The sequence below is a fragment of the Triturus cristatus genome, chromosome 3_1, assembly GCF_964204655.1.
Source record: "Triturus cristatus chromosome 3_1, aTriCri1.1, whole genome shotgun sequence".
Classification (NCBI taxonomy): Eukaryota; Metazoa; Chordata; class Amphibia; order Caudata; family Salamandridae; genus Triturus; species Triturus cristatus.
Window position 1 is genome coordinate 934564466 of NC_140583.1, and position 144179 is coordinate 934708644.

The 144179-nt window shown below is 40.6% G+C and overlaps 1 protein-coding gene across 1 annotated transcript; it reads left to right on the plus strand.

Moving 5' to 3' along the window:
* The first annotated feature begins 31351 nt into the window (after positions 1 to 31351).
* On the plus strand, positions 31352 to 98465 carry LOC146861294 (uncharacterized). The gene is made up of 6 exons (XM_085646222.1): positions 31352 to 31461; positions 35841 to 38083; positions 46756 to 46781; positions 94607 to 94726; positions 98108 to 98174; positions 98374 to 98465. The coding sequence occupies exons 2-6, from the start codon at positions 35884 to 35886 to the stop codon at positions 98463 to 98465; spliced, it is 2505 nt and encodes an 834-aa protein (XP_085502348.1). The 5' UTR covers positions 31352 to 31461; positions 35841 to 35883.
* Positions 98466 to 144179: the final 45714 nt, after the last annotated feature.

The window sequence follows — 144179 nt, forward strand, 5'->3', positions numbered from 1 at the left end:
GCATCGGTGTGTCACCATACACATAACTATTTCTGGATGTATAATTGTATAGTCAGTCAAAACCACTTTAATCGATTAACTAAAATCACAAAAGTACATCACAATACTACAAATAATAATTAAACACAAATACAATATAATAACAACATAATAAAAATTCATCCCGACAAATACATATATCACTAAGATCATAAGGTGAGTTGTAGATCAAATTTTTTCCGTGCCCGAGCTGCAGCAACCAAAAAATTAGCGATATTAAAAATGTTCCAAGGGCAATTTAATAATTGCAAGTACATCAAAGCAGGTTTTACTTGATAAAAGCCTCTCCCTTGCAACAATGGTATGATGTACTTCTTTCTGCTTTCAACATAATGTTTACAGAAAAAGATAAAGTGCACAGTGTCTTGGAGTGAACAACCATCACAGTTACACAAAGCAGCATCTACGGGTTTACTCCATCCTTGAAAGCTCCCTAAAACAAAGTGAATCAAGTTAAAACTAAATCTGGTCAACAACCAACGATGATAGTGATTCCTGACCAGCTTAAGGTAGGGCTCAATCTGGGGAGAGGTTATTAATAAAAAATGAGCCCTTACCGAGGTTTTTGTAAGCTCCTCTTCCTCCCGCTCTTGAGACCTTAAGTTTAAAAACTGAGCTTTAACCCAGCCAATATCACCCTTAGTAATTGTTTCTGGGTTCTCATAAATCTCAGGACTCCCTAGCTTATAAAACATTTTCTTGATATACAAGAGCCAAGGGATATCAGATATTCTATCTAAACCAGTGCAATCTTTTAAGATCAATCTGTTAAGGGAAAGTTCAGGGTTCAACCATGTTTTCAACCAAAATGTTAGGGGAGCCAAACTTATATGATCAGAGACAAAACCCATCCCCAGTTCTTGGTGTATTGAAAAAGTTGGAGATGATTGGGGGATGGAGAGAATTGAACGAAAAAATTTGTTTTCTGCCAACTGGATTCCCTCCGCTTTTTTATAGCCCCAAATAGCAGCACCATAAACCGCTATAGCTAAACATTTCGCCCTGTAGATGGCAAGAACTGCGTCACATGTTTACCACCCAAACGTCGGGCAAAACTTAATATAGCGGGAGATGATCTACCTACACTATTCTTTTTAGCTATAAGCTGAGGGACCCACGAGCATCTATCGTCAAATATGACCCCCAAGTAAGTAAATATCTTAACTCTAGTTACCTCCACTCCTTTACAGTACATTTTTTAGCTTCATTTTTCTGGATACCCAAGGACATCACATGCGATTTAGAGCTATTCACCACAAGGTCCAGTGAGCTCATGAAGTCCCCGAAGGAGTTCAATAGTCTCTGTTATACCAGCGGGGTACGAGTCAGGAGGACAGCGTCATCCGCGTATAGAAGAGCAGGTAAGGTACTGTTCCCTATACGCGGAGTGTCCAAACTGGCCTTACCTAGAGTTAGATCTAATCTATTACTATATAGGGTAAAGAGCAGGGGGGCCAGGATGCATCCTTGGCGTACCCCTCTACCCGATTTAAAGTGACGTGTGCATTTGCCCTCATGGGAGACCCTAACGGCAGCGTACAAGTCTTGGTGCAGTTCCACTAAAAAATGCACCAGACAAGGGTCTATCCCCAGGTCCAACAGGATCATCCACAGCTTTGCTCTGTTCACCAGATCAAAACCTGTGGATAAATCCATGAATGCCAGATATATGGATCCTTTAGTGGCTTTAGTATATTTATTAATTAACAGGTACAGATTGAGGCACTGGTCCATGGTACCTCTGCCTGATCAAAAACCATATTGAATCTCTGATAGAATCCCCTTCTCCGTTACCCAATCTGAGATTTTGTTCAAGATCACTTTACCCAAACTTTTGACCGCTGAATCAATTAAAGAAATGGGCCGGTAACAACTCGGGTCACCCCTATCTCCCTTTTTAAAAACCGGTATAATAATTGATTTGGACCAAGACACCGGAAACTCATTCTCAACACTATCATTAAAAACATTAGTTAAAATAGTGCTCCAAAGCTCAATGTCCCCTTTATAGATATCCAATGGGACACCATCTGGTCCGGGGGCCTTATTGGAGGCAGAGTCTTTTATAGCCTTCCCCACATCATTCTTATTAAATATCAATTGGTTGAGGGGAAAGAAGGTTTCAGGGACCTTAAAAGGATCAGGGATCAAATTACTCGCATAGATTCCTTCAAAGTGAATCAGCCACTCCCCCTCTGGGATGTTAATTTCGAGTGGGGCATTATCATTCCCTGATAAAAATTGGCTGTTCACTATACTCCAGAATTTTGCGCTATCCTTAAGAACCTCAACCGAGGTTAAGGCGTCCCAGGCCTCCTTCTTTAGTTCGTTTTTCCGGCACTGGATTATGGATTTGTACTCTTTCCTAAGGGTAGCTATTAGGGCCTTATAATTGTATAAATCAGTGTGTACCTGTCTGTATTGGTGTACACATGAGTGTGTGCTTGATTGTGTTAGTGTACGGAGCAGTGGGTGCCTGGGTGTGCTACTGTGTACTTTACAGTGTCTGTGGCTGGTTCGGTATATCCATGAGTGTGTATCTGCCTACAGCCTACCCTAGGGTCACTTAGATATAGAAAACAGGAAATTCAAGGCTGAGCAAAGGATTTTAAATGCCTACTCGACCTGTCAGTAAAACAGTGCCGAAAGACTCTGCAGTAGCAGACCTAAGACATTTTTGAAGACTCACTTGTCTGAGTAGGATGATTTATACTCTCACTATTTCAGTATATACATACTGGGAGTTTTATTGACTCTGTGGGATCCAAAAATGTTTATATAAGTGTCCCTATGTATTGCTTACTGGCTATGTTAGTGAAAATTGAGGTATACAACTGTATTTACAACTGGGTCAGTTCCTGCTGGATACATAAGTGCTGAATGGGTGTGTGAGTGAATGTATAAGTGCCTCTGTTGCTGTCTGATTGGGTGTGTGAGTGGCTCTATGGTTTTGCAAACAAGTATATGAGTCGCAGTATAGGTGACAGACTTGATGTGTAACTGGACGTATAGGTTTGTAAGTGCATATGAAAGGCAGTGATACTTAGGATTAGATCTCTTACTTTTCAGCACAAAGGATCCTCTCTATGGCCTACCTGCAGCTTACAATATGGATGATATAGGTAATAAAAGAGGGATTTAAGGCTTGGTAAGGAGTATTAAATGCCAAGTGTGACTGGTAGTAAAACTGCAGACACAGGTTTTGTAGTAGCAGATCCGAGACATGTTTAAACGATAACTTGTCAGGAACTCTCCCATGTTTGGGTCAGCATTTGAGAACATATTTTAATGAGTGTACCATTGTCTCTGTGCATGCATAACTGGATATGTAAGTTACTTTTTCACTATATGAATAACTATCTTAAAAACTGCACAGTGCTCTAAAAATGCATGCAAATACCTGTATGGAGTACTTACTGCCTCTGTTAGTGACTCTTGGGGTGTGAAATTCTTTGTGCAAGTGGCTCTACTAGTGCTGAAAAAATTACTGTGGTATGGGTGACTGACTGGATATAAAAGTGCCGCTGTCTCTGTTTGACTGGGAGTATTACTGGTTGTAAAAATCCTGAGTATCTCACTGCTTACTTTTATGTGTCATTGGGTACATTGGTGAATACCTGCAGCTTGTTACTCTAAATATCTTTTTATTCTACTGTTCTAATTGCTGCACTGTTCTATTTTTTTCATTTACTGTATTTTTGTATACCCTTTTAGTTTTCCTAAACATTCTACTCACTTCCATCCACTTTATATGCACTCATTCACTCTCCTTCAAATCGTATTTTTTTGCCAAAATGTAATTCGCATACCTGTTAAATGTGATTGTTGCCCTCTTTTTTCTTTCTCAGTATTAGTATGATTTTCTCTAAGTACAAAGTGCACAAAAACCAACCACAATAATGATATACCACTCTCATACAAGGGAACAATTAATGCCAACCTTTTCAAGTTTTCTTTCAAGGTTACACACACTGTGAACAAATAACAATATAGCGTCCATATTTTTGAAATCAGAAACCTCTTCTGAATGGTCAGGATTGTTAACCCTTTTCGCACCCTCCTTTAAAGAAAGCCCAATTTGGTAGGTGTTTTTGGTGGCTCTGCAGATCCACCCTGGAGCTCAGCGTGGGCCCCCTGTGTCACCTTGTGGTGGATCTGCAGATCCATGCGGAAATCCAAGGGGCCTCATTTATAAGAAAGTGCAGCAGCATGGCACGGCAAGTCCTTTCACTGCACCATGCTGCAACACTTTGAAAGCATAGGGATGCATCATATCTACAAGGATATAATGTATCCCTTTGCTCTCCCCTGCGCTAGCGCACAATTTGATGCCATGCGCCGACGCAGGCACCCTTGCACCATGATGCAAGAATGTCTGCATCACAGGGATGATTTTTTATGTGCAGGAAGGTGTCCCTTCCTGCACATAAACAATCTGAAATGGCGTTTTTCAAGTCTTATGTGTGCTGCATTAGCACACATAGAACTTGCAAAATGTCATTTCTATATTCATTGTTTATGTGCAGGAAGGGACACCATCCTGCGCATAAACAATCACCAGAGGTGGTTTCCTTGTTCTATTTGTGCTGCAGAATGCAGCACGCATAGAAAGAGGAAAAAACAAGGATAAATGAATACATTTCTCCTCGTTGCGCCTCCCTAGACCTCCCCAGGGGAGGCGTAGCATTTAGACGCATTTCAGGTTTACGATTTCTTATAAATCTGGAAATGTGTCTGGTTCCAAGGGTGTTGCGTGGGAACACCCACAGCAACACCCATGGAACTCCCCTTTCACGCAAAGTGCTGCGAGTAAAGGGGCTGTATTTACAAGGACAGGAAAAGCCATGCAGGGTTGCTTTTCCTGTCCTTGTACATATGGGACAGCAAAATGCTCCGCCAGTACGTCACAAAACGTAATGCATCGGGGGCACAAGAAGCTTTTAAATAAGCCGCAAAATCTTTTTTTAAACAGCTTCTAAAGAATTTAACTTAGAGAACACTTGGTATTTATGCCTAAATTTAGACCCAAATTCACCTCTTTCCCTATTTCTTCTACTACCACTCACCCTTCACTTTTTCATTGTTGGGTTTTGCTGTCCTTTACCCCTATGCTTCTGTAACTCTGTTGCGATGGTCATCAATATTGTACCATACTCTGCTAGCAGTAGGTCACAATTCAGAACACTTTCCAGACTGGCATGCTAACTCCTAAACCAACCTTAGTAGGTGAGGTTGAGTATATGCAGTTAGAGCCTCATCTGATACACCATTACTTTTTGTTAATAACAGAAAACCCAATCACACATCTCCTTATGTTTTTCCCAATAATACGACCTAGTTTAAACCGCTACCATTCTTATTCCAGCCAATGAAAATTCTTGTTTCAAATTTTAGTGGTGAGGCATCTTTTTAACTGCCTTAGTTTTCAAATCTGTCTCATTCTTCTGCAGCCTTATCCTGTGTGCTACTGCTCCTTCCTTTGAAAATGGTTAAAGCGTGTGAGCCATAGCTATGTGTTTTAGGTCAGTGAGTCTGCTAGAGAGAGCAAAATTGATTGCCAACATAGACCTCTTGATTGTGCACTGTGGTGGCAATAACCTTGGCACTCTTACTGGGGTAGGATTAAAAATCCTAATGAAGGATACCTTTGGACAACTAATGGCTCTTTCCTCTCAAACTTCCTTAGTGTTTTATCATGCCTCTTTCTGCTTGTGTCACAATTTTAGTCATTCTCTTTCTACTCGTTTCTGACCTGTATCATCCCTCTTTCTTCTCATTTCTGACCTCTACTCTGCCACTTTCTGCTCATTTCTCACCTTTATCATGCCTCTTTCTGCTAGTTTCTGACCTTTAATTTACATTTGTGCTCATTTTTCACCTTTATTTTGTCTCTTTCTGCTCGTTCTCACCTATTTTCACCTTCTTTCTGCTAAATGTCTCTTTTTTTTGCCTCTTTCTGCTCGTTTCTGACCTTTACTTTGCCTCTTTCTTCTTGTTTTGCTGACCTTTATTTTGCCTGTTCCTGCTCGTTTCTGCCCTTTATTCTCCCTCTTCTGCTCATTTACCACCTTTATCTTGCCTCTTTCTGCTTATTTCCGACCTCTACTTTGCCTATTTCTGGGCTTTTCACTCCCTTTTTCTGCCTTTTTCTGCTTGTTCTTCACATTTATTCTGCCTCTTTCTGCTCGTTTCTGATCTTTATTTTGCCTCTTGCTGCTCGTTTCTGCCCTGTATTGTGCCTCTTTTTGTTCGTTTTGACCTTTATTCAGCCTATCCCTGCTTGTTTCTCAACTTTATTTTGCCTTTTTCTGCTAGTTTCTGACCTCTATGTTGCCGCTTTGTGGTCGTTGCTGACATTTATTTTGCCTCCTTGTGTTAGTTTCTCACCTTTATTTTGCCTCTTTCAGCTCATTGCTGACCATTATTTTGTCTCTTCTTGTTTCTTACCTTTATTTTTGCCTCTTGCTGCTGGTTTCCGACCTCTATTCTGTCTCTTTCTCCTCATTTCTGACCTTTATTCTGCTTTTTCTGCTCCCTTATGACCATTATTCTGTCTTTTTTGAATTGTTTCTGACATTCATTTTGCCTCACTCTGCTGGTTTCTGATCTTTATCCTGCCTCTTTCTGCTCATTTCTGACCCTTATTCTGCCTTTTTGTTCTCATGTCTGACCTCCATTCTGCCTCTTTCTGTTAGTTTCTGACCTTTATTCTGCCTCTTTCTGCTCATTATTGACCTTTATTCTGCCTCTTGCCGTTCATTTCTGACCTTTATTCAGCTTTTTCTGCTCATTCATCACATTTATCTTGTCTCTTTCTGACCTTTATTCTGTCTGATTTCTGATGTTTCTTTTTCCTCTTTCTCCTATTTTCTGGGGCCACAGGAGGAGCCTCAAGCCCCCCATAGTCCCAGCTGGCTCTCTGCCTCCTGAGGGAACCGGCATTGCTGCTGCACAGAGGGAACTGCTGCAAAGGCAACTTGCTCTGTGCAGGGCCAATCTGTTTCATCTCTTTCCCTGCCCACAGGAAACTGCAGGAAACAGTTTGTTGCATGCGAGGAGCTGCCACCCCGAAAATTTAATTTGCAGCATCCTATTTAGTGAATTGCTGTGCGCAAAGAGGAATTGCAGTACGGAGGCAGGGTACCAAAATGAAAAAGACATTATGATCCAAAGATTTTTGAATAGAGGATACAGTAAGGCTAGTGTGAAACAAGCAGTGCAAAAAGTAGAAAAATTTAAATGAAGCAATCTATTGATACCCAACACTAGAGAAGATAAAGAACAAATCAGATTACTTACCGCGTATCACTGTCAAGCATAGGAGGTAAAAAGAAGTGTTAGGAAATTTTGGGAAATTCTCAGAACAGACACTGACTTAAGTGAATATATCAGAGAGACTCCTTCTTTAGCATTTCGAAAAGCAAAATCATTAAAGGACTCTCTTAGTACGTGTCTGATGAGAGAAACCAAAAAGAAGATTGAGATCTAAGGTTTCTTTACGTGCAGTCAATGCAAACCATGCATACGCAGCGAGAATTGCAAACCACTCAAAATTTCAGACAATAAACCTCCTCATAAAATCATGAAGCATGTAAACTGTAATACAGAACATGTGGTGTACGCCTTAAAATGCCTGTGTAATAAATTTTACATAGGGAGTACGATCCATGAGGCCAAGAAGAGAGTAATAATAATAATACAGACCCTTGTAAAGCGCGACAACTACCTCAAACAGAGGTGTCCCGGCGATAAGCAATCGACCGTATGCAGATAGAAAACCAAGAAGCAAAGCCACGGACCCCTTGAACTTCCCTAAAGAGCCAGGTCTAACTTACAGTACTTGAGCACTTGAGAGCCATTAAAAATAATGATAGACAGTATCCATTTGCTCGTCACTTCAACATAGCACACCGTCAAAATGCTAACTTATTAAAGTGTTATGTCCTTGATTGTATACCAATCAGACAAACAGGAGGGAACAGGACATCTAAACTGAGAAACTTGAATCCAGAATGATTATAAAGTATAACACTCTGCACCCTGAAGGTCTTAACTTAGACGAGGAATTATCTGTGCAGTTGTAAACCTGGTTAATAATTTTTTATTGATGTAGCTGCCTCTCTCGAATTTACATTTTAAAGTCTTTTAACAGTGTTTAAATTCTTTTTAGCACTTTTTGTCACCGTGTAACTAAAATGTTGTATCTTCTGTTTGCTGTTTCAGATGTGTAGATTGAGAGGCAGAAGAGCATAAATATCTCACTACGAGTCCGTAGTTTAATATATTGTTTTTTTCTACAACACTTGATTGAATGCATTACGCAAAGTGTGTTCTAGCCCACTGGGTCAAGATTGATTATTGCTGATGAAGATGAATTGACAGATGGCTATCAGTCGTATGAACTCTTTTTGTGCAAGGTCAGACAATGAATTGTTCAATTAGGACCCACTAGGGGCAAGGCAATTTACTGTGCACACAAAGGTAGTTTGGACAATAAACATTTGGCCCACTTGGACTTATCAGTGATGTCATTTGAGATGTCATCAGTGATGTCATGAGTGATGTCACTGACCATGTCATGAGTGATGTAATATGTGACGTCATCAGCAGTGCATTGCGGGCGCGCGAGTTATAGTTAGCTGAACTAACTATAACGGGGGAATTTCATTGGTTTTTTACGAGTAAAATGTCCAGCTAACTATAACATGTGTGAAACCTATGGTTTTTTCACTGAATTTCTAAGGTTTTTTAAATGCTAATTCCTAACTATAACGTGTGTGAAACCTATGGTTTTTTCACTGAATTTCTAAGGTTTTTTAAATGCTAATTCCTAACTATAACGTGTGTGAAACCCATGGTTTTTTCAGTGAATTTGCAAGGTTTTTTAAATGCTAATTCCTAACTATAACGTGTGTGAAACCCATGGTTTTTTCAGTGAATTTGCAAGGTTTTTTAAATGCTAATTTTTTTTTTTCTTCTATTTTTTCTAACATATTTTTATTTTAATTTTCTTACCTTTTATAAAGACTATGATTAAATTTTTAAAATTCTTTAATATGTTTTTTTTTATATATTTTTTAAAATAAACATGTAAAATTTATTTGCAGTACTTTTTTTCTATTTTTTTTTTAATTTTTTTAGTACGCGTACCGTAAGCTCACGGTAAGCGTACGGTTTACGCAACGTCCGTAATTTTCCTACGCTGCTTGCGTATAGTTACGCAATTTGCGTAGCCGCGCGTACTCCGCGTGGGACGCGTACGCGTGTACGCTACACGCGCACGTTACGCGGAAGTGCCGGGAGTGACTGTTATGCGCATGCGCGCAAGCGCGTGTCTTTTTTACGCGCATGCGCACTTTTGCCGTAAGCGTACCGTAAGCGTACCGTAAGCGTACGGTAGGTCATGTGATCATGAAACACAACTTTTGATTGGTTGAAACTACTTTCAGTTCTAGAACTCTCCTACACCACACCCATTCCCCTCATTTCTGCTTGTGATCCCTTGGGAGAAGGAGCTGGTTTGTCTTTGGGATACGATGGCAGAACAGCAGAGCTCTTCTGAGAGTGAGGCTAGCACTAGCAGCACTGTCTTGAGGCAGAGATCGAGGAAACAAAATTCCTCTTATGTATGGGATTATTTTACTTTTCCTGAAGGCCAGCAAAAGGTAAATGCACCCTTAGTGACTTGTAAGCTGTGTAAGCGTGTACTTTCTAGAGGTAATCCTAACAGGAAGTATTCCTTTGGGAATCACACCATGAGGAGACACCTCCAGGATGTACACAGAAGGACACATGGTCATCTTTTTGGAGGTAACTCTTCAGAAAGACAAGCCAGTACATCCACAGCAGCTCAGCCTGGACCATCATCTGCAGGGCTGACTCCTTCTTCTGCAGGTCAGGTGAGCCCTTCATCTGTGGGGGGAGAATCTCCTTTTGCTGGCCCTCTGGAAATTAACCCTCGGTTTGCGAGGGTTGAAGTACGGTGCGCCACTTGTCACGATCTAATTACTTATAGGGAGACCAGTGTTTCCCTAGTGAACAGTAAAATAGATCAGCACACTTGTCGTACCGTCTAATATTCCCAATCTTTCTTTCCTCTGTCCCTGCATGAACACAACGGCTCTTTTAAGAGCCAACCTTACCTTTCATCTATTTTTTATATATGTTTTTAAAAACTTTTTTTTTTTTTTTTAGCGTACGCGTACGGTACGCGTAATTTTTTTTTTTTTTTTTTTAAAACACTAAAAAACAATTATCACATTACAAGGTCCTTGAGAGACTACAATTATTATTATTGACTTACCATACTCACTCAAAAAAATATTTATTCATTTGTTTTTTTAAAAAATAGCTTTAAAAATGGTTCTAGTTTTCGAAAATTTTCTATATGAATCTGAAAAAAAAGAAAAAAGTATTAATATTTTTAAAACATTTTATAATACAGTACACATATTTACATTTTTTTCCCAAAAATATTTTTGCCTTATTTTTGCTGTTTTCAGAATATATTGCATTTCACTATAAATTGTGAAAGCAATTGCATTCATCATTTTACAGCGGGCAAAAAAAAATAACAATCACAAAGATTGTAATAAAAAAGCCCAGAATCTCTTTTTACTTAAACTTAACATTATAGAAATGCATAATATTCTAAAAAAATATCATCTAATACCAATACTTATTTCTTTAAAATACCGTCTGATATGTTTGTTTCAGAAGTATAATCACAATATTATATCTCAAATAACTCCAAAATACATCTGATTTCATTTCCTTTAGACCAAATAGTAATTTTAAATTTTTTTTTTGAATAAATTTCCAACGGTAATCCAATAAAATTCTAAAGTTTAATTTGTCCAGATCTCACCGATTCTCTGTAACATTTTGGTTCACGAAAATGTTTTGAATAATTTATTAAGTCCACAATAGAATTGGTTACTTTTCCGCATGGCCAAATAGTAATTTTTTTAATCATTTTTGAAAAAATTTCCAATGGCAGTCCAATAACATTCCAAAATTTAAAATGTGCAGAAGTTACCGATAATCTCTAAATTATTGGTTTTTCAAAGTTTCATTAAAAATTTAAAAAGTCCACATTACAATTGGTTATCTTTCCATTAGGCCAAATGATAATTTAAAAAATCTTTTTTCTACAAAATTGTAATGGTAATCCAGTAAAATGGTAAAATTATTTTGTCGAGATCTTGCCAAATCTGTCTAAAATTTAGGTTTCAGGAAGATTAGATAGGAATTTGCTAAATCAAAAGGCAAACGTTGTTTGAAAATCAATTGGGAATCATTACACAGTGTCCAGCCTTTTTCACATTTAAGATAAACTGTGTAATGTCCAGAAGTAACAGTAGGTCCATCATGGAAAATTATTGCAACAGTTACAAAAGTTTTTCCTGAAATTGATAATTGCTGTCCTGTAAACTTCTTTATTAAAGTATCCAATTTTGAACCATCAGCTCTACATCGTTGCATCATTAAAATTACATACTGTCCGTATTCCTTTAAAATTAATGTAGAAAACATGTCAGATTGACACTCACTACATTTCATGCTATGATTAGCATCTTTAACTAATTTTGCAAAAGTGACTGTTTTACTCTCTGGCAATGTCAAATAAATAAATCTTTCATTATCAACAATAGAGCCACATATATTATAACAATTATCACAACTATGTTCCCATTTATAAGAGAGACCAAAAAAAATGTCAATGGGAACTCCTTCTTCTTCCACTACCTGAAGAAAATACATCAAAAATTCATGTGCATCTTGCTGTTCATTTTGAGAAAACTGTGTTCGTCCTGAACATACATCTAAAAGTTTTCTAATTTCAGTAGCACTTTCTATTTGAGTTTTATCTTTACTCAGCTTTTGAAAAAGGAGACTCAGCTCTGAACAGAATCTTTTTCCCTGATTTACTATTATCTGCTCTTGCAAACTTTTCAGATAAAATGCAACATTCAGCACTACATTTGCGTAGCAGTTGACACCAGAGCTATTTTCAAAATGACATCCTACAACCTGTTCTTCATTTTCCTTTTTCTTTTTGCTTGCAATTACATCACTCCTCTTTTTTTTCCTCTTCTCTACATCTTCATTACAGATATTCTCATTTTTTCTTTTACGAGAAACTACACGTTTCTCCAACACAGGATACTGACCTAAATGAGGAGCATAGCTTCTTCTTAATCTATTATACTCCTTTACACAGTTTGTATCAGCACTAACTTTTGAGTCATCAAAGTCTATCATGAATAAACCTGATAATGTTTTCACTCGTGACAAAGCTACATATGCCATACCTTCTTTGAACACAGTTGAACCAATGTTCACAAATGCACAATCTACAGTCAATCCTTGAGACTTGTGAATAGTTACAGCATATGCTAGAGAAAACGGAAACTGCTTCCTACGTACATATAAGTCTTTCACAAGCATAAAACGTACTGTACAACGACAAATATCTTTAACTTCTTCTATCTGATCAAATTTTATTTTTAAACATTCAACTCCTTCTTTTTTCTGGTAATTAATAAAACCCACAACTCTTCCCATCGCTCCATTAACTAAACCTTTTTCAACATCCAAATTTCTCCTTAAAAATACTCTACAGTTCATGCAAACATATAGATTTTTTTCTAATCCAGCTGTTTTGGAGATGTTCTTCTCTAGTGAGTCCAATTTATTTTTCAGTTTGCCTGTTACTGTGACACTAATTCTTCCATCCTCAATTTTGTCCACTGCTTCCAATTTCCTGATCTCTTCCTTTTCCAATTTCAAAAGCTCCTCATTGAATATTGAGCATTCACGTAGAGTTGGCATTAAGCAGATGACACTTTTGTTTTCTGCAATGTTCTTGTATATCTTCTCTGCAACTATTTCTTCCTTTGGAAATAAATTATGTAGCAGCCGACTCTGTAATGTTTTTTTGCCAAATTCTGTGAGTAGTCCAATCCTGATATCTTTCAGAATACTTCCATATTCTTCATCGTTTGCTTGCCTCATATTAGTAGTAAGTTCCTTGTACTCAAAGAAGGACCAAATATTTGTATTTCCGATGCTTCCCAATGACTTCTTCGTGTCTTCATGTGTGACAGTATTAAACACTGGTTGTCCTTTAACTGGAGTAAGTTGCAAAAGATCTCCAAAAACTATGACGTGTTTTCCACCAAATAACATGTCATAGTCTGTCTTCAAAATTTGCTGCATTCTTAAATGCACAAAGGCAAGCATTAAGTTTGATACCATGCTCACCTCATCAATAATGAGAACTTGCATCTTCTTCAATACTCTTGAAACTTCCAAGGATGCTTCTCCAGTTAGCTTGTTGAATTGTATTTTGTTCTCATGCTCCACTGGTAACATTAGCAAACGATGTAAAGTGATTCCTTTTATGTTATATGCTGCTAACCCAGTTGGAGCAGTAACCACACAAGACAAAGTAGAATCCGTTTTTTGCTTTAGGTAGCTTCTGATGACTTTTATTAGGAAACTTTTTCCAGTTCCAGCTTGTCCGCTTACATACATCCTGATTGGATGAAATGATGTGCATGAGCACTCTTTTTTTTCATGTAGAAATCCGTGATCAATTTTGTTTTTGATCTCTTCATAAATTTGTTGCTGCTCTTGATTCAGTTGTCTTTCCAAATTTTCTAAGTCTATAAATTCTTCTTGAGCTTGATTCATAGCCGTTTCCACTTCATTCATGGCTATTGATGCTTCATTTTCAATGATTGGTTGTCCTAGGGGATCTTGACTGAGTGTTCCTGAACTTTGGCTGTCCTGAGAACTATCTCTAGCGATTTCTGCTGCAATTGTAGTTTCCTGATCAATTTCTTCATTTAACATTTGCAGATAAGTTGAGAATGTACTGCATTGTATGCTGTCTTTGCAAGCATTAAAAGAATCTTCATAGCTCTGGAATTCTCCCAGTAGTTCATCCTCTGTACGCCATGGTTTAAACAACTGTAAAAGAGCCAAGTAGTAAAATTCCTTCTTGTCAGTAGTGTCGCAACTCAGCTTCCGGTGATTTATCAAACTTCCTTTTGTTTGCTTCACCAAACATCCTTCCTCACCAACGACTTTATATTTTCCATTATTGATGTCTTCTGTGGCTTTCCGTGAATAAATGTAGTTCTGCAGCACTTCATAGAGACACATGTTCTCCAGATGTTGACTTCTCTTGGGATAATATGTGTCCAACATGTTTGTTTTCAAAATATCTGTACTTTCTGGGTCATTCTCGGCCAAATATTCAATTTCTCCTACAGATTTCAGTACCCGATTTCTCATTGCTGCAAGGCCTAAACTTGCCCAAATTATTCTTCTTGACTTCGAGTAGAGACTTGCAGAAGATAACCTATCTGAACATTCGTAGGATCCAATTTCTCGATGCGATAACATCTTCAAACTGAAACTGTACAGCTTCTTACTGACAGTCTTCTCGTGAGAAATCTCTTCCCACATTTCTTTCAATTCTGTTTTTTCTGATTTCGTAATGTAAGACGTTACATATCGAGCAACAGCAATGGAATTGTCAGCTACATACTGTATATCCATGTTAGCGTTCCACATGGATAAAATGACTGGGTTGTAGTCATTTATATTTTTTGATTCTTCTTTTCTTTTTAGGTTGTAGGTATTCTTAGGTGATTTTCTTGTGATAGTATGTCTCACAGCTGACATAAAACTGTTGACTCTTCCATTTGAAAGAACAGGTCTAGGAAATCCAAATCGACATTTAGTGTAGTATTTTTCTTTGCTCTTGTATTTCCGTCGACAGTATTTTCCACACCGATGACTTTGGAAACGTAAAACTTGCTCCTTTAACTTGTTCTCTTCTGTGCTTTTTGGTATAGCACATGTTGCATATTCTTCAATGTAAGATAACACTGCTTCATCAGCATCTGTTCCAAACTTTGGGGCATCCTTGATCCACAACAGCATATGAATATGAGGAGCACCTCTTGCCTGGTACTCTTTTCTCCAAAAGAAATCCACTACTTCTCCAAGGGGTGGATTTTTTTTATTGCAGATGAAGGACATCATAGCCTCAAATCTATGATTGAAATATCTGCAAACATTAACCGGATCCAATGAGCACAGTTCTCCTGCTGTCTTGTATTCGATGTTTTTAATGTTTGAATTGGCCTCTCGTAGAAAATCCAGTAAATCATCCCAAGCGTACTCGGCACAGCTTAGGGTAAGGAACCATGTTGGTGTTCCTAAATTCCGTAACATGCATTTTAGTTCACCATGGCGTCGGTACCAATATTCATTTGTCCCACGCTGACAAGCCATCAGATTGATCAGTTGTGTTTCCAAATGATCATCTCGGTGCTGCACTTTCTCCATAAAATCCTTAGCAGACACATTTTGCAAATGTACTCCACTTTTTAAAATGTGATTTACTGCATAAGACAGTGCAGACAAGTCGCTTTCAAATAAAAGATGGAACAAATAAGGAATACTTTGTCGAAATCTGGGATCTTCAGCATATAGTCTTGTAGTCCGATACTCAGAAGCTGGAATCTGTTCTGGACGTTCATCGTATCGTCCTCCTTTTCCTTTAGGAAACAGCTGGGGAAAACATCGAGCTTCCAAGCTCTCCTCCCTTACACTCACGGGAGTTCCTTTTGCTTTCTTCATCTGAAAGAGATCAATATTGTCTCCCATAACTTCTTTCGAATGAAGAGGATGTATGCTAAAATGTTCATAAATTTCTTCTTCCTTTGACTTGTCCACTTTTTCAATTTGTCCAGTTGGTATTTCTGTGTCTTCTTGTAAATCTTCTTCTTCTTCTTCTTCTTCTATATAAATTGATTCATACCATTTGTTATTTTTTTTCAAATACAAATTTGCTCTTTGTACTTTCCGCACATCTACCAGCTCCTGCCAAATCTTCTTATTCTTTGTAGGTACACCATTAACCAGAATAATTAATGGTTCAGTTTCCAAAGTATCCGCATCAATAGTTTCCATATTTTTTTTCAAATCCAAGGGCAAATACACCACTCTACCTTTTAAGCCTCTCAGTAAATCTGAAGGAGGTAATTTACCAGTTTTGGGCTCCATACGTACTATGGTCTGGAACGGATGAACACATTGAATGAGTATAGACTCATATGTATTTAATTCAGAAAGTTCAGCAGGAATAGCATCCAATTCTAAATTATTATGTACAGCTCTGGTCGGCATTCTATTTTCCTCTAACTTGTTGTAACAGTATTTACAAATACGCTGATCTTCACCCAATTCAAAACAATTTTCTAGAAATATATATGTGGCAAAATCCTTCCACTTATAATTATCTTCATTTTCACTCTTTCTGTAGAGATCAACATTCCTAGTTTGTTTTCTATAATGAGTTCTGCGGCAACAAATACAAGTAAAATTTGGTCTTTCATTAGAGACTATTGCAAATTTTGTTATGTGATCATTAAATGTGTTACTTACAGAGGGTTCTACATTCTCTTCCACTTCTTCCTCATTTACTGTGTCCTTCTCTGCACTGTTTTGTTCAGGACCAAAGTAACAAAACTGAATTTCATCAACAACCTTCTCTACATCTGATACTGTTCCTCGGAACAGAGCCCTATTCAATTCATTTAACTTTATTGCTGGACTTTTGGCAAAATACAACCGTCTCACAAACTTTCTCATTTCAGTATGATGAACAGCCAGCATCCTAAAATGATGGAAAACACTATTGCACACTTTTCTAGATAGACAAGCCAGAGAATGACCCTGCAAACCAGTATTCTCTCTCACTCTGCATGGATCCAGACTTTGAAGCACCTTAATCTTCTGTTTTACACTTTTTTTACTATATTCTCTTAGAAACTCTCGAAATTTGTCAATAGATTCCTGACGCACAGTGCAAATACTACTACAATTCCAAGTGTACACTGGGGCTTTAGGACGTCTCCCCATTGCCTCATCTGCCATCACTTGTACCTCATCTCTTGGAACCATTATCTCCTTCTCCATTATGCAACCATTTGTTACTTCGTATGAACGACCTCTGGTGTCAACTGCATGCAGCAAACTATTACTTTGAAAATAGCTCTCTTCATTAAAAAAAGGTTCACTACTTGAACTATGCATCCACTTTCCTAAAAACACTTTACAAAAGTTTGTTCTGTTCACTACTCTTTTCCTTTTGCTATGTGATTTCAGTACATTAACCATTTTGTCTAATGTACGCATCCTATTCAAAATTAATATGAATAGTTTCCTTTTTAATTCTAATGCCTTTGCTGCAATGGCTTCAATTTCTTTTTTTCTCTTGTAATATTTTGCCTTTTGCTTATATTTCTTCACATCCTTTATCAAATTGGACATAACTCTTCTCTGAAACATTTTTCTACGTATCTCTTTAAACGCTGTTTTTCTGTTTATGTAAATCTTTTCAGTTGCAGAAGGTATATTTGCATTAACTAAATTCTCAATTTTTTCCTGTTCTGTTCGTTTCGTAACATTCTTTCCAGTACAGACATTTTGTACATTTTTCCTTGTTTTGAATATATTTTTAAGAAATTGTTTTTTCTGCTTACCAGAAGATTTTTTCTTTTTCCCAACATGAGCATCTTCTACTAACTTTGGTCCTCCAGTTGTCTTCAAATATAGTTTTTTTTTTAGCGTTTTTTGAACTCTGGATTTTGTAGGCATCTTAAATTTTGTTCACTGCTCTTCAGCAATACCTGAAAAAAACTAAAAAAAAATTCCTTTATTGTATTTAAATATATTACTACATTTCTTTTCACAATAGTCACAAAACGAAATTTCTATGCCAATTTGAATGCACACTAACTGCTCTTTTTTTTGGGCAAGTGAAAATCACTTTTACAAACTGTCACATTATGAAACCACTTTTCAGATTTTTTAAAAAGCCCATGTCCAGACTGCTACACTACAGCAAGGGCAACCAGCCTTAGTGATGCTGAATGTATTTGCATTACAGACTGAAACCTGAAAACCCCACTCGCTTGTAAATACTGTGCATGATTATACATGGCAAGCACATGGGTGTGTGCTAAGAGTCTGCTTCTTCCCCCAAAAATTCGCTCCCCCTTTCCATCTAATGCAACTGTGAAATCACCAGAGCAATACGCAATAAATCTCTGCCTATAATTCCTCTCTGCACACAGAGTCATGTTTTCACATTAGTCCCAAAACGAAATTTCTTTGCCAATTTGAAAGCACACTTACTGCTCTTTTTTTTTCGGGGCAAGTGAAAATCACTTTTACAGACTGACACATTATGAAACCACTTTTTTTGATTTAATTAAATGCACATGTCCAAACTGTTTTTTCAGACCACCACCATGTGTATTCTCGGTGACTGCCTACACTCCAGCAAGGGCAACCAGCCTTAGTGATGCTGAATGTATTTGCATTACAGACTGTAACCTGAAAACCCCACTCGCTTGTAAATACTGTGCATGATTATACATGGCAAGCACATGGGTGTGTGCTAAGAGTCTGCTTCTTCCCCCCCAAAAATTCGCTCCCCCTTTCCATCTAATGCAACTGTGAAATCACCAGAGCAATACGTAATAAATATCTGCCTATAATTCCTCTCTGCACACAGAGTCATGTTTTCACATTAGACCCAAAACGAAATTTCTTTGCCAATTTGAAAGCACACTTACTGCTCTTTTTTTTTTCGGGGCAAGTGAAAATCACTTTTACAGACTGACACATTATGAAACCACTTTTTTTGATTTATTTAAATGCACATGTCCAAACTGTTTTTTCAGACCACCACCATGTGTATTCTCGGTGACTGCCTACACTCCAGCAAGGGCAACCAGCCTTAGTGATGCTGAATGTATTTGCATTACAGACTGAAACCTGAAAACCCCACTCGCTTGTAAATACTGTGCATGATTATACATGGCAAGCACATGGGTGTGTGCTAAGAGTCTGCCTCTTCCCCCAAAAATTCGCTCCCCCTTTCCATCTAATGCAACTGTGAAATCACCAGAGCAATACGCAATAAATCTCTGCGCACATGGGTGTGTGCTAAGAGTCTGCTTCTTCCCCCAAAAATTCGCTCCCCCTTTCCATCTAATGCAACTGTGAAATCACCAGAGCAATACGCAATAAATCTCTGTTTTTTCAGACCACCACCATGTGTATTCTCGGTGACTGCCTTCACTCCAGCAAGGGCAACCAGCCTTAGTGATGCTGAATGTATTTGCATTACAGACTGAAACCTGAAAACCCCACTCGCTTGTAAATACTGTGCATGATTATACATGGCAAGCACATGGGTGTGTGCTAAGAGTCTGCCTCTTCCCCCAAAAATTCGCTCCCCCTTTCCATCTAATGCAACTGTGAAATCACCAGAGCAAAACGCAATAAATCTCTGCCTATAATTCCTCTCTGCACACAGAGTCATGTTTTCACATTAGTCCCAAAACGAAATTTCTTTGCCAATTTGAAAGCACACTTACTGCTCTTTTTTTTTTCGGGGCAAGTGAAAATCACTTTTACAGACTGACACATTATGAAACCACTTTTTTTGATTTATTTAAATGCACATGTCCAAACTGTTTTTTCAGACCACCACCATGTGTATTCTCGGTGACTGCCTAAACTCCAGCAAGGGCAACCAGCCTTAGTGATGCTGAATGTATTTGCATTACAGACTGAAACCTGAAAACCCCACTCGCTTGTAAATACTGTGCATGATTATACATGGCAAGCACATGGGTGTGTGCTAAGAGTCTGCCTCTTCCCCCAAAAATTCGCTCCCCCTTTCCATCTAATGCAACTGTGAAATCACCAGAGCAATACGCAATAAATCTCTGCCTATAATTCCTCTCTGAACACAGAGTCATGTTTTCACATTAGTCCCAAAACGAAATTTCTTTGCCAATTTGAAAGCACACTTACTGCTCTTTTTTTTTTCGGGGCAAGTGAAAATCACTTTTACAGACTGACACATTATGAAACCACTTTTTTTGATTTATTTAAATGCACATGTCCAAACTGTTTTTTCAGACCACCACCATGTGTATTCTCGGTGACTGCCTACACTCCAGCAAGGGCAACCAGCCTTAGTGATGCTGAATGTATTTGCATTACAGACTGAAACCTGAAAACCCCACTCGCTTGTAAATACTGTGCATGATTATACATGGCAAGCACATGGGTGTGTGCTAAGAGTCTGCCTCTTCCCCCAAAAATTCGCTCCCCCTTTCCATCTAATGCAACTGTGAAATCACCAGAGCAATACGCAATAAATCTCTGCCTATAATTCCTCTCTGCACACAGAGTCATGTTTTCACATTAGTCCCAAAACGAAATTTCTTTGCCAATTTGAAAGCACACTTACTGCTCTTTTTTTTTTCGGGGCAAGTGAAAATCACTTTTACAGACTGACACATTATGAAACCACTTTTTTTGATTTATTTAAATGCACATGTCCAAACTGTTTTTTCAGACCACCACCATGTGTATTCTCGGTGACTGCCTACACTCCAGCAAGGGCAACCAGCCTTAGTGATGCTGAATGTATTTGCATTACAGACTGAAACCTGAAAACCCCACTCGCTTGTAAATACTGTGCATGATTATACATGGCAAGCACATGGGTGTGTGCTAAGAGTCTGCTTCTTCCCCCAAAAATTCGCTCCCCCTTTCCATCTAATGCAACTGTGAAATCACCAGAGCAATATGCAATAAATCTCTGCCTATAAATCCTCTCTGCACACAGAGTCATGTTTTCACATTAGTCCCAAAACGAAATTTCTTTGCCAATTTGAAAGCACACTTACTGCTCTTTTTTTTTTCGGGGCAAGTGAAAATCACTTTTACAGACTGACACATTATGAAACCACTTTTTTTGATTTATTTAAATGCACATGTCCAAACTGTTTTTTCAGACCACCACCATGTGTATTCTCGGTGACTGCCTACACTCCAGCAAGGGCAACCAGCCTTAGTGATGCTGAATGTATTTGCATTACAGACTGAAACCTGAAAACCCCACTCGCTTGTAAATACTGTGCATGATTATACATGGCAAGCACATGGGTGTGTGCTAAGAGTCTGCTTCTTTCCCCAAAAATTCGCTCCCCCTTTCCATCTAATGCAACTGTGAAATCACCAGAGCAATACGCAATAAATCTCTGCCTATAATTCCTCTCTGCACACAGAGTCATGTTTTCACATTAGTCCCAAAACGAAATTTCTTTGCCAATTTGAAAGCACACTTACTGCTCTTTTTTTTTCGGGGCAAGTGAAAATCACTTTTACAGACTGACACATTATGAAACCACTTTTTTTGATTTATTTAAATGCACATGTCCAAACTGTTTTTTCAGACCACCACCATGTGTATTCTCGGTGACTGCCTACACTCCAGCAAGGGCAACCAGCCTTAGTGATGCTGAATGTATTTGCATTACTGAGTCCAACCTCAAACCCTTAAACTATTCTTTTTTTTTCCAGTACACCTTAATTTATTGTGAAAACATACTCCATATTATTTTACATGTTCCTCACATTTAAATTTCTCCCAAAACAGAAAATGATAAACGCAACTACAACAAAAACAATTTCCATTTCTATTATTCATTTCTTAAGTTACCACATACATCCCCTCTCAAACTGTAAACTCACCTTTAAAATTAGTTAGTTGTGAAAGAAATGTGACACTCAAACAGCAGATTATCAGAGCCAGGATCTCTGTTGTGTTCACCTCTCTCCTCTCAGCAGAACCAGATAATGGCAAACTTTCCCTCTATTTTTCCACACATATACATGTAAGTTTCAAATCTCAGTGCTTCCCCCTTTTTTTCAAATGTAATCACACATTTCTATTGGTTGAAAACCAACCCTTTTCCAAAAGTACCCTTCCCCCAACTTGACTTCTGCCTAGTACCCTTCCCCCAACTTGACTTCTGCCTGCTACCATAGCAACAGCTCATGGAACACTGCTGTGTTGAGTTAGGTCAGAAGTTCGCCAAACAATGTTTCAATTCCACAGAGCAAGAGTGCTTGACTTTTCAAACCTAACAGCAAATCCATAGTACTGTTCTTTGGTTACACATTTTTTTGTACCAATACAAAACATGCTTCTATTAATTTACACATACAGCCTAGTTTTTATTCTAGAATGGTATGAAACAGCCAATCAGTTCTTTTTGTTTTGAAAAAAATATGTATGCCTCCATTTCCAAACTGTCTTTCTTTTCATATTGCCATTCTACTGAAAGACACCTCCTGAGTGCATCCAGTTCTCCTTTGAAGATGTTCACAGTGTGGATTGTAGGGCACAGCTATGTCTTCTGGAGTGAAAAGTTTGCAGAGAAAACAGATATGGTGAGAGACCTTGCTTTGCCAAATGTAGACATTAAATGGATTGGTCAGAGAGGGTTAACGTGGCACCAATTGATGCCATTGGTGAAATCCTTCATGCAAATCCAACACCCTGACCTCATAATAGTGCACTGTGGTGGCAATGACCTAGGCACTTTGACTGGGGTAGGTCTGGAAATGCTTATGAAGGACACCTTTGCACAACTGTTTTCTCTTTTCCCTAAAACTGCCTTTGTGTTTTCCAACATATGCCAAAGGCAAAAATGGAACTGGTCCAATCATTTCTGTCCACAGATTGACAAAGCAAGAAAGCACGTCAACAAATCTGTTTCTGCTTTCCTCCGTGACTATGGTATGGGTGCCATTTACCACAACAACTTGCGTTATGACATGCAAGACATTTATAGAGGAGATGGTGTGCACTTCAATGATGAAGGGAACAGAGTCTTCCTTTTGAACCTTAGACTCTGCATCGGTACTTACTTGTAGGTACCACTAAAAAAATGACTTCATAAACACAACAGCTCTTTTTAGAGCTCCCTAATATCTAAACTCTTAAATCTGCTTTTCATTTATTTATTTTTATTTTTTTTACCGTACGCTTACCGTAAGCTTACCGTACGCGTACCCCGTGATTTTTTTAAAAATCAATAAATGTTTTTTTTGTACTTTTCTGTCCTTCTTTGACCCCCTTACAAATGTTAGGGGGTCTGTAACTCTCCTCATTGCCCCCTTTTCTTGTTTTCACTCTTTTTTTTCAGAGTGAAATACACAAAATGGCGGCCGCCGCTTCCTGGTTTCGGCCGATTCGAATGTTTACTAGGATCTAAGAGCCAATCAGAATCGCGCTCGCGCACGCCACCGTACGCTTACGGTAAGCGTACGGTAAGCGTACCGTAAGCGGGCTCAGATATATATATTGATTTAAAGGCTATTTTCTCAGAATCTACTAAACAGATTTACACCAAACCTACAAAAGGCACTTCCTTGACCTAGGGACTACCTCTCTGCCAAATTTCGAGTAATTCTGTTCAGCCGTTCGGGCTGTAGCTCGTTCTAAAGGTCCTATGGAAAAATGCATGGGAAAAACGCGTTTTGGGACCCCCTTTTATCTCAGCCCCCGCTTGACGGATCCCCCCGAGACTTTCAGGGTAGGAGCGGAGCGTAGCGCCCCACCTATTTTGAGAAATTCGCGAGGATTCGTCAACCGGCGCCAAAGTTATTCAAAATAGAATGTTGCGGATTTCCTATCGAAAAGGGGTCCTTACTATAACTACCTACTGGCGACCGCCAGTAGGTAATATATATATATATATATATATATATATATTATATACTGGCGGTCGCCAGTAGATAGTTATAGTTAGGACCGTGTTTCCATAGGAAATCTCAAAATTCTATTTTGAATAACTATGGCGCTAGTTGACGAATCCTCGCGAAATTTTAAAACTAATGGGGCGCTCTGCTCAGCTCCTACCCTGAAAGTCTCGGGGGGATTCGTCAAGCGGGGGCCGAGAAAAAAGGGGGGTCCCAAAACGTGTTTTCCCCATGCATTTTCCCATAGGACCTTTAGTCGAAGGTACAGCCCGAACGGCTGAACAGATTTACTTGAAATTTGGCAAAGAGGTAGTCCTCAGGTCAGGGATGTGCCTTTTGCATATATGGAGTCAATATGTTCAGTAGTCCCTGAGAAAAAACATTTTATTTTTTTTTTTTAAATCGCGGGGTGTGCGCAAGGTGAAAAACCAAAAAATGTAATACGTAGTTTATTGTAAAATAAATATATAAAAAATATAATATTAAATACATACCTTAGCATTTAAAAACCGTACAAATTCACTGAAAAAACCATAGGTTTCACACACTTTATAGTTAGGAATTAGCATTTAAAAAACCTTGCAAATTCACTTAAAAACCATAGGTTTCACACATGTTATAGTTAGGTGGACATTTCACTCGTAAAAAACCAATGAAATTCCCCCGTTATAGTTAGTTCAGATAACTATAACTCGCGTGACCGCCACTCTATCAAAAGGATGATGTCATCAGTGATGTCATGAGTGATGCCACTGACCATGTCATGAGTGATGTAATATGTGACGTCATCAGCAGTGGATTGCAGGCGCACGAGCTATAGTTATCTGAACTAACTATAACGGGGAATTTCATTGGTTTTTTACGAGTGAAATATCCACCTAACTATAACATGTGTGAAACCTATGGTTTTTTAAGTGAATTTGCAAGGTTTTTTAAATGCTAACTCCTAACTATAACGTGTGTGAAACCTATGGTTTTTTCAGTGAATGAATATATATAAATATATATATATATATATATATATATATATATATATATATATATATATATATATATATATATATATATATATATATATATATATATGTATATATATATATATATATATATATATATATATATATATATATATATATCCAGAGCACTCCACCCCCCTCCCGGTGGCAATTCTTTTGTTCACAAAATGGAGCATGGACCACAGAGTAAGTGCTTGAAGTTTGTTTAATTCCGTCAGGTTACATGGCAGCAATATATATATCCAAAATGCATGCGATGCTGTGAGGATGCCCTACCTGGTTGACCGGGGCTCTTTACATGGGTGTAGTCTGTATCATACATTCCAAAAGAAATAGTCACTTCTCCCAGGGGCAAATAGAGCCCAACAGCCAGTGTAGTAGTTTTAAATCCTTTTATTCATTAAATGGAAGGTTCAGCATAACGTGTTTCAGCCTCCTCTAGGCTTAAATCATACGCATCATGTGATGTGGTCAGTTGATCTGTTTTTAAACCCCACAGGTATCAACACTGAAGATGGACAACGAGTAAAGTTACAATTGTTTGTTCAAATACTTAAGTAGTAGCTTTAGTGGTACTCTGGTACAATTTTGACAAATAAGTCTACTACTTAAGTCCGAACTGCTGAACAGAATTACACCAAATTTGGCAAAAAGGTAGCGCTTGCTTCAGAAAGCACTCTTTTTGTTAAATGGTGTAAATGCCTTCAGTAGTTCCTGAGAAATTGAAAGATTTCTCAGATATACAACTGTGGCCGCGGTGGATCCGCAAATCCTCCCGATCTCGTGGCCGAGATCTGATTGGCTGCCAACACTTCAAACCAGGAAGTGTTGGCAGCCATCTTCTGACTCGGATGAACTGAAATCAGGGTGGAGGAGATCAATAAAATGTCTACTAATTGCCTTATGTCATCTACTAAAAAGCTCAAATCTACAACTAAATCCAAGAACATGAGAAAGACATGGAACCTCACCTATGAAGAACACAATGCATTAAAAGAACTACGCAATGATCAAAACATCATCATCAAAGCCTCTGATAAAGGGGGTAACATCGTTATTCAAAATTGTGAGGACTATATTAAAGAAGCTGCCAGACAACTCAATAACAAGGATCATTATGAAAAATTATCCAAGAATCCTATCAGGGATTGGACAGAGGAATATCATCTGAAACTCTCCGCTTGGAAAGACAGAGAACTTATTGATCTGGAAGAATATTTGTACTTAAAAACCAATCATCCCACTACGGCAACCATTTATTTCTTACCAAAGATCCACAAGTCAATTATCAACCCACCTGGTAGACCCATTGTTAGCTCCATTGGTTCCCTACTAGAATCCACATCCCGGTTCATTGACATCTTTTTAATGAATTATGTTACAGCTCTCCCATCATACTTGAGGGACACAATGGACTTTTTGCAAAAAATTGATCAGTTTCAGTGGCACGACAACTACATCATGGCTTCCATTGATGTTGCATCACTTTACACTTCGATTCGTCATCCTGATGGCATCGCTGCAGTAAAAAAATTCCTTGACACCAGAGCAATTTGTTTTTTGGAACATTCTGAGATGTTGATTGAAATGCTAACCTACTGTTTGACACACAACGTCTTCCTGTTCAGAGGAGAAGTGTTCCTGCAAAAACAAGGGACCGCGATGGGCACTTCATTTGCCCCAACCTATGCCAATCTCCTCATGGCAACATGGGAAACTGAAGTCTTAAAAGACGTTCGTGCAAAAAACATCAAATTTTGGTCAAGATATATTGATGACCTGTTCATCATTTGGGAAGGCGATATTGAGCTCTTTACGAACTTTCTGGTCCCTCTCAACACTAACAGTTACCAACTGACTTTTACTTTTACTACCAGCACTACTAAAATTGTGTTTCTGGATGTCGAAGTATTTATACTAGATGGTAAACTCTGCACTAAAATGCATAGAAAACCCACGGCTAGTAATAGCATCCTTCATGCTAACAGCGGACACCCAGCCAAACTCAAATGGAGAATCCCCTACGGGGAGATGCTAAGAGCCAGAAGAAATTGCTCAGAAGTCTCAGATTTTAACACACAAATAGTCGAGATGAGTCAACGTTTCCTACAACGTGGCTACCCTATGGATGTAATTCTAACTGCAATCAACCGAGTTAAAAACAAAAATAGAGATGAATTACTCCAAGTAGGCCGAATCAAAGAGGACACTGCGTCCATAACCAGACTCATAATCGACTTCAACAACCAAAGTAAAGAATTCCAAAAAACTATTTCCAAACATTGGGATGTACTGCTTCTAGATGACACCCTTAAAAACATTCTCCCAGCTGGACCTAGAATTACTTACCGCAAAACTGCCTCTCTGGGAGATATTCTCACTCACAGCCATTTTGAAATCAAACCACAAACTACCACGTCCTGGTTAACGACACCGGGATTCGGGAAATGTTCAAAATGTAAAGCGTGCGAACAGGGTCAAAACATCACTTCTTACCAATTACAGAATGGCCATCATGAAAAGATTCTAGATCACATCACTTGCGAATCGAAATATGTAATTTACAGACTGGGATGTCCATGTCAAAAATATTATATTGGTAGCCCAATCAACAAACTTAAACTTCGCATCCTACAACATCTACGTGCCATCAAGAATAAGGACTTCACATATCCCATTGCTAAACATTTCTTTGATTTTCACTCAAGTGACAGTAATTTACTCAAGTATTCAGGTATCAAAATCATCAAACAAAAAGAAAGGGGTGGAAACCGCATTCTTGAGCTAAGTAGAGCAGAGTCGAGAATGATATTACTAATGGGTACAGAAAACCCATTAGGACACAATTTGGATGCTGAACTTCATGTGCACCTCTAATTCATCTTTAACTGATCAATTATGATGGACTCATCCCTGTTCTTCCTTCTATACTTATACACAAATCCCACTGTTGATCTAAACATTGCAAATCCTCGCCTGCTCTCATAACAATATTTTCATCTCTCTCTCCTCTGATTGCTGTTGTGATCTACATATGAACTTTATATTGTAATAGTTGAAACAATTACATGTTGGTAACATTTGGAATTTCTTGACAAATAATCAACCTTGACTTTACATACTTTATGTAAATTCGCTAATGATTAACATTTTTTCAGTGTGTGGTCTAAAGTTGTGATCACTCACTTCATGAATTGCCAAATAGGATCTCCTTATTTAGAAATTCGTCCAAATTATTTGAAATTATCTGATTCCAATTGACTCCTCTAGAGCCTACAGGTACTTTACCTTGATTGCGATTTTTCTTAAATCCTTTAAAATTAATTTTGCTTAAATTACATTAATTTCACATTACCATCTAATTTACAGCAATCACCATGATGGATGAATTATTGTGGTTCTTTGTGATCTAAAAACTTTATTTACTTTCAAATAACATACCTTGATCAACGATGTATTTCAAGTCCAGTATGTTTTCACTTTCTATTTTTCCGTTTTTTTCATGTATAAAAAGACACTCTGGACATTAGGACTCTATGGTCCAGTTGAAGGCTGAGTGCCGAAACGCGTCGACCGTCCTTTTGTGCGTGTTACTGATGTTCTTTTGCTGAATAAACACTTCAAGTGTTCTCTGTGGTGCCGTGCTTTCCTTCATTGCGACGTACCCCAGGACCAAGGGTGAAGCGAGAGAGAAGTTTGTTTCATATATATATATATATATATATATATTATATACTGGCCAGTAGATAGTTATAGTTAGGACCGTGTTTCCATAGGAAATCTCAAAATTCTATTTTGAATAACTATGGCGCTAGTTGACGAATCCTCGCGAAATTTTAAAACTAATGGGGCGCTCTGCTCAGCTCCTACCCTGAAAGTCTCGGGGGGATTCGTCAAGCGGGGGCCGAGAAAAAAAGGGGGGTCCCAAAACGCGTTTTCCCCATGCATTTTCCCATAGGACCTTTAGTCGAAGGTACAGCCCGAACGGCTGAACAGATTTACTTGAAATTTGGCAAAGAGGTAGTCCTCAGGTCAGGGATGTGCCTTTTGCATATATGGAGTCAATATGTTCAGTAGTCCCTGAGAAAAAACATTTTAATTTTTTTTTTTAAATCGCGGGGTGTGCGCAAGGTGAAAAACCAAAAAATGTAATACGAAGTTTATTGTAAAATAATTATATAAAAAATATAATAATAAATACATACCTTAGCATTTAAAAACCGTACAAATTCACTGAAAAAACCATAGGTTTCACACACTTTATAGTTAGGAATTAGCATTTAAAAAACCTTGCAAATTCACTTAAAAACCATAGGTTTCACACATGTTATAGTTAGGTGGACATTTCACTCGTAAAAAACCAATGAAATTCCCCCGTTATAGTTAGTTCAGATAACTATAACTCGCGTGACCGCCACTCTATCAAAAGGATGATGTCATCAGTGATGTCATGAGTGATGCCACTGACCATGTCATGAGTGATGTAATATGTGACGTCATCAGCAGTGGATTGCAGGCGCACGAGCTATAGTTATCTGAACTAACTATAACGGGGAATTTCATTGGTTTTTTACGAGTGAAATGTCCACCTAACTATAACATGTGTGAAACCTATGGTTTTTTAAGTGAATTTGCAAGGTTTTTTAAATGCTAACTCCTAACTATAACGTGTGTGAAACCTATGGTTTTTTCAGTGAATGAATATATATAAATATATATATATATATATATATATATATATATATTACCTACTGGCGGTCGCCAGTAGGTAGTTATAGTTAGGACCACGTTTCCATAGGAAAACCTCAACATTCTATTTTGAATAACTTTGGCGCCGGTCGACGAATCCTCGCGAATTTCTCAAAATAGGTGGGGCGCTACGCTCCGCTCCTACCCTGAAAGTCTCGGGGGGATCCGTCAAGCGGGGGCTGAGATAAAAGGGGGGTCCCAAAACGCGTTTTTCCCATGCATTTTTCCATAGGACCTTTAGACAGGGCTACAGCCCGAACGGCTGAACAGAATTACTAGAAATTTGGCAGAGAGGTAGTCCGTAGGTCAAGGAAGTGCCTTTTGTAGGTTTGGTGTAAATCAGTTCAGTTGATTTTGAGAAAATAGCCTTTAAATCAATATATATATCTGAGCCAGCTTACGGTACGCTTACCGTACGCTTACGGTAAGCGTACGGTGGCGTGCGCGAGCGCGATTCTGATTGGCTCTTAGATCTTAGTAAACATTCGAATCGGCCGAAACCAGGAAGCGGCGGCCGCCATTTTGTGTATTTCACTCTGAAAAAAAAGAGTGAAAACAAGGAAAGGGGGCAATGAGGAGAGTTACAGACCCCCTAACAATTGTAAGGGGGTCAAAGAAGGACAGAAAAGTACAAAAAAAACATTTATTGATTTTAAAAAAAATCACGGGGTACGCGTACGGTAAGCTCACGGTAAGCGTACGGTAAAAAAAATAAAAATAAATAAATGAAAATCAGATTTAAGAGTTTAGAAATTAGGGAGCTCTAAAAAGAGCTGTTGTGTTTATGGAGTCATTTTTTTAGTGGTACCTACAAGTAAGTACCGATGCAGAGTCTAAGGTTCAAGAGGAAGACTCTGTTCCCTTCATCATTGAAGTGCACACCATCTCCTCTATAAATGTCTTGCATGTCGTAACGCAAGTTGTTGTGGTAAATGGCACCCATACCATAGTCACGGAGGAAAGCAGAAACAGATTTGTTGACGTGCTTTCTTGCTTTGTCAATCTGTGGACAGAAATGATTGGACCAGTTCCATTTTTGCCTTTGGCATATGTTGGAAAACACAAAGGCAGTTTTAGGGAAAAGTGTAAACAGTTGTGCAAAGGTGTCCTTCATAAGCATTTCCAGACCTACCCCAGTCAAAGTGCCTAGGTCATTGCCACCACAGTGCACTATTATGAGGTCAGGGTGTTGGATTTGCATGAAGGATTTCACCAATGGCATCAATTGGTGCCACTTTAACCCTCTCTGACCAATCCATTTAATGTCTACATTTGGCAAAGCAAGGTCTCTCACCATATCTGTTTTCTCTGCAAACTTTTCACTCCAGAAGACATAGCTGTGCCCTACAATCCACACTGTGAACATCTTCAAAGGAGAACTGGATGCACTCAGGAGGTGTCTTTCAGTAGAATGGCAATATGAAAAGAAAGACAGTTTGGAAATGGAGGCATACATATTTTTTACAAAACAAAAAGAACTGATTGGCTGTTTCATACCATTCTAGAAAAAAAACTAGGCTGTATGTGAAAATTAATAGAAGCATGTTTTGTATTGGTACAAAAAAATGTGTAACCAAAGAACAGTACTATGGATTTGCAGTTAGGTTTGAAAAGTCAAGCACTCTTGCTCTGTGGAATTGAAACATTGTGTGTCGAACTTCTGACCTAACTGCACACAGCAGTGTTCCATGAGCTGTTGCTATGGTAGCAGGCAGAAGTCAAGTTGGGGGAAGGGTACTAGGCAGAAGTCAAGTTGGGGGCAGGGTACTTTTGGAAAAGGGTTGGTTTTCAACCAATAGAAATGTGTCATTACATTTGAAAAAAAGGGGGAAGCACTGAGATTTGAAACTTACATGTATATGTGTGGAAAAATAGAGGGAAAGTTTGCCATTATCTGGTTCTGCTGAGAGGAGAGAGGTGTACAGAACAGAGATCCTGGCTCTGATAATCTGCTGTTTGAGTGACACATTTCTTTCACAACTAACTAATTTTAAAGGTGAGTTTACAGTTTGAGAGGGGATGTATGTGGTAACTTAAGAAATGAATAATAGAAATGGGAATTGTTTTTGTTGTAGTTACACATGGTGGATTCATAATGTGTCAGTCTGTAAAAGAGATTTTCACTTGGCCCGAAAAAAAAAGAGCAGTAAGTGTGCTTTCAAATTGGCAAAGAAATTTCGTTTTGGCACTAATGTGAAAACATGACTGTGTGTGCATAGAAGAATTATAGGCAGAAATGTATTGCGTCTTGCTCTGGTGATTTCACAGTTGCAGTAGATGGAAAAGAGGAGCGAATTTTTGGGGGAAGAAGCAGAGGTTTAGCACACACCCATGTGCTTGCCATGTATAGTCATGCACAGTAATTAGAAGCGAGTGGGGTTTTCAGGTTTAAGTCTGTAATGCAAATACATTCAGCATCACTAAGGCTGGTTGCCCCTGCTGGAGTGTAGGCAGTCACAGAGAATGCACACGGTGGTGGTCTGAAAAAAAAACAGCTTGGACATGTGCATTTAAATAAATTTTAAAAAAAAGGTTTCAGAATGTGTCAGTCTGTAAAAGTGATTTCAAAGTGTAAAAAGAGATTTTCACTTGGCCCGAAAAAAAAAGAGCAGTAAGTGTGCTTTCAAATTGGCAAAGAAATTTCGTTTTGGCACTAATGTGAAAACATGACTCTGTGTGCATAGAAGAATTATAGGCAGAAATGTATTGCGTCTTGCTCTGGTGATTTCACAGTTGCAGTAGATGGAAAAGAGGAGCGAATTTTTGGGGGAAGAAGCAGAGGTTTAGCACACACCCATGTGCTTGCCATGTATAGTCATGCACAGTAATTAGAAGCGAGTGGGGTTTTCAGGTTTAAGTCTGTAATGCAAATACATTCAGCATCACTAAGGCTGGTTGCCCCTGCTGGAGTGTAGGCAGTCACAGAGAATACACACGGTGGTGGTCTGAAAAAAAAACAGCTTGGACATGTGCATTTAAATAAATTTAAAAAAAAAGGTTTCAGAATGTGTCAGTCTGTAAAAGTGATTTCAAAGTGTAAAAAGAGATTTTCACTTGGCCCGAAAAAAAAAGAGCAGTAAGTGTGCTTTCAAATTGGCAAAGAAATTTCGTTTTGGCACTAATGTGAAAACATGACTCTGTGTGCATAGAAGAATTATAGGCAGAAATGTATTGCGTCTTGCTCTGGTGATTTCACAGTTGCAGTAGATGGAAAAGTGGAGCGAATTTTTGGGGGAAGAAGCAGAGGTTTAGCACACACCCATGTGCTTGCCATGTATAGTCATGCACAGTAATTAGAAGCGAGTGGGGTTTTCAGGTTTAAGTCTGTAATGCAAATACATTCAGCATCACTAAGGCTGGTTGCCCCTGCTGGAGTGTAGGCAGTCACAGAGAATACACACGGTGGTGGTCTGAAAAAAAAACAGCTTGGACATGTGCATTTAAATAAATTTAAAAAAAAGGTTTCAGAATGTGTCAGTCTGTAAAAGTGATTTCAAAGTGTAAAAAGAGATTTTCACTTGGCCCGAAAAAAAAAGAGCAGTAAGTGTGCTTTCAAATTGGCAAAGAAATTTCGTTTTGGCACTAATGTGAAAACATGACTCTGTGTGCATAGAAGAATTATAGGCAGAAATGTATTGCGTCTTGCTCTGGTGATTTCACAGTTGCAGTAGATGGAAAAGAGGAGCGAATTTTTGGGGGAAGAAGCAGAGGTTTAGCACACACCCATGTGCTTGCCATGTATAGTCATGCACAGTAATTAGAAGCGAGTGGGGTTTTCAGGTTTAAGTCTGTAATGCAAATACATTCAGCATCACTAAGGCTGGTTGCCCCTGCTGGAGTGTAGGCAGTCACAGAGAATACACACGGTGGTGGTCTGAAAAAAAAACAGCTTGGACATGTGCATTTAAATAAATTTAAAAAAAAGGTTTCAGAATGTGTCAGTCTGTAAAAGTGATTTCAAAGTGTAAAAAGAGATTTTCACTTGGCCCGAAAAAAAAAGAGCAGTAAGTGTGCTTTCAAATTGGCAAAGAAATTTCGTTTTGGCACTAATGTGAAAACATGACTCTGTGTGCATAGAAGAATTATAGGCAGAAATGTATTGCGTCTTGCTCTGGTGATTTCACAGTTGCAGTAGATGGAAAAGAGGAGCGAATTTTTGGGGGAAGAAGCAGAGGTTTAGCACACACCCATGTGCTTGCCATGTATAGTCATGCACAGTAATTAGAAGCGAGTGGGGTTTTCAGGTTTAAGTCTGTAATGCAAATACATTCAGCATCACTAAGGCTGGTTGCCCCTGCTGGAGTGTAGGCAGTCACAGAGAATACACACGGTGGTGGTCTGAAAAAAAAACAGCTTGGACATGTGCATTTAAATAAATTTAAAAAAAAAGGTTTCAGAATGTGTCAGTCTGTAAAAGTGATTTCAAATTGAAAAAAGAGATATACACTTGCCCCCGAAAAAAAAAGAGCAGTAAGTGTGCTTTCAAATTGGCAAAGAAATTTCGTTTTGGGACTAATGTGAAAACATGACTCTGTGTGCATAGAAGAATTATAGGCAGAAATGTATTGCGTCTTGCTCTGGTGATTTCACAGTTGCAGTAGATGGAAAAGAGGAGCGAATTTTTGGGGGAAGAAGCAGAGGTTTAGCACACACCCATGTGCTTGCCATGTATAGTCATGCACAGTAATTAGAAGCGAGTGGGGTTTTCAGGTTTAAGTCTGTAATGCAAATACATTCAGCATCACTAAGGCTGTTTGCCCCTGCTGGAGTGTAGGCAGTCACAGAGAATGCACACGGTGGTGGTCTGAAAAAAAAACTGCTTGGACATGTGCATTTAAATAAATTAAAAAAAAAGGTTTCAGAATGTGTCAGTCTGTAAAAGTGATTTCAAAGTGTAAAAAGAGATTTTCACTTGGCCCCGAAAAAAAAAGAGCAGTAAGTGTGCTTTCAAATTGGCAAAGAAATTTCGTTTTGGCACTAATGTGAAAACATGACTCTGTGTGCATAGAAGAATTATAGGCAGAAATGTATTGCGTCTTGCTCTGGTGATTTCACAGTTGCAGTAGATGGAAAAGAGGAGCGAATTTTTGGGGGAAGAAGCAGAGGTTTAGCACACACCCATGTGCTTGCCATGTATAGTCATGCACAGTAATTAGAAGCGAGTGGGGTTTTCAGGTTTAAGTCTGTAATGCAAATACATTCAGCATCACTAAGGCTGGTTGCCCCTGCTGGAGTGTAGGCAGTCACAGAGAATGCACACGGTGGTGGTCTGAAAAAAAAACTGCTTGGACATGTGCATTTAAATAAATTAAAAAAAAAGGTTTCAGAATGTGTCAGTCTGTAAAAGTGATTTCAAATTGAAAAAAGAGATATACACTTGCCCCCGAAAAAAAAAGAGCAGTAAGTGTGCTTTCAAATTGGCAAAGAAATTTCGTTTTGGCACTAATGTGAAAACATGACTCTGTGTGCATAGAAGAATTATAGGCAGAAATGTATTGCGTCTTGCTCTGGTGATTTCACAGTTGCAGTAGATGGAAAAGAGGAGCGAATTTTTGGGGGAAGAAGCAGAGGTTTAGCACACACCCATGTGCTTGCCATGTATAGTCATGCACAGTAATTAGAAGCGAGTGGGGTTTTCAGGTTTAAGTCTGTAATGCAAATACATTCAGCATCACTAAGGCTGGTTGCCCCTGCTGGAGTGTAGGCAGTCACAGAGAATACACACGGTGGTGGTCTGAAAAAAAAACAGCTTGGACATGTGCATTTAAATAAATTTAAAAAAAAAGGTTTCAGAATGTGTCAGTCTGTAAAAGTGATTTCAAAGTGTAAAAAGAGATTTTCACTTGGCCCGAAAAAAAAAGAGCAGTAAGTGTGCTTTCAAATTGGCAAAGAAATTTCGTTTTGGCACTAATGTGAAAACATGACTCTGTGTGCATAGAAGAATTATAGGCAGAAATGTATTGCGTCTTGCTCTGGTGATTTCACAGTTGCAGTAGATGGAAAAGAGGAGCGAATTTTTGGGGGAAGAAGCAGAGGTTTAGCACACACCCATGTGCTTGCCATGTATAGTCATGCACAGTAATTAGAAGCGAGTGGGGTTTTCAGGTTTAAGTCTGTAATGCAAATACATTCAGCATCACTAAGGCTGGTTGCCCCTGCTGGAGTGTAGGCAGTCACAGAGAATACACACGGTGGTGGTCTGAAAAAAAAACAGCTTGGTTTCATAATGTGACAGTTTGTTATACAGATTTTCACTTGCCCAAAAAAAAAGAGGAGTTTGTGTGCATTCAAATTGGCAAAGAAATTTCGTTTTGTGACTATTGTGAAAAGAAATGTAGTAATATATTTAAATTCAATAAAGAATTTTTTTTTTAGTTTTTTTGCAGGTATTGCTGAAGAACAGTGAACAAAATTTAAGATGCCTACAAAATCTCGAGTTCAAAAAACGCTAAAAAAAAAACTATATTTGAGGACAACTGGAGGACCAAAGTTAGTAGAAGATGCTGATGTTGGGAAAAAGAAAAAATCTTCTGGTAAGCAAAAAAGACAATTCCTAAACAAAATATTGAAAACAAACAAAAATGTACAAAATGTCTGTTCTCGGAAAAATGTAACAAAACCTACAGAACAGCAAAAAATTGAGGATTTAGTTAATGCAAATATACCTTCTGCAATTGAAAAGTTTAACATAAACAGAAAAACAGCATTTAAAGAGATACGTAGAAAAATGTTTCAGAGAAGAGTTATGTCCAATTTGATAAAGGATATAAAGAAATATAAGCAAAAGGCTAAATATTATAAGAGAAAAAAAGAAATTGAAGCCATTGCAGCAAAGGCATTAGAATTAAAAAGGAAACTATTCATATTAATTTTGAATAGGATGCGTACATTAGATAAAATGGTTAATGTACTGAAATCACAAAGCAAAAGCAAAAGAGTAGTGAACAGAACAAATTTTTGTAAAGTGTTTTTAGGAAAGTGGATGCATAGCTCAAGTAGTGAACCTTTTTTTAATGAAGAGAGCTATTTTCAAAGTAATAGTTTGCTGCATGCAGTTGACACCAGAGGTCGTTCATACGAAGTAAAAAATGGTTGCATAATGGAGAAGGAGATAATGGTTCCAAGAGATGAGGTACAAGTGATGGCAGATGAGGCAATGGGGAGACGTCCTAAAGCCCCAGTGTACACTTGGAATTGTAGTAGTATTTGCACTGTGCGTCAGGAATCTATTGACAGATTTCGAGAGTTTCTAAGAGAATATAGTAAAAAAAGTGTAAAACAAAAGATTAAGGTGCTTCAAAGTCTGGATCCATGCAGAGTGAGAGAGAATACTGGTTTGCAGGGTCATTCTCTTGCTTGTCTATCTAGAAAAGTGTGCAATAGTGTTTTCCATCATTTTAGGATGCTGGCTGTTCATCATACTGAAATGAGAAAGTTTGTGAGACGGTTGTATTTTGCCAAAAGTCCAGCAATAAAGTTAAATGAATTGAATAGGGCTCTGTTCCGAGGAACGGTATCAGATGTAGAGAAGGTTGTTGATGAAATTCAGTTTTGTTACTTTGGTCCTGAACAAAACAGTGCAGAGAAGGACACAGTAAATGAGGCAGAAGTGGAAGAGAATGTAGAACCTTGTGTAAGTAAGACATTTAATGATCACATAACAAAATTTGCAATAGTCTCTAATGAAAGACCAAATGTTACTTGTATTTGTTGCCGCAGAACTCATTATAGAAAACAAACTAGGAATGTTGATCTCTACAGAAAGAGTGAAAATGAAGATAATTATAAGTGGATGGATTTTGCAACATATATATTTCTTGAAAATTGTTTTGAATTGGGTGAAGATCAGCGTATTTGTAAATACTGCTACAACAAGTTAGAGGAAAATAGAATGCCGACCAGAGCTGTACATAATAATTTAGAATTGGATGCTATTCCTGCTGAACTTTCTGAATTAAATACATATGAGTCTATACTCATTCAATGTGTTCATCCGTTCCAGACCATAGTACGTATGGAGCCCAAAACTGGTAAATTACCTCCTTCAGATTTAGTGAGAGGTTTAAAAGGTAGAGTGGTGTATTTGCCCTTGGATTTGAAAAAAAATATGGAAACTATTGATGCGGATACTTTGGAAACTGAACCATTAATTATTCTGGTTAATGGTGTACCTACAAAGAATAAGAAGATTTGGCAGGAGCTGGTAGATGTGCGGAAAGTACAAAGAGCAAATTTGTATTTGAAAAAAAATAACAAATGGTATGAATCAATTTATATAGTAGAAGAAGAAGAAGAAGAAGATTTACAAGGAGATACAGAAACACCAAGTGGACAAATTGAAAAAGTGGACAAGTCAAAGGAAGAAGAAATTTATGAACATTTTAGCATACATCCTCTCCATTCGAAAGAAGTTATGGGAGACAATATTGATCTCTTTCAGATGAAGAAAGCAAAAGGAAATCCCGTGAGTGTATGGGAGGAGAGCTTGGAAGCTCGATGTTTTCCCCAGCTGTTTCCTAAAGGAAAAGGAGGACGATACGATGAACGTCCGGAACAGATTCCAGCTTCTGAGTATCGGACTACAAGACTATATGCTGAAGATCCCAGATTTCGACAAAGTATCCCTTATTTGTTCCATCTTTTATTTGAAAGCGACTTGTCTGCACTGTCTTATGCAGTAAATCACATTTTAAAAAGTGGAGTACATTTACAAAATGTGTCTGCTAAGGATTTTATGGAGAAAGTGCAGCACCGAGATGATCATTTGGAAACACAACTGATCAATCTGATGGCTTGTCAGCGTGGGACAAATGAATATTGGTACCGACGCCATGGTGAACTAAAATGCATGTTACGCAATTTAGGAACACCAACATGGTTCCTTACCCTAAGCTGCGCCGAGTACGCTTGGGATGATTTACTGGATTTTCTACGAGAGGCCAATTCAAACATTGAAAACATCGAATACAAGACAGCAGGAGAACTGTGCTCATTGGATCCGGTTAATGTTTGCAGATATTTCAATCATAGATTTGAGGCTATGATGTCCTTCATCTGCAATAAAAAAAATCCACCCCTTGGAGAAGTAGTGGATTTCTTTTGGAGAAAAGAGTACCAGGCAAGAGGTGCTCCTCATATTCATATGCTGCTGTGGATCAAGGATGCCCCAAAGTTTGGAACAGATACTGATGAAGCAGTGTTATCTTACATTGAAGAATATGCAACATGTGCTATACTTAAAAGCACAGAAGAGTACAAGTTAAAGGAGCAAGTTCTACGTTTCCAAAGTCATCGGTGTGGAAAATACTGTCGACGGAAATACAAGAGCAAAGAAAAATACTACACTAAATGTCGATTTGGATTTCCTAGACCTGTTCTTACAAATGGAAGAGTCAACAGTTTTATGTCAGCTGTGAGACATACTATCACAAGAAAATCACCTAAGAATACCTACAACCTTAAAAGAAAAGAAGAATCAAAAAATATAAATGACTACAACCCAGTCATTTTATCCATGTGGAACGCTAACATGGATATACAGTATGTTGCTGACAATTCCATTGCTGTTGCTCGATATGTAACGTCTTACATTACGAAATCAGAAAAAACAGAATTGAAGGAAATGTGGGAAGAGATTTCTCACGAGAAGACTGTCAGTAAGAAGCTGTACAGTTTCAGTTTGAAGATGTTATCGCATCGAGAAATTGGATCCTACGAATGTTCAGATAGATTATCTTCTGCAAGTCTCTACTCGAAGTCAAGAAGAATAATTTGGGCAAGTTTAGGCCTTGCAGCAATGAGAAATCGGGTACTGAAATCTGTTGGAGAAATTGAATATTTGGCACAGTTCGAACCTGAAAGTACAGATATATTGAAAACAAACATGTTGGACACATATTATCCCAAGAGAAGTCATCATCTGGAGAACATGTGTCTCTATGAAGTGCTGCAGAACTACATTTATTCACGGAAAGCTGCAGAAGACATCAATAATGGAAAATATAAAGTCGTTGGTGAAGAAGGATGTTTGGTGAAGCAAACCAAAGGAAGTTTGATAAATCACCGGAAGCTGAGTTGCGACACTACCGACAAGAAAGAATTTTACTACTTGGCTCTTTTACAGTTGTTTAAACCATGGCGTTCAGAGGATGAACTACTGGGAGAATTCCAGAGCTATGAAGATTCTTTTAATGCTTGCAAAGACAGCATACAATGCAGTACATTCTCAACTTATCTGCAAATGTTAAATGAAGAAATTGAACAGGAAACTACAATTGCAGCAGAAATTGCTAGAGACAGTTCTCAGGACAGCCAAAGTTCAGGAACATACAGTCAAGATCCCCTAGGACAACCAATCGTTGAAAATGAAGCATCAATAGCCATGAATGAAGTGGAAACGGCTATGAATCAAGCTCAAGAAGAATTTATAGACTTAGAAAATTTGGAAAGACAACTGAATCAAGAGCAGCAACAAATTTATGAAGAGATCAAAAACAAAATTGAACACGGATTTCTACATGAAAAAAAAGAGTGCTCATGCACATCATTTCATCCAATCAGGATGTATGTAAGCGGACAAGCTGGCACTGGAAAAAGTTTCCTAATTAAAGTCATCAGAAGCTACCTAAAGCAAAAAACAGATTCTACTTTGTCTTGTGTGGTTACTGCTCCAACTGGGTTAGCAGCATATAACATAAAAGGAATCACCTTACATCGTTTGCTAATGTTACCAGTGGAGCATGAGAACAAAATACAATTCAACAAGCTAACTGGAGAAGCATGCTTGGAAGTTTCAAGAGTATTGAAGAAGATGCAAGTTCTCATTATTGATGAGGTGAGCATGGTATCAAACTTAATGCTTGCCTTTGTGCATTTAAGAATGCAGCAAATTTTGAAGACAGACTATGACGTGTTATTTGGTGGAAAACACGTCATCGTTTTTGGGGATCTTTTGCAACTTACTCCGGTTAAAGGACAACCAGTGTTTAATACTGTGACACATGAAGACACGAAGAAGTCATTGGGAAGCATCGGTAATACAAATATTTGGTCCTTCTTTGAGTACAAGGAACTTACAACTAATATGAGGCAAGCAAACGATGAAGAATATGGAAGTATTCTGAAAGATATCAGGATTGGACTACTCACAGAAGCTGGCAAAAAAGCATTACAGACTCGGCTGCTACATAATTTATTTCCAAAGGAAGAAATAGTTGCAGAGAAGATATACAAGAACATTGCAGAAAACAAAAGTGTCATCTGCTTAATGCCAACTCTACGTGAATGCTCAATATTCAATGAGGAGCTTTTGAAATTGGAAAAGGAAGAGATCATGAAATTGGAAGCAGTGGACAAAATTGAGGATGGAAGAATTACTGTCACAGTAACAGGCAAACTGAAAAATAAATTGGACTCACTAGAGAAGAACATCTCCAAAACAGCAGGATTAGAAAAAAATCTATATGTTTGCATGAACTGTAGAGTGTTTTTAAGGAGAAATTTGGATGTTGAAAAAGGCTTAGTAAATGGAGCGATGGGAAGAGTTGTGGGTTTTATTAATTATCAGAAAAAAGATGGAATTGAATGGTTAAAAATAAAATTTGATCAGATAGAGGAAGTTAAAGACATTTGTCGTTGTTCAGTTCGTTTCATGCTTGTGAAAGACTTATATGTACGTAGGAAGCAGTTTCCGTTTTCTCTAGCATATGCTGTAACTATTCACAAGTCTCAAGGATTGACTGTAGATTGTGCATTTGTGAACATTGGATCTAGTGTGTTCAAAGAAGGTATGGCATATGTTGCTTTGTCACGAGTCAAAACATTATCAGGTTTATTCATGATAGACTTCGATGACTCAAAAGTTAGTGCTGATACAAACTGTGTAAAGGAGTATAATAGATTAAGAAGAAGCTATGCTCCTCATTTAGGTCAGTATCCTGTGTTGGAGAAACGTGTAGTTTCTCGTAAAAGGAGAAATGAGAATATCTGTAATGAAGATGTAGAGAAGAGGAAAAAAAAGAGGAGTGATGTAATTGCAAGCAAAAAGAATAAGGAAAATGAAGAACAGGTTGTAGGATGTCATTTTGAAAATAGCTCTGGTGTCAACTGCTACGCAAATGTAGTGCTGAATGTTGCTTTTTATCTGGAAAGTTTGCAAGAGCAGATAATAATAAATCAGGGAAAAAGATTCTGTTCAGAGCTCAGTCTCCTTTTTCAAAAGCTGAGTAAAGATAAAACTCAAATAGAAAGTGCTACTGATATTAGAAAACTTTTAGATGTATGTTCAGGACGAACACAGTTTTCTCAAAATGAACAGCAAGATGCTCACGAATTTTTGATGTATTTTCTTCAGGTAGTGGAAGAAGAAGGAGTTCCCATTGACATTTTTTTTGGTCTCTCTTATAAATGGGAACATAGTTGTGATAATTGTTATAATATAAGTGGTTCTATTGTTGATAATGAAAGGTTTATTTATTTGACATTGCCAGAGAGTAAAACAGTCACTTTTGCAAACTTAGTTAAAGATGCTAATCATAGCATGAAATGTGGTGAGTGTAATTCTGACATGTTATCAACATTAATTTTAAGGGAATACGGACAGTATGTAATTTTAATGATGCAACGATGTAGAGCTGATGGATCAAAATTGGATACTTTAATAAAGAAGTTTACAGGACAGCAATTATCAATTTCAGGAAAAACTTTTGTAACTGTTGCAATAATTTTCCATGATGGACCTACTGTTACTTCTGGACATTACACAGTTTATCTAAAATGTGAAAAAGGATGGACACTGTGTAATGATTCCCAATTGATTTTCAAACAACGTTTGCCTTTTGATTTAGCAAATTCCTATCTAATCTTCCTGAAACCTAAATTTTAGAGAGACTTGGCAAGATCTGCACAAAATAATTTTACCATTTTACAGGATTACCATTGCAATTTTGTAGAAAAAAGATTTTTAAAATTATCATTTGGCCTAAAGGAAAGATAACCAATTGTAATGTGGACTTTTTAAATTTTTAATGCAATTTTGAAAAACCAATAATTTAGAGATTATCGGTAACTTCTGCACATTTTAAATTTTGGAATGTTATTGGACTGCCACTGGAAATTTTTTCAAAAATAATTTCAAAAATTACTATTTGGCCATGTGGAAAAGTAAGCAATTCTATTGTGGACTAAATAAATTATTCGAAAAATTTTCGTGAACCAAAATGTTACAGAGAATCGGTGAGATCTGGACAGATTAAACTTTAGAATTTTAATGGTTTTCCCTTGGAAATTTATTCCAGGGAAAGAATAAAAAATACTATTTGGCCTAAAGGAAATAAAATCAGATGTATTTTGGAGTTATTTGAGATATATTATTGTGAATGTACTTCTGAAACAAAAATATCAGACGGTATTTTAAAGAAAAAAGTATTGTTTTTAGATGACATTTTTTAAGAATAATATGCATTTCTGTAATGATAAGTTTAAGTGAGAAGAGATTCTGGGCTTTTTTAATACAATCTTTGAGATTGTTATTTTTTTTTGCCCGCTGTAAAATGATGAATGCAATTGCTTTCACAATTTATAGTGAAATGCAATATATTCTGAAAACAGCAAAAATAAGGCAAAAATATTTTTTGGGAAAAAATGTAAATATGTGTACTGTATTATAAAATGTTTTAAAAATATTAATACTTTTTTCTTTTTTTTCAGATCGATATAGAAAATTTTCGTAAACTACAACCATTTTAAAAACTATTTTTTAAAAAAACAAATGAATAAATATTTTTTTCAGTGAGTATGGTAAGTCAATAGTAATAATTGTAGTCTTTCAAGGACCTTGTAATGTGAAAAATGATTTTTAGTGTTTTTTTTAAAAAATAAAAAAAAAGGTACGCTTACCGTACGCGTACGGTAAAAAAAAAAAGTTTTTTAAAAAAAATGTAAAAAAAAGATGAAAGATAAGGTTGGCTCTTAAAAGAACCGTTGTGTTCATGCAGGGACAGAGGAAAGGAACCATGGGAAAATCATTCAAAGCTACAAATGTGCTGATCTATTTTGTTATTCACTAGGGAAACACTGGTCTCCCTATAACAAATTAGAGCTTTACAAAATGTGCAATGAATATCAACCTTCCGAAATCGAGGGTTCATTTCCAGAGGGCCAGCAAAAGGAGATTCTCCCCCCACAGATGAAGGGCTCACCTGAGCTGCAGAAGAAGGAGTAAGCTCTGCAGGTGATGGTCCAGGCTGAGCTGCTGTGGATGTACTGGCTCGTCTTTCTGAAGAGTTACCTCCAAAAAGTTGAGCATGTGTCCTTTTGTGTACATCCTTGAGGTGCCTCATCATGGTGTGATTCCCAAAGGAATACTTCCTGTCAGGATTACCTCTAGAAAGTACACGCTGACACAGCTTGCAAGTAACTAAGGGTGCATTCACCTTTTGCTGGCCTTCTGGAAAAGTAAAATAATCCCAAACATAAGAAGGTTTTACTTTCCTCGCTCTCTGCCTCAAGACAGTGCTGCTGGTGCTAGCCTCACTCTCAGAAGAGCTCTGCTGTTCTGCCATCGTATCCCAAAGACAAACCAGCTCCTTCTCCCAAGGGATCACAAGCAGAAATGAGGGGAATGGGTGTGGTGTAGGAGAGTTCTAGAACTGAAAGTAGTTTCAACCAATCAAAAGTTGTGTTTCAAGATCACATGACCTACCGTACGCTTACGGTACGCTTACGGTGCGCTTACGGCAAAAAGTACGCGTGCGCGTAAAAAAGACACGCGCTTGCGCACATGCGCATAACAGTCATTTCCCGGCACTTCCGCGTAACGTGCGCGTGTTGCGTAAGCGCGCACGCGTCCCACGCGCAGTACGCGCGGCTACGCAAAGTGCGTAACTATACGCAAGCAGCGTAGATAGATTACGGACGTTGCGTAAACCGTACGCTTACCGTGAGCTTACGGTACGCGTACTATAAAAAAAAAAAAAAAAAATCTGGAAATAAATTTTACATGTTTATTTTAAAAAATATATATAAAAAAAATATTTAAGGATTTTAAAAATTAAAGCATAGTCTTTATAAAAGATAAGAAAATTAAAATAAAAATATGTTTGAAAAAAATGAAGAATATAAAAAAAAAATAGCATTTAAAAAACCTTGCAAATTCACTGAAAAAACCATGGGTTTCACACACGTTATAGTTAGGAATTAGCATTTAAAAAACCTTGCAAATTCAATGAAAAAACCATGGGTTTCACACACGTTATAGTTAGGAATTAGCATTTAAAAAACCTTAGAAATTCACTGAAAAAACCATAGGTTTCACACACGTTATAGTTAGGAATTAGCATTTAAAAAACCTTAGAAATTCAGTGAAAAAACCATAGGTTTCACACATGTTATAGTTAGCTGGACATTTTACTCGTAAAAAACCAATGAAATTGCCCCGTTATAGTTAGTTCAGCTAACTATAACTCGCGCGCCCGCAATGCACTGCTGATGACGTCACATATTACATCACTCATGACATGGTCAGTGACATCACTCATGACATCACTGATGACATCTCAAATGACATCACTGATGACATCACTGATGACATCATCTAGTGAATGTGTGTTATTCTGAAAATTAAATATGTTTTATATATGTATATCTCATGGTCGATGGAAGAATAAATGGGTATATAAGTGTCTAAATGGATGATTTGTTTTTGAAAAATTGATTGTGTAACTGACTGATTAAGTGTATCATAGTGAATACATGGCTTAGTGAATAATGTTTAAATATGTAAATATCTGTATCAGTCTCTCACTTTGTGTATAAGTGGCTGCATGGGTTGGTGAGTAGCTACATGGGTGCCTATTTAGGTTATTAGTTGTTTTTTTGAGTATCAGTCTGAGTGTCTGCATGGTTCGGTGGGGGGTATTACGTAGTGCATCGGTGCATGAATGAGTGACTCACTGTTTGTATGTGTTGAACACAGCATGTGTGCAGGACTGTATGGGTGGATGAGTGTGTGTATGGGTGTGTTAGTGAGTGAATGACTGTCTCAATAGTGTCTTCAGGAGTAACTACATACGTTTTAAACTAGTATATGTGACTATTGGTGTATATATGTGAGTATATGTGAAAGTGAGAGATTGAAAGAGTTCCTGTATGAATAAGTATGTGTTTCTATAAGTGATTGTTTAAAAGACTAAGTATGTGTAAGTTTCCGTAGAAGTAAGTGTGGTGGTGTGTGTATAACTGTATATGCAAGTAAATGTATGTTTGATTCTTTATTAGCATGAGTGACTATGTGTGTGAGTAACTCTATGGATGAGTGGCATTGTGTAACAGGATGTATAGATGTATGAGTACATATGATGAGTGAGTACATGTATGAGTGACTGTATAGGACTGTTGGTGAATGAGTGGATGTGTATGTGGATCTTAGAATTACTGAAGAGGTTGTTGTAACTGGTATTGGTATGTCCATTGTTTTGAAATTTTTAGTCTCTATTTTTGAATGTGTGTATCAAAGCTTATATTAAGGTGAGAGGAGGTCTGCCACTCTATCACAAGGATGATGTCATCAGTGATGTCATCAGTGATGTCATTTGAGATGTCATCAGTGATGTCATGAGTGATGTCACTGACCATGTCATGAGTGATGTAATATGTGACGTCATCAGCAGTGCATTGCGGGCGCGCGAGTTATAGTTAGCTGAACTAACTATAACGGGGCAATTTCATTGGTTTTTTACGAGTAAAATGTCCAGCTAACTATAACATGTGTGAAACCTATGGTTTTTTCACTGAATTTCTAAGGTTTTTTAAATGCTAATTCCTAACTATAACGTGTGTGAAACCTATGGTTTTTTCAGTGAATATATATATATATATATATATATATATATATATATATATATATATATATATCCAGAGCACTCCACCCCCCTCCCGGTGGCAATTCTTTTGTTCACAAAATGGAGCATGGACCACAGAGTAAGTGCTTGAAGTTTGTTTAATTCCATCAGGTTACATGGCAGCAATATATATATCCAAAATGCATGCGATGCTGTGAGGATGCCCTACCTGGTTGACCGGGGCTCTTTACATGGGTGTAGTCTGTATCATACATTCCAAAAGAAATAGTCACTTCTCCCAGGGGCAAATAGAGCCCAACAGCCAGTGTAGTAGTTTTAAATCCTTTTATTCATTAAATGGAAGGTTCAGCATAACGTGTTTCAGCCTCCTCTAGGCTCAAATCATACGCATCATGTGATGTGGTCAGTTGATCTGTTTTTAAACCCCACAGGTATCAACACTGAAGATGGACAACGAGTAAAGTTACAATTGTTTGTTCAAATACTTAAGTAGTAGCTTTAGTGGTACTCTGGTACAATTTTGACAAATAAGTCTACTACTTAAGTCCGAACTGCTGAACAGAATTACACCAAATTTGGCAAAAAGGTAGCGCTTGCTTCAGAAAGCACTCTTTTTGTTAAATGGTGTAAATGCCTTCAGTAGTTCCTGAGAAATTGAAAGATTTCTCAGATATACAACTGTGGCCGCGGTGGATCCGCAAATCCTCCCGATCTCGTGGCCGAGATCTGATTGGCTGCCAACACTTCAAACCAGGAAGTGTTGGCAGCCATCTTCTGACTCGGATGAACTGAGTCACAAGCAAAAAGGTTAAAAAAACAAGACAAGGGGGCAGGGTAAAAACACCCTGACCCCTAGGCCTATTCACGGGTCCAAAAGGGACCCTTACGACCAAAGAAAGCATTTTTTTTAAAAACACTTTCAGCTGGATTTGCTATGGATCCACAAATCAGTCAGAAAATTCTTTTAAAAACAAGACCCAGGCTCCTGTACTTCCTTCCCTTTAGGCCCACGGGGACCCGAGCAGCCCTGGAGACTGCCACCTTCCTTAGCTAATTTTTGTAAATGTGGGGGGCCTCAGACTCTCCCACAGCCCCGTGGACCACCACTTCCCTGGGGCTGTATGTAAAAAAAAATCGTGGGGGGTCCAGCACCCCCATGCAGCCCCGGGGACTGCCACCTCCCCAGGGCAAATTATGTGAAATGTGGGGGGCACGTGGCCTCCCCCACAGCCCCAGGGACCAGCAACTCCCCAGGGCTATGCTTACAATAATGCATGGGGGGCTCCAGCCCCCCACACAACCCCAGTGATCGCCACCTCCCCAGGGCTGTATTTAAAAATAAAGTGTGTGGGCTCTAGCCCCCCCACATAGCCCTGGGGACCACTACCTCCCTGGGGCTACTTTCAAGTTGGGAGAGGGGCCCCGCAGCACCACCCTGCCAAAGCACCACCTGCTCGACAACAAGAAAACTCACAATCTGGTGGGTGGCCAGTGCTCAAACACCACCAAAGCCATAATCAGGCTCTAAGTCTGCTCCCAGTGGGTTGAAACATGTGAATGCTCCCAACTACTTGAAGCATGCTTTTCATCTGTTTCCCTGTATGCACTGAAGTGGGCAGGGAAACAGATGAAACAAATGTGTGGCATTTTAATGTGCTCACTGCGGGCTGTAACTTTTCGTGCAGTTTATTTTGGAAGGTGCGAGTTACAGCTGCTACCACAGAAGGATTTTACTTACCTGAAGACCACATTTACCAGAATGCACGTTATGCACACGCCCATTGGGGCGGGATTACGAACTTCAAAAACTGCACGAAAAGTAACAGCAGCTGTTTCTTTCCTCCATTAGCCTGCCATTGATGAAAGGAGAATTGCTCCGGAAACGCGTTTGGCATGAGGCTTTGAAAAGACTGTGCAGGGAGTAGTGCGCTTTGATTTCCTGCTGCCTTCCGATCAAATAAAGGTTGAAACAAGACATTGTATGAGGCGCTTCACTGTTCGAGCAACTTTCATTTGGATATTTAGTGGCCTGCTCTGGCCACGAAGCTGCTCCCCTGCTGACAGTGCAGGTCTGGTTATTCTCATGCTGGGAGTACCATCAAGAGCGATGTTGCCTAATCGGATGGCATGAAAAGAGCAAGAAATGCAGCACTACTATTATCCAGCAACCTGATGGAGTTAGTATTTTGGAAGGTGCAAGTTACAGCTGCTACCACAGAAGGATTTAACTTACCTGAAGACCACATTTACCAGAATGCACGCTATGCACACGCCCATTGGGGCGGGATTACGAACTTCAAAAACTGCACGAAAAGTAACAGCAGCTGTTTCTTTCCTCCATTAGCCTGCCATTGATGAAGGGAGAATTGCTCTGGAAACGCGTTTGGCATGAGGCTTTGAAAAGACTGTGCAGGAAGTAGTGAGCTGTGATTTCCTGCTGCCTTCCGATCAAATAAAGGTTGAAACAAGGCATCGTGTGAGGCGCTTCACTGTTCGAGCAACTTTCATTTGGAGATATATATATATATATATATATTACCTACTGGCGGTCGCCAGTAGGTAGTTATAGTTAGGACCACGTTTCCATAGGAAATCCGCAACATTCTATTTTGAATAACTTTGGCGCCGGTCGACGAATCCTCGCGAATTTTTCAAAATAGGTGGGGCGCTACGCTCCGCTCCTTCCCTCAAAGTCTCAGGGGGATTCGTCAAGCGGGGGCTGAGATAAAAGGGGGGTCCCAAAACACGTTTTTCCCATGCATTTTTCCATAGGACCTTTAGACACAGCTACAGCCCGAACGGCTGAACAGAATTACTTGAAATTTGGCAGAGAGGTAGTCCTCAGGTCAAGGAAGTGCCTTTTGTAGGTTTGGTGTAAATCTGTTCAGTAGATTCTGAGAAAATAGCCTTTAAATCAATATATATATCTGAGCCAGCTTACGGTGCGCTTACGGTACGCTTACCGTACGCGTACGGTGGCGTGCGCGAGCGCGATTCTGATTGGCTCTTAGATCTTAGTAAACATTCGAATCGGTCGAAACCAGGAAGCGGCGGCCGCCATTTCGTGTGTTTCACTCAGAAAAAAAAGAGTGATAACAAGAAAAGGGGGCAAGGAGGAGAGTTACAGACCCCCTAACATTTGTAAGGGGGTCAAAGAAGGACAGAAAAGTACAAAGAAAACATTTATTGATTTTAAAAAACATCACGGGGTACGCGTACGGTAAGCGTACGGTAGAAAAAAAAAAGAAAAAAAGAAATGAAAATCAGATTTAAGTGTTTAGATATTAGGGGGCTCTAAAAAGAGCCGTTGTGTTTATTAAGTGATTTTTTAGTGGTACCTACAAGTAAGTACCGATGCAGAGTCTAAGGTTCAAGAGGAAGACTCTGTTCCCTTCATCATTGAAGTGTACACCATCTCCTCTATAAATGTCTTGCATGTCATAACGCAAGTTGTTGTGGTAAATGGAACCCATACCATAGTCACGGAGGAAAGCAGAAACAGATTTGTTGACGTGCTTCCTTGCTTTGTCAATCTGCGGACAGAAATTATTGGACCAGTTCCATTTTTGCCTTTGGCATATGTTAGAAAACACAAAGGCAGTTTTAGGGAAAAGTGAAAACAGTTGTGCAAAGGTGTCCTTCATAAGCATTTCCAGACCTACCCCAGTCAAAGTGCCTAGGTCATTGCCACCACAGTGCACTATTATGAGGTCAGGGTGTTGGATGTGCATGAAGGATTTCACCAATGGCATCAATTGGTGCCTCTTTAACCCTCTCTGACCAATCCATTTAATGTCTACATTTGGCAAAGCAAGGTCTCTCACCATATCTGTTTTCTCTGCATACTTTTCACTCCAGAAGACATAGCTGTGCCCTACAATCCACACTGTGAACATCTTCAAAGGAGAACTGGATGCACTCAGGAGGTGTCTTTCAGTAGAATGGCAATATGAAAAGAAAGACAGTTTGGAAATGGAGGCATACATATTTTTTTCAAAAAAAAAAGAACTGATTGGCTGTTTCATACCATTCTAGAATAAAAACTAGGCTGTATGTGTAAATTAATAGAAGCATGTTTTGTATTGGTACAGAAAAATGTGTTACCAAAGAACAGTACTATGGATTTGCTGTTAGGTTTGAAAATTCAAGCACTCTTGCTCTTTGGAATTGAAACATTGTTTGGCGAACTTCTGACCTGACTCCACACAGCAGTGTTCCATGAGCTGTTGCTATGGTAGCAGGCAGAAGTCAAGTTGGGGGAAGGGTACTAGGCAGAAGTCAAGTTGGGGGAAGGGTACTTTTGGAAAAGGGTTGGGTTTTCAACCAATAGAAATGTGTGATTACATTTGAAAAAAAGGGGCAAGCACTGAGATTTGAAACTAACATGTATATGTGTGGAAAAAGAGAGGGAAAGTTTGCCATTATCTGGTTCTGCTGAGAGGAGAGAGGTGTAGAGAACAGAGATCCTGGCTCTGATAATCTGCTGTTTGAGTGCCACATTTCTTTCACAACTAACTAATTTTAAAGGTGAGTTTAGAGTCTGAGAGGGGATGTATATGGTAAATTAAGAAATGAATAATAGAAATGCAATTCTTTTTGTTGAAGTTGTGTTTATTATTTTCTGTTTTGGGAGAAATTTAAATGTGAGGAACATGTAAAATAATATGGACTATGTTTTCACAATAAATTAAGGTGTACTGGTATAATAAAAGAATAGTTTAAGGGTTTGAGGTTGGACTCAGTAATGCAAATACATTCAGCATCACTAAGGCTGGTTGCCCTTGCTGGAGTGTAGGCAGACACCCAGGTTACAAATGATGCTGGTCTGAAAAAGCAGTTTGGACATGTGCTTTGTAAAAAATCTGAAAAGTGGATTCATAATGTGTCAGTCTGTAAAAGTGTTTATCACTTGCCAAAAAAAAGAGCAGTAAGTGTGCTTTCAAATTGGCAAAGAAATTTCGTTTTGTGACTAATGTGAAAACATGACTCTGTGTGCAAAAAGGAATTACAGTCAGAGATTTATTGCGTATTGCTCTGGTGATTTCACAGTTGCATTAGATGGAAAGGGGGAGACATTTTTTGGTGCAGAAGCAGACTCTGAGCACACAGGTAGCTGCTTACCATGTGGAATCATGCACAGTATTCACAAGCGAGTGGGGTTTGAGGTTTCAGTCAGTAATGCAAATACATTCAGCATCACTAAGGCTGGTTGCCTTTGCTGGAGTGTAGGCAGACACCCAGGTTACACATGATGCTGGTCTGAAAAAGCAGTTTGGACATGTGCTTTGTGAAAAATCTGAAAAGTGGATTCATAATGTGTCAGTCTGTAAAAGTATTTATCACTTGCCAAAAAAAAGAGCAGTAAGTGTGCTTTCAAATTGGCAAAGAAATTTCGTTTTGTGACTAATGTGAAAACATGACTCTGTGTGCAAAAAGGAATTACAGGCAGAGATTTATTGCGTATTTCTCTGGTGATTTCACAGTTGCATTAGATGGAAAGGGGGAGACATTTTTTGGTGCAGATGCAGACTCTTAGCACACAGGTAGCTGCTTACCATGTGGAATCATGCACAGTATTCACAAGCGAGTGGGGTTTGAGGTTTCAGTCAGTAATGCAAATACATTCAGCATCACTAAGGCTGGTTGCCCTTGCTGGAGTGTAGGCAGACACCCAGGTTACACATGATGCTGGTCTGAAAAAGCAGTTTGGACATGTGCTTTGTAAAAAATCTGAAAAGTGGATTCATAATGTGTCAGTCTGTAAAAGTGTTTATCACTTGCCACAAAAAAGAGCAGTAAGTGTGCTTTCAAATTGGCAAAGAAATTTCGTTTTGTGACTAATGTGAAAACATGACTCTGTGTGCAAATAGGAATTACAGGCATAGATTTATTGCGTATTGCTCTGGTGATTTCACAGTTGCATTAGATGGAAAGGTGGAGACATTTTTTGGTGCAGATGCAGACTCTTAGCACACAGGTAGCTGCTTACCATGTGGAATCATGCACAGTATTCACAAGCGAGTGGGGTTTGAGGTTTCAGTCAGTAATGCAAATACATTCAGCATCACTAAGGCTGGTTGCCCTTGCTGGAGTGTAGGCAGACACCCAGGTTACACATGATGCTGGTCTGAAAAAGCAGTTTGGACATGTGCTTTGTAAAAAATCTGAAAAGTGGGTTCATAATGTGTCAGTCTGTAAAAGTGTTTATCACTTGCCAAAAAAAAGAGCAGTAAGTGTGCTTTCAAATTGGCAAAGACATTTCGTTTTGTGACTAATGTGAAAACATGACTCTGTGTGCAAATAGGAATTACAGGCAGAGATTTATTGCGTATTGCTCTGGTGATTTCACAGTTGCATTAGATGGAAAGGGGGAGACATTTTTTGGTGCAGAAGCAGACTCTTAGCACACAGGTAGCTGCTTACCATGTGGAATCATGCACAGTATTCACAAGCAAGTGGGGTTTGAGGTTTCAGTCAGTAATGCAAATACATTCAGCATCACTAAGGCTGGTTGCCCTTGCTGGAGTGTAGGCAGACACCCAGGTTACACATGATGCTGGTCTGAAAAAGCAGTTTGGACATGTGCTTTGTAAAAAATCTGAAAAGTGGATTCATAATGTGTCAGTCTGCAAAAAGTGTTTATCACTTGCCAAAAAAAAGAGCAGTAAGTGTGCTTTCAAATTGGCAAAGAAATTTCGTTTTGTGACTAATGTGAAAACATGACTCTGTGTGCAAAAAGGAATTACAGGCAGAGATTTATTGCGTATTTCTCTGGTGATTTCACAGTTGTATTAGATGGAAAGGAGGAGACATTTGTTGGTGCAGATGCAGACTCTTAGCACACAGGTAGCTGCTTACCATGTGGAATCATGCACAGTATTCACAAGCGAGTGGGGTTTGAGGTTTCAGTCAGTAATGCAAATACATTCAGCATCACTAAGGCTGGTTGCCCTTGCTGGAGTGTAGGCAGACACCCAGGTTACACATGATGCTGGTCTGAAAAAGCAGTTTGGACATGTGCTTTGTAAAAAATCTGAAAAGTGGATTCATAAGGTGTCAGTCTGTAATAGTGTTTATCACTTGCCAAAAAAAAGAGCAGTAAGTGTGCTTTCAAATTGGCAAAGAAATTTCGTTTTGTGACTAATGTGAAAACATGACTCTGTGTGCAAAAAGGAATTACAGGCAGAGATTTATTGCGTATTGCTCTGGTGATTTCACAGTTGCATTAGATGGAAAGGGGGAGACATTTTTTGGTGCAGAAGCAGACTCTTAGCACACAGGTAGCTGCTTACCATGTGGAATCATGCACAGTATTCAAAAGCGAGTGGGGTTTGAGGTTTCAGTCAGTAATGCAAATACATTCAGCATCACTAAGGCTGGTTGCCCTTGCTGGAGTGTAGGCAGACAACCAGGTTACACATGATGCTGGTCTGAAAAAGCAGTTTGGACATGTGCTTTGTAAAAAATCTGAAAAGTGGATTCATAATGTGTCAGTCTGTAAAAGTGTTTATCACTTGCCAAAAACAAGAGCAGTAAGTGTGCTTTCAAATTGGCAAAGAAATTTCGTTTTGTGACTAATGTGAAAACATGACTCTGTGTGCAAATAGGAATTACAGGCAGAGATTTATTGCGTATTGCTCTGGTGATTTCACAGTTGCATTAGATGGAAAGGGGGAGACATTTTTTGGTGCAGAAGCAGACTCTTAGCACACAGGTAGCTGCTTACCATGTGGAATCATGCACAGTATTCACAAGCAAGTGGGGTTTGAGGTTTCAGTCAGTAATGCAAATACATTCAGCATCACTAAGGCTGGTTGCCCTTGCTGGAGTGTAGGCAGACTCCCAGGTTACACATGATGCTGGTCTGAAAAAGCAGTTTGGACATGTGCTTTGTAAAAAATCTGAGAAGTGGATTCATAATGTGTCAGTCTGTAAAAGTGTTTATCACTTGCCAAAAAAAAGAGCAGTAAGTGTGCTTTCAAATTGGCAAAGAAATTTCGTTTTGTGACTAATGTGAAAACATGACTCTGTGTGCAAAAAGGAATTACAGGCAGAGATTTATTGCGTATTTCTCTGGTGATTTCACAGTTGTATTAGATGGAAAGGAGGAGACATTTTTTGGTGCAGATGCAGACTCTTAGCACACAGGTAGCTGCTTACCATGTGGAATCATGCACAGTATTCACAAGCGAGTGGGGTTTGAGGTTTCAGTCAGTAATGCAAATACATTCAGCATCACTAAGGCTGGTTGCCCTTGCTGGAGTGTAGGCAGACACCCAGGTTACACATGATGCTGGTCTGAAAAAGCAGTTTGGACATGTGCTTTGTAAAAAATCTGAAAAGTGGATTCATAATGTGTCAGTCTGTAAAAGTGTTTATCACTTGCCAAAAAAAAGAGCAGTAAGTGTGCTTTCAAATTGGCAAAGAAATTTCGTTTTGTGACTAATGTGAAAACATGACTCTGTGTGCAAATAGGAATTACAGGCATAGATTTATTGCGTATTGCTCTGGTGATTTCACAGTTGCATTAGATGGAAAGGTGGAGACATTTTTTGGTGCAGATGCAGACTCTTAGCACACAGGTAGCTGCTTACCATGTGGAATCATGCACAGTATTCACAAGCGAGTGGGGTTTGAGGTTTCAGTCAGTAATGCAAATACATTCAGCATCACTAAGGCTGGTTGCCCTTGCTGGAGTGTAGGCAGACACCCAGGTTACACATGATGCTGGTCTGAAAAAGCAGTTTGGACATGTGCTTTGTAAAAAATCTGAAAAGTGGATTCATAATGTGTCAGTCTGTAAAAGTGTTTATCACTTGCCAAAAAAAAGAGCAGTAAGTGTGCTTTCAAATTGGCAAAGAAATTTCGTTTTGTGACTAATGTGAAAACATGACTCTGTGTGCAAATAGGAATTACAGGCAGAGATTTATTGCGTATTGCTCTGGAGATTTCACAGTTGCATTAGATGGAAAGGGGGAGACATTTTTTGGTGCAGAAGCAGACTCTTAGCACACAGGTAGCTGCTTACTATGTGGAATCATGCACAGTATTCACAAGCGAGTGGGGTTTGAGGTTTCAGTCAGTAATGCAAATACATTCAGCATCACTAAGGCTGGTTGCCCTTGCTGGAGTGTAGGCAGACAACCAGGTTACACATGATGCTGGTCTGAAAAAGCAGTTTGGACATGTGCTCTGTAAAAAATCTGAAAAGTGGATTCATAATGTGTCAGTCTGTAAAAGTGTTTATCACTTGCCAAAAAAAAGAGCAGTAAGTGTGCTTTCAAATTGGCAAAGAAATTTTGTTTTGTGACTAATGTGAAAACATGACTCTGTGTGCAAATAGGAATTACAGGCATAGATTTATTGCGTATTGCTCTGGTGATTTCACAGTTGCATTAGATGGAAAGGGGGAGACATTTTTTGGTGCAGATGCAGACTCTTAGCACACAGGTAGCTTCTTACCATGTGGAATCATGCACAGTATTCACAAGCGAGTGGGGTTTGAGGTTTCAGTCAGTAATGCAAATACATTCAGCATCACTAAGGCTGGTTGCCCTTGCTGGAGTGTAGGCAGACACCCAGGTTACACATGATGCTGGTCTGAAAAAGCAGTTTGGACATGTGCTTTGTAAAAAATCTGAAAAGTGGATTCATAAGGTGTCAGTCTGTAATAGTGTTTATCACTTGCCAAAAAAAAGAGCAGTAAGTGTGCTTTCAAATTGGCAAAGAAATTTCGTTTTGTGACTAATGTGAAAACATGACTCTGTGTGCAAAAAGGAATTACAGGCAGAGATTTATTGCGTATTGCTCTGGTGATTTCACAGTTGCATTAGATGGAAAGGGGGAGACATTTTTTGGTGCAGAAGCAGACTCTTAGCACACAGGTAGCTGCTTACCATGTGGAATCATGCACAGTATTCACAAGCGAGTGGGGTTTGAGGTTTCAGTCAGTAATGCAAATACATTCAGCATCACTAAGGCTGGTTGCCCTTGCTGGAGTGTAGGCAGACAACCAGGTTACACATGATGCTGGTCTGAAAAAGCAGTTTGGACATGTGCTCTGTAAAAAATCTGAAAAGTGGATTCATAATGTGTCAGTCTGTAAAAGTGTTTATCACTTGCCAAAAAAAAAGAGCAGTAAGTGTGCTTTCAAATTGGCAAAGAAATTTCGTTTTGTGACTAATGTGAAAACAAATGTAGTAATATATTTAAATAAAATAAAGGATTTTTTTTTTAGTTTTTTTCAGGTATTGCTGAAGAGCAGTGAACAAAATTTAAGATGCCTACAAAATCCAGAGCAAAAAAAGAGCAGAAAAAAAACCTATATTTGAAGACAACTGGAGGACCTAAGTTAGTTGAAGATGCTCATGTTGGGAAGAAGAAAAAATCTTCTGGTAAGCAAAAAAAAGATTTTCTAAGGAACATATTCAAAAAAAGGAAAAATGTACAAAATGTCTGTACTGGAAAGAATGATTTGAATCGAAAAGGACAGGAAAAAATTGAGAATTTAGTTAATGCAAATATACCTTCTGCAACTCAAAAGATAAACTTAAACAGAAAAACAGCGTTTAAAGAGATACGTAGAAAAATGTTTCAGAGGAGAGTTATGTCCAATTTGATAAAGGATGTGAAGAAATATAAGCAAAAGGCAAAGTTTTTTAAGAGAAAAAAAGAAATTGAAGCCATTGCAGCAAAGGCATTAGCATTAAAAAGGAAACTATTCATTTTAATTTTGAATAGGATGCGTACATTAGACAAAATGGTTAATGTACTGAAATCACATAGCAAAAGGAAAAGAGTAGTGAACAGAACAAACTTTTGTAAAGTGTTTTTAGGAAAATGGATGCATAGTTCAAGTAGTGAACCTTTTTTTAATGAAGAGAGCTATTTTCAAAGTAATAGTTTGCTGCATGCAGTTGACACCAGAGGTCGTGCTTATGAAGTGAAAAATGGTTGCATAATGGAGAAGGAGATAATGGTTCCAAGAGATGAGGTACAAGTGATGGCGGATGAGGCTATGGGGAGACGTCCTAAAGCCCCAGTGTACACTTGGAATTGTAGTAGTATTTGCACTGTGCGTCAGGAATCTATTGATAAATTTCGTGAGTTTCTAAGAGAATATAGCAAAAAAAGTGTGAAACAGAAGATTAAGGTGCTTCAAAGTCTAGATCCATGCAGAGTGTGAGAGAATACTGGTTTGCAGGGTCATTCTCTGGCTTGTCTATCTAGAAAAGTGTGTAATAGTGTTTTCCATCATTTTAGGATGCTGGCTGTTCATCATACTGAAATGAGAAAGTTTGTGAGATGGTTGTATTTTGCTAAAAGTCCAGCAATAAAGTTAGATGAATTGAATAGGGCTCTGTTCCGTGGAACGGTATCAGATGTAGAGAAGGTTGTTGATGAAATTCAGTTTTGTTACTTTGGTCCTGAACAAAACAGTGCAGAGAAGGACACAGTAAATGAGGAAGAAGTGGAAGAAAATGTAGAACCCTCTGTAAGTAAGACATTTAATGATCACATAACAAAATTTGCAATAATCTCTAATGAAAGACCAAATATAACTTGTATTTGTTGCCGCAGATCTCATTATAGAAAACAAACCAGGTATGTTGATCTCTACAGAAAGAGTGAAAATGAAGATAATTATAAGTGGAAGGATTTTGCCACCTATATATTTCTTGAAAATTGTTTTGAATTGGGTGAAGTTCAGCGTATTTGTAAATACTGTTACAACAAGTTAGAGGAAAATAGAATGCCGACCAGAGCTGTACATAATAATTTAGAATTGGATGCTATTCCTGCTGAACTTTCTGAATTAAATACATATGAGTCTATACTCATTCAATGTGTTCATCCGTTCCAGACCATAGTACGTATGGAGCCCAAAACTGGTAAATTACCTCCTTCAAATTTACTGAGAGGTTTAAAAGGTAGAGTGGTGTATTTGCCCTTGGATTTAAAAAAAAATATGGAAACTATTGATGCGGATACTTTGGAAACTGAACCATTAATTATTCTGGTTAATGGTGTACCTACAAAGAATAAGAAGATTTGGCAGGAGCTGGTAGATGTACGGAAAGTACAAAGAGCAAATTTGTATTTGAAAAGGAATAACAAATGGTATGAATCAATTTATATAGAAGAAGAAGAAGAAGAAGGTTTACAAGAAGACACAGAAACACCAACTGGACAAATTGAAAAAGTGGACAAGTCAAAGGAAGAAGAAATTTATGAACATTTTAGCATACATCCTCTTCATTCAAAAGAAGTTATGGGAGACAATATTGATCTATTTCAGATGAAGAAAGCAAAAGGAACTCCCGTGAGTGTATGGGAGGAGAGCTTGGAAGCTCGATGTTTTCCCCAGCTGTTTCCTAAAGGAAAAGGAGGACGATACGATGAACGTCCGGAACAGATTCCAGCTTCTGAGTATCGGACTACAAGACTATATGCTGAAGATCCCAGATTTCGACAAAGTATTCCTTATTTGTTCCATCTTTTATTTGAAAGCGACTTGTCTGCACTGTCTTATGCAGTAAATCACATTTTAAAAAGTGGAGTACATTTGCAAAATGTGTCTGCTAAGGATTTTATGGAGAAAGTACAGCACCGAGATGATCATTTGGAAACACAACTGATCAATCAGATGGCTTGTCAGCGTGGGACAAATGAATATTGGTACCGACGCCATGGTGAATTAAAATGCATGTTACGGAATTTAGGAACACCAACATGGTTCCTTACCCTAAGCTGTGCCGAGTACGCTTGGGATGATTTACTGGATTTTCTACGAGAGGCAAATTCAAACATTAAAAACATCGAATACAAAACAGCAGGAGAACTGTGCTCATTGGATCCGGTTAATGTTTGCAGATATTTCAATCATAGATTTGAGGCTATGATGTCCTTCATCTGCAATAAAAAAAATCCACCTCTAGGAGAAGTAGTGGATTTCTTTTGGAGAAAAGAGTACCAGGCAAGAGGTGCTCCTCATATTCATATGCTGTTGTGGATCAAGGATGCCCCAAAGTTTGGAACAGATACTGATGAAGCAGTGTTATCTTACATTGAAGAATATGCAACATGTGCTATACCAAAAAGCACAGAAGAGAAAAAGTTAAAGGAGCAAGTTTTACGTTTCCAAAGTCATCGGTGTGGAAAATACTGTCGACGGAAATACAAGAGCAAAGATAAATACTACACTAAATGTCGATTTGGATTTCCTAGACCTGTTCTTTCAAAAGGAAGAGTTAAGAGTTTTATGTCAGCTGTGAGACATACTATCACAAGAAAATCACCTAAGAACACCTACAACCTTAAAAGAAAAGAAGAATCAAAAAATATAAATGACTACAACCCAGTGATTTTATCCATGTGGAACGCTAACATGGATATACAGTATGTAGCTGACAATTCCATTGCTGTTGCTCGATATGTAACGTCTTACATTACGAAATCAGAAAAAACAGAATTGAAGGAAATGTGGGAAGAGATTTCTCACGAGAAAACTGTCAGTAAGAAGCTGTACAGTTTCAGTTTGAAGATGTTATCGCATCGAGAAATTGGATCCTACGAATGTTCAGATAGGTTATCTTCTGCAAGTCTCTACTCGAAATCAAGAAGAATAATTTGGGCAAGTTTAGGCCTTGCAGCAATGAGAAATCGGGTACTGAAATCTGTTGGAGAAATTGAATATTTGGCCGAGAATGACCCAGAAAGTACAGATATTTTGAAATCAAACATGTTGGATACATATTACCCAAAGAGAAGTCATCATCTGGAGAACATGTGTCTCTATGAAGTGCTGCAGAACTACATTTATTCACGGAAAGCCGCAGAAGACATCAACAATGGAAAATATAAAGTCATTGGTGAGGAAGGATGTTTGGTGAAGCAAACAAAAGGAAGTTTGATAAATCACCGGAAGCTGAGTTGCGACACTACTGACAAAAAGGAATTTTACTACTTGGCTCTTTTACAGCTGTTTAAACCATGGCGTACAGAGGATGAACTACTGGGAGAATTTCAAAGCTATGAAGATTCATTTAATGCTTTCAAAGACAGCATACAATGCAGAACATTCACAACTTATCTGCAAATGTTAAATGAAGAAATTGAACAGGAAACTACAATTGCAGCAGAAATAGCTAGAGACAGTTCTCAGGACCGCCAAAGTTCAGGAACACTCAGTCAAGATCCCCTAGGACAACCAATCGTTGAAAATGAAGCATCAATAGCCATGAATGAAGTGGAAACAGCTATGAATCAAGCTCAAGAAGAATTTATAGACTTACAAAATTTGGAAAGACAACTGAATCAAGAGCAGCAACAAATTTATGAAGAGATCAGAAACAAAATTGATCACGGATTTCTACATGAAAAAAAAGAGTGCTCATGCACATCATTTCATCCAATCAGGATGTATGTAAGCGGACAAGCTGGAACTGGAAAAAGTCATCAGAAGCTACCTACAGCAAAAAACGGATTCTACTTTGTCTTGTGTGGTTACTGCTCCAACTGGGTTAGCAGCATATAACATAAAAGGAATCACTTTACATCGTTTGCTAATGTTACCAGTGGAGCATGAGAACAAAATACAATACAACAAGCTAACTGGAGAAGCATGCTTGGAAGTTTCAAGAGTATTGAAGAAGATGCAAGTTCTCATTATTGATGAGGTGAGCATGGTATCGAACTTAATGCTTGCCTTTGTGCATTTAAGAATGCAGCAAATTCTGAAGTCAGACTATGACGTGTTATTTGGAGGAAAACACGTCATAGTTTTTGGAGATCTTTTGCAACTTACTCCAGTTAAAGGACAACCAGTGTTTAATACTGTGACACATGAAGACACGAAGAAGTCATTGGGAAGCATCGGTAATGCAAATATTTGGTCCTTCTTTGAGTACAAGGAACTTACAACTAATATGAGGCAAGCAAACGATGAAGAATATGGAAGTATTCTGAAAGATATCAGGATTGGACTACTCACAGAAGCTGGCAAAAAAGCATTACAGACTCGGCTGCTACATAATTTATTTCCAAAGGAAGAAATAGTTGCAGAGAAGATATACAAGAACATTGCAGAAAACAAAAGTGTCATCTGCTTAATGCCAACTCTACGTGAGTGCTCAATATTCAATGAGGAGCTTTTGAAATTGGTAAAGGAAGATATCAGGAAATTGGAAGCAGTGGACAAAATTGAGGATGGAAGAATTACTGTCACATTAACAGGCACACTGAAAAATAAATTGGATTCACTAGAGAAGAAGATTTCCAAAACAGCTGGATTAGAAAAAAATCTATATGTTTACATGAACTGTAGAGTATTTTTAAGGAGAAATTTGGATGTTGAAAAAGGTTTAGTTAATGGAGCTATGGGAAGAGTTGTGGGTTTTATTAATTATCAGAAAAAAGATGGAATTGAATGTTTAAAAATAAAATTTGATCAGATAGAAGAAGTTAAAGATATTTGTCGTTGTACAGTTCGTTTCATGCTTGTGAAAGACTTATATGTACGTAGGAAGCAGTTTCCGTTTTCTCTAGCATATGCTGTAACTATTCACAAGTCTCAAGGATTGACTGTAGATTGTGCATTTGTGAACATTGGTTCAACTGTGTTCAAAGAAGGTATGGCATATGTTGCTTTGTCACGAGTGAAAACATTATCAGGTTTATTCATGATAGACTTTGATGATTCAAAAGTTAGTGCTGATACAAACTGTGTAAAGGAGTATAATAGATTAAGAAGAAGCTATGCTCCTCATTTAGGTCAGTATCCTGTGTTGGAGAAACGTGTAGTTTCTCGTAAAAGGAGAAATGAGAATATCTGTAATGAAGATGTAGAGAGGAGGAAAAAAAAGAGGAGTGATGTAATTGCAAGCAAAAAGAATAAGGAAAATGAAGAACAGGTTGTAGGATGTCATTTTGAAAATAGCTCTGGTGTCAACTGCTACGCTAATTTAGTGCTGAATGTTGCATTTTATCTGGAAAGTTTGCAAGAGCAGATAATAGTAAATCAGGGAAAAAGATTCTGTACTGTGCTGAGTCTCCTTTTTGAAAAGCTGAGTAATGATAAAACTCAAATAGAAAGTGCTACTGAAATTAGAAAACTTTTAGATGTATGTTCAGGACGAACACAGTTTTCTCAAAATGTACAGCAAGATGCACAGGAATTCTTGATATATTTTCTTCAGGTACTGGAAGAGGAAGGGGTACAAATACAAAATATTTTTGGTCTCTCTTATAAATGGGAACATAGTTGTGAAAACTGTTATAATATATGTGGCTCTAATGTTGATTCTGAAAGGTTTATTTATTTAACATTGCCAGAGAGTAAAACAGTCACTTTTGCTAAATTAGTTAAAGATGCTAATCATAGCATGCAATGCAGTGAGTGTAAATCTGACATGTTTTCAACATTAATTTTAAAGGAATACAGACAGTATGTAATTTTAATGATGCAACGATGTAGAGCTGATGGTTCAAAATTGGATACTTTAATAAAGAAGTTTACAGGACAGCAATTATCAATTTCAGGAAAAACTTTTGTAACAGTTGCAATAATTTTCTATGATGGACCTACTGTAACTTCTGGTCATTACACAGTTTATCTTAAATGTGAAAAAGGCTGGACACTGTGTAATGATTCCCAATTGATTTTTAAGCAACGTTTGCCTTTTGATTTAGCAAATTCCTATCTAATCTTCCTGAAACCTAAATTTTAGAGAGATTTGGCAACATCTGGAGAAAACAATTTTACCATTTTATTGGATTACCATTTGGAATTTACAAATAAAAAGATTTAACAAATTATCATTTGGCCTAATGGAAAGGTAACCAATTGTAATGTGGAATTTTTCCATTTTTTAAGGAAATTTTGGAAAACCAAAAATTTAGAAAAAATCGGTAACATCTGCACAATTTAAATTTTGGAATGTTATTGGATTGCCATTGGAAATTTTTTCAAAAAAGATTTTTAAAATTACTATTTGGCCATGCGGAAAAGTAAACAATTCTATTGTGGACTTATTTAATTATTAATTAATCTTTCGGAAACCAAAATATTACAGAGAAACGGTGACATCTATACAATTTAAACTTTTGTTTTTTATTGGATTACCATTGGAAATTAAACAAAAAAAGAATTTTAAAATTACTATTTGGCCTAAAGGAAATGGAACCAGATGTATTGTGGAGTTATTTGACATATATTATTGCGATTATACTTCTGAAACAAAAATGTCAGACGGTATTTTAAAGAAATAAGTATAGATATTAGATGATATTTTTTTAGAATATTATGCATTTCTTTAAAGTTATGTTTATGAAAAAAGAGATTCTGGGCTTTTTCAAAAACAATCTTTGAGATTGTTAATTTTTTTTTGCCTGCTGTTAAATGATGAATGCAATTGCTTTCACAATTTATAGTGAAATGTAATATTTTCTGAAAACAGCAAAAAAAAGGCAAAAATATTTTTTGAAAAATATGTAAATATGTGTACTGTATTATTAAATGTTTTATTAAATATTAATACTTTTTTCTTTTTTTTCAGATTGAGATAGAAAATTTTCAAAAACTATAACCATTTAAAAAGCAATTAAAAATAAATAAAATGAATAAATCTTTTTTTGAGTGGCTATGGTAAGTCAATAATGTCATGGTCCCTTTTTTCCACTTCTCTACAATCACATTTGCAGTTTTTAATTGTAGTCTCTCAAGGACCTTGTAATGTGATAATTGATTTTTAGTGTTTTTAAAAAAAAAAAAAAAAAATTAAGCGTACGGTAAAAAAAAAAAAAAAAAGTTTTTAAAAACATATATAAAAAATAGATGAAAGGTAAGGTTGGCTCTTAAAAGAGCCGTTGTGTTCATGCAGGGACAGAGGAAAGAAAGATTGGGAATATTAGTCGGTACGACAAGTGTGCTGATCTATTTTATTGTTCACTAGGGAAATACTGGTCTCCCTATGACAAATTAGATCATGACAAGTGGCGCACCGTATATCAACCCTCAGAAACCGAGGGTTAGTTTCCAGAGGACCAGAAAAAGGAGATGCTCCCACCACAGATGAAGGGCTCACCTGACCTGCAGAAGAAGGACTCGGCTCTGCAGATGATGGTCCAGGCTGAGCTGCTGTGGATGTGCTTGGTTGATTTACTGAAGGGTTACCTTCAGTAAGTCGAGCATGTGTCCTTCTGTGTACATCCTTAAGGTGTCTCATCATGGTGTGATTCCCAAAGGAATACTTCCTGTCAGGATTACCTCTTGAAAGTACACGCTTACACAGCTTGCAAGTCACTAAGGGTGCATTTACCTTTTGCTGGCCTTCTGGAAAAGTAAAATAATCCCATACGTAAGAGGTCTTTTGTTTCCTCGCTCTCTGCCTCAAGGTAGTGCTGCTAGCCTCACTCTCAGAAGAGCTCTGCTGTTCTGCCATCGTATCACAAAGACAACCCAGCTCCTTCTCCTAAGGGATCACAAGCAGAAATGAGGGGAATGGGTGTGGTGTAGGAGAGTTCTAGAACTGAAAGTAGTTTCAACCAATCAAAAGTTGTGTTTCATGATCACATGACCTAACGTACGCTTACGGTACGCTTACGGTACGCTTACGGCAAAAGTACGCATGCGCGTAAAAAAGACACGCGCTTGCGCGCATGCGCTTAACAGTCACTCCCCGACACTTCCGCGTAACGTGCGTGTGTAGCGTACACGCGTACGCGTCCCACGCGGAGTACGCGCGGCTACGCAAATTGCGTAACTATACGCAAACAGCGTAGATAAATTACGGACGTTGCGTAAACCGTACGCTTACCGTAAGCTTACGGTACGCGTACTAAAAAAAAAATAAAAAAAAGGAAAAAATGTATTGCTAATAAATTTTACGTTTATTTTATAAAATATATTAAAAAAAACATATTATAGAATTTTAAAAATTTAACCATAGTCTTTAAAAAAGGATAGAAAATTAAAATAAAAATATGTAAAAAAAAAAAAAGAAAGAAAAAAAAATTAGCATTTAAAAAACCTTGCAAATTCACTGAAAAAACCATGGGTTTCACACACGTAATAGTTAGGAATTAGCATTTAAAAAACCTTGCAAATTCACTGAAAAAACCATGGGTTTCACACACGTTATAGTTAGGAATTAGCATTTAAAAAACCTTAGAAATTCAATGAAAAAACCAAAGGTTTCACACATGTTATAGTTAGCTGGACATTTCACTCGTAAAAAACCAATGAAATTCCCCCGTTATAGTTAGTTCAGCTAACTATAACTTGCGCGCCCGCAATGCACTACTGATGACGTCACATATTACATCACTCATGACATGGTCAGTGACATCACTCATGACATCACTGATGACATCTCAAATGACATCACTGATGACATCATCCTTGTGACAGAGTGGTAGACCTCCTCTCACCCTAATATAACCTTTGATACAAACATTCAAAAATAGACACTAAAATTTTCAAAACAATGGACATACCAATAACAGTTACAACAACCTATTCAGTAATTCTAAAATCCACATACACATACACTCATCCACCAACAATCCTATACAGTCACTCATACATGTACTCACACATCATATGTACTCATACACCTAAACATCCTGTAACACAATTCCACTCATCCATAGAGTTACTCACACACATAGTCACTCATGCTAATAAAGAAACAAACATCCATTTACTTGCATATACAGTTATACACACACCAGCACACTTACTTTAACAGAAACTTACACATACTTAGTCTTTTTAACAATCACTTATAGAAACACATACTTATTCATACAGGAACTCTTTCAATCTCTCACTCTCACATATACTCACTTATATACACCAATAGTCACATATACTAGTTTAAAACATATGTAGTTACTCATAAAGACACTATTGAGACAGTCATTCACTCACTAACACATCCATGCATACAGTCATCCACCCATACAGTCCTGCACACATGCTGTCTTCAACACATACAAAGAGTGAGTCACTCATTCATGCACCTATGCACTACATAATACCCCCACCGAACCATACAGACACTCAGACACTCATAGTGATACTCAAAAAACCAACTAATAAACTCTATAGACACTCATGTAGCTACTCACCAACCCATGCAGCCACTTATACACAAAGTGAGAGACTGATACAGATATTTACATATTTAAACATTACTCACTAAGCCATGTATTCAATAAGATACACTTAATCAGTCAGTAATACAATCAATTTTTCAAAAACAAATCATCCACTTAGACACTTATATACCCATTGATTCTTCCATCGACCTTGAGATATACATGTATAAAACATATGTAATTTTCAGAAAAAGACACATTCACTGGATGATGTCATCAGTGATGTCATTTGAGATGTCATCAGTGATGTCATGAGTGATGTCACTGACCATGTCATGAGTGATGTAATATGTGACGTCATCAGTAGTGCATTGCGGGCGCGCGAGTTATAGTTAGCTGAACTAACTATAACGGGGGAATTTCATTGGTTTTTTACGAGTGAAATGTCCAGCTAACTATAACATGTGTGAAACCTTTGGTTTTTTCATTGAATTTCTAAGGTTTTTTAAATGCTAATTCCTAACTATAACGTGTGTGAAACCCATGGTTTTTTCAGTGAATATATATATATATATATATCCAGTACTCGTCCCACGATCGGTGTGCTAGGAAAGGACGAGGAGAACACAAATTCAGTGCTTTCACAGTTTTATTTCGTGCCCTGCACCGCCGCCATTACGTGTTTCAGCCCTCTGGGGGCCTTGGTCACATGATACATCACATGGTTCTTACTACACCATTTAAAGTGACAGTACGCGGGAAAGACAAGCAAACACTTCTGTGTCTAAATCATAGACACTGAAAACATTTCAGCATAATGCTGCGTAATTCGCTTTCAGATTTTCCAATACAAATTGTGAATTCCAATTTGATACACCTCTATGTGCAAAGTAACGCTATGTGCAAAATAACGCAAGTTTTTGGTCTAAATACCAGACACTCATGACTAATAAATACATAAATAAATATACTTATTAAAAGTCATACAAGGTTAAACAGGGTTAAAAACAAGGTTATATAAACACTCACATTTTACAAAAAATCCTAAGACACATTATAAAATGGGTTAAAACCATCTGTAAGTGAACCTTTGAAAAATGAGTAACAGAGTTTGAAAGGGGAACATTATAGGTTTAATACCCTACTCCCATATTGATATCATTGAATCATAACAATACCAAAACATATATTTCCAATTTCATGTTATACCGATCGTACTGGTACCCAGTTAACACCTTGTTAAAATTGTTAGAAACTTACTAGAAAATTATTCAAAACTGCCCCTGTGGGTTATTGCACTTAGCGAGTACTGAAAGCACCCAAAGTTTGCTATCCGCCCGGTGTCACCCTCAAATCGTGTCAATAACCTATTGTGCAAAATTGTGCTTAAATAGAATAAAATATATGTAAAAAAAGAATATTGTGGTTTCATAGGTTAAAAAAGAGCTAGCAGCTTAAATGTTTGAGGATAGCAGGATTGAATTTCAAATAATTAAAGACATCATAAGTGAGTAAAACAATCCTCACTAGAATTCAATCCATTTGGAATCTTGCTATCTAACTCAATTATAAATCTAGTTTCCAGTTTTCTTAACAGAGAATCGCGGTTCCCACCTCTTCTTAGGGGAGGAACTGAGTCAATTAAGAAGTATCGTAGCTCACTAGATCTCCTTGCATGTACTTCATCAAAGTGGCGAGCTACTGGGTATGTGGGATCACCATGATTAATAGCTCAGATGTGCTGTAAAATTCTTTTATGTGCCTGCAGTCTTGTGCTACCCACGTAGCGTAGTCCACATGGGCACTCAAGCACATAAATGACAAACGCTTTTTTACAGGTGAGTTTCTTATCAATTTTCGTGATCCTGTTATTCAATGGAGTAGTATATTCTGTTTTGTTCACTCCATGTTTACATGCTTTGCAACTAGCACATTTGATAAAACCTTTGCTAGTCGATAACCACGTCGTGTTTTCAGTCAACTCCGGGCTGCTTTTAACTAGGGAATCACTCATGGAGCGTGCCTTTCTGAAGGTCAAATTAGGTGACCGAGAAAGTGTGTCACCCAGGACCAAGTCACTTTTGACCAACGCCCAATTTCTAGTAATAATCCTCCTTATAGTGTGTTGTTGTTGGCTATAAGTTAGGATTAATCTGGGTGGTTCTGAGGTCCCTGGTTCAGTGATAGGAACGATAGACGATTTAATGGCCAATGCCTGTGTTCTACCCTGATTGTTGGCTTTAGACATGGCTGTGTCTATCATTCTAGTGGTATATCCCCGTCTGAGAAATCTAGCTCGGCATTCAGACTGTGCCCTCAAACAGTCTGAATCCATGGTGCACACTCTTCTGATACGCAACATCTCCCCAAAGGGAATACTGTGGATCAGGTGTGCAGGGTGGTGACTTGAAGCATGTAAAAGAGAGTTACCAGCAGTCGCCTTCCTATGGAGTCTAGAATGCAAATGGTTGTCAAGGATAAAAAGTTCAACATCTAAGAAACAAATGCTGTCACAACTGATTTGACCTGAAAATTTCAGATTTAAGTTATTCTCGTTAATGTCATCAATAAATTGGAGAGCCCCAATCTCCGGGCCCTTCCAAATAATTAGAAGGTCATCAATGTACCTATACCAGCGTACTATATGGTTGAGAACACTTTCTTCAAATGATGACTTGAGGACCTGTTCCTCCCAAAGTCCCATATGCAGACAGGCGTAACTTGGGGAGAAACAGGCCCCCATCACCACGCCCCTTATCTGCTGGTAGACCTGTCTTTGAAATAAAAAGAAATTATTCTCTAGGCACATAGAGATGATTGACATTAACATTTTGTTGTGTTCAACGAAACAAATAGGGCGTTTTCTCAAGTAATACTCAACAGCTTTTAGTCCGTCTCTGTGGTTAATGCTGGTATACAGTGAAGAGACATCAAGGGAAATAAGCAAATAGTCATCATGCCACACAACATCCTCCAATTTGCGCAGAAGGTCACCTGTATCGAGAATGAATGAGGGTAAATGTCTCACAAATTCTTGTAGAAAAAAGTCAACATATTTACTCGCATTCTCTAAGATATATATATATTACCTACTGGCGGTCGCCAGTAGGTAGTTATAGTTAGGACCCTGTTTCCATAGGAAATCCGCAACATTCTATTTGGAATAACTTTGGCGCCGGTCGACGAATCCTCGCGAAATTTTCAAAATAGGTGGGGCGCTACGCTCCGCTCCTATCCTGAAAGTCTTGGGGGGATTCGTCAAGCGGGGGCTGAGAAAAAAGGGGGGTCCCAAAACGCGTTTTTCCCATGCATTTTTCCATAGGACCTTTAGACACAGCTACAGCCCGAACGGCTGAACAGAGTTACTTGAAATTTGGCAGAGAGGTAGTCCTCAGGTCAAGGAAGTGCCTTTTGTAGGTCTGGTGTAAATCTGTTCAGTAGTTCCTGAGAAAATAGCATTTAAATCAATATATATATCTGAGCCAGCTTACGGTGCGCTTACCGTGCGCTTACGGTAAGCTTACCGTACGCGTACGGTGACGTGCGCGAGCGCGATTCTGATTGGCTGTTAGATCTTAGTAAACATTCAAATCGGTCGAAACCAGGAAGCGGCGGCCGCCATTTTGTGTGTTTCACTGAAAAAAAAAAGGGTGATAACTTGAAAAGGGGGCAAGGAAGAGAGTTACAGACCCCCTAACATTTGAAAGGGGGTCAAAGAAGGACAGAAAAGTACAAAAAAATAAATATTAATTTTAAAAAAAATCGCGGGGTACGCGTACGGTAAGCTTACCGTAAGCTTACTGTACACGTACGGTAGAAAAAAAAAATAAAAAAAGAAATAAAATTCAGATTTAAGTGTTTAGATATTAGGGGGCTCTAAAAAGAGCCGTTGTGTTTATGAAGTGATTTGATTTTTTAGTGGTACCTACAAGTAAGTACCGATGCAGAGTCTAAGGTTCAAGAGGAAGACTCTGTTCCCTTCATCATTGAAGTGTACACCATCTCCTCTATAAATGACTTGCATGTCGTAACGCAAGTTGTTGTGGTAAATGGAACCCATACCATAGTCTCGGAGGAAAGCAGAAACAGATTTGTTGACGTGCTTTCTTGCTTTGTCAATCTGCGGACAAAAATGATTGGACCAGTTCCATTTTTGCCTTTGGCATATGTTAGAATACACAAAGGCAGTTTTAGGGAAAAGTGAAAACAGTTGTGCAAAGGTGTCCTTCATAAGCATTTCCAGACCTACCCCAGTCAAAGTGCCTATGTCATTGCCACCACAGTGCACTATTATGAGGTCAGGGTGTTGGATTTGCATGAAGGATTTCACCAATGGCATCAATTGGTGCCACTTTAACCCTCTCTGACCAATCCATTTAATGTCTACATTTGGCAAAGCAAGGTCTCTCACCATACCTGTTTTCTCTGCATACTTTTCACTCCAGAAGACATAGCTGTGTCCTACAATCCACACTGTGAACATCTTCCAAGGAGATCGGGGTGCACTCAGGAGGTGTAATTCAGTAGAATGGTAAAAAGAAATGAAAGACAGTTTGGAAATGGAGGCATACATATATTTTTTTTTTTTTAAAGAACTGATTGGCTGTTTCATACTATTCTACACTAAAAACTAGGCTGTATGTGTAAATTTATAGAAGCATGTTTTGTATTGGTACAGAAAAATGTGTTACCAAAGAACAGTACTATGGATTTGCTGTTAGGTTTGAAAAGTCAAGCACTCCTGCTCTTTGGAAATGAAACATTGTGTGGTGAACTTCTGACCTAACTCTACACAGCAGTGTTTCAAGAGCAGTTGCTATGGTAGCAGGCAGAAGTCAAGTTAGGGGAAGGGTACTAGGCTGAAGTCAAGTTGGGGGAAGGGTACTGTTGGAAAAGGGTTGGTTTTCAACCAATAGAAATGTGTGATTACATTTGAAAAAAAGGGGGAAGAACTGAGATTTGAAACTAACATGTATATGTGTGGAAAAAGAGAGGGAAACATTGCCATTATCTGGTTCTGCTGAGAGGAGAGAGGTGTACAGAACAGAGATCCTGGCTCTGATAATCTGCTGTTTGAGTGCCACATTTCTTTCACAACTAACTAATATTAAAGGTGAGTAAAGAGTTTGAGAGGGGATGTATATGGTAAATTAAGAAATGAATATTAGAATTGGAATTCCTTTTGTTGAAGTTGTGTTTATCATTTTGTGTTTTGGGAGAAATTTAAATGTGAGGAACATGTAAAATAATATGGACTATGTTTTCACCATAAATTAAGGTGTACTGGTATAAATGAGGAATACTTTTAGGGTTTGAGGTTACAGTCAGTAATGCAAATACATTCAGCATCACTAAGGCTGGTTGCCCTTGCTGGAGTGTAGTCAGTCACCCAGGTTACACATGTTGCTGGTCTCAGAAAGCTGTTTGGTATTGCTCTGTTGATTTTACATTTGCATTAGATGGAAAGGGGGAGCTATTTTTTTATGCAGAAGCAGACTCTTAGCACACAGCCAGCTGCTTATCCTGTGGAATCATGCACAGTATTCACAGCCGAGTGGTGTTTGAGGTTGCAGTCAGTAATGCAAATACATTCAGCATCACTAAGGCTCGTTGCCCTTGCTGGAGTGTAGTCAGTCACCCAGGTTACACATGTTGCTGGTCTGAAAAAGCTGTTTGGACATGTGCTTTTTTAAGAATCTGAAAAGTGGATTCATAATGTGTCAGACTGTAAAAGTACTTATCACTTGCCAAAAAAAAAGAGTAGTAAGTGTGCTTTCAAATTGGCAAAGAAATTTCGTTTTCTGACTAATATGAAAACATGACTCTGTGTGCAAAGAGGAATTACAGGCAGAGATTTATTGCGTATTGCTCTGGTGATTTTACATTTGCATTAGATGGAAAGGGGGAGCTATTTTTTTATGCAGAAGCAGACTCTTAGCACACAGCCAGCTGCTTATCCTGTGGAATCATGCACAGTATTCACAACCGATTGGGGTTTGAGGTTGCAGTCAGTAATGCAAATACATTCAGCATCACTAAGGCTGGTTGCCCTTGGTGGAGTGTAGTCAGTCACCCAGGTTACACATGTTGCTGGTCTGAAAAAGCTGTTTGGACATGTGCTTTTTTAAGAATCTGAAAAGTGGATTCATAATGTGTCAGACTGTAAAAGTACTTATCACTTGCAAAAAAAAAGAGTAGTAAGTGTGCTATCAAATTGGCAAAGAAATTTCGTTTTCTGACTAATATGAAAACATGACTCTGTGTGCAAAGAGGAATTACAGGCAGAGATTTATTGCGTATTGCTCTGGTAATTTTACAGTTGCATTAGTAGGAAAGGGGGAGCTATTTTTTTGTGCAGAAGCAGACTCTTAGCACACAGCCAGCTGCTTATCCTGTGGAATCATGCACAGTATTCACAACCGAGTGGGGTTTGAGGTTGCAGTCAGTAATGCAAATACATTCAGCATCACTAAGGCTGGTTGCCCTTGCTGTAGTGTAGTCAGTCACCCAGGTTACACATGTTGCTGGTCTGAAAAAGCTGTTTGGACATGTGCTTTTTTAAGAATCTGAAAAGTGGATTCAAAATGTGTCAGACTGTAAAAGTACTTATCACTTGCCCAAAAAAAAGAGTGGTAAGTGTGCTTTCAAATTGGCAAAGAAATTTCGTTTTCTGACTAATATGAAAACATGACTCTGTGTGCAAAGAGGAATTACAGGCAGAGATTTATTGCGTATTGCTCTGGTAATTTTACAGTTGCATTAGTAGGAAAGGGGGAGCTATTTTTTTGTGCAGAAGCAGACTCTTAGCACACAGCCAGCTGCTTATCCTGTGGAATCATGCACAGTATTCACAACCGAGTGGGGTTTGAGGTTGCAGTCAGTAATGCAAATACATTCAGCATCACTAAGGCTGGTTGCCCTTGCTGGAGTGTAGTCAGTCACCCAGGTTACACATGTTGCTGGTCTGAAAAAGCTGTTTGGACATGTGCTTTTTTAAGAATCTGAAAAGTGGATTCAAAATGTGTCAGACTGTAAAAGTACTTATCACTTGCCAAAAAAAAAGAGTAGTAAGTGTGCTTTCAAATTGGCAAAGAAATTTAGTTTTCTGACTAATATGAAAACATGACTCTGTGTGCAAAGAGGAATTACAGGCAGAGATTTATTGCGTATTGCTCTGGTGATTTTACATTTGCATTAGATGGAAAGGGGGAGCTATCTTTTTGTGCAGAAGCAGACTCTTAGCACACAGCCAGCTGCTTATCCTGTAGAATCATGCACTGTATTCACAACCGAGTGGGGTTTGAGGTTGCAGTCAGTAATGCAAATACATTCAGCATCACTAAGGCTGGTTGCCCTTGCTGGAGTGTAGTCAGTCACCCAGGTTACACATGTTGCTGGTCTGAAAAAGCTGTTTGGACATGTGCTTTTTTAAGAATCTGAAAAGTGGATTCAAAATGTGTCAGACTGTAAAAGTACTTATCACTTGCCAAAAAAAAAGAGTAGTAAGTGTGCTTTCAAATTGGCAAAGAAATTTCGTTTTCTGACTAATATGAAAACATGACTCTGTGTGCAAAGAGGAATTACAGGCAGAGATTTATTGCGTATTGCTCTGGTAATTTTACAGTTGCATTAGTAGGAAAGGGGGAGCTATTTTTTTGTGCAGAAGCAGACTCTTAGCACACAGCCAGCTGCTTATCCTGTGGAATCATGCACAGTATTCACAACCGAGTGGGGTTTGAGGTTGCAGTCAGTAATGCAAATACATTCAGCATCACTAAGGCTGGTTGCCCTTGCTGGAGTGTAGTCAGTCACCCAGGTTACACATGTTGCTGGTCTGAAAAAGCTGTTTGGACATGTGCTTTTTTAAGAATCTGAAAAGTGGATTCAAAATGTGTCAGACTGTAAAAGTACTTATCACTTGCCAAAAAAAAAGAGTAGTAAGTGTGCTTTCAAATTGGCAAAGAAATTTAGTTTTCTGACTAATATGAAAACATGACTCTGTGTGCAAAGAGGAATTACAGGCAGAGATTTATTGCGTATTGCTCTGGTGATTTTACATTTGCATTAGATGGAAAGGGGGAGCTATCTTTTTGTGCAGAAGCAGACTCTTAGCACACAGCCAGCTGCTTATCCTGTAGAATCATGCACTGTATTCACAACCGAGTGGGGTTTGAGGTTGCAGTCAGTAATGCAAATACATTCAGCATCACTAAGGCTGGTTGCCCTTGCTGGAGTGTAGTCAGTCACCCAGGTTACACATGTTGCTGGTCTGAAAAAGCTGTTTGGACATGTGCTTTTTTAAGAATCTGAAAAGTGGATTCAAAATGTGTCAGACTGTAAAAGTACTTATCACTTGCCAAAAAAAAAGAGTAGTAAGTGTGCTTTCAAATTGGCAAAGAAATTTCGTTTTCTGACTAATATGAAAACATGACTCTGTGTGCAAAGAGGAATTACAGGCAGAGATTTATTGCGTATTGCTCTGGTGATTTTACATTTGCATTAGATGGAAAGGGGGAGCTATTTTTTTGTGCAGAAGCAGACTCTTAGCACACAGCCAGCTGCTTATCCTGTAGAATCATGCACAGTATTCACAACCGAGTGGGGTTTGAGGTTGCAGTCAGTAATGCAAATACATTCAGCATCACTAAGGCTGGTTGCCCTTGCTGGAGTGTAGTCAGTCACCCAGGTTACACATGTTGCTGGTCTGAAAAAGCTGTTTGGACATGTGCTTTTTTAAGAATCTGAAAAGTGGATTCAAAATGTGTCAGACTGTAAAAGTACTTATCACTTGCCAAAAAAGCAGTAGGAAGTGTGCTTTCCAATTGGCAAAGAAATTTCGTTTTCTGCCTAATTTCAAACCATGACTCTGTGTGCACACAGGAATTGTTTTTAGATATTTAATTTGTGAAGGTGTTATTGTGATTTTCACTTGTAGGAAAGGGGTACTTAGTATTTTAAGATTTGAAAAGATCATAAAAAATGTAGTAATATATTTAAATAAAAAAAAGGATTTTTTTTTTGTTTTTTTCAGGTATTGCTGAAGAGCAGTGAACAAAATTTAAGATGCCTACAAAATCCAGACTAAGGAAAAACCACAAAAAAAAACTATATTTGAAGACAACTGGAGGACCTAAGTTAGTTGGAGATGCTCATGTTGGGAAAAAGAGAAAGTCTTCTGGTAAGCAGACAAAAGATTTTTTAAAGAACATCTTCAAAAAAAGGAAAAATGTACAAAATGTCTGTACTGGAAAGAATGTTTTAAATAGAAAAGAACAGGAAAAAATTGAGCATTTAGTTAATGCAAATATACCTTCAGAAACAATAAAGATTAACTTAAACAGAAAAACAGCGTTTAAAGAGATACGTAGAAAAATGTTTCAGAGAAGAGTTATGTCCAATTTGATAAAGGATGTGACGAAATATAAGCAAAAGGCTAAATTTTATAAGAGAAAAAAAGAAATTGAAGCCATTGCAGCAAAGGCATTAGAATTAAAAATGAAACTATTCATTTTAATTTTGAATAGGATGCGAACTTTAGATAAAATGGTTAATGTACTGAAATCACAAAGCAAAAGGAAAAGAGTAGTGAATAGAACAAACTTTTGTAAAGTGTTTTTAGGAGAATGGATGCATAGTTCAAGTAGTGAACCTTTTTTTAATGAAGAGAGTTATTTTCAAAGTAATAGTTTGCTGCATGCAGTTGACACCAGTGGTCGTGCTTATGAAGTGAAAAATGGTTGTATAATGGAGAAGGAGATAATGGTTCCAAGAGATGAGGTACAAGTGATGGCGGATGAGGCTATGGGGAGACGTCCTAAAGCCCCAGTGTACACTTGGAATTGTAGTAGTATTTGCACTGTGCGTCAGGAATCTATTGATAAATTTCGTGAGTTTCTAAGAGAATATAGTAAAAAAAAGTGTAAAACAGAAGATTAAGGTGCTTCAAAGTCTAGATCCATGCAGAGTGAAAGAGAATACTGGTTTGCAGGGTCATTCTCTGGCTTGTCTATCTAGAAAAGTGTGTAAAAGTGTTTTTCATCATTTTAGGATGCTGGCTGTTCATCATACTGAAATGAGAAAGTTTGTGAGACGGTTGTATTTTGCTAAAAGTCCATCAATAAAGTTAGATGAATTGAATAGGGCTCTGTTCCGTGGATCGGTATCAGATGTAGAGAAGGTTATTGATGAAATTCAGTTTTGTTACTTTGGTCCTGAACAAGACAGTGCAGAAAAGGACACAGTAAATGAGGAAGAAGTGGAAGAGAATGTAGAACCCTCTGTAAGTAAGACATTTAATGATCACATAACAAAATTTGCAATAATCTCTAATGAAAGACCAAATATTACTTGTATTTGTTGCCGCAGAACTCATTATAGAAAACAAACTAGGAATGTTGATCTCTACAGAAAAAGTGAAAATGAAGATAATTATAAGTGGAAGGATTTTGCCACATATATATTTCTTGAAAATTGTTTTGAATTGGGTGAAGATCAGCGTATTTGTAAATACTGTTACTCCAAGTTAGAGGAAAATAGAATGCCGACCAGAGCTGTACATAATAATTTAGAATTGGATGTTATTCCTGCCGAACTTTCTGAATTAAATACATCTGAGTCTATACTTATTCAATGTGTTCATCTGTTCCAGACCATAGTACGTATGGAGCCCAAAACTGGTAAATTACCTCCTTCAGATTTACTGAGAGGTTTAAAAGGAAGAGTGGTGTATTTGCCCTTGGATTTGAGAAAAATATGGAAACTATTGATGCAGATACTTTGGAAACTGAACTATTAGTTATTCTGGTTAATGGTGTACCTACAAAGAATATGAAGATTTGGCAGGAGCTGGTAAATGTACGGAAAGTACAAAGAGCAAATTTGTATTTGAAAATGAATAACAAATGGTATGAATCAATTTATATAGAAGAAGAAGAAGAAGAAGATTTACAAGAAGACACAGAAACACCAACTGGACAAATTGAAAAAGTGGACAAGTCAAAGGAAGAAGAAACTTATGAACATTTTAGCATACATCCTCTTCATTCAAAAGAAGTTATGGGAGACAATATTGATCTGTTTCAGATGAAGAAAGCAAAAGGAACTCCCGTGAGTGTATGGGAGGAGAGCTTGGAAGCTCGATGTTTTCCCCAGCTGTTTCCTACAGGAAAAGGAGGACGATACGATGAACGTCCAGAACAGATTCCAGCTTCTGAGTATCGAACTACAAGACTATATGCAGAAGATCCCAGATTTCGACAAAGTATTCCTTATTTGTTCCATCTTTTATTTGAAAGCGACTTGTCTGCATTATCATATGCAGTAAATCACATTTTAAAAAGTGGAGTACATTTACAAAATGTGTCTGCTAAGGATTTTATGGAGAAAGTGCAGCACCGAGATGATCATTTGGAAACACAACTGATCAATCTGATGGCTTGTCAGCGTGGGACATATGAATATTGGTACCGACGCCATGGTGAATTAAAATGCATGTTATGAAATTTAGGAACACCAACATGGTTCCTTACCCTTAGCTGTGCTGAGTACGCTTGGGATGATTTACTGGATTTTCTACGAGAGGCAAATTCAAACATTAAAAACATCGAATACAAGACAGCAGGAGAACTGTGCTCATTGGATCCGGTTAATGTTTGCAGATATTTCAATCATAGATTTGAGGCTATGATGTCCTTCATCTGCAATAAAAAAAATCCACCTCTTGGAGAAGTAGAGGATTTCTTTTGGAGAAAAGAGTACCAGGCAAGAGGTGCTCCTCATATTCATATGCTGTTGTGGATCAAGGATGCCCCAAAGTCTGGAACAGATACTGATGAAGCAGTGTTATCTTTCATTGAAGAATATGCAACATGTGCTATACCAAAAAGCACAGAAGAGAAAAAGTTAAAGGAGCAAGTTTTACGTTTCCAAAGTCATCGGTGTGGAAAATACTGTCGACGGAAATACAAGAGCAAAGATAAATACTACACTAAATGTCGATTTGGATTTCCTAGACCTGTTCTTTCAAATGGAAGAGTAAACAGTTTTATGTCATCTGTGAGACATACTATTACAAGAAAATCACCTAAGAATACCTACAACCTTAAAAGAAAAGAAGAATCAAAAAACTATAAATGACTACAACCCAGTCATTTTATCCATGTGGAATGCTAACATGGATATACAGTATGTAGCTGACAATTCCATTGCTGTTGCTCGATATGTAACGTCTTACATTACTAAATCTGAAAAAACTGAATTGAAAGAAATGTGGGAAGAGATTTCTCACGAGAAGACTGTCAGTAAGAAGTTGTACAGTTTCAGTTTAAAGATGTTATTGCATCGAGAAATTGGATCCTACGAATGTTCAGATAGGTTATCTTCTGCAAGTCTCTACTCGAAATCAAGAAGAATAATTTGGGCAAGTTTAGGCCTTGCAGCAATGAGAAATCGGGTACTGAAATCTGTTGGAGAAATTGAATATTTGGCCGAGAATGACCCAGAAAGTACAGATATTTTGAAATCAAACATGTTGGACACATATTATCCCAAGAGAAGTCATCATCTGGAGAACATGTGTCTCTATGAAGTGCTGCAGAACTGCATTTATTCACGGAAAGCCGCAGAAGACATCAACAATGGAAAATATAAAGTCATTGGTGAGGAAGGATGTTTGGTGAAGCAAACAAAAGGAAGTTTGATAAATCACAGGAGGCTGATTTGCGACACTACTGACAAAAAGGAATTTTACTACTTGGCTCTTTTACAGCTGTTTAAACCATGGCGTACAGAGGATGAACTACTGGGAGAATTTCAAAGCTATGAAGATTCATTTAATGCTTGCAAAGACAGCATACAATGCAGTACATTCACAACTTATGTGCAAATGTTAAATGAAGAAATTGAACAGGAAACTACAATTGCAGCTGAAGTAGCTAGAGACAGTTCTCAAGACAGCCAGAGTTCAGGAACACTCAGTCAAGATCCCCTAGGACAACCAATCGTTGAAAATGAAGCTGCAATAGCCATGAATGAAGTGGAAACGGCAATGAATCAAGCTCAAGAAGAATTTATAGACTTACCAAATTTGGAAAGACAACTGAATGAAGAGCAGCAACAAATTTATGAAGAGATCAGAAACAAAATTGATCACGGATTACTACATGAAAAAAAAGAGTGCTCATGCACATCATTTCATCCAATCAGGATGTATGTAAGCGGACAAGCTGGAACTGGAAAAAGTTTCTTAATAAAAGTCATCAGAAGCTACCTACAGCAAAAAACGGATTCTACTTTGTCTTGTGTGGTTACTGCTCCAACTGGGTTAGCAGCATATAACATAAAAGGAATCACCTTACATCGTTTGCTAATGTTACCAGTGGAGCATGAGAACAAAATACAATACCACAAGCTAACTGGAGAAGCATGCTTGGAAGTTTCAAGAGTATTGATGAAGATGCAAGTTCTCATTATTGATGAGGTGAGCATGGTATCAAACTTAATGCTTGCCTTTGTGCATTTAAGAATGCAGCAAACTCTAAGGACAGACTATGACGTGTTATTTGGTGGAAAACATGTCATAGTTTTTGGGGATCTTCTACAGCTTACTCCAGTTAAAGGACAACCAGTGTTTAATACTGTGACACATGAAGACACAAAGAAGTAATTGGGAAGCATTGGTAATGCAAATATTTGGTCCTTCTTTGAGTACAAGGAACTTACTACTAATATGAGGCAAGCAAACGATGAAGAATATGGAAGAATTCTGAAAGATATCAGAATTGGACTACTGACTGAAGCTGGCACAAATGCATTACAGAGTCGGTTGCTACATAATTTATTTCCAAAGGAAGAAATAGTTGCAGAGAAGATATACAAGAACATTGCAGAAAAGAAAAGTGTCATCTGCTTAATGCCAACTCTACGTGAATGCTCAATATTCAATGAGGAGCTTTTGAAATTGGAAAAGGAAGATATCAGGAAATTGGAAGCAGTGGACAAAATTCAAGATGGAAGAATTACTATCACATTAACAGGCACACTGAAAAATAAATTGGATTCACTAGAGAATAACATTTCCAAAATTGCTGGATTAGAAAAAAATCTATATGTTTGCATGAACTGTAGAGTATTTTTAAGGAGAAATTTGGATGTTGAAAAAGGTTTAGTTAATGGAGCTATGGGAAGAGTTGTGGGTTTTATTAATTATCAGAAAAAAGATGGTATTGAAAGTTTAAAAATAAAATTTGATCAGATAGAAGAAGTTATAGACATTTGTCGTTGTACAGTTCGTTTTATGCTTGTGAAAGACTTATATGTACAAAGGAAACAGTTTCCGTTTTCTCTAGCATATGCTGTAACTATTCACAAGTCTCAAGGATTGACTGTAGATTGTGCATTTGTAAACATTGGTTCAACTGTGTTCAAAGAAGGTATGGCTTATGTAGCTTTGTCACGAGTGAAAACATTATCTGGTTTATTCATGATAGACTTTGATGACTCAAAAGTTAGTGCTGATACAAATTGTGTAAAGGAGTATAATAGATTAAGAAGAACCTATGCTCCTCATTTAGGTCAGTATCCTGTGTTAGAGAAACGTGTAGTTTCTCGTAAAAGGAGAAATGAGAATATCTGTAATGAGGATGTAGAGAGGAGGAAAAAAAAGAGGAGTGATGTAATTGCAAGCAAAAAGAAAAAGGAAAATGAAGAAGAGGTTGTAGGATGTCATTTTGAAAATAGCTCTGGTGTCAACTGCTACGCTAGTGTAGTGCTGAATGTTGCATTTTATCTGGAAAGTTTGCAAGAGCAGATAATAGTAAATCAGAGAAAAAGATTCTGTTCTGAGTTGAGTCTCCTTTTTCAAAAGCTGAGTAATGATAAAACTCAAATAGAAAGTGCCACTGAAATTAGAAAACTTTTAGATGTATGTTCAGGACGAACACAGTTTTCTCAAAATGTACAGCAAGACGCACAGGAATTCTTGATGTTTTTTCTTCAGGTACTGGAAGAAGAAGGGGTTCCCATTGAAAATATGTTTGGTGTCTCTTATAAATGGGAACATAGTTGTGAAAACTGTTACAATACATGTGGCTCTAATGTTGATTCTGAAAGGTTTATTTATTTAACATTGCCAGAACGTAAAACAGTCACTTTTGCTAAATTAGTTAAAGATGCTAATCATGGCATGGAATGCGGTGAGTGTAAATCTGAAATGTTTTCAACGTTAATTTTAAAGGAATACGGACAGTATGTAATTTTAATGATGCAACGATGTAAAGCTGATGGTTCAAAATTGGATACTTTAATAAAGAAGTTTACAGGACAGCAATTATCAATTTCAGGAAAAACTTTTGTAACAGTTGCAATAATTTTCCATGAAGGACCTACTGTTACTTCTGGACATTACACAGTTTATCTTAAATGTGAAAAAGGCTGGACACTGTGTAATGATTCAAAATTGATTTTCAAGCAACGTTTGCCTTTTGATTTAGCAAATTCCTATCTAATCTTCCTGAAACCAAACTTTTAGAGAGACTTGGCAAGATCTGTACAAAACAATTTTACCATTTTATTGGATTACCATTGGAATTTTCAAAAAAAAAGATTTTTCAAATTATCATTTGGCCTAATGGAAAGGTAACCAATTGTAATGTGGACTTTTTTAATTTTTAATGAAACTTTCGAAAACCAAAAATTTAGAGAAAATCGGTAACATCTGCACAATTTAAATTTTGGAATGTTATTGGATTGCCATTGGAAATTTATTCAAAAAAGATTTTTAAAATTACTATTTGGCCATAAGGAAAGGTAAACAATTGTATTGTGGACTTATTTAATTATTAATTAATCTTTCGGAAACCAAAATGTTAGAGAGAATCGGTAAGATCTGTACAATTTAAATTTTGGAATTTTATTGGATTACCATTGGAAATTTAATCAAAAAAGATTTTCAAAATTACTATTTGGCCTAAAGGAAATGGAACCAGATGTATTGTGGAGTTATTTGAGATATAATATTTTTGTGATTATACTTCTGAAACAAAATTGTCAGACGGTATTTTAAAGAAATAATTATTGTTATTAGATGATATTTTTTTAGAATATTATGCATTTCTATAATGTTATGTTTAAGTAAAAAGAGATTGTGGGCTTTTTTAAAACAATCTTTGAGATTGTTATTTTTTTTTGCCCGCTGTTAAATGATGAATGCAATTGCTTTCACAATTTATAGTGAAATGCAATATATTCTGAAAACAGCAAAAAAAAGGCAAAACATTTTTGTGGAAAAATATGTAAATACGTGTACTGTGTTATATATTGATTTATTAAATATCAATACTTTTTTCTTTTTTTCAGATTGTGAAAGAAAATTTTCAAAAAAAACCAACCATTTTTTCAAGTAATTTCAATTACATTTTAATTAAAAATTAAATTGTTGGGTGGGTCAGGTAAGTCAGAAATTAGATGGTCCCTTTCTTCCACTTTATCTCAAAAAGATTTTTAGTATTTAGTTATTAATTCCTCAAGGATCTTGAGATGTGGTAATTGATTTTTAGTGTTTTTTAAAAATAAAAAAATAAAAAATACGCTTACCGTACGCTAAAAAAAAAAAAAAAAAAGTTTTAAAGAAAAAAAAGTTGAGAGGTAAGGTTGGCTCTTAAAAGAGCCGTTGTGTTCATGCAGGGACAGAGGAGAGGAAGAATGGGAACATTAGCTGGTCTATTTTGTTGTTAATGAGGGGAAGACTGGTCTCCCTATGAACAATTAGACCATGGCAAAATGAACACCGCATAGTAACCCTCGCAAACCGAGGGTTCGTTTCCACAGGATCAGAAAAAGGTGAATCTGCCCCCACAGATGAAGGGCTCTGCTGAGTTTCCGAAGAAGAACTCGGCTGAGCTGCTGTGGATGTGCTTGCTCGACTTACTGAAGGGTTGCCTCTAGTATGTCTAGCATGTGTCCTGGGATGTACATCCTCAAGGTGTCTCAACATAGTGTGATTCCCGAAGGAATACTTCTTGTTGGGATTACCTCGCGAAAGTACACGCTGGCACAGCTTGCAAGTCACCAAGGCAGCATTGACTTTTTTCTCACCCTCTGGAAAACTGAAATACTCCCATATAAAAGAGCTCTTCTGTTTCCTCCTTCTCTGCCTGATGGTGGTGCTGCTAGCCTCACTCTCAGTAGAAGAGTGCTGGTCTGCCATCGTATCACAAAGACAAGTCAGATCTTTCTCCTAAGGGATCACAAGCAGAAATGAGGGGAATGGGTGTGGTGTAGGAGAGTTCTAGAACTGAAAGTATTTTCAACCAATCAAAAGTTGTGTTTCATGATCACATGACCCACCGTGCGCGTACGTTATGCTTACGTTACGCTTACGGTGCGCTTACGGTGCGCTTACGGTAAAAGTACGCATGCGCGTAAAAAAGACACGCGCTCGCGCGCATGCGCATAACAGTCACTCCCCAACACTTCCGCGTAACGTGCGCGTGTAGCGTACACGCTTACGCGCCCCACACGCAGTACGCACGGCTACGCAAATTGTGTAACTATACGCAAACAGAGTAGATAAATTACGAACATTGCGTAAACCGTACGCTTACCGTACGCTTACCGTACGCGCACTGAAAAAAAAAAAAAAAAAGATTTTCTATGTTATACTAATATATCTTACCTGTTTGGTAAGAGAATAAAAAGTTACAAAAAAAAAAACTTGCTTTTTTTTAAAAAAAACACATATAATATAAGAATTTATAATAAAAAAATCATACAAAATCAATAAAAAAACTATGGGAATCACATATGTTATAGGTAAGAATTAGCATTTAAAAAACCATACAAATTCACTGAAAAAACCATGGGTTTCACACACGTTATAGTTAGAAATTAGCATTTAAAAAACCTTGCAAATTCACTGAAAAAACCATAGGTTTCACACACGTTATAGTTAGGATTTAGCATTTAAAAAACCTTGCAAATTCAGTGAAAAAACCATAGGTTTCACACACGTTATAGTTAGCGGACATTTTACTCATAAAAAACCATTGAAATTCCCCCGTTATAGTTAGTTAAGCTAACTATAACTCGCGCACCCGCAATCCACTGCTGATGACGTTACATATTACATCACTCATGACATGGTCAGTGACATCACTCATGACATCACTGATGACATCTCAAATGACATCACTGATGACATCATCCTTGTGACAGAGTAGTAGACCTCCTCTCACCCTAATATAACCTTTGATACAAACATTCAAAAATAGAGACTGAAATTTTCAAAAAAATGGACATACCAATACCAATTACAACAACCTCTTCAATAATTCTAAGATCCACATACACATCCACTCATTCACCAACAGTCCTGTACAGTCACTCATACGTGTACTCACACATCATATGTACTCATACACCTATACATCCTGTAACACAATGCCTCTCATCCATAGAGTTACTCACACACATAGTCACTCATGCTAATAAAGAATAAAACATACATTAATTTGTATATACAGTTATACACACACCACCACACTTACTTCTACGGAAACTTACACATACTTAGTCTTTTAAACAATCACTTATAGAAACACATACTTATTCATACAGGAGCTCTTTCAATCTCTCACTCTCACATATACTCACTTATATACACCAATAGTCACATATACTAGTTTAAAACATATGTAGTTACTCATAAAGACACTATTGAGACAGTCATTCACTCACTAACACACCCATACACACACTCATCCACCCATACAGTCCTGCACACATGCTGTCTTCAACACATACAAACAGTGAGTCACTCATTCATGCAACTATGCACTACGTAATACCCCCCACCGAACCATGCAGACACTCAGACTGATACTCAAAAAACCAACTAATAACCTATATAGACACCCATGTAGCTACTCACCAACCCATGCAGCCACTTATACACAAAGTGAGAGACTGATACAGATAATTACATATTTAAACATTACTCAGTAAGCCATGTATTCAGTAAGATACACTTAATCAGTCAGTTACACAATCAATTTTTCAAAAACAAATCATCCTTTTAGACATTTATATACCCATTTATTCTTCCATCGACATTGAGATATACATATATAAAACATATTTAATTTTTATAAAAACACACATTCACTGGATGATGTCATCAGTGATGTCATTTGAGATGTCATCAGTGATGTCATGAGTGATGTCACTGACCATGTCATGAGTGATGTCGTATGTTACGTCATCAGCAGTGGTTTGCGGGTGCGCGAGTTATAGTTAGCTTAACTAACTATAACGGGGGAATTTCAATGGTTTTTTATGAGTGAAATGTCCGCTAACTATAACGTGTGTGAAACCTATGGTTTTTTCACTGAATTTGCACGGTTTTTTAAATGCTAAATCCTAACTATAACGTGTGTGAAACCTATGGTTTTTTCAGTGAATATATATATATATACACACACACACACACATATATATATATATATATGTATATTTTTCAAACAAAAGTGCCCATCGAGCAAGGCCGCACTCTCTGCTTCAGAAACCATCCGGTTTATTTTCATAGAAAAACCAGCAGGAACATACCGGGTACAATTTCAGCCTGACGCGTTTCGAGCACTGCATGAAAAGGATGGAGGGCAGCACTGGGCAGTTGAGAGGCTTGTGGAGGGAATGCAAAGAGAGACCTGGATTGATAAAGGGTCACTGGGAAATGTTTTTCCAGACGGAAAGTGCAAACCCCAATAGACTCCAAGGATAAATGCACCCATGTCCCTGTCACCTAGTGCCTGTACTCACCACACTTTCCTGGCTCTTCCTTCTAGCTCACCAATTTCAATTCAAGATGCTGCACCTTATTTTAAACTTTTAAATTCCAACCAAACTAAACATATCAATTCTGAGCGGCACTGCACCAGTGGCAACTGCTCCCCATGCTAATGATGCAGGTGTGCTCTGATTTTACAGCATGGATCCTACCACTCTAATTGCTGGCCACCAGCACCCACATTCACAAATCTACCTTTCCCTGACAAGCCATATAGTTTGCTCACCTTTACAAGTTGTAGTTTAAAGAATATGATGCAGGGCTTGCAGGATTGGGTGGTAGCACTGGTAGTATTTTGACAAGGGTGGATACTGTACAGAACAGTACTAGTACACACTCATCTCAAGCATGCACACACACACAATGAAGCCTCTCGTAGGCTCAAATGCTCATGCATGCACTGCATTTCATAAATTTGCTTTGTGCATATTTTACTAGTAAATACATTGTGGCTGGCAAAGAACTCTAGCTGATATCCTTCCCCCTGTGCTCCCTCGAGGTGCACCTGCTGTTGCACTCTTCAGTCACATCCATCCCACCTTTGCCTGGCCACAAGCAGGCACACTAATTATGTAATTCTCATGATTTACTGCATGTCAAGAAGCATGGCAGGCCCAGGCTTGCATCACACGCAAACAGTGTGATTAACTGGGCCGTGCCTAATTAGACACTGCTCTTTCAATCAGGAAGTTATGCATGCCCTCTCCAACCCCTGGCAACCCTGAACAAATTCAAAAGAAGGCTGCTAGTTCCATCAGCAGCAACTCTACATAGAGGTACATGAAGACTTGTGGACTTACACGTTCATTGACAGCAGAGCAGCACCTGCTGTGCCCTGCACTGCTACCCATATCTAACCTGAGCCCAGAGACGTTTTAAGGCATGGGCAAAGTGGGCTCTGGCCCAGGGCCCCAGCCTTTCAAGGGGTCTCTGAAAGAGCCAGCCCTGTTCTGCAGAGAGTCTTGCACTGAATACCTTGACTTATTTTTATACAGATTGTTTTAAACAACGTTGTTCTATCATTTATTGGCTTGAGAGTCTATTACAGACATTTTACAGACAAAATGTGTTTATGATTCATGCAACATCAATACAAAGAGTTTCTTTTAGATCTATACAAAACCTAACATATGAGAAATGGGAGGGTGTGACAGAAATTATTTGCAATAATACTAGTGAGCTGCTGATGTTACAATACTGAAAACACACATCACTATCCCTGAATGTTAGATGTAAGCACACTTAGAATATGACCAAATAGGGCATGAAAGAGCTGAAACAGGGGCATAAAATCATAGCTGTTCCGGACAGGAGCCCCCAAAATACATCTGGCCCAGGGCCCCCAAAATTCTTAAAACGTCTCTGCCTGAGCCTGCCATGTCTGCTCTTCCTTAAAGTACCTGTACTCTCCCTGACCAAGGAAAAGTACTGGTACTAAAAAGGAAAAAAACTAAAAAAATCCAGTAGTCAGTACTTGTGAGAATCAGCACAGTTAAAGCACTGTTTATATGTAAATTAAATATGCCAATCTGGTATAAGCCTATTTTACCATGTTTTATGGAATAAGCATACACACTTTAGCACTTGATAGCATGGAATGGTGCACAAAGTGCTAATGCACATAAAAACACCTTCAACAAAACTTAAGCTCTGTAGGTAAAAAGTCTGGGGGTGAACCTGCAGAGCGGGCCAAATCCAACACGATCCTCCTCCAGCCAAAAGCCAGGGTAGATGATTCAATATCTTGATGGGCTTCCCTGTTTAGGTGTAGCACATGGACAATGCCCTGTACTGTAGATGCTTCTGGCAATTTAATGACCCTCTGAACTCCGTTGAATCCTAATATCTGCACTCTCCTGAGTCACCGAACTGACCAATGGGGAGACAGCATCTGTGAAGCACCTAACCTTATCTAGATCATACATGCATCTCAGTAGGCAGACACTTCCAAAATTGCCAAAAATGTGATGTGTCCCACTCTACACATTGGATCAGTCTTTTATCCTCAAACCAAGAAAAATTCTGTGCATTAGGATAGCATCCAACAGAAGGCTGATGTAACAACACAGTTAAATTGTGAACACCATTATTGACAAAATAAAATCAGAGAAAAAACCTTTTTGCATCCCCACACCATGGTTTAATTAAAATACAATAAAATAAAATAACGCCAGTTATTTAAAATGACTGTTTAAAGGTATCATATAGATGTACCAAATAATTCACAAGATTTCTATATTCTCAGTTACAGAAGAAATTTAACCTCACAGGTTATTTTATGGATTTATACACTAAATTTGCATTGTTAGTAAAAAACAATGAACATTTACCCAGTTCTTTTCAGAATCCAGACAGCTGTGATTTTGGTATGTTTCAGAAATGCAATTTGCTTACAAGTGAATCTAATAAATGTGTCATTTTCCCTGTGGGTGTTTGTAGGATTAAAATGAAATTCAATAGCAATGGGAAAGAGATGTGGCAAAAATATGGTCTGTACGAATTTGGGATAACATTTGATCAAAGACCTAAGCCACATCTTCGGAAGCCAATACCATTCAAACCTTACAATTTCTCTTTAGTAAGCTATTTTTATTGCAGAGTTCCCAAGGTTAATACAATCATGTGACATTCATTTGCCATATACGCCATACACATGGTTCAGACATGTTGACCACTAGTATGGAAAAAGGGAATTATTTGAATAAAATTGTTTATTTGTATTGAAATTTTTTTTTTCAAGTTTGCCTTGTGGAAAAATGAGAAAATACAAATAATTTATCTTATAAGGTATGGTGATATGACACATACTCCAATCATCAACTCAACAGGGTGAGTTCTTTTTGTATAAACGTAAACATTTAGGGGCAGATTTATGAGGCCTGTTGCGCCATCGCAACGTCACTTTTTGTGACGTTCCGTGGCGCAGAAGCCTGCGTGATATTTATCAGGCAGCACTGAGCCACTTTTTGTGGCTTAATGCTGCCTCATAAACATCAGTCCCTTTAACGCAGTGTTCTGCGTTAAAGGGGCGTGCAATGGGTGTTGCTGGGGGTGTTCCCAGCAACACCCATGGCCTTTTGACACTGCCCCAGATTTACGAGAAATCGTAAATCTGAGGCAGCGCCAAAAGCTTCCGCCTCCCCAGGGGAGGCGTAAGGGAGGCGCAACGGGGAGAAATATCTTTATTTCTCCTCGTTTTTCCTTTTTCTATGTGTGCTGCATTCTGCAGCACCCATACAAAGAGGAAAAACCTCTTGTGATTATATTTGTACAGAAAGGTTTCCCGTCCTGTACAAAAATGTTCATCTCCGCAACGCAGGCACCCTTGCACCATGGTGCAGAGGTGCCTGCGTTGGCGCAGGCAGCCCATTGTGCGCCGGCGCAGGGGAAAAGGACAGGAATGCGCCGCATTTCATAGATACGGCGCATCCCTGCCCTTTTCTTTTGCCGTAGGGAAGCGCAGCAGGAAGGCCTGCTGCGCTTCCCTACGGCAAAACCTCATAAATCTGCCCCTAAAAGTGAAATCTAATGCCCTCATTCACTTTATATCTTTGTAGAGGAACATGAATTGTTTTTCAAAAGCCAGTGAATTTTAAGCTACCTTGTTTTTTTCTTTTAGAAATCTTTAGCCCAACTTAACTTTTGATTCTATTAGTTTTGAATATGGTATTGTCCTTAAATGTAAGTAATTATGATCCACTTTAAATTACATCATCCAAGAACTGACATTGTTTTCACCTTTTTCACTTTTTCTGTACTTTTTCTGTAAAAGCTTGAATATGGTTTAAGTTTTCATGCCATGTTGTTTCCAGGATTGCTTCAATTTTTATTTATATTGCTGTTTTTTTAAATATTGTATATTACTAATACTGTGTAAATACTGCACTTATCATTTAGTTTTACATAATAAAGTTGTATAGTAACCTGAAAACAAGGCACTGCATATATTTTTATATGACAAAGATTTAAAAAAAAAATGAAAAGACATTTGTCAACTTCTCAAAAGCCACAGCTGTGTTTCCATCTTCACCGGCGATATCAGACTAATACCCTGATGACCCTCAACATTCAACAAGTTCCTTAACCCCTTCTGTGCCTGTGCCCCGCCCTTTCCACGCCCTGTGCCGGGCGTTTCATTAGCGGGCGGGATTCATGACGAGATAGTCTCGTCATGGGCACAGCGCAACCGCGCTCCATGATGAGACTATCTCGTCATGGGCACTGAAGGGGTTAATGGCTCTATCCCTCACCATCCTCACATGGAAAAAGCATACCAGATTTTTTTTTTTTTTTTTTGAAAAACCTTTATTGACATTTCAATCGTTAACAAGTATGGGCCTACAACCCCCCTGGGCCGGCCGCTAAACAATCAGAGCAATAAGAGCAAATGTAAACACCGGCGGCACCTCGGAGAGCAGAATCTTCATTCCAATATAGTCCGGCCAGTGAGCCGCGCAGGTAGGACACCAGGAGAAAAAGGGTTTTTCATTTTATAATGAAACAAGACAGTAGGATCAGGTGCCAAACAAGTTCCCAACAGTGATAAGGGGCAAGAATAATAGACGTAAGCAATAAGCAGCAATCTATTGGATCAATGGCGCAGACACAGGAAAATCCGGATGGGGAAGAATATCAAAAACAGTTGCGCCTGCAGGCCCCGGTACCTAACGCCCAGAGAACACCCCGGAAACTGTGGCACACATGAAGAGGCGACGATTCACAACAAAGGAGGTGTACCGCGCTGATCCCAGAAAAGAAAAAACAAAAAGAAGCGGAGAAGAAAAAGGAGGCCATGGAAAAAGTAATAAAGACTAAAGAGTCCCCTCCCCCAACCCCCCACCCTGCACCTCTGCAAATGAGTATGGCCCCCCCCCCAGCAGTGTGCCTGTCGCCCTGGAACTAGACCCGAAATATAGAAGAAACAGGGAAAAAGGAGTAAGAAAGAACCCCACCAGATGGGGGGGTGGAGAAAGTATAATAAACTGGAGGAGGGCCTTCAAAACATACCCCCGGCTTCTCCCTCCCGCACGGTGAAGTCTCCCCACAGCAAACAATAAGCAGCACCAAATCGACCATATCAAAAAGAGGGATGGGGAGCATTATGCACCAACTATGCTAATAACCATGAGAGTACGCAACCATAGGCCCGCCCGTCTACTAGATGACCACCCCCGAAGGATCAGCCTCATCCTTGACCACTCTTTGCAATTCTGCCCATGCCTACCCCTCGACCCAGCACCATGTTCGATGTTCCAAGGTAAAGGAGTGTCCAAAAACAACCGGGAAGCGACGCACACAGGTGGGGTGGAAGTCTCTGAGTACCAACACAGTCCGCATCATGGAGGGACGTCTTTCCCAGTGCTGCCCCAGGATCTGCACTGCACACAAGGTCCAGGAAGGCTGAATCAGCCAAAGTAGACAAACGTTGCTGGAATTGTCCCTGGGTCGCCGGAGGCCGTGCACGGGACAAGGCCACCACCTTCCACTCAGGTCCAATACCTCCGGAACTGATCAAACCCTCAGTTAGCCGATCACACGGTAGCATACTGTCCGGAGTGTCCGGCTGTGCACTAATCGCAGGGGTGGCCGCGACATTATCCTCCTGTGTGCAGTGCGGGAAGCCCCTGTGTACCTGTGGACCAGCATGCCGCCACTGTCCCAACGCTGATGCCACACCATCGAGCTTACTCCCCAAGACCCCGGCGCCACGAGCCAAGGAGAAATGAAGGGCACCAAGGGCCTCTAGGAGGTCGCCGTACCCCAGCACAGCTCTCTGCGATCGCTCCGCCACACTCCCAAAAGTCACACACTCCCAATCCTGCTGCGACCCAGTGGACAGGATGGTAGGCTGCATAGCAACAAGATGGCCGCCGGGAAGGCCCGACTCGTATTGGGGCCGGGACCCAGGGACAAGCGCCTCGAGGTCCACGTCGCTGAAGACAGGGGTCCGGGGGCAGGCACAAACTCAGCCGTTGCGTGGTCACGGGCAACAGTCGTCCCCGCCACGGACCAGCTCCCGCGAAAAGCCGGGAGCAGCCCGCAAGGATCAGGGCGAGCTAGGGGCGGCGTCCGGGCAGTTCACCTTCAAAGGCAGGGGCAAGCACCGAAGAATCTGAGAATTGCACCCCCGGGCATGTCCTCAGTCCGCTACGCTTAGCAGTGGGAGCGACTACGGCAAAATGCAGGCCGAGGGCAGCACCGCTCCGGTGGACCGACTCCACCCAGTCACCACAGGCCGCTGTTGTGAAACTGCCACCCGGCCAAGGCGTCCACTCGAGGTCCCGGCTCCGGGGCTGCACGGGCCGCAAAGTTCAACTGCAGATTTCTCCGGCGGTACGGCAGCCAGAAACCTCGGAGTCACACGATCGGTTGTCTCTCTCATTCACAAACATGATCTCATGGCGCAGACTGAGGATCTCGTGCAGGATATCCGTGCGGGATGCGGAGGTTCACGGAGCCGGGAATCTACGCTGCCGTCCCGGTCGCCATCTTGGCTCCTCCCCCCAAGCATACCAGATTTAATCATTTCACAAACATGCCCTCCCAGTATCCTCCACTTCCTACCATAGCCACAATTGAAAGTCACACTATCACTTCTGTGTCCACATTATCTACTGTCTTGTGGCTCAAAAAATCCTGGAGCACATGCAATACAAAAGGAGATTTGTGTTCTTGCCTACAAAAACCCAGCTTCTATCACAGTTTCAGTATTACGTGCCCCTCTATTAAATTACTTTACTGAGTTCCACACATGATGGTGCTTCACTATCTGACTATGTTATATGTTTACAAACTGTAAGATATCCCTACTGTTGATCAGATATTTATTTTATGTATCAGTTACACTGGTACTAGAGATGCTGAACTCTAACCATCTACTTAACATAACCGCGTACAAGGGTGGTATGCTAAAATATCCCACAAATAGTCATGGCATCACCTGGGTAGTTTCTATTTTCATCTATGAGAGTGCATGTAAAGAAGTGAAGTATTAATTGGAGTAGATTGGAGTCTGCTGGAAATAATAAAGTCACCAAACGTTTAGGTCCAGTCAAAGTTTCGGCAATTTAAACCCGAGGTCAACCCTTTGGTAGTTAAGGCATGGAGCAGACAGGCTTAACTTGAAAAATATTTGCAAAGCATCTAGAAGTACCAAAACAGTTAAAACATCAAAAACATTACACATAAAAATTCCACTCAAATGTAAATTATTAGAGTATAATCTTAGAAACAAACTAACACCAAAATTACTAAGGTCCAATAAGGGGAACCAGAGAAGTGAATTTAAAACTTTTTTAGAGAAAAAGCATTAGGCAAAAGTAGACCACCAATCAGTAGTCACTGTTAGAGGGATACTGGGAACTTGGTGCAATTTCAGGCTGAACATGATGTAGCAGTGGTAGGATACGACAAAAAGGTTTCAGAGTTTAAGGCTGTGCCCCTCACCTGAATTCCAGGTGGTTCCGAACAGCCAATCCCGCACCCTCTTTCCAACCAAGCACTAACCTCAGCATAGATCAGAGGCTCTGCACTGGCGCCAATACCCGAAGGGAAGGGGGGAATGGGATGGACAAAAAAGAAAGATGTAGTCGTATCATTTTCACCTTGTCCCTGCGCTGCTGCTTCAGCCATGATCACTGCTCTGCTGCTTCAGCACCCCAGAATGTTGTAGACCTACTACACATGGTATCTGTCAATGGAAAATAAACCATTTTCTCTGTGTTCATATGAGAGTACACATATTCCACAATATTTTAGAGTTACTCAGTAATCTCACCCAAAACACACAGGATAGAGAATAGGATCTACACCCTGTTCTTCTCAAGGGTCACATTCATGGGAGATTCATAGAACAATTCAACATTCATTGAACAGTGCCACTAGTTACAATAGGAGCGGTTAAGTTGTCCACTTTTACCACCAAACACTCTCTTGGGTTATAATTTATGGAACAAGGCTTAACATCATGACATTATCACAATCAGAATACTAGCCATTAGTTTAAATATATTGACGAGTATTAGTTCTAATAACTGGATTTTTTTCTTTGTTAGTCAAATGTCAACGGTGCACAGTTTTTAAATCACTGTGCCTTGTCTTTCATGCTGTGTGCAACATGCCAAATGCCAAAGTCTTTGTTTACACATTCTTGTCTGTGTTTTGAAATGTGAGTCTTTGTAGCATTAATGATAGTGATTGTAATGTCAACAACCAAGGCCTTTCTTTGTAAATGTGAGTCTCTGAAGCGCTAGCAATGGCGATTATGTGGGTAGCGCACCGCGCTATGCATTTGCTTCAAACCTTATTCATGTCTTAGTTGTTCTTTGTTTGTTCTCTTTCAGGAAGTGGAAGACTGTGAAGGCCGGAGTATGAAGACGCTGGTCATCAGAAGAAGGAGCTGCTGTCAAGGAGTCATAGTGGGAATCATCACAGGAACCAGGAGCAGTGGGAGCCAGGAACAGGTAATTAGAGGAGATGCGACTAGGACAAGCGCCGTCTCATGTGTGGGAGGCACTTTTATAGCCGGAGAGGGGAGCAACTCTTTTAAAGAAATAAGGCTCAGTTACTCCAGAGAGCTTAGTGCGCGACTTTGCATTATAGGGACATGCTGTACTGAGTACTAGAACCCTGACAACAGGTTTGTTTCTGTTAAAGATTGTACCTTAGGACTAGTGTCTGAAATGTAAGTCGAAATCATCTAGCAGTGCAGGGTAGCAAGAGTTCCCAAAGGCAGGATATATTTTCTCCAAAAGCACATTAAAACAGATTTGCTACTGCATTAGCAATGCTCCAAGCAGGAGAGAAAGCTGCTTCCCCATCCCAGCAAACTCACACCTTGGACGGATCAGCCCAGGAGGTTGGTCCCAGTCCTCTGTTGGCTGTAGGTACTAATTTTTTATAAGTCCCACAGCTTTTCAGTGATTGTAGGAGAAGGGATATTAGGCACAGTCAAAGGTCCCAGGACCTCGGGAACAGCACCTAGGAGCCACTAAAATAAAGTCCTCCTCATGATTCAACTCAGGTCCAGTTGCAACTGGTCCAGTTGGCACTACAGGACAAATGCCTGTTTCAGCTTACTGTGTTCCTGTAGCCACATAGGAGATTAGACAACTGATCCTTGGAGTCCATTTCTATGACCTGGGTGCAAGTGGGATCAAGTCCAGCCCATCAGGTCTTCTCACAGGTCTCAAACTGAAGATGGTGTCCTTCTACTGTTATTCCATAGGTTCAAAAAGTGTTCTGAGGAGAGAGCATAGGGCTGCCACATTTATGGTTGGCATTAGCTAGTGGGTGGGGCTGAGTCCTGGCTCCTCCTTAACCAAACTGGTCAAAGTTACCAGGGGCAGCCCTGCCCACTTTTTTGACAGTTTCCGGTTTGCCCTATTGTAAACAATTCCACAATATACTGTATTTCTAAAATCCAAGACAATTAAACCCTTTCTCACCAATGTAGAGCTTTTTTGCAGACCAAGAGATATGGCAAGGTCAATGAGCATCCCCCTCCTCTGAGATCACTCAAAATCAGTTATGTAGTACCTCTCCTCCCAGCCTGGTGTCTCAAAACCACTCCTACATTGGCAGGTGCCAAGGAATACTGTCTGCCCTTGTTCTTTTGTGTGCCTGTCCAAAACTCATTTAACTTTGACAAGCAATTCTATTCATCCCCTACACTTCAATCTAAAATGCAGTAATATAAATGGAAGCAGAGCTATCCACTGGCCCTTGGAGAGCACAGGGCCGAACTGGCTCAGGAGAGCATCCTACATGTTGACTCCCTCTGAGAGTGGAGCATAGCGTGGGGTTCTATGGACTTTGTGGGTTCCATTTTGGAAGAGTTTACAGTTCTTGACAGCACTATCGTTTGGAGACAGTGATTTTAGCCTCTCAGGAAAGACTTGCAGGGTGTGATTGCCACCAACTCATATCAGTAGCACATTATGAAGCTTACAAAAACCTTTTTGATAAAAAATGGATCAGCTAAAGTGTCTCTTTTCAGCAATAAGAAACAGTTTATGTTGTACCAAATGACCATGCAGGTCAGCAAGTGGACAGTTGCTGCTCTGCAGTATTCATTTCCCCTTTGTTCAGGCACCCTACCTATGGGCAGAGTTTTGCCCCAAGCCTGCAAAATACCCCACATGATGCATTCATCTCCTGCCCCCTTCCCTCTACAGCCCTCCACCAACACCCAAGCTGTCCTATCGCTGACTATGTGTTTCCTCCTCTTCATACCTCTTATCTGCATGGTGAGGGATTGCTGTGGTTGTCCTTGTAATTTCCTAGCACGGGATATGCCACTCAAGTAACAACCTGAGTTGAGAAATGCAGTGTATAAGCTATGCCACAGAGAAGGTGGGCAGAGCTGAGAAAATCCACCAGTGTTACTGAAGTAGAATTTCCCAACTACTCATTACTTTGCTTGCTTAACTAAAACTTTGGCAAAATCCCTGCTCCAAATTATTGTTCTACAACATTATCCCTACCCATTGCTGCGAATCACTTGCTAGCCACATGAACAAAAGGCCCTCTTTCAAGTATTGATTGAGGTTGCACATGCCATGTTTAATGGTGGCTGCACTAGCACAGAGCACACAGGGACACATTTACAAAAAGCATTTTCATCTGTAAACATATGTTTAAGGCCAAAATGGTATTTTTTTATGTCTGTTAAGGATCCACAGGAAGATTCCTGTCAGATAAAAATGGTTGTAGTACTGTGTAATTCTCTGCCACAAGTCTGAACATTTTCACTGTAGTAAAACTGGCCCAAGGAATGGAAATTTGAAATGGTTTGCTTTTTCAGTTTCTAAAAGCCGATAACGGGAGTTTTACTAAAGCGCATCATGAAAGAGAAACTCTCTTTCCAGGGTGGAAAGGGGAATGCATCAACTCCAAATTTGGAGGCGATGTAGGGTAAGCGATTTTTCCACAGTGAAAAATGTTTAAATGACAAAAAAAGAGAAAGTAAAAATAAAAGTATGGATTTGCAGATAAATAGCATTTTCCAATTGAGTAATTGATTGTATGCTGTACAATTATACATTGGAGAAATGGAAAATGTGTACCTTTTGAAGTTTTCAAGGTGCACCCCTAAGAAAGTTTGTCAATAACAAAGCTCGGGTTTTTACACTTTTTTTGTGAATCTGGATCCTAGGTGGAATTGAAGTTGCCTTTGCTCAGATACATTATGATATATTTGGGCTTCCGTGTATTAATGGTTTGTTCAGGCAAGTTTGCAATAAACCTGACACTATTATGTGTTAAATACACATTTTTCTAACAAGAGCATGGCCAATGAGCTATCAAGGACCAGTTCACATTCTCGAGACTCGAAGTTTTGAAAACCCGGATGTACACCTCACCAGAGTTAATCATTAACTACTGATAATAATTGAAGCTAAAGGGCATACAATGATGTTTAAATACATGCGATTAAAGATAATTTTGCGGGAATATATTTTCATTTACGTAGCTTTTAATTGTTTGCTGTCTTGAAAGGATATCAGTAAAACAAATTACCACCCAGTCATGCTCAGAAAACCGCAAATGGTGTTTTACGACTGAGAAACAAATTACAGTTTTAATTACAAAGCAATTGAAGATCCAGCATGTAGCATTTTCAAACAAAAGCTCCAAAATTGCTATTGGACTTGTTCAATTAAAGTAAAACAGAGCTATTATGAAATCATTGTTTTCAGTAACATTTGATGGTTGCAAAGATTTCCTTACAGACGTCATTATCTGAATACTGGCCCACCGTGAACCTTTCACAAAAATCTAACAAGTTTCCATAGAAATGCAGTGATTAGACTGTAATTTCGGTTAATATTTTCTTTTTACAGGGTGCCATGCTTGCTTACACGAACTGCACCTTGCCTCTGCAATCGTTTTCTTCCTTTGTCCGGCTCAGTAGGTTTCCTAACTGGTAGATTCTATTGAGTAAATTCAAGCTGTCACTCCACCGCCTGAAGGATGACTCAAATACAACACATGATAATAAAAGAAAAGTAGGATAAAATAATCTTGTCAAGCCAGAAAACTGATTGCTTGAAGTGGTAGACCTCAATCAATACCCTAATTCCACAATTTATACCTCTTTCTATTGCAGAGGAAAGAAACCTTCATATGGTATTTCTTGGCTCACTGGAGAACTTTGAAATTCTCTCTGTGAGCTTGGGATTAGCACGCGGCTCTGCTTAGCAAAATCGCCTATGAAAATATGGAACGCAAATAGCTGACATTTAAAGCTTAAATAAACTTTATTAATTCTATAAACACGAGGGGGACCCCGGTGCTTGAATAATACGGATTGTATAGTATCCTCTGAAATAATATTGTGTTACACTGTATTGATACATCCCTGAAAGAACATTTAGAAAGAAATATAAGAGAGAGTGCAATGCTCCCACTCGTATTTATAAAATTAAGGATTTTTTTTTTGCTGTGAACGTTTTAGATTGAGCAAAGGATGCAAAAACAGAGGAAGTAGGCACAAGATTAACACACAAAACATATTTATAATATAAATAAATACGTGATAGATTCTCAGGCATCCTCTTAACAATAGACTTCACACGTAGTGATTTATTAGCGGAAAAAACAGATTTGGACTAAATTAAATAGAGCAAATAAAATACATGTTGTACCAGTCACACAGGGTGAATAAGATGTTAACTTGGCACGAGTGAAACCCATTTAATTCAGAAACATAAATTCAGATTTGAACCATCATGGTTGCGACCCATTAACCCTCTGGACCGGGTCAATAAACATTTTTGACTGGCACAATTTAATGTCTGAAGTGGCACAAACACCTTTTACCACTGTATAATGAAAGCAGGGTTCTGGAAATGGTAATTGCTCCCAAAAATGTCGAAGAAATCTGTTGTGTGTTATTTTTGTGTTTTCTTCTGTGTGTTTTGCCCTGTTATGTTTTAACTGTGCTGTTATGATGCTTTGTGTATGTTCTTAAGTTACAGTCTGTTGTTTACTTTAGCTAGGTCAACAAATACTATTACATTTCTAGCCGAGAGCAGCACATGCTTGTAAAGTTATTGGGACAAGCACCCATTTACTACTGAATAAGGTGGTAGAATAACCCTGCTTCAGTTCTTCACCTAGTTGAAACACTATTCAGCCCACAGCTGTTGTAGAGACCACAGTGGTCATAATTTGAGACCAGCAAAGATTTCTAAGTACGACCCATGTACTAATTGACCGGTTCTTAAAAAAACTTGAATTGTAGCATGTCGCAACATGACCCACCTCATGACAATTTATGAGGTAGGATGAAAATTGTAACTCACGTCTGTTGGAGGCCATCATAGGGATGGCAGCCTGCTGGGGCCTGTGGGTCACTATAACTGTGATTGGCTTTCTTTAAAGTAATTTTTTTTTAAATGCACCCCATTTCCTTAAAGGAAATGGAACTGGCATTAAAGAGAAAAGTTTACTCTTTTTGTTTGTTTAAGAGTTAGCAGTTGTCCTGTGGACCACTGCCTACTCTTCAACAAACGTTTTCTGTTACATTCACAAAAGGGAATGGATCCCAAGGGCAATCCCTCCCTTTTATAAATGTATTACAACCTTCTTTGAGGTGTTGCTAAAATATCATCTTTTTTTGGAAAAACTTTCTGATACCAAAAAATAGGGATAAGTAAATGATTTTTTTTGTTTAAAGTCACAAACGCGGAGTTTGCGCATTTTCAAACCATTAAATATTTAGTACATCTGGCCCATAGTCCTAACTGAGCATTTACTACACTTATATTTGGGCCTGTTGTACTAAATAATTGCATTTGTTATCCATTCACCAAGGGGCAGATTTGCAAGCCCCTTGCGACAATTTACGCCACCTGCTTGAAGCAGGCGTAAGGAGTGACGCAGCATAATAGAAATAGGCATTCCAAAGCATTGCTGGAGTTGCGTCGTGCTTGCGACACGACTCCAGCAATGCGTTGCCTTTACGTCAATAGATGCGTCACACATCTATCAATCATTGCGCGACCATGCGCTGCATTGTAAATACGACACATCCATGGTGGCACAAGGGTTTTTTTGCGTGACGCAAATTAACTGGCACATCTCTGCTGATATGCAGAGATGCATCAGTTCTTGTAAATCGGCCCCAAACTGTTTAAAAAACACAAAATCACTGCATAACAATATCAGGATCATTGATGAAGAGTCTGCAAATGCTGCATAGTGAGCCGCATAAATGATTCAGAAAACGTAATGTGCTACAGTAATTACCAATGAATATCTAATTGGGATTCACAAATGTTATGTAAGAATAATTCAGAATTAGTGAATAGTGTCAACATTTGTTTTTGCACTCCAAATTACCACGAAGTGGAAGCAGGTGGTAGCCAGGAGCAAACTAAAAAAAAGTGGGTCACAAAGCTATTATGTTCTGATATGGTTTCATCGTTTGCATTGATAAGGAAAATGTGCATTCCGACACCACTAGACAGGAAGATAAAAAGCCAAGAGTCAATTTTCAGGGTTGAATTACAATTTTTGATCAAAGAGAGGAGCACACATATTTTAAATATAGACTGATCACAAAGTCAGATATGAACTAATAGCAGTTTTAGACCAAGTACTAGTTATGCAAACACACACAGATAGTAATTGATGCATATCCTATTTTGGGTTTGAGACTAGTAGGGCCTGAAAAAGTACAATGATCTTGACAGTATGTGCATCTTCAAGGATGCATCTAAGAGATACCCATTGCCCCCCACCTCAACAAATCGTTCTTTACTTCTTAATGGTTGGCAACGCACCCTATGTAGCTCCTGAATTGCTGATACAATCTGCACTTTTAAGTATGTATTGGCCTTTTTAGCCCATTTGAATGAGTGAAGTACATTTATCTTATCTCCAACAGTGTATCATATTTTAATCCGCAAGAACTCCAATTTTGTGTAATTCACCTTGAACCCTGGCTCTCTGCTGTATTTGCTCTAGAGGGGGGACATATCTAGATATCGAGTTCATAGGGCCTGTTAGAGTTATTAAGATGCCATCTGAGAAGAGATGAATCTTTTTGATTTGGAGCCCCCAAAGTCCACCCCTTTCATCTCTGGCACCCGTCTAACCAATTGGACTAGCTCTTTGATTTAGAACACAAAAAGTAGCGGGAACAAAGGCCATCCCTGTCTCGTCCCATGCAATAATTTGCCATCCATTATATCCCTATTCACCAATACACATGTCATTGGGTCTTGGTGGGTAGCCCAGATATCTTTTGGGATAAATGGACTAATACCAGATTTCTTTAATACTTGTCAAAGGAATGGCTATTCAAAATAGCAAAACGCCTTTTGTTTTTCAGTCACCAGTATTTGCATTGGTATGGATTGTCTATTAGCCTTTCAATTAAATGTAAGGACGTACATATATTAGCAAAGATCTGATAGTTCCTGATGAACCCAAACTGGTCTGGGTCAGGCAGAATCAGTATTCTGCCTTGCATCCTATTTGCCGCCAACTTCAAATACATTTTAAAATCTGAATTAAGAAGAAAGATGGACCTCAATGTGGCGCATTGTCCTTGCGGTTTGCCTACGTACGAGAATTACATCTGCTTTACTTGCTGAATCAGTCAGTCTGCCTTTATCAATGAAAGTGTAAAATAGTTTGGCCAGTTGAGGAGTAAGTAACAGGTCAAATCATTTGTTAAACCGGTTTGTGAGGACATCCGATCACGAGGCATTATTAGAAGGTAAAGTCCTAATGACTCTCTCCACCTTCGCGGTCATTAATTCCTATTCTAGTTCGTCTTTCACATTTTGTGGCGGGATAGGTAGGTCTATCAATTCTGAGACATCAATCATTTTCTGCTGTGCAGGATGTTGGATTTGATACATTTCAGAATAATACCTTAGGAATGCCTCAAATGTTTTTTAGCTTCTGTTTTAGAAAGGGATTCATCTTGTTTTCTACTATTAGTTATATAGGAGAGGTTTTTAGAATGTTTCAGCTTTGCTGCCAATAAGGTATTGGATTTATTTGCTTTTTTATGGAAGCTTTGCAGAACAATAGGATGTATTTAGATGGTTTTGTTAGTTGTAAATCTAGTTGTTTTCTTTTTAGTATTTCTTTCAGTAGTGAAATAGTTCTACCCTTAACTGTTTGTTGTGGTGTTCTTTATCTTTCATGTCTGCATCTAATGTGTCTTTGGTCAAACATCACCTATGTCTCTGATACATCTTAATTGTGATTGGGTTGCCCCTAATTATAGACTTAATGGCATCCAGCTGGTGACAGGTTGCCAGTGTTTTTGTTCTCAAAATACATCATTTTTTCTTCTTCTTGTATAGCTTACCCTTGAGTATTGTTTGGTCGAATCTCCAAGTCCTCCCTTGCTTCTAGGGTACCCCATGCAAAGTGCCATATAGAGCACCACTCTCTTCAACATCTACATGGCCCGCTCGCTGCCATCATCAGGAACCATGAACTCAACATCATCTCCTATGCCAGAAATACCCAGCTGATTCTCTCCCTCACCAATGAACACACAGTCGCCAAGAACAACTTCCACAGCGGGATGAAGGCTCTCAGAACAACTTCCACGATGGGCTCTCTCAAGCTCAACTCAGAGAAGACCAAAGTCATCATCATGGGCTCTACCCGCTCTGCCTGGGAAGGCTTTCAGTGGTCCATAGCATTTGGACCCCTCCCACACCAACCGACCACACATGAAACCTCAGCACCATCCTGACTTCCTTGCTCACCATGATACGCCAGATCAACTCTGTCTCATCATCCTGCTTCCACATGTTATGCATGCTCCAAAAGTTCTTCAAGTGGATCTCCCCTGAGTCCAGAAAGACGGTCACTCACGCACTCGTCAGCAGCAGAATCGACTACAGCAACACACTCTACACCGGTATCACCCAGAAACTCCTCAAGAAACTGCAGCACATTCAGAACACCTCTGCTAGACTCATCCTCAACATCCCCAGCCACAGCCACATCACCAGCCATCTGAGAGACCTCCACTTGCTCCCAGTCAACAGAAGAATCACCTTCAAGCTCCTCACACAAGCCTACATAACGCTATATGGCGTGGGACCTGCGTACCTCAACCACTGCCTCGCATCAACGCACCCACCAGAGACCTCCACTCTGCCCAACTGGCCTTGGCTACCATTGCACGTATCTGCAAAACCACAGGCAGAGGAAGATCCTTTTCCTACCTCAGAGCAAAGACCTGGAACACGCTGCCTCTCCGCCGCAGGCAATCACCTTCACTGCCTCAATTCAGGAAAGACCTCATGACCTGTCTCTTCAACTGAACCACTGCATCTTTGATGGACCAGCAGATGCCCCCCTCAGTGCTTTGAGATCCTTACGGGTGAGTAGTTGTGCTAGACAAGCCACCTGATTGATTGATCAGTGTAATGGCCATGTGATCCGAGAGAGGTATTAGTTTGATTCATAATCTCTAGTGAATTTCCTGTCCATTAGGTAGATGCCCTCCACAGGTTGGTTTGTGTTGCATCAGAATTTTTTATAAACGTGCCAAGGATATTTCCCCACTTGTATATCTAAGGGCTGTCTGTCTTGCTCAGGATGGTAGACTATATTGAAATCTCCTGCCCACAAATTTTTTACATGCACTTTTCCTTGCAGTTGGTTCAGGACCCCAGTTACATTTTTCTTTTGTTTATTATGAGGAACATATTATAAGGTGATTAACATGACCTCACACTCTGCTAGTTTACCATTGAGTATTATATCTACCTTCTTATTTGCTTTTTTTTGTCCTTAGCTGTGCAAAAGAACTGTGTGGGATACAATCTATGTGAATTAATCTTGTGTCCATTGGCAACTGGTGGGCTTCCAGCAAATAAACCACATCAGGTGCCTCCTTGCTTATGACTCTCAAAACTTTGTGATTGTGCCTCTTTATAGGGGAGTGTATGTCCCTTACATTCTGGGTTTCTAATCTAACTATCAAGTGTACACAATATATATATATCTTCTTTGTGATCGCGGAAAGCGGAGGGCTACAGCGCCGCTGAAGATTAACTTCGGCATGGGTCTTTATTGCCATAAAAGTGGGCCTTAAAGACACAACAGACCTCAAATTGCAGCATATCTTTTGACATCATCCACTGGAGGATTGGTATTATAAGAGACAGTAAACCGCAAGTACCGAAATGCACTTTTCCAACCCATCTGGGTGTCCACTAGTGGACGAGCATTATAAAAACGTGGTGATCAGCTTGTCGTTTTTTCTGCCTTTTACACGATGTCAAAACGGCTTGCCTCTGAAGAAGGTCAATGGTGACTGAAATATAGTAGGACTGCCAACAATGTGAATAAATAAAAGGATTGCACGTTGTGGAGTGCTGTTGCCTCTTTTTTGAAAGGAGAGGTTATGGAGTGATATATATATATGAGGCTGCACCTTTTCACTTTTGAAAAATAAAGTACGAATATTGGCAACAGCTATATACGGAGTCTGTGGTCCTGTTTGGTGTGAGAGTGCATGGGGATACTGCTAGCGTATATATATATATATATATATATATATATATTACCTACTGGCGGTCGCCAGTAGGTAGTTATAGTTAGGACCACGTTTCCATAGGAAAACCTCAACATTCTATTTTGAATAACTTTGGCGCCGGTCGACGAATCCTCGCGAATTTCTCAAAATAGGTGGGGCGCTACACTCCGCTCCTACCCTGAAAGTCTCGGGGGGATCCGTCAAGCGGGGGCTGAGATAAAAGGGGGGTCCCAAAACGCGTTTTTCCCATGCATTTTTCCATAGGACCTTTAGAACGAGCTACAGCCCGAACGGCTGAACAGAATTACTCAAAATTTGGCAGAGAGGTAGTCCCTAGGTCAAGGAAGTGCCTTTTGTAGGTTTGGTGTAAATCTGTTCAGTAGATTCTGAGAAAATAGCCTTTAAATCAATATATATATCTGAGCCCGCTTACGGTACGCTTACCGTACGCTTACGGTAAGCGTACGGTGGCGTGCGCGAGCGCGATTCTGATTGGCTCTTAGATCTTAGTAAACATTCGAATCGGCCGAAACCAGGAAGCGGCGGCCGCCATTTTGTGTATTTCACTCTGAAAAAAAAGAGTGAAAACAAGGAAAGGGGGCAATGAGGAGAGTTACAGACCCCCTAACAATTGTAAGGGGGTCAAAGAAGGACAGAAAAGTACAAAAAAAACATTTATTGATTTTAAAAAAAATCACGGGGTACGCGTACGGTAAGCTTACGGTAAGCGTACGGTAAAAAAAAAATAAATAAATAAATGAAAAGCAGATTTAAGAGTTTAGAAATTAGGGAGCTCTAAAAAGAGCTGTTGTGTTTATGAAGTCATTTTTTTAGTGGTACCTACAAGTAAGTACCGATGCAGAGTCTAAGGTTCAAGAGGAAGACTCTGTTCCCTTCATCATTGAAGTGCACACCATCTCCTCTATAAATGTCTTGCATGTCATAACGCAAGTTGTTGTGGTAAATGGCACCCATACCATAGTCACGGAGGAAAGCAGAAACAGATTTGTTGACGTGCTTTCTTGCTTTGTCAATCTGCGGACAGAAATGATTGGACCAGTTCCATTTTTGCCTTTGGCATATGTTGGAAAACACAAAGGCAGTTTTAGGGAAAAGTGTAAACAGTTGTGCAAAGGTGTCCTTCATAAGCATTTCCAGACCTACCCCAGTCAAAGTGCCTAGGTCATTGCCACCACAGTGCACTATTATGAGGTCAGGGTGTTGGATTTGAATGAAGGATTTCACCAATGGCATCAATTGGTGCCACTTTAACCCTCTCTGACCAATCCATTTAATGTCTACATTTGGCAAAGCAAGGTCTCTCACCATATCTGTTTTCTCTGCAAACTTTTCACTCCAGAAGACATAGCTGTGCCCTACAATCCACACTGTGAACATCTTCAAAGGAGAACTGGATGCACTCAGGAGGTGTCTTTCAGTAGAATGGCAATATGAAAAGAAAGACAGTTTGGAAATGGAGGCATACATATTTTTTTAAAACAAAAAGAACTGATTGGCTGTTTCATACCATTCCAGAATAAAAACTAGGCTGTATGTGAAAATTAATAGAAGCATGTTTTGTATTGGTACAAAAAAATGTGTAACCAAAGAACAGTACTATGGATTTGCTGTTAGGTTTGAAAAGTCAAGCACTCTTGCTCTGTGGAATTGAAACATTGTGTGTCGAACTTCTGACCTAACTGAACACAGCAGTGTTCCATGAGCTGTTGCTATGGTAGCAGGCAGAAGTCAAGTTGGGGGAAGGGTACTAGGCAGAAGTCAAGTTGGGGGAAGGGTACTTTTGGAAAAGGGTTCGTTTTCAACGAATAGAAATGTGTGAATACATGTGAAAAAAAGGGGGAAGCACTGAGATTTGAAACTTACATGTATATGTGTGGAAAAATAGAGGGAAAGTTTGCCATTATCTGGTTCTGCTGAGAGGAGAGAGGTGAACACAACAGAGATCCTGGCTCTGATAATCTGCTGTTTGAGTGTCACATTTCTTTCACAACTAACTAATTTTAAAGGTGAGTTTACAGTTTGAGAGGGGATGTATGTGGTAACTTAAGAAATGAATAATAGAAATGGGAATTGTTTTTGTTGTAGTTACACATGGTGGTTTCATAATGTGTCAGTGTGTAAAAGTGATTTACACTTGCCCCGAAAAAAAAAAAGAGCAGTAAGTGTGCTTTCAAATTGGCAAAGAAATTTCGTTTTGGGACTAATGTGAAAACATGACTCTGTGTGCATAGAAGAATTATAGGCAGAGATTTATTGCGTCTTGCTCTGGTGATTTCACAGTTGCATTAGATGAAAAGGGGGAGCGAATTTTTGGGGGAAGAAGCAGAGGCTTAGCACACACCCATGTCCTTGCCGTGTATAGTCATGCACAGTATTTACAAGCCAGTGGGGTTTTCAGGTTTAAGTCTGTAATGCAAATACATTCAGCATCACTAAGGCTGGTTGCCCTTGGTGGAGTGTAGGCAGTCACAGAGAATGCACATGGTGGTGGTCTGAAAAAAAAACAGCTTGGACACGTGCAATTAAATAAATCAAAAATAGTGGTTTCATAATGTGTCAGTCTGTAAAAGTGATTTCAAATTGTAAAAAGAGATTTTCACTTGGCCCGAAAAAAAAAGAGCAGTAAGTGTGCTTTGAAATTGGCAAAGAAATTTCGTTTTGGCACTAATGTGAAAACATGACTCTGTGTGTATAGAAGAATTATAGGCAGAGATTTATTGCGTCTTGCTCTGGTGATTTCACAGTTGCATTAGATGGAAAGGGGGAGCGAATTATTGGGGGAAGAAGCAGAGGCTTAGCACACACCCATGTCCTTGCCGTGTATAGTCATGCACAGTATTTACAAGCCAGTGGGGTTTTCAGGTTTAAGTCTGTAATGCAAATACATTCAGCATCACTAAGGTTGGTTGCCCTTGGTGGAGTGTAGGCAGTCACAGAGAATGCACATGGTGGTGGTCTGAAAAAAAAACAGCTTGGACACGTGCAATTAAATAAATCAAAAATAGTGGTTTCATAATGTGTCAGTCTGTAAAAGTGATTTCAAATTGTAAAAAGAGATTTTCACTTGGCCCGAAAAAAAAAGAGCAGTAAGTGTGCTTTGAAATTGGCAAAGAAATTTCGTTTTGGGACTAATGTGAAAACATGACTCTGTGTGCATAGAAGAATTATAGGCAGAGATTTATTGCGTCTTGCTCTGGTGATTTCACAGTTGCATTAGATGGAAAGGGGGAGCGAATTATTGGGGGAAGAAGCAGAGGCTTAGCACACACCCATGTCCTTGCCGTGTATAGTCATGCACAGTATTTACAAGCCAGTGGGGTTTTCAGGTTTAAGTCTGTAATGCAAATACATTCTGCATCACTAAGGTTGGTTGCCCTTGGTGGAGTGTAGGCAGTCACATAGAATGCACATGGTGGTGGTCTGAAAAAAAAACAGCTTGGACACGTGCAATTAAATAAATCAAAAATAGTGGTTTCATAATGTGTCAGTCTGTAAAAGTGATTTCAAATTGTAAAAAGAGATTTTCACTTGGCCCGAAAAAAAAAGAGCAGTAAGTGTGCTTTGAAATTGGCAAAGAAATTTCGTTTTGGCACTAATGTGAAAACATGACTCTGTGTGCATAGAAGAATTATAGGCAGAGATTTATTGCGTCTTGCTCTGGTGATTTCACAGTTGCATTAGATGGAAAGGGGGAGCGAATTATTGGGGGAAGAAGCAGAGGCTTAGCACACACCCATGTCCTTGCCGTGTATAGTCATGCACAGTATTTACAAGCCAGTGGGGTTTTCAGGTTTAAGTCTGTAATGCAAATACATTCAGCATCACTAAGGCTGGTTGCCCTTGCTGGAGTGTAGGCAGTCACAGAGAATGCACATGGTGGTGGTCTGAAAAAAAAACAGCTTGGACACGTGCAATTAAATAAATCAAAAATAGTGGTTTCATAATGTGTCAGTCTGTAAAAGTGATTTCAAATTGTAAAAAGAGATTTTCACTTGGCCCGAAAAAAAAAGAGCAGTAAGTGTGCTTTCAAATTGGCAAAGAAATTTCGTTTTGGCACTAATGTGAAAACATGACTCTGTGTGCATAGAAGAATTATAGGCAGAGATTTATTGCGTCTTGCTCTGGTGATTTCACAGTTGCATTAGATGGAAAGGGGGAGCGAATTATTGGGGGAAGAAGCAGAGGCTTAGCACACACCCATGTCCTTGCCGTGTATAGTCATGCACAGTATTTACAAGCCAGTGGGGTTGTTAGGTTTAAGTCTGTAATGCAAATACATTCAGCATCACTAAGGCTGGTTGCCCTTGCTGGAGTGTAGGCAGTCACAGAGAATGCACATGGTGGTGGTCTGAAAAAAAAACAGCTTGGACACGTGCAATTAAATAAATCAAAAATAGTGGTTTCATAATGTGTCAGTCTGTAAAAGTGATTTCAAATTGTAAAAAGAGATTTTCACTTGGCCCGAAAAAAAAAGAGCAGTAAGTGTGCTTTCAAATTGGCAAAGAAATTTCGTTTTGGGACTAATGTGAAAACATGACTCTGTGTGCATAGAAGAATTATAGGCAGAGATTTATTGCGTCTTGCTCTGGTGATTTCACAGTTGCATTAGATGGAAAGGGGGAGCGAATTATTGGGGGAAGAAGCAGAGGCTTAGCACACACCCATGTCCTTGCCGTGTATAGTCATGCACAGTATTTACAAGCCAGTGGGGTTTTCAGGTTTAAGTCTGTAATGCAAATACATTCAGCATCACTAAGGCTGGTTGCCCTTGCTGGAGTGTAGGCAGTCACAGAGAATGCACATGGTGGTGGTCTGAAAAAAAAACAGCTTGGACACGTGCAATTAAATAAATCAAAAATAGTGGTTTCATAATGTGTCAGTCTGTAAAAGTGATTTCAAATTGTAAAAAGAGATTTTCACTTGGCCCGAAAAAAAAAGAGCAGTAAGTGTGCTTTCAAATTGGCAAAGAAATTTCGTTTTGGGACTAATGTGAAAACATGACTCTGTGTGCATAGAAGAATTATAGGCAGAGATTTATTGCGTCTTGCTCTGGTGATTTCACAGTTGCATTAGATGGAAAGGGGGAGCGAATTTTTGGGGGAAGAAGCAGAGGCTTAGCACACACCCATGTCCTTGCCGTGTATAGTCATGCACAGTATTTACAAGCCAGTGGGGTTTTCAGGTTTAAGTCTGTAATGCAAATACATTCAGCATCACTAAGGCTGGTTGCCCTTGGTGGAGTGTAGGCAGTCACAGAGAATGCACATGGTGGTGGTCTGAAAAAAAAACAGCTTGGACACGTGCAATTAAATAAATCAAAAATAGTGGTTTCATAATGTGTCAGTCTGTAAAAGTGATTTCAAATTGTAAAAAGAGATTTTCACTTGGCCCGAAAAAAAAAGAGCAGTAAGTGTGCTTTCCAATTGGCAAAGAAATTTCGTTTTGGGACTAATGTGAAAACATGACTCTGTGTGCATAGAAGAATTATAGGCAGAGATTTATTGCGTCTTGCTCTGGTGATTTCACAGTTGCATTAGATGGAAAGGGGGAGCGAATTATTGGGGGAAGAAGCAGAGGCTTAGCACACACCCATGTCCTTGCCGTGTATAGTCATGCACAGTATTTACAAGCCAGTGGGGTTTTCTGGTTTAAGTCTGTAATGCAAATACATTCAGCATCACTAAGGCTGGTTGCCCTTGGTGGAGTGTAGCACTGTGGACATGGGCTTTTTAAAAAATCTGAAAAGTGGTTTCATAATGTGACAGTTTGTAAAAGAGATTTTCACTTGCCCAAAAAAAAGAGCAGTTTGTGTGCATTCAAATTGGCAAAGAAATTTCGTTTTGTGACTATTGTGAAAAGAAATGTAGTAATATATTTAAATACAATAACAGATTTTTTTTTTAGTTTTTTTCAGGTATTGCTGAAGAACAGTGAACAAAATTTAAGATGCCTACAAAATCTCGAGTTCAAAAAACGCTAAAAAAAAAACTATATTTGAAGACAACTGGAGGACCAAAGTTAGTAGAAGATGCTGATGTTGGGAAAAAGAAAAAATCTTCTGGTAAGCAAAAAAAACAATTTCTAAACAAAATATTCAAAACAAAGAAAAATGTACAAAATGTCTGTTCTCGGAAAAATGTAACAAAACATAGAGAACAGCAAAAAATTGAGAATTTAGTTAATGCAAATATACCTTCTGCAATTGAAAAGTTTAACATAAACAGAAAAACAGCATTTAAAGAGATACGTAGAAAAATGTTTCAGAGAAGAGTTATGTCCAATTTGATAAAGGATATAAAGAAATATAAGCAAAAGGCTAAATATTACAAGAGAAAAAAGGAAATTGAAGCCATTGCAGCAAAAGCATTAGAATTAAAAAGGAAACTATTCATATTAATTTTGAATAGGATGCGTACATTAGATAAAATGGTTAATGTACTGAAATCACAAAGCAAAAGCAAAAGAGTAGTGAACAGAACAAACTTTTGTAAAGTGTTTTTAGGAAAGTGGATGCATAGTTCAAGTAGTGAACCTTTTTTTAATGAAGAGAGCTATTTTCAAAGTAATAGTTTGCTGCATGCAGTTGACACCAGAGGTCGTTCATACGAAGTAAAAAATGGTTGCATAATGGAGAAGGAGATAATGGTTCCAAGAGATGAGGTACAAGTGATGGCAGATGAGGCAATGGGGAGACGTCCTAAAGCCCCAGTGTACACTTGGAATTGTAGTAGTATTTGCACTGTGCGTCAGGAATCTATTGACAGATTTCGAGAGTTTCTAAGAGAATATAGTAAAAAAAGTGTAAAACAAAAGATTAAGGTGCTTCAAAGTCTGGATCCATGCAGAGTGAGAGAGAATACTGGTTTGCAGGGTCATTCTCTTGCTTGTCTATCTAGAAAAGTGTGCAATAGTGTTTTCCATCATTTTAGGATGCTGGCTGTTCATCATACTGAAATGAGAAAGTTTGTGAGACGGTTGTATTTTGCCAAAAGTCCAGCAATAAAGTTAAATGAATTGAATAGGGCTCTGTTCCGAGGAACGGTATCAGATGTAGAGAAGGTTGTTGATGAAATTCAGTTTTGTTACTTTGGTCCTGAACAAAACAGTGCAGAGAAGGACACAGTAAATGAGGCAGAAGTGGAAGACAATGTAGAACCCTCTGTAAGTAACACATTTAATGATCACATAACAAAATTTGCAATAGTCTCTAATGAAAGACCAAATTTTACTTGTATTTGTTGCCGCAGAACTCATTATAGAAAACAAACTAGGAATGTTGATCTCTACAGAAAGAGTGAAAATGAAGATAATTATAAGTGGAAGGATTTTGCCACATATATATTTCTAGAAAATTGTTTTGAATTGGGTGAAGATCAGCGTATTTGTAAATACTGTTATAACAAGTTAGAGGAAAATAGAATGCCGACCAGAGCTGTACATAATAATTTAGAATTGGATGCTATTCCTGCTGAACTTTCTGAATTAAATACATATGAGTCTATACTCATTCAATGTGTTCATCCGTTCCAGACCATAGTACGTATGGAGCCCAAAACTGGTAAATTACCTCCTTCAGATTTACTGAGAGGTTTAAAAGGTAGAGTGGTGTATTTGCCCTTGGATTTGAAAAAAAATATGGAAACTATTGATGCGGATACTTTGGAAACTGAACCATTAATTATTCTGGTTAATGGTGTACCTACAAAGAATAAGAAGATTTGGCAGGAGCTGGTAGATGTGCGGAAAGTACAAAGAGCAAATTTGTATTTGAAAAAAAATAACAAATGGTATGAATCAATTTATATAGAAGAAGAAGAAGAAGAAGAAGATTTACAAGGAGACACAGAAACACCAACTAGACAAATTGAAAAAGTGGACAAGTCAAAGGAAGAAGAAATTTATGAACATTTTAGCATACATCCTCTCCATTCGAAAGAAGTTATGGGAGACAATTTTGATCTCTTTCAGATGAAGAAAGCAAAAGGAAATCCCGTGAGTGTATGGGAGGAGAGCTTGGAAGCTCGATGTTTTCCCCAGCTGTTTCCTAAAGGAAAAGGAGGACGATACGATGAACGTCCAGAACAGATTCCAGCTTCAGAGTATCGAACTACAAGACTATATGCTGAAGATCCCAGATTTCGACAAAGTATTCCTTATTTGTTCCATCTTTTATTTGAAAGCGACTTGTCTGCACTGTCTTATGCAGTAAATCACATTTTAAAAAGTGGAGTACATTTACAAAATGTGTCTGCTAAGGATTTTATGGAGAAAGTGCAGCACCGAGATGATCATTTGGAAACACAACTGATCAATCTGATGGCTTGTCAGCGTGGGACAAATGAATATTGGTACCGACGCCATGGTGAACTAAAATGCATGTTACGCAATTTAGGAACACCAACATGGTTCCTTACCCTAAGCTGTGCCGAGTACGCTTGGGATGATTTACTGGATTTTCTACGAGAGGCCAATTCAAACATTAAAAACATCGAATACAAGACAGCAGGAGAACTGTGCTCATTGGATCCGGTTAATGTTTGCAGATATTTCAATCATAGATTTGAGGCTATGATATCCTTCATCTGCAATAAAAAAAATCCACCCCTTGGAGAAGTAGTGGATTTCTTTTGGAGAAAAGAGTACCAGGCAAGAGGTGCTCCTCATATTCATATGCTGCTGTGGATCAAGGATGCCCCAAAGTTTGGAACAGATACTGATGAAGCAGTGTTATCTTACATTGAAGAATATGCAACATGTGCTATACCTAAAAGCACAGAAGAGAACAAGTTAAAGGAGCAAGTTCTACGTTTCCAAAGTCATCGGTGTGGAAAATACTGTCGACGGAAATACAAGAGCAAAGAAAAATACTACACTAAATGTCGATTTGGATTTCCTAGACCTGTTCTTTCAAATGGAAGAGTCAACAGTTTTATGTCAGCTGTGAGACATACTATCACAAGAAAATCACCTAAGAATACCTACAACCTTAAAAGAAAAGAAGAATCAAAAAATATAAATGACTACAACCCAGTCATTTTATCCATGTGGAACGCTAACATGGATATACAGTATGTTGCTGACAATTCCATTGCTGTTGCTCGATATGTAACGTCTTACATTACGAAATCAGAAAAAACAGAATTGAAGGAAATGTGGGAAGAGATTTCTCACGAGAAGACTGTCAGTAAGAAGCTGTACAGTTTCAGTTTGAAGATGTTATCGCATCGAGAAATTGGATCCTACGAATGTTCAGATAGGTTATCTTCTGCAAGTCTCTACTCGAAGTCAAGAAGAATAATTTGGGCAAGTTTAGGCCTTGCAGCAATGAGAAATCGGGTACTGAAATCTGTTGGAGAAATTGAATATTTGGCTGAGAATGACCCAGAAAGTACAGATATATTGAAAACAAACATGTTGGACACATATTATCCCAAGAGAAGTCATCATCTGGAGAACATGTGTCTCTATGAAGTGTTACAGAACTACATTTATTCACGGAAAGCTGCAGAAGACATCAACAGTGGAAAATATAAAGTTGTTGGTGAAGAAGGATGTTTGGTGAAGCAAACCAAAGGAAGTTTGATAAATCACCGGAAGCTGAGTTGCGACACTACCGACAAGAAAGAATTTTACTACTTGGCTCTTTTACAGTTGTTTAAACCATGGCGTACAGAGGATGAACTACTGGGAGAATTCCAGAGCTATGAAGATTCTTTTAATGCTTGCAAAGACAGCATACAATGCAGTACATTCTCAACTTATCTGCAAATGTTAAATGAAGAAATTGAACAGGAAACTACAATTGCAGCAGAAATAGCTAGAGACAGTTCTCAGGACAGCCAAACTTCAGGAACATACAGTCAAGATCCCCTAGGACAACCAATCGTTGAAAATGAAGCATCAATAGCCATGAATGAAGTGGAAACGGCTATGAATCAAGGTCAAGAAGAATTTATAGACTTAGAAAATTTGGAAAGACAACTGAATCAAGAGCAGCAACAAATTTATGAAGAGATCAAAAACAAAATTGATCACGGATTTCTACATATCAAAAAAGAGTGCTCATGCACATCATTTCATCCAATCAGGATGTATGTAAGCGGACAAGCTGGCACTGGAAAAAGTTTCCTAATTAAAGTCATCAGAAGCTACCTAAAGCAAAAAACGGATTCTACTTTGTCTTGTGTGGTTACTGCTCCAACTGGGTTAGCAGCATATAACATAAAAGGAATCACCTTACATCGTTTGCTAATGTTACCAGTGGAGCATGAGAACAAAATACAATTCAACAAGCTAACTGGAGAAGCATCCTTGGAAGTTTCAAGAGTATTGAAGAAGATGCAAGTTCTCATTATTGATGAGGTGAGCATGGTATCAAACTTAATGCTTGCCTTTGTGCATTTAAGAATGCAGCAAATTTTGAAGACAGACTATGACGTGTTATTTGGTGGAAAACACGTCATAGTTTTTGGGGATCTTTTGCAACTTACTCCAGTTAAAGGACAACCAGTGTTTAATACTGTGACACATGAAGACACGAAGAAGTCATTGGGAAGCATTGGAAATACAAATATTTGGTCCTTCTTTGAGTACAAGGAACTTACAACTAATATGAGGCAAGCAAACGATGAAGAATATGGAAGTATTCTGAAAGATATCAGAATTGGACTACTCACAGAAGTTGGGAAAAAAGCATTACAGAGTCGGCTGCTACATAATTTATTTCCAAAGGAAGAAATAGTTGCAGAGAAAATATACAAGAATATTGCAGAAAACAAAAGTGTCATCTGCTTAATGCCAACTCTACGTGAATGCTCAATATTTAATGAGGAGCTTTTGAAATTGGAAAAGGAAGAGATCAGGAAATTGGAAGCAGTGGACAAAATTGAGGATGGAAGAATTACTGTCACAGTAACAGGCAAACTGAAAAATAAATTGGACTCACTAGAGAAGAACATCTCCAAAACAGCAGGATTAGAAAAAAATCTATATGTTTGCATGAACTGTAGAGTATTTTTAAGGAGAAATTTGGATGTTGAGAAAGGCTTAGTGAATGGAGCGATGGGAAGAGTTGTGGGTTTTATTAATTATCAGAAAAAAGAAGGAATTGAATGTTTACAGATAAAATTTGATCAGATAGATGAAGTTAAAGATATTTGTCGTTGTACAGTTCGTTTTATGCTTGTGAAAGATTTATATGTACGTAGGAAGCAGTTTCCGTTTTCTCTAGCATATGCTGTAACTATCCACAAGTCTCAAGGATTGACTGTAGATTGTGCATTTGTGAACATTGGTTCAACTGTGTTCAAAGAAGGTATGGCATATGTAGCTTTGTCACGAGTCAAAACATTATCAGGTTTATTCATGATAGACTTTGATGACTCAAAAGTTAGTGCTGATACAAACTGTGTAAAGGAGTATAATAGATTAAGAAGAAGCTATGCTCCTCATTTAGGTCAGTATCCTGTGTTGGAGAAACGTGTAGTTTCTCGTAAAAGGAGAAATGAGAATATCTGTAATGAAGATATAGAGAAGAGGAAAAAAAAGAGGAGTGATGTAATTGCAAGCAAAAAGAAAAAGGACAATGAAGAACAGGTTGTAGGATGTCATTTTGAAAATAGCTCTGGTGTCAACTGCTACGCTAATGTAGTGCTGAATGTTGCATTTTATCTGGAAAGTTTGCAAGAGCAGATAATAGTAAATCAGGGAAAAAGATTCTGTTCAGAGCTGAGTCTCCTTTTTCAAAAGCTGAGTAAAGATAAAACTCAAATAGAAAGTGCTACTGAAATTAGAAAACTTTTAGATGTATGTTCAGGACGAACACAGTTTTCTCAAAATGAACAGCAAGATGCACACGAATTTTTGATGTATTTTCTTCAGGTAGTGGAAGAAGAAGGAGTTCCCATTGACATTTTTTTTGGTCTCTCTTATAAATGGGAACATAGTTGTGATAATTGTTATAATATATGTGGCTCTATTGTTGATAATGAAAGGTTTATTTATTTGACATTGCCAGAGAGTAAAACAGTCACTTTTGCAAAATTAGTTAAAGATGCTAATCATAGCATGAAATGTGGTGAGTGTAATTCTGACATGTTTTCAACATTAATTTTAAGGGAATACGGACAGTATGTAATTTTAATGATGCAACGATGTAGAGCTGATGGTTCAAAATTGGATACTTTAATAAAGAAGTTTACAGGACAGCAATTATCAATTTCAGGAAAAACTTTTGTAACTGTTGCAATAATTTTCCATGATGGACCTACTGTTACTTCTGGACATTACACAGTTTATCTAAAATGTGAAAAAGGCTGGACACTGTGTAATGATTCCCAATTGATTTTCAAACAACGTTTGCCTTTTGATTTAGCAAATTCCTATCTAATCTTCCTGAAACCTAAATTTTAGAGAGACTTGGCAAGATCTGGACAAAATAATTTTACCATTTTACTGGATTACCATTGCAATTTTGTAGAAAAAATATTTTTAAAATTATCATTTGGCCTAAAGGAAAGATAACCAATTGTAATGTGGACTTTTTTAATTTTTAATGCAATTTTGAAAAACCAATAATTTTTAGATAATCGGTAACTTCTGCATATTTTAAATTTTGGAATGCTATTGGACTGCCATTGGAAATTTTTTCAAAAATGATTTAAAAAATTACTATTTGGCCATGTGGAAAAGTAAGCAATTCTATTGTGGACTAAATAAATTATTCAAAAAATTTTCGTGAACCAAAATGTTACAGAGAATCGGTGAGATCTGGACAGATTAAACTTTAGAATTTTAATGGATTTCCCTTGGAAATTTATTAAAAAAAAAAAAAAAAAAAATACTATTTGGCCTCAAGGAAATGAAATCAAATGTATTTTGGAGTTATTTGAGATATAATATTGTGATTATACTTCTGAAACAAACATATCAGACGGTATTTTAAAGAAATAAGTATTGTTTTTAGATGATATTTTTTTAGAATAATATGCATTTCTGTAATGATAAGTTTAAGTGAGAAGAGATTCTGGGCTTTTTTAATACAATCTTTGAGATTGTTATTTTTTTTTGCCCGCTGTAAAATGATGAATGCAATTGCTTTCACAATTTATAGTGAAATGCAATATATTCTGAAAACAGCAAAAATAAGGCAAAAATATTTTTTTGAAAAAAATGTAAATATGTATACTGTATTATAAATTGTTAAAAAAATATTAATACTTTTTTCTTTTTTTTCAGATCGATATAGAAAATTTTCGAAAACTACAACCATTTTTAAAACTATTTTTAAAAAAAACAAATGAATAAATATTTTTTTGAGTGAGTATGGTAAGTCAATAATAATAATTGTAGTCTCTCAAGGACCTTGTAATTTGATAATTGATTTTTAGTGTTTTTTTTAAAAAATAAAAAAAAAGTACGCGCACCGTACGCGTACGGTAAAAAAAAAAAAAAAAAGGTTTTAAAAAACATATGTAAAAAAAAGATGAAAGATAAGGTTGGCTCTTAAAAGAACCGTTGTGTTCATGCAGGGAGAGAGGAAAGAAAGATTGGGAATATTAGACGGTACGACAAGTGTGCTGATCTATTTTACTGTTCACCAGGGAAACACTGGTCTCCCTATAAGTAATTAGATCGTGACAAGTGGCGCACCGTACTTCAACCCTCGCAAACCGAGGGTTAATTTCCAGAGGGCCAGCAAAAGGAGATTCTCCCCCCACAGATGAAGGGCTCACCTGACCTGCAGAAGAAGGAGTCAGCCCTGCAGATGATGGTCCAGGCTGAGCTGCTGTGGATGTACTGGCTCGTCTTTCTGAAGAGTTACCTCCAAAAAGATGACCATGTGTCCTTCTGTGTACATCCTGGAGGTGTCTCTTCATGGTGTGATTCCCAAAGGAATACTTCCTGTCAGGATTACCTCTAGAAAGTACACGCTGACACAGCCTGCAAGTAACTAAGGGTGCATTCACCTTTTGCTGGCCTTCTGGAAAAGTAAAATAATCCCAAACATAAGAAGGCTTTACTTTCCTCGCTCTCTGCCTCAAGACAGTGCTGCTGGTGCTAGCCTCACTCTCAGAAGGGCTCTGCTGTTCTGCCATCGTATCCCAAAGACAAACCAGCTCCTTCTCCTAAGGGATCACAAGCAGAAATGAGGGGAATGGGTGTGGTGTAGGAGAGTTCTAGAACTGAAAGTACTTTCAACCAATCAAAAGTTGTGTTTCAAGATCACATGACCTACCGTACGCTTACGGTGCGCTTACGGTACGCTTACGGCAAAAAGTACGCGTGCGCGTAAAAAAGACACGCGCTTGCGCGCATGCGCATAACAGTCACTCCCCGGCACTTCCGCGTAACGTGCGCGTGTGGCGTAAGCGCGCACGCGTCCCACGCGCAGTACGCGCGGCTACGCAAAGTACGTAACTATACGCAAGCAGCGTAGATAGATTACGGACGTTGCGTAAACCGTACGCTTACCGTGAGCTTACGGTACGCGTACTATAAAAAAAAAAAAAAAATCTGGAAAAAAATTTTACATGTTTATTTTAAAAAATATATATAAAAAAAATATTTAAGGATTTTAAAAATTTAAGCATAGTCTTTATAAAAGGTAAGAAAATTAAATTAAAAATATGTTTGAAAAAAATGAAGAATAAAAAAAAAAAATAGCATTTAAAAAACCTTGCAAATTCACTGAAAAAACCATGGGTTTCACACACGTTATAGTTAGGAATTAGCATTTAAAAAACCTTGCAAATTCACTGAAAAAACCATGGGTTTCACACACGTTATAGTTAGGAATTAGCATTTAAAAAACCTTAGAAATTCACTGAAAAAACCATAGGTTTCACACACGTTATAGTTAGGAATTAGCATTTAAACAACCTTAGAAATTCAGTGAAAAAACCATAGGTTTCACACATGTTATAGTTAGCTGGACATTTTACTCGTAAAAAACCAATGAAATTGCCCCGTTATAGTTAGTTCAGCTAACTATAACTCGCGCGCCCGCAATGCACTGCTGATGACGTCACATATTACATCACTCATGACATGGTCAGTGACATCACTCATGACATCACTGATGACATCTCAAATGACATCACTGATGACATCACTGATGACATCATCCTTGTGATAGAGTGGCAGACCTCCTCTCACCTTAATATAAGCTTTGATACACACATTCAAAAATAGAGACTAAAAATTTCAAAACAATGGACATACCAATACCAGTTACAACAACCTCTTCAGTGATTCTAAGATCCACATACACATCCACTCATTCACCAACAGTCCTATACAGTCACTCATACATGTACTCACTCATCATATGTACTCATACACCTATACATCCTGTTACACAACGCCACTCATCCATAGAGTTACTCACACACATAGTCACTCATGCTAATAAAGAATCAAACATCCATTTACTTGCATATATAGTTATACACACACCACCACACTTACTTCTACAGAAACTTACACATACTTAGTCTTTTAAACAATCACTTATAGAAACACATACTTATTCATACAGGAACTCTTTCAATCTCTCCCTCTCACATATACTCACATATATACACCAATAGTCACATATACTAGTTTAAAACATATGTAGTTACTCCTGAAGACACTATTGAGACAGTCTTTCACTCACTAACACACCCATACACACACTCATCCACCCATACAGTCCTGCACACATGCTGTCTTCAACACATACAAACAGTGAGTCACTCATTCATGCACCTATGCACTACGTAATACCCCCCACCGAACCATACAGACACTCAGACTGATACTCAAAAAAACAACTAATAACCTATATATACACCCATGTAGCTACTCACCAACCCATGCAGCCACTTATACACAAAGTGAGAGATACACTTAATCAGTCAGTTACACAATCAATTTTTCAAAAACAAATCATCCATTTAGACACTTATATACCCATTTATTCTTCCATCGACCTTGAGATATACATATATAAAACATATTTAATTTTCAGAAAAACACACATTCACTGGATGATGTCATCAGTGATGTCATCAGTGATGTCATTTGAGATGTCATCAGTGATGTCATCAGTGATGTCACTGACCATGTCATGAGTGATGTAATATGTGACGTCATCAGCAGTGCATTGCGGGCGCGCGAGTTATAGTTAGCTGAACTAACTATAACGGGGCAATTTCATTGGTTTTTTACGAGTAAAATGTCCAGCTAACTATAACATGTGTGAAACCTATGATTTTTTCACTGAATATATATATATATATATATATATATATATTCACTCGAACTTCGAAGGCTTGCGCAAACTTTTAACATCAACGAAGCACAGACCACAAGGTGTACAAGCAAAGGTTTTATTCTTTCTTCCCCTCGACCTCTACAGCCATGACGCGTTTCAGCCCGGAAGGGCCTTGATCACATGACACGCTCTGTCAGGTGGTTGGTTTTTTTATAGCTTTTTTTTCTCTAGCTTTTTTTTGCTCTTTTTTTTCTCAAGACTGTGCTTTAAACAATACTTTATCAAGTGCTTAACAGTGTAAGTGCTTATATAAACATGTATAAATAAGTAAGTAGTTGCTGCTTGCAGGAAAAACAATTTTGTGTCTAAAACAAATGTTAAAACACATTGTAAATAGCTAAAATGTTTACAATTCGTGCAAATTAAATAAATATTTCAACTTTGTTAAAATGACATTTTAGTCAAATAACATTGTGATAAGTTGCAATCAAAGTGTTGTGTGCATAAATGCACCAAAAGTGCCTATCCGTTGGATTATTCATAGCGAAGAAAATAGCAGTATAAATACTAAAACTTCAAACCAACAATTAAATAGACATTTCAATAGGACTGCGGAATGCACTTATTCAGAAACAAGATGTTACATAATAATTTGCTAAAAAGATTTCCTGTCTTATAGTGCTTAATAAAGTGCAAGTGCCTGTTACTCGGTAAAATACCCGAATCTAATAAAAAGTGATAATAATAAAAACTTATAAAATACCTATAAAAAGACCTATAAAATCACTCCTATGTGCAAAATAATACCTTAATAAAAATTAGCGGTATTTGTGGCGGAAATGTCTGCTAGCTGAATAACATTTAATAGCTATTTTATGGAGGTATCATTAATCTAGTATCCCAAAAAATTGTATCTATTAAAATAACATGACAAAGTATGTGCTAGTTAAAGGCTTGTATGAAGCTCTTCAGTTGCATTGAGCCCTCTAGGATGTTTTGTATCTAAATTCAAAATGTATTTGGTTTCCATGAGTCTCAATGCTTTTTGTCTATTTCCCCCTCTCAATTAAAAAGTAGGTAAGGCCAGTTGGATCAGCGTTGTGTGCCTCATTGAAATGTCTGGCTACTGGATATACCTGGTCCCTGTTTTTGATTGCTCTTATGTGTTGCAGTATCCGCTTGTGGGCTTGTAAGATGGTACTGCCTATATATTTGAGGCCACAAGGACACTGCAACAACTAAATCACATATTCTGATTTACAGTTCAGGGCTTTAGTGATTAATTTTTCTTCATCATTAAAAGGTGATATGTAGGATGTCTGGTTTAGACCATGTTTGCAAGCTTTACAAACCTTACATTTGAAAAAGCCTTTTCTTTGGGCTAGCCAAGTGTTTGTGTTGTTGCTAGCAGGATCATTTTGTACTAAAATATCCTTCATAGATGAAGCCCTACTATATGTGATAGCTGTTTTTTTTGTCAAAGTTTGACCTATGATGGGGTCACTTAAAACCAGCGGCCAGTTTTTGGTAATTAATTTTTTGATTTCTTTTTCATGCTTGCTATATTGGATGATAAATCTAAATGTGTCTTTATATACGGAGTCTGTGGTCCTGTTTGGTGTGAGAATGCACGGGGATACTGCTAGCGTATATATATATATATATCACACACAGAGGTTGCCCTTGGAAGATACCACACGCGGAGGGGTAATGCACAAATCACCGCAGACAGCAGGATTAAACAGCTTGCTTCAAACCTCTCAAATCATGCCATACGCGTTTCGAGCATCATCCATGCTCTTGATCACTGGCTGCAATGACGAGGAAAAATGGGCTAAATGAGAACCATCATTTTATTGGATAACAAGCGCCGCCCTTGTGGGCACCACAAACTAAGGCATTATGGTCCCAGTAGTTCGTGCAGACTCAAATTCCCAGATTTGGGAGGTTTGAAGCAAGCTGTTTAATCCTGCTGTCTGCGGTGATTTGTGCATTACCCCTCCGCGTGTGGCATCTTCCAAGGGCAACCACTGTGTGTGATTTATTGCGGCTGGTCCGGTCGCGAAAATGCCCCGCCGCTTCTTGTGCGGATCCTGAGTGTTTGGTACACAGACACTTGAGGGAACGGACGGGGCCTCAGCCGCAGGTATATATTGGCAGGACTCCGGCAATGCTGATGCTTTCCACCCAACAGGGCAGGACATTTTAACAATGATGGAGGCACCGGCATCCACTTGGACTGGGAATTTGTGTCTGCACGAACTACTGGGACCATAATGCCTTAGTTTGTGACGCCCACAAGGGCGGGGCTTGTTATCCAATAAAATGATGGTTCTCATTTAGCCCGTTTTTCCTCGTCATTGCAGCCAGTGATCAAGAGCATGGATGATGCTTGTAACGCGTATGGCATGATTTGGGAGGTTTGAAGCAAGCTGTTTAATCCTGCTGTCTGCGGTGATTTGTGCATTACCCCTCCGTGTGTGGCATCTTCCAAGGGCAACCTCTGTGTGTGATTTTTTGCGGCTGGTCCGGTCGCGAAAATGCCCCGCCGCTTCTTGTGCGGATCCTGGGTGTTTGGTACAAGGACACTTGAGGGAACGGAGGGGGCCTCAGCCGCAGGTATATATTAGCAGGACTCCAGCAATGCTGATGCTTTCCACCCAAGAGGGCAGGACATTTTAACAATGATGGAGGCACCGGCATCCACTTGGACTGGGAATTTGAGTCTGCACAAACTACTGGGACCATAATGCCTTAGTTTGTGATGCCCTGAAGGGCGGGGCTTGTTATCCAATAAAATGATGGTTCTCATTTAGCCCGCTTTTCCTCGTTATTGCAGCCAGTGATCAAGAGCATGGATGATGCTCGAAACGCGTATGGCATGATTTGGGAGGTTTGAAGCAAGCTGTTTAATCCTGCTGTCTGCGGTGATTTGTGCATTACCCCTCCGCGTGTGGCATCTTCCAAAGGCAACCTCTGTGTATGATATATATATATATATATATATATATATATATATATATATATATATATATATAAATATATATATATATATATATATATATATATATATATATATATTACCTACTGGCAGTCGCCAGTAGGTAGTTATAGTTATAGTTATGGTTGCCCCATGGGAAGCTGGTACATGAAGTTCTTGAGTGGTTCACCCCAGTGGGTGCAAGTAAGTACTTGTTAAACGGATAATCTCTAGACCCGATACATGTCCCGGGTTTTAAAATATCGCCCGAGACATGACTCGGGTTTCGGGATAACTTCCCTCCTCAGTAGAGAAAATAGTTAGGGGTGGAAGAGAGGGCCGCCAAGCAACCGTCAAGGGCCTCAGTGCCCGCACAGGCACGCAGGTGCGTCGTCCAGGAGCTCGTCAGCTCAAAGCTCAAGGGAGCCATTTATATAAACAACCGCAATGGAGCGCACACCGCTAGCTCCTCCTCCGGGTTGCCCCATGGGAAGCTGGTACATGAAGTTCTTGAGTGGTTCACCCCAGTGGGTGCAAGTAAGTACTTGTTAAACGGATAATCTCTAGACCCGATACATGTCCCGGGTTTTAAAATATCGCCCGAGACATGACTCGGGTTTCGGGATAACTTCCTTCCTCAGTAGAGAAAATAGTTAGGGGTGGAAGAGAGGGCCGCCAAGCAACCGTCAAGGGCCTCAGTGCCCGCACAGGCACGCAGGTGCGTCGTCCAGGAGCTCGTCAGCTCAAAGCTCAAGGGAGCCATTTATATAAACAACCGCAATGGAGCGCACACCGCTAGCTCCTCCTCCGGGTTGCCCCATGGGAAGCTGGTACATGAAGTTCTTGAGTGGTTCACCCCAGTGGGTGCAAGTAAGTACTTGTTAAACGGATAATCTCTAGACCCGATACATGTCCCGGGTTTTAAAATATCGCCCGAGACATGACTCGGGTTTCGGGATAACTTCCCTCCTCAGTAGAGAAAATAGTTAGGGGTGGAAGAGAGGGCCGCCAAGCAACCGTCAAGGGCCTCAGTGCCCGCACAGGCACGCAGGTGCGTCGTCCAGGAGCTCGTCAGCTCAAAGCTCAAGGGAGCCATTTATATAAACAACCGCAATGGAGCGCACACCGCTAGCTCCTCCTCCGGGTTGCCCCATGGGAAGCTGGTACATGAAGTTCTTGAGTGGTTCACCCCAGTGGGTGCAAGTAAGTACTTGTTAAACGGATAATCTCTAGACCCGATACATGTTCCGGGTTTTAAAATATCGCCCGAGACATGACTCGGGTTTCGGGATAACTTCCCTCCTCAGTAGAGAAAATAGTTAGGGGTGGAAGAGAGGGCCGCCAAGCAACCGTCAAGGGCCTCAGCGCCCGCACAGGCACGCAGGTGCGTCGTCCAGGAGCTCGTCAGCTCAAAGCTCAAGGGAGCCATTTATATAAACAACCGCAAAGGAGCGCACACCGCTAGCTCCTCCTCCAGGTTGCCCCATGGGAAGCTGGTACATGAAGTTCTTGAGTGGTTCACCCCAGTGGGTGCAAGTAAGTACTTGTTAAACGGATAATCTCTAGACCCGATACATGTCCCGGGTTTTAAAATATCGCCGGAGACATGACTCGGGTTTCGGGATAACTTCCCTCCTCAGTAGAGAAAATAGTTAGGGGTGGAAGAGAGGGCCGCCAAGCACCCGTCAAGTGCCTCAGTGCCCGCACAGGCACGCAGGTGCGTCGTCCAGGAGCTTGTCAGCTCAAAGCTCAAGGGAGCCATTTATATAAACAACCGCAATGGAGCGCACACCGCTAGCTCCTCCTCCGGGTTGCCCCATGGGAAGCTGGTACATGAAGTTCTTGAGTGGTTCACCCCAGTGGGTGCAAGTAAGTACTTGTTAAACGGATAATCTCTAGACCCGATACATGTCCCGGGTTTTAAAATATCGCCCGAGACATGACTCGGGTTTCGGGATAACTTCCCTCCTCAGTAGAGAAAATAGTTAGGGGTGGAAGAGAGAGCCGCCAAGCAACCGTCAAGGGCCTCAGTGCCTGCACAGGCACGCAGGTGCGTCGTCCAGGAGCTCGTCAGCTCAAAGCTCAAGGGAGCCATTTATATAAACAACCGCAAAGTTGCGCACACCGCTAGCTCCTCCACCAGGTTGCCCCATGGGAAGCTGGTACATGAAGTTCTTGAGTGGTTCACCCCAGTGGGTGCAAGTAAGTACTTGTTAAACGGATAATCTCTAGACCCGATACATGTCCCGGGTTTTAAAATATCGCCCGAGACATGACTCGGGTTTCGGGATAACTTCCCTCCTCAGTAGAGAAAATAGTTAGGGGTGGAAGAGAGGGCCGCCAAGCACCCGTCAAGGGCCTCAGTGCCCGCACAGGCACGCAGGTGCGTCGTCCAGGAGCTTGTCAGCTCAAAGCTCAAGGGAGCCATTTATATAAACAACCGCAATGGAGCGCACACCGCTAGCTCCTCCTCCGGGTTGCCCCATGGGAAGCTGGTACATGAAGTTCTTGAGTGGTTCACCCCAGTGGGTGCAAGTAAGTACTTGTTAAACGGATAATCTCTAGACCCGATACATGTCCCGGGTTTTAAAATATCGCCCGAGACATGACTCGGGTTTCGGGATAACTTCCCTCCTCAGTAGAGAAAATAGTTAGGGGTGGAAGAGAGGGCCGCCAAGCAACCGTCAAGGGCCTCAGTGCCCGCACAGGCACGCAGGTGCGTCGTCCAGGAGCTCATCAGCTCAAAGCTCAAGGGAGCCATTTATATAAACAACCGCAATGGAGCGCACACCGCTAGCTCCTCCTCCGGGTTGCCCCATGGGAAGCTGGTACATGAAGTTCTTGAGTGGTTCACTCCAGTGGGTGCAAGTAAGTACTTGTTAAACGGATAATCTCTAGACCCGATACATGTCCCGGGTTTTAAAATATCGCCCGAGACATGACTCGGGTTTCGGGATAACTTCCCTCCTCAGTAGAGAAAATAGTTAGGGGTGGAAGAGAGGGCCGCCAAGCAACCGTCAAGGGCCTCAGTGCCTGCACAGGCACGCAGGTGCGTCGTCCAGGAGCTCGTCAGCTCAAAGCTCAAGGGAGCCATTTATATAAACAACCGCAATGGAGCGCACACCGCTAGCTCCTCCTCCGGGTTGCCCCATGGGTAGCTGGTACATGAAGTTCTTGAGTGGTTCACCCCAGTGGGTGCAAGTAAGTACTTGTTAAACGGATAATCTCTAGACCCGATACATGTCCCGGGTTTTAAAATATCGCCCGAGACATGACTCGGGTTTCGGGATAACTTCCCTCCTCAGTAGAGAAAATAGTTAGGGGTGGAAGAGAGGGCCGCCAAGCAACCGTCAAGGGCCTCAGTGCCCGCACAGGCACGCAGGTGCGTCGTCCAGGAGCTCGTCAGCTCAAAGCTCAAGGGAGCCATTTATATAAACAACCGCAATGGAGCGCACACCGCTAGCTCCTCCTCCGGGTTGCCCCATGGGAAGCTGGTACATGAAGTTCTTGAGTGGTTCACCTCAGTGGGTGCAAGTAAGTACTTGTTAAACGGATAATCTCTAGACCCGATACATGTCCCGGGTTTTAAAATATCGCCCGAGACATGACTCGGGTTTCGGGATAACTTCCCTCCTCAGTAGAGAAAATAGTTAGGGGTGGAAGAGAGGGCCGCCAAGCAACCGTCAAGGGCCTCAGTGCCCGCACAGGCACGCAGGTGCGTCGTCCAGGAGCTCGTCAGCTCAAAGCTCAAGGGAGCCATTTATATAAACAACCGCAATGGAGCGCACACCGCTAGCTCCCCCTCCGGGTTGCCCCATGGGAAGCTGGTACATGAAGTTCTTGAGTGGTTCACCCCAGTGGGTGCAAGTAAGTACTTGTTAAACGGATAATCTCTAGACCCGATACATGTCCCGGGTTTTAAAATATCGCCCGAGACATGACTCGGGTTTCGGGATAACTTCCCTCCTCAGTAGAGAAAATAGTTAGGGGTGGAAGAGAGGGCCGCCAAGCAACCGTCAAGGGCCTCAGCGCCCGCACAGGCACGCAGGTGCGTCGTCCAGGAGCTCGTCAGCTCAAAGCTCAAGGGAGCCATTTATATAAACAACCGCAAAGGAGCGCACACCGCTAGCTCCTCCTCCAGGTTGCCCCATGGGAAGCTGGTACATGAAGTTCTTGAGTGGTTCACCCCAGTGGGTGCAAGTAAGTACTTGTTAAACGGATAATCTCTAGACCCGATACATGTTCCGGGTTTTAAAATATCGCCCGAGACATGACTCGGGTTTCGGGATAACTTCCCTCCTCAGTAGAGAAAATAGTTAGGGGTGGAAGAGAGGGCCGCCAAGCAACCGTCAAGGGCCTCAGTGCCCGCACAGGCACGCAGGTGCGTCGTCCAGGAGCTCGTCAGCTCAAAGCTCAAGGGAGCCATTTATATAAACAACCGCAATGGAGCGCACACCGCTAGCTCCTCCTCCGGGTTGCCCCATGGGAAGCTGGTACATGAAGTTCTTGAGTAGTTCACCCCAGTGGGTGCAAGTAAGTACTTGTTAAACGGATAATCTCTAGACCCGATACATGTTCCGGGTTTTAAAATATCGCCCGAGACATGACTCGGGTTTCGGGATAACTTCCCTCCTCAGTAGAGAAAATAGTTAGGGGTGGAAGAGAGGGCCGCCAAGCAACCGTCAAGGGCCTCAGCGCCCGCACAGGCACGCAGGTGCGTCGTCCAGGAGCTCGTCAGCTCAAAGCTCAAGGGAGCCATTTATATAAACAACCGCAAAGGAGCGCACACCGCTAGCTCCTCCTCCAGGTTGCCCCATGGGAAGCTGGTACATGAAGTTCTTGAGTGGTTCACCCCAGTGGGTGCAAGTAAGTACTTGTTAAACGGATAATCTCTAGACCCGATACATGTCCCGGGTTTTAAAATATCGCCGGAGACATGACTCGGGTTTCGGGATAACTTCCCTCCTCAGTAGAGAAAATATTTAGGGGTGGAAGAGAGGGCCGCCAAGCACCCGTCAAGTGCCTCAGTGCCCGCACAGGCACGCAGGTGCGTCGTCCAGGAGCTTGTCAGCTCAAAGCTCAAGGGAGCCATTTATATAAACAACCGCAATGGAGCGCACACCGCTAGCTCCTCCTCCGGGTTGCCCCATGGGAAGCTGGTACATGAAGTTCTTGAGTGGTTCACCCCAGTGGGTGCAAGTAAGTACTTGTTAAACGGATAATCTCTAGACCCGATACATGTCCCGGGTTTTAAAATATCGCCCGAGACATGACTCGGGTTTCGGGATAACTTCCCTCCTCAGTAGAGAAAATAGTTAGGGGTGGAAGAGAGAGCCGCCAAGCAACCGTCAAGGGCCTCAGTGCCTGCACAGGCACGCAGGTGCGTCGTCAAGGAGCTCGTCAGCTCAAAGCTCAAGGGAGCCATTTATATAAACAACCGCAATGGAGCGCACACCGCTAGCTCCTCCTCCGGGTTGCCCCATGGGAAGCTGGTACATGAAGTTCTTGAGTGGTTCACCCCAGTGGGTGCAAGTAAGTACTTGTTAAACGGATAATCTCTAGACCCGATACATGTCCCGGGTTTTAAAATATCGCCCGAGACATGACTCGGGTTTCGGTATAACTTCCCTCCTCAGTAGAGAAAATAGTTAGGGGTGGAAGAGAGGGCCGGCAAGCAACCGTCAAGGGCCTCAGTGCCCGCACAGGCACGCAGGTGCGTCGTCCAGGAGCTCGTCAGCTCAAAGCTCAAGGGAGCCATTTATATAAACAACCGCAATGGAGCGCACACCGCTAGCTCCTCCTCCGGGTTGCCCCATGGGAAGCTGGTACATGAAGTTCTTGAGTGGTTCACCCCAGTGGGTGCAAGTAAGTACTTGTTAAACGGGTAATCTCTAGACCCGATACATGTTCCGGGTTTTAAAATATCGCCCGAGACATGACTCGGGTTTCGGGATAACTTCCCTCCTCAGTAGAGAAAATAGTTAGGGGTGGAAGAGAGGGCCGCCAAGCAACCGTCAAGGGCCTCAGCGCCCGCACAGGCACGCAGGTGCGTCGTCCAGGAGCTCGTCAGCTCAAAGCTCAAGGGAGCCATTTATATAAACAACCGCAAAGTTGCGCACACCGCTAGCTCCTCCACCAGGTTGCCCCATGGGAAGCTGGTACATGAAGTTCTTGAGTGGTTCACCCCAGTGGGTGCAAGTAAGTACTTGTTAAACGGATAATCTCTAGACCCGATACATGTCCCGGGTTTTAAAATATCGCCCGAGACATGACTCGGGTTTCGGGATAACTTCCCTCCTCAGTAGAGAAAATAGTTAGGGGTGGAAGAGAGGGCCGCCAAGCACCCGTCAAGGGCCTCAGTGCCCGCACAGGCACGCAGGTGCGTCGTCCAGGAGCTTGTCAGCTCAAAGCTCAAGGGAGCCATTTATATAAACAACCGCAATGGAGCGCACACCGCTAGCTCCTCCTCCGGGTTGCCCCATGGGAAGCTGGTACATGAAGTTCTTGAGTGGTTCACCCCAGTGGGTGCAAGTAAGTACTTGTTAAACGGATAATCTCTAGACCCGATACATGTCCCGGGTTTTAAAATATCGCCCGAGACATGACTCGGGTTTCGGGATAACTTCCCTCCTCAGTAGAGAAAATAGTTAGGGGTGGAAGAGAGAGCCGCCAAGCAACCGTCAAGGGCCTCAGTGCCTGCACAGGCACGCAGGTGCGTCGTCCAGGAGCTCGTCAGCTCAAAGCTCAAGGGAGCCATTTATATAAACAACCGCAATGGAGCGCACACCGCTAGCTCCTCCTCCGGGTTGCCCCATGGGAAGCTGGTACATGAAGTTCTTGAGTGGTTCACCCCAGTGGGTGCAAGTAAGTACTTGTTAAACGGATAATCTCTAGACCCGATACATGTCCCGGGTTTTAAAATATCGCCCGAGACATGACTCGGGTTTCGGTATAACTTCCCTCCTCAGTAGAGAAAATAGTTAGGGGTGGAAGAGAGGGCCGCCAAGCAACCGTCAAGGGCCTCAGTGCCCGCACAGGCACGCAGGTGCGTCGTCCAGGAGCTCGTCAGCTCAAAGCTCAAGGGAGCCATTTATATAAACAACCGCAATGGAGCGCACACCGCTAGCTCCTCCTCCGGGTTGCCCCATGGGAAGCTGGTACATGAAGTTCTTGAGTGGTTCACCCCAGTGGGTGCAAGTAAGTACTTGTTAAACGGATAATCTCTAGACCCGATACATGTCCCGGGTTTTAAAATATCGCCGGAGACATGACTCGGGTTTCGGGATAACTTCCCTCCTCAGTAGAGAAAATAGTTAGGGGTGGAAGAGAGGGCCGCCAAGCACCTGTCAAGTGCCTCAGTGCCCGCACAGGCACGCAGGTGCGTCGTCCAGGAGCTTGTCAGCTCAAAGCTCAAGGGAGCCATTTATATAAACAACCGCAATGGAGCGCACACCGCTAGCTCCTCCTCCGGGTTGCCCCATGGGAAGCTGGTACATGAAGTTCTTGAGTGGTTCACCCCAGTGGGTGCAAGTAAGTACTTGTTAAACGGATAATCTCTAGACCCGATACATGTCCCGGGTTTTAAAATATCGCCCGAGTCATGACTCGGGTTTCGGGATAACTTCCCTCCTCAGTAGAGAAAATAGTTAGGGGTGGAAGAGAGAGCCGCCAAGCAACCGTCAAGGGCCTCAGTGCCTGCACAGGCACGCAGGTGCGTCGTCCAGGAGCTCGTCAGCTCAAAGCTCAAGGGAGCCATTTATATAAACAACCGCAATGGAGCGCACACCGCTAGCTCCTCCTCCGGGTTGCCCCATGGGAAGCTGGTACATGAAGTTCTTGAGTGGTTCACCCCAGTGGGTGCAAGTAAGTACTTGTTAAACGGATAATCTCTAGACCCGATACATGTCCCGGGTTTTAAAATATCGCCCGAGACATGACTCGGGTTTCGGTATAACTTCCCTCCTCAGTAGAGAAAATAGTTAGGGGTGGAAGAGAGGGCCGCCAAGCAACCGTCAAGGGCCTCAGTGCCCGCACAGGCACGCAGGTGCGTCGTCCAGGAGCTCGTCAGCTCAAAGCTCAAGGGAGCCATTTATATAAACAACCGCAATGGAGCGCACACCGCTAGCTCCTCCTCCGGGTTGCCCCATGGGAAGCTGGTACATGAAGTTCTTGAGTGGTTCACCCCAGTGGGTGCAAGTAAGTACTTGTTAAACGGATAATCTCTAGACCCGATACATGTCCCGGGTTTTAAAATATCGCCGGAGACATGACTCGGGTTTCGGGATAACTTCCCTCCTCAGTAGAGAAAATAGTTAGGGGTGGAAGAGAGGGCCGCCAAGCACCCGTCAAGTGCCTCAGTGCCCGCACAGGCACGCAGGTGCGTCGTCCAGGAGCTTGTCAGCTCAAAGCTCAAGGGAGCCATTTATATAAACAACCGCAATGGAGCGCACACCGCTAGCTCCTCCTCCGGGTTGCCCCATGGGAAGCTGGTACATGAAGTTCTTGAGTGGTTCACCCCAGTGGGTGCAAGTAAGTACTTGTTAAACGGATAATCTCTAGACCCGATACATGTCCCGGGTTTTAAAATATCGCCCGAGACATGACTCGGGTTTCGGGATAACTTCCCTCCTCAGTAGAGAAAATAGTTAGGGGTGGAAGAGAGAGCCGCCAAGCAACCGTCAAGGGCCTCAGTGCCTGCACAGGCACGCAGGTGCGTCGTCCAGGAGCTCGTCAGCTCAAAGCTCAAGGGAGCCATTTATATAAACAACCGCAATGGAGCGCACACCGCTAGCTCCTCCTCCGGGTTGCCCCATGGGAAGCTGGTACATGAAGTTCTTGAGTGGTTCACCCCAGTGGGTGCAAGTAAGTACTTGTTAAACGGATAATCTCTAGACCCGATACATGTCCCGGGTTTTAAAATATCGCCCGAGACATGACTCGGGTTTCGGTATAACTTCCCTCCTCAGTAGAGAAAATAGTTAGGGGTGGAAGAGAGGGCCGCCAAGCAACCGTCAAGGGCCTCAGTGCCCGCACAGGCACGCAGGTGCGTCGTCCAGGAGCTCGTCAGCTCAAAGCTCAAGGGAGCCATTTATATAAACAACCGCAATGGAGCGCACACCGCTAGCTCCTCCTCCGGGTTGCCCCATGGGAAGCTGGTACATGAAGTTCTTGAGTGGTTCACCCCAGTGGGTGCAAGTAAGTACTTGTTAAACGGGTAATCTCTAGACCCGATACATGTTCCGGGTTTTAAAATATCGCCCGAGACATGACTCGGGTTTCCGGATAACTTCCCTCCTCAGTAGAGAAAATAGTTAGGGGTGGAAGAGAGGGCCGCCAAGCAACCGTCAAGGGCCTCAGCGCCCGCACAGGCACGCAGGTGCGTCGTCCAGGAGCTCGTCAGCTCAAAGCTCAAGGGAGCCATTTATATAAACAACCGCAAAGTTGCGCACACCGCTAGCTCCTCCACCAGGTTGCCCCATGGGAAGCTGGTACATGAAGTTCTTGAGTGGTTCACCCCAGTGGGTGCAAGTAAGTACTTGTTAAACGGATAATCTCTAGACCCGATACATGTCCCGGGTTTTAAAATATCGCCCGAGACATGACTCGGGTTTCGGGATAACTTCCCTCCTCAGTAGAGAAAATAGTTAGGGGTGGAAGAGAGGGCCGCCAAGCACCCGTCAAGGGCCTCAGTGCCCGCACAGGCACGCAGGTGCGTCGTCCAGGAGCTTGTCAGCTCAAAGCTCAAGGGAGCCATTTATATAAACAACCGCAATGGAGCGCACACCGCTAGCTCCTCCTCCGGGTTGCCCCATGGGAAGCTGGTACATGAAGTTCTTGAGTGGTTCACCCCAGTGGGTGCAAGTAAGTACTTGTTAAACGGATAATCTCTAGACCCGATACATGTCCCGGGTTTTAAAATATCGCCCGAGACATGACTCGGGTTTCGGGATAACTTCCCTCCTCAGTAGAGAAAATAGTTAGGGGTGGAAGAGAGAGCCGCCAAGCAACCGTCAAGGGCCTCAGTGCCTGCACAGGCACGCAGGTGCGTCGTCCAGGAGCTCGTCAGCTCAAAGCTCAAGGGAGCCATTTATATAAACAACCGCAATGGAGCGCACACCGCTAGCTCCTCCTCCGGGTTGCCCCATGGGAAGCTGGTACATGAAGTTCTTGAGTGGTTCACCCCAGTGGGTGCAAGTAAGTACTTGTTAAACGGATAATCTCTAGACCCGATACATGTCCCGGGTTTTAAAATATCGCCCGAGACATGACTCGGGTTTCGGTATAACTTCCCTCCTCAGTAGAGAAAATAGTTAGGGGTGGAAGAGAGGGCCGCCAAGCAACCGTCAAGCGCCTCAGTGCCCGCACAGGCACGCAGGTGCGTCGTCCAGGAGCTCGTCAGCTCAAAGCTCAAGGGAGCCATTTATATAAACAACCGCAATGGAGCGCACACCGCTAGCTCCTCCTCCGGGTTGCCCCATGGGAAGCTGGTACATGAAGTTCTTGAGTGGTTCACCCCAGTGGGTGCAAGTAAGTACTTGTTAAACGGATAATCTCTAGACCCGATACATGTTCCGGGTTTTAAAATATCGCCCGAGACATGACTCGGGTTTCGGGATAACTTCCCTCCTCAGTAGAGAAAATAGTTAGGGGTGGAAGAGAGGGCCGCCAAGCAACCGTCAAGGGCCTCAGCGCCCGCACAGGCACGCAGGTGCGTCGTCCAGGAGCTCGTCAGCTCAAAGCTCAAGGGAGCCATTTATATAAACAACCGCAAAGTTGCGCACACCGCTAGCTCCTCCACCAGGTTGCCCCATGGGAAGCTGGTACATGAAGTTCTTGAGTGGTTCACCCCAGTGGGTGCAAGTAAGTACTTGTTAAACGGATAATCTCTAGACCCGATACATGTCCCGGGTTTTAAAATATCGCCCGAGACATGACTCGGGTTTCGGGATAACTTCCCTCCTCAGTAGAGAAAATAGTTAGGGGTGGAAGAGAGGGCCGCCAAGCACCCGTCAAGGGCCTCAGTGCCCGCACAGGCACGCAGGTGCGTCGTCCAGGAGCTTGTCAGCTCAAAGCTCAAGGGAGCCATTTATATAAACAACCGCAATGGAGCGCACACCGCTAGCTCCTCCTCCGGGTTGCCCCATGGGAAGCTGGTACATGAAGTTCTTGAGTGGTTCACCCCAGTGGGTGCAAGTAAGTACTTGTTAAACGGATAATCTCTAGACCCGATACATGTCCCGGGTTTTAAAATATCGCCCGAGACATGACTCGGGTTTCGGGATAACTTCCCTCCTCAGTAGAGAAAATAGTTAGGGGTGGAAGAGAGGGCCGCCAAGCAACCGTCAAGGGCCTCAGTGCCCGCACAGGCACGCAGGTGCGTCGTCCAGGAGCTCATCAGCTCAAAGCTCAAGGGAGCCATTTATATAAACAACCGCAATGGAGCGCACACGGCTAGCTCCTCCTCCGGGTTGCCCCATGGGAAGCTGGTACATGAAGTTCTTGAGTGGTTCACTCCAGTGGGTACAAGTAAGTACTTGTTAAACGGATAATCTCTAGACCCGATACATGTCCCGGGTTTTAAAATATCGCCCGAGACATGACTCGGGTTTCGGGATAACTTCCCTCCTCAGTAGAGAAAATAGTTAGGGGTGGAAGAGAGGGCCGCCAAGCAACCGTCAAGGGCCTCAGTGCCTGCACAGGCATGCAGGTGCGTCGTCCAGGAGCTCGTCAGCTCAAAGCTCAAGGGAGCCATTTATATAAACAACCGCAATGGAGCGCACACCGCTAGCTCCTCCTCCGGGTTGCCCCATGGGTAGCTGGTACATGAAGTTCTTGAGTGGTTCACCCCAGTGGGTGCAAGTAAGTACTTGTTAAACGGATAATCTCTAGACCCGATACATGTCCCGGGTTTTAAAATATCGCCCGAGACATGACTCGGGTTTCGGGATAACTTCCCTCCTCAGTAGAGAAAATAGTTAGGGGTGGAAGAGAGGGCTGCCAAGCAACCGTCAAGGGCCTCAGTGCCCGCACAGGCACGCAGGTGCGTCGTCCAGGAGCTCGTCAGCTCAAAGCTCAAGGGAGCCATTTATATAAACAACCGCAATGGAGCGCACACCGCTAGCTCCTCCTCCGGGTTGCCCCATGGGAAGCTGGTACATGAAGTTCTTGAGTGGTTCACCTCAGTGGGTGCAAGTAAGTACTTGTTAAACGGATAATCTCTAGACCCGATACATGTCCCGGGTTTTAAAATATCGCCCGAGACATGACTCGGGTTTCGGGATAACTTCCCTCCTCAGTAGAGAAAATAGTTAGGGGTGGAAGAGAGGGCCGCCAAGCAACCGTCAAGGGCCTCAGTGCCCGCACAGGCACGCAGGTGCGTCGTCCAGGAGCTCGTCAGCTCAAAGCTCAAGGGAGCCATTTATATAAACAACCGCAATGGAGCGCACACCGCTAGCTCCCCCTCCGGGTTGCCCCATGGGAAGCTGGTACATGAAGTTCTTGAGTGGTTCACCCCAGTGGGTGCAAGTAAGTACTTGTTAAACGGATAATCTCTAGACCCGATACATGTCCCGGGTTTTAAAATATCGCCCGAGACATGACTCGGGTTTCGGGATAACTTCCCTCCTCAGTAGAGAAAATAGTTAGGGGTGGAAGAGAGGGCCGCCAAGCAACCGTCAAGGGCCTCAGCGCCCGCACAGGCACGCAGGTGCGTCGTCCAGGAGCTCGTCAGCTCAAAGCTCAAGGGAGCCATTTATATAAACAACCGCAAAGGAGCGCACACCGCTAGCTCCTCCTCCAGGTTGCCCCATGGGAAGCTGGTACATGAAGTTCTTGAGTGATTCACCCCAGTGGGTGCAAGTAAGTACTTGTTAAACGGATAATCTCTAGACCCGATACATGTTCCGGGTTTTAAAATATCGCCCGAGACATGACTCGGGTTTCGGGATAACTTCCCTCCTCAGTAGAGAAAATAGTTAGGGGTGGAAGAGAGGGCCGCCAAGCAACCGTCAAGGGCCTCAGTGCCCGCACAGGCACGCAGGTGCGTCGTCCAGGAGCTCGTCAGCTCAAAGCTCAAGGGAGCCATTTATATAAACAACCGCAATGGAGCGCACACCGCTAGCTCCTCCTCCGGGTTGCCCCATGGGAAGCTGGTACATGAAGTTCTTGAGTGGTTCACCCCAGTGGGTGCAAGTAAGTACTTGTTAAACGGATAATCTCTAGACCCGATACATGTTCCGGGTTTTAAAATATCGCCCGAGACATGACTCGGGTTTCGGGATAACTTCCCTCCTCAGTAGAGAAAATAGTTAGGGGTGGAAGAGAGGGCCGCCAAGCAACCGTCAAGGGCCTCAGCGCCCGCACAGGCACGCAGGTGCGTCGTCCAGGAGCTCGTCAGCTCAAAGCTCAAGGGAGCCATTTATATAAACAACCGCAAAGGAGCGCACACCGCTAGCTCCTCCTCCAGGTTGCCCCATGGGAAGCTGGTACATGAAGTTCTTGAGTGGTTCACCCCAGTGGGTGCAAGTAAGTACTTGTTAAACGGATAATCTCTAGACCCGATACATGTCCCGGGTTTTAAAATATCGCCGGAGACATGACTCGGGTTTCGGGATAACTTCCCTCCTCAGTAGAGAAAATAGTTAGGGGTGGAAGAGAGGGCCGCCAAGCACCCGTCAAGTGCCTCAGTGCCCGCACAGGCACGCAGGTGCGTCGTCCAGGAGCTTGTCAGCTCAAAGCTCAAGGGAGCCATTTATATAAACAACCGCAATGGAGCGCACACCGCTAGCTCCTCCTCCGGGTTGCCCCATGGGAAGCTGGTACATGAAGTTCTTGAGTGGTTCACCCCAGTGGGTGCAAGTAAGTACTTGTTAAACGGATAATCTCTAGACCCGATACATGTCCCGGGTTTTAAAATATCGCCCGAGACATGACTCGGGTTTCGGGATAACTTCCCTCCTCAGTAGAGAAAATAGTTAGGGGTGGAAGAGAGAGCCGCCAAGCAACCGTCAAGGGCCTCAGTGCCTGCACAGGCACGCAGGTGCGTCGTCCAGGAGCTCGTCAGCTCAAAGCTCAAGGGAGCCATTTATATAAACAACCGCAATGGAGCGCACACCGCTAGCTCCTCCTCCGGGTTGCCCCATGGGAAGCTGGTACATGAAGTTCTTGAGTGGTTCACCCCAGTGGGTGCAAGTAAGTACTTGTTAAACGGATAATCTCTAGACCCGATACATGTCCCGGGTTTTAAAATATCGCCCGAGACATGACTCGGGTTTCGGTATAACTTCCCTCCTCAGTAGAGAAAATAGTTAGGGGTGGAAGAGAGGGCCGCCAAGCAACCGTCAAGGGCCTCAGTGCCCGCACAGGCACGCAGGTGCGTCGTCCAGGAGCTCGTCAGCTCAAAGCTCAAGGGAGCCATTTATATAAACAACCGCAATGGAGCGCACACCGCTAGCTCCTCCTCCGGGTTGCCCCATGGGAAGCTGGTACATGAAGTTCTTGAGTGGTTCACCCCAGTGGGTGCAAGTAAGTACTTGTTAAACGGGTAATCTCTAGACCCGATACATGTTCCGGGTTTTAAAATATCGCCCGAGACATGACTCGGGTTTCGGGATAACTTCCCTCCTCAGTAGAGAAAATAGTTAGGGGTGGAAGAGAGGGCCGCCAAGCAACCGTCAAGGGCCTCAGCGCCCGCACAGGCACGCAGGTGCGTCGTCCAGGAGCTCGTCAGCTCAAAGCTCAAGGGAGCCATTTATATAAACAACCGCAAAGTTGCGCACACCGCTAGCTCCTCCACCAGGTTGCCCCATGGGAAGCTGGTACATGAAGTTCTTGAGTGGTTCACCCCAGTGGGTGCAAGTAAGTACTTGTTAAACGGATAATCTCTAGACCCGATACATGTCCCGGGTTTTAAAATATCGCCCGAGACATGACTCGGGTTTCGGGATAACTTCCCTCCTCAGTAGAGAAAATAGTTAGGGGTGGAAGAGAGGGCCGCCAAGCACCCGTCAAGGGCCTCAGTGCCCGCACAGGCACGCAGGTGCGTCGTCCAGGAGCTTGTCAGCTCAAAGCTCAAGGGAGCCATTTATATAAACAACCGCAATGGAGCGCACACCGCTAGCTCCTCCTCCGGGTTGCCCCATGGGAAGCTGGTACATGAAGTTCTTGAGTGGTTCACCCCAGTGGGTGCAAGTAAGTACTTGTTAAACGGATAATCTCTAGACCCGATACATGTCCCGGGTTTTAAAATATCGCCCGAGACATGACTCGGGTTTCGGGATAACTTCCCTCCTCAGTAGAGAAAATAGTTAGGGGTGGAAGAGAGGGCCGCCAAGCAACCGTCAAGGGCCTCAGTGCCCGCACAGGCACGCAGGTGCGTCGTCCAGGAGCTCATCAGCTCAAAGCTCAAGGGAGCCATTTATATAAACAACCGCAATGGAGCGCACACCGCTAGCTCCTCCTCCGGGTTGCCCCATGGGAAGCTGGTACATGAAGTTCTTGAGTGGTTCACTCCAGTGGGTGCAAGTAAGTACTTGTTAAACGGATAATCTCTAGACCCGATACATGTCCCGGGTTTTAAAATATCGCCCGAGACATGACTCGGGTTTCGGGATAACTTCCCTCCTCAGTAGAGAAAATAGTTAGGGGTGGAAGAGAGGGCCGCCAAGCAACCGTCAAGGGCCTCAGTGCCTGCACAGGCACGCAGGTGCGTCGTCCAGGAGCTCGTCAGCTCAAAGCTCAAGGGAGCCATTTATATAAACAACCGCAATGGAGCGCACACCGCTAGCTCCTCCTCCGGGTTGCCCCATGGGTAGCTGGTACATGAAGTTCTTGAGTGGTTCACCCCAGTGGGTGCAAGTAAGTACTTGTTAAACGGATAATCTCTAGACCCGATACATGTCCCGGGTTTTAAAATATCGCCCGAGACATGACTCGGGTTTCGGGATAACTTCCCTCCTCAGTAGAGAAAATAGTTAGGGGTGGAAGAGAGGGCCGCCAAGCAACCGTCAAGGGCCTCAGTGCCCGCACAGGCACGCAGGTGCGTCGTCCAGGAGCTCGTCAGCTCAAAGCTCAAGGGAGCCATTTATATAAACAACCGCAATGGAGCGCACACCGCTAGCTCCTCCTCCGGGTTGCCCCATGGGAAGCTGGTACATGAAGTTCTTGAGTGGTTCACCCCAGTGGGTGCAAGTAAGTACTTGTTAAACGGATAATCTCTAGACCCGATACATGTCCCGGGTTTTAAAATATCGCCCGAGACATGACTCGGGTTTCGGGATAACTTCCCTCCTCAGTAGAGAAAATAGTTAGGGGTGGAAGAGAGGGCCGCCAAGCAACCGTCAAGGGCCTCAGTGCCCGCACAGGCACGCAGGTGCGTCGTCCAGGAGCTCATCAGCTCAAAGCTCAAGGGAGCCATTTATATAAACAACCGCAATGGAGCGCACACCGCTAGCTCCTCCTCCGGGTTGCCCCATGGGAAGCTGGTACATGAAGTTCTTGAGTGGTTCACTCCAGTGGGTGCAAGTAAGTACTTGTTAAACGGATAATCTCTAGACCCGATACATGTCCCGGGTTTTAAAATATCGCCCGAGACATGACTCGGGTTTCGGGATAACTTCCCTCCTCAGTAGAGAAAATAGTTAGGGGTGGAAGAGAGGGCCGCCAAGCAACCGTCAAGGGCCTCAGTGCCTGCACAGGCACGCAGGTGCGTCGTCCAGGAGCTCGTCAGCTCAAAGCTCAAGGGAGCCATTTATATAAACAACCGCAATGGAGCGCACACCGCTAGCTCCTCCTCCGGGTTGCCCCATGGGTAGCTGGTACATGAAGTTCTTGAGTGGTTCACCCCAGTGGGTGCAAGTAAGTACTTGTTAAACGGATAATCTCTAGACCCGATACATGTCCCGGGTTTTAAAATATCGCCCGAGACATGACTCGGGTTTCGGGATAACTTCCCTCCTCAGTAGAGAAAATAGTTAGGGGTGGAAGAGAGGGCCGCCAAGCAACCGTCAAGGGCCTCAGTGCCCGCACAGGCACGCAGGTGCGTCGTCCAGGAGCTCGTCAGCTCAAAGCTCAAGGGAGCCATTTATATAAACAACCGCAATGGAGCGCACACCGCTAGCTCCTCCTCCGGGTTGCCCCATGGGAAGCTGGTACATGAAGTTCTTGAGTGGTTCACCTCAGTGGGTGCAAGTAAGTACTTGTTAAACGGATAATCTCTAGACCCGATACATGTCCCGGGTTTTAAAATATCGCCCGAGACATGACTCGGGTTTCGGGATAACTTCCCTCCTCAGTAGAGAAAATAGTTAGGGGTGGAAGAGAGGGCCGCCAAGCAACCGTCAAGGTCCTCAGTGCCCGCACAGGCACGCAGGTGCGTCGTCCAGGAGCTCGTCAGCTCAAAGCTCAAGGGAGCCATTTATATAAACAACCGCAATGGAGCGCACACCGCTAGCTCCCCCTCCGGGTTGCCCCATGGGAAGCTGGTACATGAAGTTCTTGAGTGGTTCACCCCAGTGGGTGCAAGTAAGTACTTGTTAAACGGATAATCTCTAGACCCGATACATGTCCCGGGTTTTAAAATATCGCCCGAGACATGACTCGGGTTTCGGGATAACTTCCCTCCTCAGTAGAGAAAATAGTTAGGGGTGGAAGAGAGGGCCGCCAAGCAACCGTCAAGGGCCTCAGCGCCCGCACAGGCACGCAGGTGCGTCGTCCAGGAGCTCGTCAGCTCAAAGCTCAAGGGAGCCATTTATATAAACAACCGCAAAGGAGCGCACACCGCTAGCTCCTCCTCCAGGTTGCCCCATGGGAAGCTGGTACATGAAGTTCTTGAGTGGTTCACCCCAGTGGGTGCAAGTAAGTACTTGTTAAACGGATAATCTCTAGACCCGATACATGTTCCGGGTTTTAAAATATCGCCCGAGACATGACTCGGGTTTCGGGATAACTTCCCTCCTCAGTAGAGAAAATAGTTAGGGGTGGAAGAGAGGGCCGCCAAGCAACCGTCAAGGGCCTCAGTGCCCGCACAGGCACGCAGGTGCGTCGTCCAGGAGCTCGTCAGCTCAAAGCTCAAGGGAGCCATTTATATAAACAACCGCAATGGAGCGCACACCGCTAGCTCCTCCTCCGGGTTGCCCCATGGGAAGCTGGTACATGAAGTTCTTGAGTGGTTCACCCCAGTGGGTGCAAGTAAGTACTTGTTAAACGGATAATCTCTAGACCCGATACATGTTCCGGGTTTTAAAATATCGCCCGAGACATGACTCGGGTTTCGGGATAACTTCCCTCCTCAGTAGAGAAAATAGTTAGGGGTGGAAGAGAGGGCCGCCAAGCAACCGTCAAGGGCCTCAGCGCCCGCACAGGCACGCAGGTGCGTCGTCCAGGAGCTCGTCAGCTCAAAGCTCAAGGGAGCCATTTATATAAACAACCGCAAAGGAGCGCACACCGCTAGCTCCTCCTCCAGGTTGCCCCATGGGAAGCTGGTACATGAAGTTCTTGAGTGGTTCACCCCAGTGGGTGCAAGTAAGTCCTTGTTAAACGGATAATCTCTAGACCCGATACATGTCCCGGGTTTTAAAATATCGCCGGAGACATGACTCGGGTTTCGGGATAACTTCCCTCCTCAGTAGAGAAAATAGTTAGGGGTGGAAGAGAGGGCCGCCAAGCACCCGTCAAGTGCCTCAGTGCCCGCACAGGCACGCAGGTGCGTCGTCCAGGAGCTTGTCAGCTCAAAGCTCAAGGGAGCCATTTATATAAACAACCGCAATGGAGCGCACACCGCTAGCTCCTCCTCCGGGTTGCCCCATGGGAAGCTGGTACATGAAGTTCTTGAGTGGTTCACCCCAGTGGGTGCAAGTAAGTACTTGTTAAACGGATAATCTCTAGACCCGATACATGTCCCGGGTTTTAAAATATCGCCCGAGACATGACTCGGGTTTCGGGATAACTTCCCTCCTCAGTAGAGAAAATAGTTAGGGGTGGAAGAGAGAGCCGCCAAGCAACCGTCAAGGGCCTCAGTGCCTGCACAGGCACGCAGGTGCGTCGTCCAGGAGCTCGTCAGCTCAAAGCTCAAGGGAGCCATTTATATAAACAACCGCAATGGAGCGCACACCGCTAGCTCCTCCTCCGGGTTGCCCCATGGGAAGCTGGTACATGAAGTTCTTGAGTGGTTCACCCCAGTGGGTGCAAGTAAGTACTTGTTAAACGGATAATCTCTAGACCCGATACATGTCCCGGGTTTTAAAATATCGCCCGAGACATGACTCGGGTTTCGGTATAACTTCCCTCCTCAGTAGAGAAAATAGTTAGGGGTGGAAGAGAGGGCCGCCAAGCAACCGTCAAGGGCCTCAGTGCCCGCACAGGCACGCAGGTGCGTCGTCCAGGAGCTCGTCAGCTCAAAGCTCAAGGGAGCCATTTATATAAACAACCGCAATGGAGCGCACACCGCTAGCTCCTCCTCCGGGTTGCCCCATGGGAAGCTGGTACATGAAGTTCTTGAGTGGTTCACCCCAGTGGGTGCAAGTAAGTACTTGTTAAACGGGTAATCTCTAGACCCGATACATGTTCCGGGTTTTAAAATATCGCCCGAGACATGACTCGGGTTTCGGGATAACTTCCCTCCTCAGTAGAGAAAATAGTTAGGGGTGGAAGAGAGGGCCGCCAAGCAACCGTCAAGGGCCTCAGCGCCCGCACAGGCACGCAGGTGCGTCGTCCAGGAGCTCGTCAGCTCAAAGCTCAAGGGAGCCATTTATATAAACAACCGCAAAGTTGCGCACACCGCTAGCTCCTCCACCAGGTTGCCCCATGGGAAGCTGGTACATGAAGTTCTTGAGTGGTTCACCCCAGTGGGTGCAAGTAAGTACTTGTTAAACGGATAATCTCTAGACCCGATACATGTCCCGGGTTTTAAAATATCGCCCGAGACATGACTCGGGTTTCGGGATAACTTCCCTCCTCAGTAGAGAAAATAGTTAGGGGTGGAAGAGAGGGCCGCCAAGCACCCGTCAAGGGCCTCAGTGCCCGCACAGGCACGCAGGTGCGTCGTCCAGGAGCTTGTCAGCTCAAAGCTCAAGGGAGCCATTTATATAAACAACCGCAATGGAGCGCACACCGCTAGCTCCTCCTCCGGGTTGC

Excerpts from the sequence above, each read along its gene's own strand:
- LOC146861294 (XM_085646222.1), top strand. The coding sequence starts at position 35,884 with ATGCCTACAAAATCTCGAGTTCAAAAAACGCTAAAAAAAAAACTATAT. Across the intron at positions 38,084-46,755 it reads AGATCCCAGATTTCGACAAA|GTATCAACACTGAAGATGGA; the intron begins GTATCCCTTATT and ends TAAACCCCACAG. Across the intron at positions 94,727-98,107 it reads GCAGTGGGAGCCAGGAACAG|GGTGCCATGCTTGCTTACAC; the intron begins GTAATTAGAGGA and ends TTCTTTTTACAG.